This window comes from Triplophysa dalaica, chromosome 16 (genome assembly GCF_015846415.1).
Source record: "Triplophysa dalaica isolate WHDGS20190420 chromosome 16, ASM1584641v1, whole genome shotgun sequence".
Lineage (NCBI taxonomy): Eukaryota > Metazoa > Chordata > Actinopteri > Cypriniformes > Nemacheilidae > Triplophysa > Triplophysa dalaica.
In genome coordinates this window covers 16,375,576-16,499,251 of record NC_079557.1, presented here as the reverse complement: position 1 = coordinate 16,499,251, position 123,676 = coordinate 16,375,576, and the positions used below count along the sequence as shown (strand labels likewise).

Sequence of the window (123,676 nt, the reverse complement as noted above, 5' to 3'; positions counted from 1 at the left end):
GGTAAATGTACGCGGACCACGAGTAGCTGGTGCTCTAACCACTGATCGGGTTAGTTCTCTCGTTCTGCGAGATTGTTCCAAGGCAGCTTCTGCCGGGGGACCAAAGACCTCTCCGGGCACCAGTGGGGCTGCAATGACTGCCATGCAGTCTTGATCCAACAGATTAGCATTAGAAAGCCATACCTGACGACGTGCTTGGACCACATTGGCCATGGATTGCCCCAGGGCTTGGGCATGTGCACTTGTGCCTCGGAGCAGCAAATCAACCACTCGTAATGATTCAGGAATACTTTCCTCCTCTGTCGAGGAGGAGAACGAATCCTGTAACAGACTCTCCAAATACACCAACAGTAGAGAGTTTGTGCATGCCAGTCGAGCTGACAAGGCAGCGGCCTGATAGGCTTTCCGCAGTTGACTGTCAATCATCCTACACTGCTTCTGAGGGTGTGTAGCATCCCTTCCCGTCCTAGCTACAGCCCCTGTCAACTTAGCAAATGTTGGTCCGATCTGAGGAGCTGTGGTCAGCCCTTGGGTCGCTGCTCCTGCCAGGTTACCCAGCTGTGTCCTGGGCAGTGCCGTGGAGCTAGGGGCTTTCCAGGAAGACTGCAACTCAGCTATAAAATCCGGAAGGATTGGCAACCCCTCTGATTTATTACGCTGAGGGCCTCTATCAAACACTGAGGTTGATGTTGAGGTGGCCTGGGGAGGCAGCTTTGCTCGCACAGCTGCTCTGGCGATCAATGCCTTGATTGAAGGGTCCAGAGACATTGCGTCGGAATCCTGGGTAGAGTACTCACCCATGTCGGAGTCAGAAATGTCGTCCATCTCAGAATGCTCGGGGCATTCTTCCCTTCCAAACCTGCCAGACGCTACCAGCGAAACTTCATCCGGATCGTGGCGCTGCCTTTTTGGTTTTGCAAAACCCAAGCCATGAGGTTCTTTAGCCTCTTGCTGAGCCTCCACCAGAGATTTTAGTGTCTCCTGCATACTTCGCATCTGCATCTGCAGCTGATCAAGGTCACCTTGTATATGCTTACGCTTGTAAGCTTGTTTACGTCTGACCGTGTCCTCCTGAGGATCCTGTCCCGTCTGGAGTGGCTCCATGCCTGCAGGCATTGCAGAGGTTAACTCTGACTGCCCTTCTTGCATTCTAACAAGGAAAGTCGAACCCAGAAGATGGCTTTTGTTTCCAGAAACAAAGAGGCCTCTGTGAGTTGAATAGATGTAGCCCAACGGCTCTCTACGAATCAGTAGCTTTCACCCTCACGGGAGAAGAGGCTCCTCTTTAGTGGTTATAATCAGTCACTGTGAAAAGACAACTTTGAAATTTACCAGATGTAAACACAATGGCGTTAAGCATTGGATAGAGTCAAAGGGACGAACGGGGATCGTACCCGCGACCTTGCCGTTATCAGAACATCGCTGTAACCAACTGAGCTAACCGGCCATGGGACTCAAGTGATTGAAACAGCAATTATAACAAACCAAAAACGTAAACACAAAAACTAGCGGTAGCATACCTCCTCGTGGGTGCAGAGGCTCCGAAATTTTTACCACGTGTACGTTTACAAAACAAACAATCGAGCGAGCGAACGCGCGAACGCGCTCGTTCCAATCGTATAATCATAGACATTCCTGTTAAATACCATAAGGAAAATCTTACCGTAACAGCTTACCTCGATAGCTAGGAGGCAAAAAAGAGAATGGGTGGTGGCTCACGCCCGTATTTATAGCCGGGGTAGCAAGCGGGGCGTGGCTTATTTGATATACCATCTCCTGACAGCTCATCCTTAGCTAGGCTGACCCATACTGTGGCGTGTTGACTGAAATGAAATAGAACAGAACATTTCCGGCAGCTGGGGTGTCAGAAAGGTATCATAAAAACCTTTTTTTCTGAAATTTGAAGTTTTTTGACAATATTTCAAAAGTAGACTGTATAAAAATGAAAATTTTCGGCACCCAGAAAGGTATCATGAAAAAAAAAAGTTTTTCTTGCAAACAATATTTTTTTTGTAATTTAACAGTTTTGACAGTTTTTCCAAAATAAATTAAATCTGTAAAACAATTGCAGTGTTTTTTACATTATACAGTAGCCTATGTGAAAAATCTGCAAGAAAACGATGTAAAAATGTGAAAAGTATGGAGCTGTAACATAATCTGGATTTGGCTCAATGTGATGAGAAATATTTGAGTTCAAATTGAGATCTTCAATAATACTGACATTTGATTTCAGACTTGACAAAACTGAACTCAGTTTGGACATTGAGATCTCTTCTGAAACTCTGGAATTTTCAAGATTTCCAGCTCTTTTTGTCATGAGAAATATATGAGACACAGGAGACCCAAGCAGAAGTTCCCACTTGCTGTCCATTTAATCTCATTGACGTCTAGAGAAATGTATAATCATGTGTGATTCTTCCTCACGTATGATTGCAGACATGCTACTGAGGGAGGCATTTTAAGAGCTGGGGAATATCCGTTCCTGTGATTGTATTTTCAAATGACTTGCTGAGTTAAGTGCTCCCTCAACAGGCCCAGAGAACATTTTGAAAAGAGCATTTGAAGAGTTGAAATTCTCAAGATGCTTCATTTACACAACCCCAAATGTGAAGTGTGATAATGGGTTTTGTGCTCGGTGAGCTCTCTTAATCAAAGCCTGACGGTGAACCGACTGGCCGGTGGGAAATCCAACATAGCAATTAGCACTTAAACATGCGGACAGTGGTTCCGCGTGAAGCTCACTGTTTGCTTTACAGGTCTTTCATTTTTAATGCAACTCACCCACAAGCTTGCTTTGCTTATTCCACTTAATGTTCTTGGGGGACCTCTGCTAATACTGGCCTTTTTTGGCATCTCTGAAGCTTTACCGTCCCTCTTTGGGCGATAATAATGAATTTTAAACGCAGAGAGAAATTTAGGAATTAAGCCCAAGTCTTAAATAGGTCTGAAGAGTTGAAAAGTGTCACAAATCTGTTGTGAGAGAAAAACTGAACCCAAATGCAGAACAGGTGAACGGTCATCTTTAATAAACAAACAAACAGGATGAAAGTAACAAATGATAACAGTCCAAAGACGAAATGGTAGTCCAAAGACGAAATGGTAGTCCAAAGACGAAATGGTAGTCCAAAGACGAAATGGTAGTCCAAAGACGAAATGGTAGTCCAAAGACGAAATGGTAGTCCAAAGACGAAATGGTAGTCCACACGAATACTACAAGTGCGAGTAAAATGCACGTAAAAAACAACAATGAACCGACACAGGACAAGGAAAACACAGGGCTTAAGAAGGGAAACACTAACAAGGGATAATGACACAGGGAGAGCGACGGGCAGGTGACAGGACTGAACATTAAAGGGAGACAGGTGACCGAGATGAAACACAAATTGGAGACTAACGGAGAAACAAGGGGGTGGAGCTACACGGAAGACACGCGCCGAATGTGAAAACAAACGACACGTGTCCCCAAAAATAACAAACACACATGACATGGTTCTGTCCTTACCTTGTCCAGGGTGTTAGAGAACTGAAAAAACAAGAAGGATAAGGTCCTGACAAAAAGTTAATTGAAGTATACGGAGAAGCCCTGCGATGAGATCGATTTACAAGACAATGTCAGGTTAACACTGTTAGTCTTGTTTTAAACAAACTCAATGCCACGTGCCCTTTGTTCTGGACTCTAATTAGGGCTTAAATGACCTTTAAATATCTTCTCGTGTGAGTTTTGTTTGACGTGTTGTGTTCCGTTCAGTCAGTTGCAGATCTTTTCTCTCAGAAAAGTTACTTAAACAGCTTTCATGACACATAGGCAGTGGAAACTGAAGATTTAACTGAGATGTATAACTTTGACCTCTGCTTGAAATGCTGTGAGAGCGAATCTGTCACTCTGCTGTTTTTCCATATATCGTGCTTCTGTCTTTTATGGGATGTCTGCTTGATAAGTCAGATGTTGTTTTTAAGGCCACACCAGTGGTAGTTCAAAAAGCACAGCTTTTTAGAGTAGTGAGAAAGAAATCTAAATGTGCCTACTTTACATCTTATTCCTAAGATAAGTATATACAGTATATACAAAATATGTCCAAAAATGGGCTTCTCCTGGGAAGTGGGTTTTGATGATTTCCTCATGGTGATTTCTAATTTGATATACAGAATTTATTTTTGTATTTTTTTACTTGATCAGACACATTTTTTTTAGCTGAAATAGGCTTACCCATATGCTAGATTTAAATGTAAAATATACTTCAAAACACATCAATATAAGGTAATGTAATATCGCACCGACTGGACAGATCAAGGCAGATCAAGGAATCTAACCAAACATTCATGATTTGCAAGAACAACGATGCAAAGGGGTCATATGGCGCGAATACGTGCTTTTCTGTCGTTGGTGTATTGTTATAAGTTGCCTATGCATGTATAAGAATTTTCAGTTCCTAACATACTACCAAATATATTTGTGCTCAACCGAACAAAGACATTTATACAGGTTTGGAACTATTAGAGGGTGAGTAATCCATAACAGAATTTTAATTTTTGGGTTGGGTGTCCGTATAAAAACGCTCCCATGTGTGCTCGAGGCCACGCCCGGAAATGGACGAGAAACGTATTTTCTGTTTGTTAGACATAAAAAAACTTGATTAAGAAATAAGCATGGTTAAATTTATTGCATATGTATAATGTGTACAAGCAGGTCAATGTTTTAGTTGTTCTAGATTGCGTATAGCGCTGCTCAAACGTGATATTTGGCAGCCGGAAGAATCAAGTGTTGTACACTCACGAGTGTCTTTCATTGTGCAATATGACATGCAACTTATGAAACATTGGTAATTGTAGTGATGATAGCTGTGACACCAAAGCTCCGAAGCTTGTGTTAAAAAATAAAACGATTTTCAGTGAAGCTTAGTATCGATGCTTGATTCGTTCTATCAAATACATGTGACCAATGACTTCCGAAGCTTCATTCCACACATACTCAGACTGCTTTGTACTTTGATTCAAAATCGTGACTGAAGCCACGTCATGGATTGTTACAGCAAAAGATTTACTATATGTTCATATTTACTATATATGTCATATTTTTGTGTCAATACACCTAAATTTTTTTACTTCCTCTATTCATGAATTTGACGTATTTACAACCAGGAAAAATGTCCACATCCACAATACAAAATGTTATGTTTATTTTTATGAATTATTAGGAGTAGTGCCTATGTAAAACAGATTGTTGTCATGTACTGAATATGCAGATTTATTAATTTACTAATCCACCCAAAATTAATTAATTTATTAATTCATTATTGATTATGAAATTAATGCATTTGTCCATAGTTAATGAGTAGGTAGCATGAGATCATGAAAATGACATTTCATGCAGTCTGTTATGTTGCCATGTTTAAAAGTAAGCTGTCTGCCAAGCTGTAAGTCCGAATGTGAATAAATAACAAAGTTATTTGCTTGTAAAAATGGGAGTTGACTCTGAATCACAAAAACGAGACGCAAACTAGTTCACCCACATATCTACGTCACTATACATAGTCCCCGCCTACGTTTTGCTGAGACTGACGAGAAAACGTATTTCTCCTCCCCCAAACACTGTCGCTCGTTCGTGATGCGTGTGTATCATGTCTAGAGCCTGTGTTCTACGGTGTGAACCTAAATTCGACTTATTTCAATTCAAGTTTATTTATATAGCGCTTTTCACAATGTGTATTGTTTCAAAGCAGCTTTACAGGGGCAAACAGGAAAAACAGAAAAGTTAAAACACAGCACAGTGCATGGTATTTATACAACGAGTAAGATCATTCTAATAAATAATATCTAATTTCTAATTAAATAAATAAATTAATGAATGAATTAAGTCTCCCGGTGAGCAGGCCAACACTGCCCTGCTGTGGCGAGGAACCCAAACTCCAATGATTGATTAATGGAGAAAAAAACCTTGAGAGAAACCAGGCTCAACCGGGAGGGCCAGATCCCCTCTGACGTGTCATAGCTGCACTCAAACTGGTGACATGTGATTTTAGTTTAGCATTTAATACCAAATATTGTAACTTCAGCATTAATAAGACAAATAGTCCGTCTTTGCTCTTGGTTGGGGATGTAGTGGTCTGAGCTGGGATGGTCCGATGGTCATATTTCCCTTGGCTGGTGGTGGAATTGCCGTAGATGGAGCTGGGATGGTCAGTCAGTCTGCAGCTGTAGCTGGCGTAATCTCAAATTGGGGATGGGCATCTGTCGGTCGTCTGGACATGGTGGAACTTCTTCCTACCTCGGGATGGGTATCCCGAGGCAGAGGCGGAAAGAGAATAAAGAGAATAATTAGCGTAGCTGCTGTTCAATAACTATGCATTAAGTGAAAGCTTGGCTGAAAAGATGTGTCTTTAATCTAGATTTAAATTGGGAGAGTGTGTCTGACACTCGAATAGTATCAGGAAGGCTATTCCAGAGTTTAGGTGCTACGTATGAGAAAGCTCGTCCCCCTTTGGTGGATTTTGTTATTCTAGGTATTGTCAAAAGTCCTAAGTTTTGAGATCTTCGAGAGCGTGATGGGTTGTAACGTGATAAAAGCTTGGTTAAGTAAGTAGGTGCTAAACTGTTCAGGGCTTTGTAAGTAATTAAAAGAATTTTAAAATCAATACGATACTTAATGGGTAGCCAGTGAAGCGATGATAAAACTGGGGTTATGTGATCGTATTTTCTTGACCTAGTAAGAACTCTGGCAGCTTCATTCTGAACTAACTGTAGTTTGTTTATCGATGATACAGGACAACCACTAAGTAGAGCATTACAATAGTCAAGCCGTGAGGTCACAAATGCATGAATAAGCTTTTCTGCGTCTGCAACACATGCAAGGTGTAAGAAGGCTGTTTTTGTGGTATTTGAGATGTGATTTTTAAATGACAGGTCGCCGCCTAATATAACGCCTAGGACTTTAACTGTATTTGTTGGAGTTACAGTGCAGCTTTCAATTTGCAGGCTGTAATCGGAGATATTCTGTTTACTTGATTTTGGTGCTATAAGTAATATTTCTGTTTTGCTAGAGTTTAAAAGGAGGAAATTACTAGTCATCCAATGTTTTATGTCCTCGATGCACTCTGCCAGTTTGGATAGCTTAAAGGAATCATCTGGTCTTGATGAGATATATAGCTGAGTATCAGCTGCATAACAGTGGAAGCTAATTCCATGTTTTCTAATAATGTTGCCGAGGGGCAGCATGTATATGGAGAAAAGCAAGGGTCCTAAAACCGATCCCTGAGGTAATCCATAATTTACTTGCATAAGATTTGACGATTTCCCATTTAAATGGACATATTGATATCTGTCTGTTAAGTAAGATCTGAACCATTGCAGTGCCTGTCCCTGAATACAGATATAATTGTGTAAACGATCTAGTAGTATTTTATGGTCTACAGTCAAGCAGGACTAAGAGTGAGATGTTACCTTTATCTGATGCAATAAGAAGGTCATTTGTAATTCTAACGAGCGCAGTTTCAGTGCTGTGATGCGGTCTAAAGCCAGACTGAAACTTTTCGTTCATGTCATTATTTTGTAGGAAGGTACACAGTTGATATTAAAATCTCCAACAATCAGTACTTTATCGACGTTAACCAATAGATCCGATAAGAAGTCTGCGAACTCTATCAGAAAATTAGTGTAAGGCCCAGGGGGTCTATACACAGTAACCAATGTAAGAGAGACCAATGGTTTTTTACTTTTATTTGGAACAGTTATGTTCAACGCAAGCACTTCAAATGATTTAAATGTATGCATTGTTCTCCGAGTAACGGTAAGAAAGTCTCTAAAGATTGTTGCGACACCACCACCTCGACCAACCGGACGTGGCTCATGAATATAACCGTAGCTTGGTGGAGTAGACTCATTTAGACCGAAGTAATCATTTGGCTTAAGCCAGGTTTCAGTAAGGCAAAGTATATCAAAACTGTTGTCTGTGATCATTTCATTTACAATAACTGCCTTTGGATTTAGTTATCTAATATTAAGTAGCCCAAACTTTAGGCGTTGGTTTTGCTCATTAAATATATTGTCTTTTGGTTTAATCATGATAAGATTTTTTCTCTGACTTTTAAATAAATTATTATTTGGTTGTATTTTTCGGGGGACAGACACAGTCTCTATGCATTTGGAAGCAGTAAGATTCTTAACAGGTGGGTGAGAGCAACACAGACTATGGTTAAAATCTGTACTTACTAGTCAAATGGTACGTAGCATCTTTGAGATGTTGTCAGACAGAATTTCCGCTCCGATGCTGCTGGGGTGCAGCCCGACTTATTTCAACTACCAAAGGAGGAACGTCTGAGGTAAAAATGGTTACAATTCATTTTTCGAACGATACCAAAGGAGTATAACCCCAGTATAACCCCAGCTAGTCGAACTCTGATTCAAAAAGCTTAGACTTAAAGTAATGAACCGTTTTTCGATACAATTTTGTTGAAAGCTTCAGTGGTTCAGAAAGCTTCCTACTATCGCACAAGACTAGTATTACCGGGGGACCACAGTCATTTGTAACACTTGCAGAGGTTGTCTGTGAACTTAAGCCTGTGCGAATCGCCATCACTGTGATTTGGTGTGCTCATATATAATTATATATATTATAATTTATTTAGGGGCAATCGTAGCCCAATGGTTAGAGAGTCGGACCCGTGACCAGAAGGTTGCCGGTTCGATCCTCAGGGCCGGCGGGTAACGATTGCGGTGCCCTTGAGCAAGGCACCTAACCCCTACATGCTCCCCGGGTGCTGCAGCGATAGCTGCCCACTGCTCCGGGTGTACATGTGTTCACCACTTGCTGTGTGTGTGCTCACTAATCACTGGATGGGTTAAATGCAGAGGTCACATTTCGGGTATGGGTCACCATGCCTGACGAATTGGTCACTTTCACTTTAAATATATACCTATACGCAAACGCAAAACTTTGCCATCACATCCGGGAAATAAGTCAGTAAATTTGAGTAAAATCATGCCATTTGATTGCGTCACACGTGTTGTATATTAGCAAGAAAAGACCACACCAAATAGTGAACATGTCTCTTTACTTTTCACAATCTTAGCTACACAGCATAACACGTCCTTCTTCTCCCTCTCTCCTTAGTTCTTTTTCAATAGCTCCCCCTAGAGGCATTTTCAATAACACAGTTGAGAGGACACAACATCTCCCCCAGACTTAATTGCTAACATACTTCTTCAGTTTCTGTGAACATTACTAACAGTACATTTAGTTAATCTAAAGGCTACTTTAAATGAGTACCCTACTTAGGTTTTCAAAATACAGAACAATGCCTTATCAACAAAACAAGTAGCCTAAGTAGCTACACAAACATCCATACCAATCAAAACACAGACTTTAACCAGCAGAACTTGTTTTACTCATAAACAAAACTGTGTTTTCTTGTCTACTGTGATCGTTAAGGTCACAAAGTCTGTCCACCACACAGGTTGTCTTCTACAACGTCGATCATCTACCAGAATGTTAACTCCTTCTATCAGTGAATCAGCAGTGGACGGTTCAGAGTGGATCAGAGCTTGAGTGAACCCTGAGTGCAGTTGAGCCAAATGGGACACATCCCAATTACGTCCATCACTCTGCTCATAATTTGCTGTTCCTTTTCTTCTGACAATCTGCATAGGATTGCTGAATTTCGATTTTCCTTTTCTGACATGAACAGGTTTTCTCACCCATACAAAATCACCTGCCTCAAGGCTGGGAATCTTTGCTTTGTGCTTTGTATCCATGTATGTTTTCATTTGTTTCTGTTTTTTTCTTACTCTTTGTCTCACTTCCTCCAATGTACGGGTCACATCATACTTTGGAAGAATTGTCAACTTTGTTCTCATTTTCCATCCAAACAAAAGCTCGAAAGGAGACAGTCCTGTAGTAGCATGAGGTGTGGCTCTTTATGTTTGTAGGAAATCTGCAATGGATAATGTCCACGGAACCCCCTCTCTCTCTGCGGTGAGAATAGCCTCCTTCAGCACTTTATTCCAACATTCCAGCGCTCCATTTCCCTCTGGATGATAAATGGAGGTACGGATGTGCTTTAAGTCTCTCTCATGCAAGAACTGCCTAAACTCAGACGACAAGAACTGAGGGCTGTTGTCCGTAGCATCCTCTTGCGGATTTCCTTTTTGGCTGAACACAGACCTCAGAAAACAAGTAATGGTAGACACAGTGACATTAGGTGCAAAAGCAACCTCTGGCCATTTTGAGTGATATTCAATCAATGTGATGGCATATCTACAACCAGCAAGAACTATGTCGAAAGGACCCACCACGTCAATGCCAAGTTTTTGCCACGGACCTGCTAGATACTGGACTGGGGTAAGCGGTGCATGTGTGATTCTCGCTGTTGTTTCATTGAGTTGGCAGGTGATGCAGGAGGCAATTGTGGGACATACCTGTAGCTTTCCGGTAGCTCAGTGGTGAGAGCATTGCATTAACAACGCAAGGTTGTGGGTTCGATCCCAGGGGATTGCAAGTACCTATGTAAAATGTATAGTACCTCGGCTCAACAACTTCTGCATGATTTGGAATGAATTTAGCATACCAGGCGTTAAGACCTAGAAAGGATCGTAGTGTGGATGTGTCCGAAGGAACTGGAGCATCCCGTATTGCTTCCACATGGCTGTGGTCTGGCATCAATCTCTCTTTAGAAATAGTATGTCCCAGAAATGTAAGTTTCTCCTGATGAAATGCACATTTCTCATCATTCAGATGCAAACCTGCTTCTCGCAGTTTCTGCATCACCGTTTGGAGGTAAGCATCATGGCTGGCTACTGAATCACAAAAAACAATTATGTAATCCAGATAACACTGGGCACCTGAAACACCGTGAAGGATTGTAGACATCAATTTTTGAAATGCTCCAGGAGCTGAGGCAAATCCATAACAAACTCTCTTGAATCGAAACAAACCATCATGTTTTATAAAGGCAGTAAGGTCCCTTCTGTCTACATGCAGTGGCACCTGGTGGTAAGCATTTGCAAGATCAATTGTAGAAAACTTCACAGCCCCTCTCAACTGTGAAAACAGTTTGTCAATGTGTGGAATGGGGTGGCTGTCCACAACGATTGCTCTGTTGGGTTCCCTCAGGTCCACACGCAGCCTGATATCTCCAGATTTCTTCTGAGTAACTACGATGGGTCACACCCACGGCGAAGCATCAACTCTTTCGATAATATCCGCAGCTAGCAGGCGGTTCAACTCTGCAGACACAGCATCCCAGTACAGAAAAGGGAGGTCTGTTCATGCAATTTCACTCTATGTACAAAGTTCTTTTCACAATCAAAGCTCGGCGTAGCAAGATGAGACACTTGTTGTACAGGCTGTTTTGAGGTTAGAACCTTGTTTCCTTGTATACACAGGTTTAATGTGCATATTAGGTCCATGCCCATGAGCGAGTTTCCACTTTTCACAATGTAGAACGTGGCAGGTACTGACTTTTCTCCATGTTGTGCAGATGTCTTAATACAGCCCAGGACAGCTAGGTCATCTTTTGAATAGGTGACAAGACGCACATCTGATGGTTCTAAAGGCAACTCAAAGAAGTATTGTTTGTATATATGCTCTGGCAGAAGAGATACAGAGTATCCAGTCTCCACAATTAATTCTTGTATTGTAGTACCCGAAAATGTGTCCATTCCGACATTGCACAGAATTTTGTTTGCAGCCGCAGATGTGTTCGAAATGTACAAAATCGTCAATTCAGGGAATTCAATTTCTCTTACATCCTGTTTCCATTCAGAGCGACACACTTTTGCAAAAGAACCTATTTTGCCGCATGACTTACAGGTTGTAACGAGGTTCATTAAAAGGAAGGAAGGAGGCGGGAACCGGCAGACATTTGAATAAAGTTTTAATAAAATAAACAAACAAAAACACCAAAGTAAAATACCGGCAGCCACCTCACGGCCGAAATCCGACTCCCCGGACAAATCATACTCCCCTCGCGTGCACGCGCCTTATTCACATTTGATAGGCGGAGTTAAAAGTTATGTTTGCTGCGGTTCTATTTCACACTTCTAGCCCCAAGAATGAATGTGTAAATTAGTTGTTGTCAAAGTCCTAAAATCTACGATCACCAAAAGATGTTAAGCAATACTAAGGATTAAAGATGGGTCAAGTAAATAAACACACAACAGAATGGTAGATCGATTTAGCTCGCTCGTGGAAACAATATCTTCAAGACCACCCGGACAATTTTACATGGATTATCACAGTAAAGGGATAGTTATGTTTTTTATGCAGACTAATTTGGATGCCTGATGTCATTTATCTGTGCACAACTTTGTTCCAAAAAGTAATGTCACGATATCTTTGGATTCGTGGATGACGGTTTGCTGTTGCCATGTTACTAATTCACACCGTCTTTCAAATAACTTGTAGGCTGATCCTTTACTATTCCTTTGATACTTGCATATGAATGTCCAAATATTCAATCATTGAAGTATAGAGAAATACATTTATTCAAGGTTATAATGTGCTCTTATAGAAGACGGTGTTAAAAATGCTTGTCAACGTTATACTGCCAAAATTCTTTCATTTATCTCTATTTTAAGGATTTTTTCCCTCTGTTACATTTTGTTTGACCAATGAAATCACGATTAAAAGACAAAACAAACAGTTTTCAATTGTCTTCCATTTTGATAACATTGAAAATGCGTTATGAGTTATGAAAATACAAAATATGAGTTATTTTGTATCAGGCTATTTAACAGACCATTCCTCTATTTCTTTTCAGGTCTAAATATTCTATTCAGTGTATGTTTTTCAAACCTTTGTGTAGTGTTAAAAAGCTGGAACAAGAAGCACTTCATTTCTTTAATATATCTGTGGTTGGTGGCCTCATGACTATTAAGCTTTAGTTTTACTAGAACGAGTGTAATGGGGGAGTAAAATTTCCACAATTTTAAACTAACACCTGCCAAAAATGTACTCCCCTCTTAATCTAACTTTAATATAATCACAGGCACATCACATATAAGATACTGACACATCTTTATATAGAGATTGAGTCTTTAAAAGCATTTGACTGTAGCTTCAATACAGTGTGTTTATTATAGGGGGTATAATTTCCACAACAATAACCAATATACCCGTTAATAATGTACTCCCCTCTTAATCTAACTTTAATATAATCACAGGCACATCACATATAAGATACTGACACATCTTTATATAGAGGTTGTGTCTTTAAAAGCATGTGACTCTAGCTTCAATACATTGGGTTTGTTATAGGGGGTATAATTTCCACAACAATAACCAATATACCCGTTAATAATGTACTCCCCTCTTAATCTCTCTTTAATATTATCACAGGCACATCACATATAAGATACTGACACATCTTTATATAGAGGTTGTGTCTTTAAAAGCATTTGACTCTAGCTTCAATACATTGGGTTTATTATAGGGGGTATAATTTCCACAACAATAACCAATATACCCGTTAATAATGTACTCCCCTCTTAATCTCTCTTTAATATTATCACAGGCACATCACATATAAGATACTGACACATCTTTATATAGAGATTGTGTCTTTAAAAGCATTTGACTCTAGCTTCAATACATTGGGTTTATTATAGGGGGTATAATTTTCACAGCAATAACCAATATACCCGTTAATAATGTACTCCCCTCTTAATCTCACTTTAATATTATCACAGGCACATCACATATGAGATACTGACACATCTTTATATAGAGGTTGTGCTTCAGATTATATAATCACAGGCACATCCTAGACATCAGGTGGCCCTATGTAAACCTTTGTGATGGGCCCTTGTTATAATACTTTAAATTAGATAATAATAAATGACAGTTAGTTCTGGCTTGAAACTCTAAATTGTGCAGTCCTAAAGTCTTAACCATTCTGACATACTTCACTACACCGCGCTGCAGCAGCGTGGAAAAATCATTCCGCAGAGATCAAATACATTTAAATGTCATGCACACTACCATGCTAAACCCACAGAGAGTTGTCATGACATAACTGAAAATTAAATAAAATAAAATAATAAATCAATGCAAATGCTTAAATGAAATAAAATTTAAAGGCAAAAACATTACAGTAATTAAGTATAACATTTAATTTACATTTTGATTCACATGTAAATAATCCTTTACTTATAGTAGCATATGACTATGGAACTATCTAGTTTTTACTATCAAATGAGTGAGTAAAAAAAATAAAAAATATCATTATAGTATACGCAAGAAAGCTTAGCATACATATATAAAACACATAAATAATAATCTTTATGTGATGACACAAAAATTATTGGTTAAATGCTTTTAAAGACTCAACCTCTATATACAGATGTGTCAGTATCTTATATGTGATGTGCCTGTGATTATATTAATCTGAAGCACAACCTCTATATACAGATGTGTCAGTATTTTATATATGATGTGCCTGTGATAATATTAAAGTGAGATTAAGAGGGGAGTACATTATTAACGAGAATATTGGTTATTGTTGTGGAAATTATACCCCCTATAATAAACCCAATGTATTGAAGCTAGAGTCAAATGCTTTTAAAGACTCAACCTCTATATAAAGATGTGTCAGTATCTTATATGTGACCTGCCTGTGATAATATTAAAGTGAGATTAAGAGGGGAGTACATTATTAACGGGTATATTGGTCATTGTTGTGTTAATTATACCCCCTATAATAAACCCACTGTTTTGAAGCTAGAGTCAAATGCTTTTAAAGACACAATCTCTATATAAAGATCAGTCAGTATCTTATATGTGACGTGCCTGTGATTATATTAAAGTTAGATTAAGAGGGGAGTACATTTTTAACGGGTATATTGGTTATTGTTGTGGAAATTATACCCCCTAGAATATACCCACTGTGTTGAAGCTATAGTCAAATGCTTTTAAAGACACAACCTCTATATAAAGATGTGTCAGTATCTTATATGTGACGTGCCTGTGATAATATTAAGATGAGATAAAGAGGGAAGTACATTTTTGGGAGGTGTTAGTTTAAAATTGTGGAAATTTTACTCCCCCATTAAACTCGTTCTAGTAAAACTAAAGCTTAATAGTCATGAGGCCACCAACCACAGATATATTAAAGAAATGAAGTGCTTCTTGTTCCAGCTTTTTAACACTACACAAAGGTTAGAAAAACATACATTGAATAGAATATTTAGACCTGAAAAGAAATAGAGGAATGGTCTGTTAAATAGCCTGATACAAAATAACTCATATTTTGTATTTTCATAACTCATAACGTATTTTCAATGTTATCAAAACAGACAATTGAAAACTGTTTGTTTTGTCTTTTAATCGTGATTTCATTGGTCAAACAAAATGTAACAGAAGGGAAAAATCCTTAAAAAAGAGATAAATTAAAGAATTTTGGCATTTTTAACACCGTCTTCTATACTTCATGTAAAGGATCAGCCTACAAGTTATTTGAAAGACGGTGTGAATTAGTAACATGGCAACAGTAAAACGTCATCCACGAATCCAAAGATATCGTGACATTTCTTTTTGGAACAAAGTTGTGCACAGATAAATGACATCAGGCATCCAAATTAGTCTGCATAAAAAACATTACTATCCCTTAACTGTGATAATCCATGTAAAATTGTCCGGGTGGTCTTGAAGATATCGCTTCCACGCGCGAGCTAAATCTATCTACCATGCTGTTGTGTGTTTATTTACTTGACCCATAATCCTTAGTATTGCTTAACATCTTTTGGTGATCTTAGATTTTCGGACTTTGACAACGACTAATTTACACATTCATTCTTGGGGCTAGAAGTGTGAAATAGAATCGCAGCAAACAGAGCTCTTAACTCCGCCTATCAAATGTGAATAATGCGCGTGCACGCGAGGGGAGTATGATTTGTCCGGGGAGTCGGATTTCGGTACAACCTGTGTTAAGAACATAAATACAAACGTAAAACATGTCTGGGCCCGGTTCTCTCTCGTCAACAGTCCCGTCGCTAGTTCTACGCAAACTGCTATCCAATCTAAGCAGTGGGTGTTTACTTAAAAAGTCTTCAACTGCCCATTAAATGGCATGAAAACCTGTGTAGAAAATAGCCTATTTCTTATTGATTTAGATGTTTTTGAATGTAAAACTACGCGGACGTCATAAGAAGACCTCATAACAATATAAATCAATAAACAAGCACTGTTCATTAGACCTTTAAACCTGCTGTGAACTTGCTTGTGACTGGATAAAAGTCTAACACTGCCCTCTGCTGTTCACTAAAAACTTCACTTCTTTATTTAAAGGGATGGTTTGTCCATAAATGAAAATTTTGTCATGAGTTAACCACTCTCAAGTTGTACCAAACCTGTATAAATTGATTTGTTTGGTTGAACACAGAGAAAGATATTTGGACGACTGCTTGTAACAAACAGTTCTAAAGCCCATAGTAGAAAAAATAACAATGGTAGTCAAAAGTGCCCCAGAACTGTTTGCTGTCCTACATTAGTCAAAATATTATTTTGTGTGTTCAACAGAACAAAAAAATATATGTGAACTAATTTTTCCTACTATGTTAGTCAATGGGGTCCAAGAACTGCTTAGTGATAAGCATTCTTCCAAATATTTTTCTCTGAATTCATCAAAACAAATACATTTTTACAGATTTTGAACAACTATGCTCAGGATACATTGACTTAAATCTCATGAACGCATACATTGTACAGCCTAACAATATGCTTACTTGTCTTTACTGTGTAGATCAATAATGTTAAAGGTCAGAGATGCACAATATAAAACCACAATAAAAGAGAACAGAATTTTAATTTAAGAATAAAAGTTGTTCTAGTGGAACAGATGTTGCATGGAAATGTTTTTTTGGGAAGGTAATAGACATGTGGAAATATTGTTTGGTATTTTCCACAAAACTCCATGGGTCACTAGTTCTGGTGAGATAAGGTGTATTCAAATATCGATGTACTTAAACAGTTGCATTAGCTTGTGACACTATGGACTCATTGTGTCTTATATTGTCTGAAAGTTCCAACAGGTTTTTTGACACTTGTTTAAGATTTAATAAATGTAGGAAGCGAAAACTGGGTTTCAATGTCAAGGGGGAAAGAAGATTTAATAATCTCTAGACTTCAAATCCTACAAGGAAGTGCAATAAATGTAATGAACCAGAAACTGTTGTCCAAGAATATACTTATAGCCTAAACTGTAAAGCATATCATAATGAAATGCAGAATAAAGCATAAACTGATGAAAAATAGAGAAATCATTCAAGAAAACATTCAAGCAAAAAATAGTTCTTGGGAATTCCACAAGACTTTTTCGTTGAGTAGCCTAATGATTTCTCGTCGATGCTTCACACTCCTCCAGTTCCAGTTGGTGGCGGTAATGCGCCAAAAAGCTGGTTTTTCAACAGCAGCATGAGAAGAATTCACGTGATTCCTTTAACTGTTGCCGCTAGTTTTTTATTTCGCGAGTTTAAAGTGGAAGGATTTGCTCATGAACAGTCATTCTTACCGTAAGATTAAGTTATTTATGAAAACAGCGTGTGTTTATGATACTAAATATCTATACGTGATCTCTGTAGAAACAAAGTCTGCTAACGTTACTTCTAGGTGTCAGGACATTTTAGCATTTAGAATTTTGAGCAGGAACACAAGCTTCAGGCATACAAGCGAAGTAAAATAGATCGGCATTAAAATAAGCTTTCTTACTTTATGAGTATAATGAAGTAAAGCGGACAGATGTACTTTTTTTGCATGTGATGAATAGACTGCAGCGCATGCTCTCCAGGAAGCGCTCAGAAGGAGGGCGTTGTTTTTAAGAACACATGTTTTATATAGATGTGTACACACGTGTTCTTATAAACAAAATTGTATATTATCGTGTGTGTATCAGAATGAGGACAGACATATGTTTTTGTTGTGTTTCTAGTCCTATTTTTATCCCTACATATTAGTTTTTATTATTCAATATGCAGTTTATTATTTAGTATTATTATTTTAAATTTATGTTGTTTATTATTTGCCATTCATTCTTTTTATTCCTGTTGTTTAGTTGTATGTTAGGTCTCTGATTGTCATTAAGCAATATCTTCAGCATCTGCAGAACCAGGCTGTGTCTCTCGAAGAGTAACAGATCCATGTCTCATTCAAGTGATGTCAGTGATGGAGCAGTAACATCTGAACCTCTGTGAGTATGAACGTGTTGTTTATCTAACTGCAGAAGTGAAACTGGGATGAAAGTATGCCTTTATTTGCTCTCTCATGTCATTTCCAAGGTGTCTGCTGTTATATTTTATCATGCAACACACAATGATCATCTATGTCAAGCTTTACTTAAGTTTTTATTTGCTGTCATTTTTTCTAGATCAAAGCGTCAGAGAGGAGCTCATCCAGAACCCAGCATAGTGTCTTTCAGGAGTAACAGATTCATGCCTCATCCACATTTGAATGTTCTACAGAGAGTCAAAGACAAACACAAAACGAGTATGAAGCACAAGTATCAGAATTTATTTGAGAGAATTGATCAACAAGAGAATCAAACCCTGCTGTACAGAATTAACACACAGCTGTACATCATAGAGGGAGAGAGTGAAGAACATGAGATTTCACGTGTGGAGAAAAAGTCCAGAAGGACTCAACGCTTACAAGACATTCCAATCTACTGCAATGATATCTTTAAACCCCTACCTGAACCATATCAAAACGCGAAAATTAAGACTGTCCTTACTAAAGGCATCACTGGAATTGGTAAAACGGTCTCCGTGCAGAAGTTCATTCTGGATTGGGCTGAGGGAACAGCCAATCAGGATATAGATTTCATGTTTGTGCTTCCGTTTCGAGAGCTGAACTTGATTCGAGACAAACAGTATAGTCTTCACAAACTTCTGCTGGACTTTCATCCTGAACTTCAAGATCTAGACTCGCAGCTTTATGAGGGGTGTAAAGTTGTGTTCATCTTTGATGGTCTGGATGAATGCAGAATGATTTTTTCGGCGAGAAAGAAAGTTTTTGATGTGACCAAGACGTCATCTGTGCAAGTATTGATGTCAAACCTCATGAGAGGAGATCTGCTTCCTTCTGCTCTCATCTGGATCACCTCCAGACCAGCAGCAGACAATCAGTTCCCATTGAAATACATCACATGTGTGACGGAAATTCAGGGATTTAGTGACGCTCAGAAGGAGGAATATATATGGAAGAGAGTCAATGACCAGCATCAAGCCAGCAGAATCATCTCACGCATTAAAAGAGCGAGAAGCCTCCACCACATGTGTCACATACCGGTCTTCTGTTGGATCACATCCACCGTACTTCAAAACATCCTGAAACAAGATGATGATAAAGTAGAAATTCCTCAAACTCTGACTGAAATGTACATCCAGTTCCTGCTGATGCACATCAATGCAAAGAATCAGAAGTATGATCCAAAGAGAGATCCAGAGATCCAACTGATTCTGAAACTAGCTGAAGTGGCTTTCAAACAGCTGATGAAGGGTAATGTGATGTTCAGTGAGGATGAGCTGAGAGAATGTGGGATCACGGACTACTCATTGCATTCTGGCATTTGCTCTGAGATCTTTGAGGAATCTGTTATACATAAAAGGAAAATGTACTGCTTCACGCATCTGAGCTTTCAGGAGTTTTTGGCTGCCTTCTATGCGTTTCACTGCCATTTAACAAATAACACCGAACCACTGCGGTTGATTCTGAACAAGAATTATGACTATTGTGACTCCATGTCTGAGGAAATCTCTCTGTATCAGCTATTGGATTCAGCGGTAGATAAATCTCTTCAGAGTAAAACAGGACATCTTGATCTGTTCCTCAGGTTTCTGATGGGCATCTCACTGGAGTCCAATCAGAGACTCTTACAGGATTTCCTGACACGCACACGGAACAGCTCAAACGCCATTAACACAATCACACAGTATGTTTTAGATCAAATCAAAAGTGGAGATGATCTCTCAACTGACAGATCCATCGATCTGTTTCTTTGCGTGTTTGAAGTGAGCTGTAAGAATCTGAACAGAGAGATTGAGGAGTTTGTGAGATCAGGGAAGAAACTCTCTGCGGCTCACTGTTCAGCAATAGCCTACATGCTTCAGATGTCAGAGGAGGTGATGGATGAGTTTGATCTGAGGAAATACAACACAACACAGGAGGGTAGAAGACGACTCCTACCGGCTGTCATCAACTGCAGAAGAGCTCTGTGAGTCACTACTAATATATCACGCAGAATAAAGTAAAACTGCAAACTCCAGTATACTTAAGTTTCTAAGTTATCATTGATGTGTAAATGTTTGATTCCGGAGGAAGAAAGAGATGTAAACACAAACAGGTTTATTCCCACAAAGTGCTTTGTGCTATTATGATGAGATCAAACGCAAAGAATTGAAGAGTGCAACTGTATATTAAATATTAGAAATGTAAGCCGTATATATAGATCACAGGATTTCAGAACTAACTGTATGAAACTAGGTATTTGCTGTCAGAGAAAAATCACTTTTGATTGCATGTATTGTGTGTTGTTTATTGCAGCTGTAAGGGTTAAGATTTCACAAATGTATTGTTTGTGTTTTTCCTGCACACAGTCTACAGAGCTGTAGTCTGTCTGCTGAGTGTTGTGAAAGTTTATCTTCATGTCTACAATCATCAAAGTCTCTAAAAGAGCTGGACCTGAGTAACAATGAACTGAAGGATTCAGGAGCGAAGGTGATCTCTGATGCTCTCAAGAGTAACGACTTTCAGCTACACACACTGAGGTATTTATCTCCATATGATTTCTATACTGAAGTATCATTTTAGCATTCTTCTAAAAACTGACAAAGACAAAATAAGGAGTATGTTGACCTATTGAGGTGTGTTTGTAGGTTATCGGGTTGTATGGTTACAGATGAAGGTTGCTGTTATTTAGCTTCGGCTCTGGATTCAAACCCGTCTCACATTATAGAGCTGGATCTGAGCTACAATCATCCAGAACACACAGGACGTCAGCTCCTCTCTGATAAACTCAATGATCCAAGCTACACACTCAACAAACTCAAGTATGACACGTAACTTTAATACTGACACCTGTATTAAGACTTATCCATAGGAGATTTTTGTATTTATTGTGACATCATGTTTGTTTGTGTGTGTGTGCGCAGTGTGGATCATGGTGGAATGTTCAGAATTAGAGCTGGACCACGCAAGTGTAAGTCTAAACGCATTCAGAGGTTGATTTAGTGATAATTTTGTCCTGTTTGAAACGTCTCATCTTGTGTTCAGGGGCCTGTGATCTCACGCTGGATCCAAACACGGCAAACACTAGCCTTGTACTGTCTGAGAAGAACAGAAAGATCACACGTGTGTCTGAGTTTCAGCCATATCCTGATCTACCGGGCAGATTTGACGATCTTGTACATCAGGTTCTCTCGAGAGAGTGTCTACCCGGACGCTGTTACTGGGAGGCTGAATGGAGAGGATCATGGGTTTCTATATCAGTGTCATATAATAGCATCAGCAGGAAAGAGGCTGATGACAGTAGTATGTTTGGATTCAACGAAAAATCATGGAGTCTGTACTGCGCTGATAGCATATTAAGTGCATTTCACAATAATAGTGTAACCAACATACCAGTCCCACCACATCACTGTAAAAGAGTAGGAGTGTATGTGGACTGGTCTGCCGGCACATTGTCCTTCTACAACGTCTCTGACTCACACACACTCACACACATACACACATTCAACACAACATTTACTGAACCACTCCATGCTGGATTTGGGGTGTTTAACTCCTCACTGTCTCTGTGTGACACACACAGATATTGAGTGAGTGAAAGAAATTTAGCAATTTATTTGTTTAACTCACTGAGGTGTTTCACACGGGTGTCCAGAAGGTTCCAAGGAGTCCCCTGAAAAAGTAATTCCAAAGTCTATTGAACATTATGACTTTCATTTTTAAACATTCACGTTTATTTCTATGGGTTCAACCTCTTTGCTACATGCATACTTTATATAGTATCTGTGCAAACTGGTTTTGTATCTTTCTAGTGTTCACTACAGTATCCTTTCTCACTTTTGGGTTTGCAAAGCTGTCGTTATTCAAATTTTATTGTAAAAGTTGGTAGAGTACAAATATATCAGAAATGAAAATGTTTTTTTTGGGGGGTTCATGTTCAACATTAAGTGTAGCCAAATATTTGAGATTGGAAAAAAATATATGTCTGTAATACTACATAATCTAACATAGTTGAAATGTTTCTTATACCTAAAAATATGTAGATGAATATATGTTACAGGTAGACGGTTCATCCCAAAATAATCATTATATTTGTAGTATCATCAAGATTAAAAGCACCTTGTTTAAAACACACAATAAAGCCTTGTGTTTAGATAAGGGTACATAAGCACAGGGCAGCAATCTCAAATGAACAGCAGCCTAACACATGACCATTTAATTTAATTAAGTGCTTATGACATTGTTTGTGTAATGAAGCTGTCCATAAAGGTTAACGGTCTTACAAGTTGAAAATCTGAAAGAGTCTGATAAAAAAATTATTGTCTCCCAAAATTACTGAAATTGAACATCATCTCAGCATTTTATATCACTGCATATTTAATTTAAACTGATTTTGTTGGTAATGTTCATAAGGATTAAAAGACAAAAACTGGACTTTCAAATTTATATTTGTCTACTTGAGCCTAGTTTGCCAGATCTAGTCAGTTTTTAGACTTATGAACTGATTTTTCTATTGGTGGTTGTTATCCATTGTCATTATGTCATCATTACACGAAACGGCACAAATATAGTGAAAAAAAATTTCCTCACAAATTGGGCTGCATCTAATACAATGCTTTTTACATAGACTGCGTATATACTGTGGATCTATAGACAAAATCTCAAACATTACACCTTCATTACCTTTGTCCAAATACCCACACTTTTGCAGTCTTTGAAACTGGTGTTTCTAATTATGTGATAAAACGCAGTTGCAAACGTCTTACAAAATACATAACCTGTCTCCGGAGTTTGCACCAATAAAATATGTAACACTTACATTTTACTATCAAATTATATGTTATATTGAATTATGTAACTTTTAACGAAAAGTTTTCTGCTTCTTTTCTTGCAAGATCACAAAAAGTGTCATTGCAGGATGGTATAGGCTTAGCTTTGAATACCACCTGAAGCTGTACTTCGGCATTTTTTAGAAATGGGACAGTCTTGTTCAATTACTTCCTAACTGAGGGAGTAATTGATAGACAGACAAAACAGGAGTCATTAGTAAGATGCTTTGGACGGTTTCCCGGACAGGCTTTAAACTATAGTCCCAGACTAATTTATATGTTAGAGGTGTCTTGATCGCCAAAAATATTACACATCTTAAAATATATCCGTGCAATTGTTTTGTCTTAAGATGAACATCTGTGTTTTTTGTATGTTTTAAGTATGTTTTTAAAACCGAATATCCTAATTTAACTGAGGCCTAGTCCTGGTTTAAGGTAATCCCTGTCCAGTAAACTACCCCATAGAAAGACAGGCAGGTTTAGCTTTAACCAGGACTAGTCCTTTTCTAAAAATGCCTTGGAAAAAAAACATTAATGGTGTGCATCTTCAGACAAAACAATGGCACTGATATTTCAGGGGAAGTTATTTTTTATTTTCAAGACAGCTCAAACATTAATTTTAGTGAATTCAAGTCATAAGCCTCGTCTGTAAAACCGGGCAATAGTTATACAACCGGACCGATAGAAAGACAGACATATTAGCAAACAAATATATAAAAAGACTGATAAATAGAGTGACAAATCAATACATAGAGACCTACAGACAAACAGATATGTAGAAAGACAGACAGGCAGATGGGTAGACAAACGGATTCTCCCAGCCAGGGCTTGAACCAGGGACCTTCTTGCTGTGAGGTAACTGTGCTAAAATATGAATCAGTTTATAATGTAGTGGATGTTGTTAACAATAAATAAGCAGACACAACACATGCCACAGTCATGTTTGATGCAGTTGCAGGATGAGAAGGCATTTGACACAATGACAAACAAATAATTCCTAAAAAAAAATATGTTTATGATTCAGTCTATTTGTTTGAAAAACATTACAAATCGTGATTATTTGAATTGCCTAATTAGTAACTTAACCAAAAAACATGCAGAAATACATCTTGACACCGAATAGGCTAGTAAAATAGGTAATTATTGATTATTTTTCAGTAATCTGTGAGAATCTATCTATTAAAGATCGTTATCTTAAATGTGATGTAATATTATATTTGTGTTGAGACCTTTTGTTTCATTTTGCAACAACACCTTTATTCAACTAATGAAGCAGAATGAGTGTTCTTGTTTTTTATTTTTAAATGTTTTATACAGTTGGAATATGTACATAAACGTATTAATTATTTCAATTACTGTTGTTATCGTTGGTAGCATGATGCAAACTGAGGAATTAAAAATATTTTATTTTGAAGTAACTACCGGAAGTAAGAGAAGAAGTCCTGGTCGTGTCCGTCCTAGCGCTGGTGCGTTTGTTGCCGTGCCTGTATCTGCTCGTGATTTACAACGCGCAGTGCAGAAGACGAAAACGCACAAAGAACGAAAATGTAAGTAAAACCCAATACAATCAAAGATCAGAGGATATTACAGCACTTCTTTTTTTAATCTCAGATTACATTAAATCATATTCATGAGCCAACGTTTGCAGGGTTTGGTTCGGCCTTGTCACGCCTGTATTATGCCTGTCTTTCTTTCACTTTTCTCACTGCAACTCGTGGTTAGCATGGCTACATTCTTTTATCTAAATCTTTATGATATTAGTAAATATCTGTGTTATTTAGGACAAACTAGTAATCCGTGTACGTCATATGATTTATTCGTGCAAGGTCGGAACGTCGTGGCGCAACGTCCGAGTTAAATCCCCTTTAGCTCGTCTTGTTGTTTTAAATTGCTTGCATGTTTTAAAAAAATGCTGGTAGATCCAGTGTAACGTTAGTTAACAGGCTGTCGAATGTCTGCTTGGAAGGCCAATGACTGTATATTTTTTCGGTTTTACTTTCAATAAAACCGAAACGGAATGGTTTACGGATATTTTTGTGTGCTGTGCGGACTTTGACAGAATTTATATTTTGTGATAAAGCATCAGATTAAGGTAAACTATGAACAGGGTTATCAATCGAGATATCAGTGCATCGCGATGACATCAGTACAGTAATATTTGTAAAGCAAAGCATTTCAAGGTCGATAGTTGATGTTTAACGTGTCCATTGAATTTTTGCTCACGAACGTTCAATAATTAGATCGACTTCAGTGGAAAAAGGTAGTTTTATATGTGTATTTTGGACTGATTGTGTGTTTTTTTTTTTCGAGCACTCCTTTTCACTGGTCACTAATTCTTTTGAAATACTGCTGATGTGACATGAATTTTAAAAGTTCCTAAACTGCATCTGTCAATGGTCCTAATCTGGAATTCGTACAGTGTACAATTTTAATCATGAGAAAAATAACTTATTAAAAGAAAAGTATTCACTTTTTCTTTTATTATTTGTGTGTGCTGTGCCTACACAATAACTTTTTTGCTCATACTAAACAGACATCCAAGATGTATTTTTGAGGCAATGTCCTCATCCTTTTTTTTGTCCAACTTCTAAAGTCTCATTGAAAATAGCCCCCACGATAACTAATCATTTTAAATTTATTTGCATGTACATTTTCACTTCTTTGCGAGAAGATGCAAGTCTTGTTCACCAAATGTGTTCTGTTCAGATAATCTCTCTTTGCACCCTATTGTGTTTTACTTCTAGTCCAGCTATTGCAGCTTGCTGCTATGAAAACACTTTTGTGGGGTTGCATTTGATTTTTTGGAAGTTGTATGGTTGAGTCCATAACAGATTAGCTTTATCTGTTCTCCATCAGATTTGTTTCCATTCCTGGATGTGCCGTTATTTAGAATTAGTGCCATTTGTCCTTGGTTTCTTCTTGGCCAAGAATTTGCATTACATTCCCTGTCTTTCCTGGCCACGTTTAAGGATCTAAATTTGATTCAAATTCTTTTTCCTATTGTACCTTCCATAAAAATACTTGTTACTTGTATTGCTGGAACTTTTGAATCTTCATTTAATGGTGTAATTGGTCACCAAACTGTCCATTTGTACCTCTGTTGCATTTTAATGATATTTGACCTTTATTACCTACATTGTGTCAGTTATGGAGCTTACTGTCTTGCTTTCCTCTACCCCTGCTAACCATTTTCGTGAGCATTCTAGAAATCATTGCTCCATTGTGTTTCTGCAGACTCGTTTCATTCAGGAGGACCAATCTTATCCCTCAAGATAAGTCTCTTTGAGATCCAGACTTGTATTCCAGACGGATTGTCTTTATGCGGACATTTTTTGATTCACTTTGTTTCTCTTAATTCCCGCTCATCTGAGATTGTATCATTTCTAAGCCATGTCCCAAAAGCTGACCAGTGATGGTGCTCAGAAAGGCTTTGCTGTTGGCCGCGGGCTTCTGGCTGCTGCTGAGACTCTGAACTTTAGTATGGGTGAGACGCACTCCGATCACTACGGGTCCTCTTCCCAGTCACACAGCAGCATGGCTAGTTTGGTCGGTGGCGAGGGAAAAGACCACGACTCCCAGCTGTCTCGACGATCGGGCAGCCACATTAGCAATACCATGAAACTCTTTGCCAGCCTTGGTCTGTCACCGACTGATTTAGATGCACTGGCACAAGTTCCAGAGGAGAACATCAGCGTGGAGACCTTGCCCCATCTTATCATGCAACTTAAGAACCGCAAAATGGAAACCGGTCGCCGCATGCCTAGCGATCTGTCGATCCGCTCTTCTGAGACTTCATACAGAGGAGACCGAGAAGATTGGAGTGATATGCAGGGCGGAAGAATGGAGCGTTCTGGTGGGCAGTCTCAAAGCCGCTCACAGGGCGAATTCGGTTATAGTTCCATGCGAGACTCGTCCGGTCGAGGGTATGACATTTTAGATTACGGCAGCAGTGGCAGCAAAGACCGCCAATATTCTGAGCTTTCCAGTGATTCCTACCGTGGCCTTGGCATGTCCACGACATCAGCATCTGATGACATGTTCATACAGAGAAGAATGGGCACCCCGTCTCAGGGCAAAGTACAAGATTTCTTGGGGGTCATGCCCCTCATGTTTCCCCATGTGTGTGCCCTTTGTGATTTTGATGTGCACTCTACCATGGTGAGTACTTTAAGCCACTGTCCTCTTGCACACACACTTCCTTTCCCTGGGCAGTCGCATCACATGATGAGAAAGAAATCATTCAAAAGTATGTTGACTTTGAATCTGCTGAATCTTACTGTATTCAATTTGAGACATTCTCATTGAAGAACACATTGGCTGACTATATTATACACTCTTGTTAACTGTTACTGTTGAGTCTTGGTCTTAATGTTTGGCTTTATTTAAAAATATACACTCAAGTTTCTTTTCTGTACACTGTTTTTGGCTCTTTTTTGACAATCTTGACTTTTTAAGTTAGTTCTGGGCCCATAGCACTATTTACGTTGTTTGATTCTAACAAATTTGCAGTGGGATAGTTATTTTATCATTTTCTTGTGTTTGCAAAGGAATGGACTCAGCACACAACTGGCATTCGTCATTCTGAAAACCGCAGACTCCTCCTGCAAATGTAAGTGAAGGCTGTTGAACTCCAAAGAAGATAAGAAAAAGAACAAAGTTGACACAATTAACACACGTCATTCAAAGCCATGTGATTGTTTCATTGAAATGTAATTGATTACACTAACATTACGTCTACAAAGACGCGATGCGACCCGAAAAAAAAAAAAAAACGCATTAGAACCCATAATAATTTTCACATTTCTTACACACTGGATGCGGTCATTAAACTCTCACTACAAATTACTTTTATAGTACATGAAGAACTCCACAACTGAAACAATTTAAATTGGTGTTTGGTGTGTGTGTGTTTTTTTTTTTGTAGGTACCCGGACTGGGATCCCCACATGCCCTCTAGTCGCATGTATGTACTTCATCAAAACACTACTTTTGTGAGTCATGCCGAGACTTCCAAAATTTAGAAGAGATCATTAACAATGAATTTCTCTCAGGTCGACGTCCATTTCGCTCAACACAAAGAACCGTTCTGATGGGTTGCTGGGAGCAGCGCCAGTCGGTGTTGGACTACAGAGAACAGGGATGAGCTCCAACTGGGGTAATAAATCAGAAGCGCAGCAGCTGTTTTTTTATAGAGATATTGTAGATATGACACACTGGCTAATGTTAAGCACTGTGTTTAGGTTCTAATACCACTGTGGGAATGACAAGTAAAACAACGTCATATTCGACAGCACCCAAGGTAATAATTGGTCCGGGGTTTGAGTCTCCTTCATTTTTATCTGCAAAACTAATATATCAATCATCTTTCACCCTTTGAAGTGTGGTTGATTTATAAAGTTGCTGTCTGGTTACCATATGCATTGTTGTATGAACAATATAGTGCACTCATGTCATTTGATTGTATTACAGATAAGAAGTAGGGTGGTCGTGGCAAAATATGAAAGAAAACCACTGTCCTCAAACAGCCTGTTCGCTTTGGCCAAACCCTTTGGCACGATCCGAGAGCATCTAGTACTGAAGAACAAGGTAATCTGCCATTAGTGTAAAGGTAGAAACCATCAATTAGGATCTGAAGGTGGTTTATAGATTTGATTTCAAACATAATAATTTTATGTTTATGATATAGTAGGACTGCGCAAGCAATTGTAATATTTTTTTTTATTTCATTGTTGACTTCCAACAATTATGAATAACATTATCAAGGTAAAAAGTTTATTGTGCTGTATTCTGTTTCGCAAAGATTGTCTTATCTTCACCCTAGTGGTCTCAATATTGGCCAAAATAATCATGATTTATGCCACAATCGAACAGCCCTGTTATATATTCTAACTCATTTCATTGGTGCAATATTCAAAGGCTTTCCTGGAGATGCAGACCCATGAAGAAGCTTTGGCCATGGCTAATCATTACCAGCGTAAACCTGCCATTTTGCATGGGAAAGAGATACAGATTTATTTGTCAAAGGAACTGCTGGTCATTGAGGTAAGATGGCATGAAAAGATTTAGCATTTTTAAATTTGAAGGTGCATTCAGTAGGGTTTTTGTGCACTGGCTGAATATTGCGGTCATGTTGGTTTTTTTATGACGCCAAGTGTCTTGACTATAGAAACAAGTAAAAGTTTAAGGCCGCACAATTAATCGCTATTTAGATTGCGTAAATAGAACCGTCTAGTGTGTTACAGAGAATGCTACAGTTTCTATTATGTTTATGAGCAGCTTGTCCGGGAAGCATGGCTCTTTAATCGGTAGGATGTGCTCCCCGATCTGAAATCACTATGTGTTTCAGTCGCATTTAACGTGCATTTGAAAAAGCAACACGTGTAAATCATCGTCATTATACTTTATAATCATGAAAATACCTGAGAAACCATGAAAAACTTTCATGTAGCTTTCCTTTTCCTGAAGCTCAGTTGACAACGCATAGTCGTGGGTTCGATCCCAGGGGATTTCACATACTTATGCGCCGATGCACAATGGAGCACTGCCCACTAGGCTATCGGCTCCGACATCATATTTTTATATCTTGCTGTTTGAGTTCCAGAAATACCCTATTCACAGTATTCCTCAAGCAAAAGTATCCAGTAATGAATTTTACGCAAGGAACATTCGTCTGGTCAAATGATCTCAACAAGGACATGGTGCATGTTTAAGCAAGTCATTTGATTAACCATTGCAGAAATCTGGAAAACCTGCAAAGATACCAGAAAGTCCGGTGGTGTTTTTCTCCAATTTGCCACAAGGGAATGAAAAGAAAATGGAGCTTCTCACTATAGCTCGTCGATTTGGCATCGTTGAGAAACATCTGTTCCTGAATGATGAGGTAAGTTACAAATAAAGCATATTCCAGCACGTGTGTGTTTAAAAAAGCAATCTGTATAATAAATACTTTTTTAAGCAGGCATTTGTTCAAATGAGCAATCCAGAAGATGCTGAAATGCTGGTCAAGTACTATACTCTCCATCCATTGACTATCAACAGAAGATCCATCAGGCTGAACATCTCTACAAAGTACAAGACTCTAAGGTACACATCCTTCTTTCCTACCCATCTAATCTAGTCTCAAGACTAGTTTAAATATAAATAAAAAATACAATAACAGTAAGACCCGAAAACTAACAAAGGATATACTTGAATATGTATACAAATTAAATAAACTCAAAGTGATATCATGGATTAAAGTTCTCAGTTGCATCGACGGATTTCTGTCAACTGCAGGGTTCCCGCCTGTCCCTAATGTCTTAAATTACCTTTTCAAAATTTTAACCCTTTAATGCGTAAAATCACACTGGTGTGATCATCCTGGCTGGTCCCTGCAACGTACGATCACGACGGTGTGATAAGAACATTCAGCACTTTGGCTGGCTCTGAGCCAGAGACTTACTCAATCCTGTCACATATCACAACTGTGCACTGCTTATAATGTTTATTGTAGGCTTCAGACATAATCATTTGCATACAAGCACAACAATATCCTCAAATATATTTTGACGTATGTGTTTTATTGACATCAGACACATAGTATATACAATGTAAGCAATTGTTAAGATCACTCTATTCTACCACCAGTTCACCAGGCACTTTCTTTTGTGTATTATGAGAGAAGTGGATAAATCCAAGTGCTGTAAATCGGACAGATCACAGACCCCAGCACAAACAAACATGGCGGCGCCCGCTTATAGCTCAACTAACTTTATCATTATAAAGAGTTTTATAATGACAAACAAAACACATTCACAAGCACATATTTGACCATCGTTGTATTAGATATTTCATGACATAAGCAGTGCCGCGTCGCCATGGAAATGTTCAAGTGATAGGATACCTTCTTAATGGTCACTTTGGAAAAGCTAGTCAAATACTGAAACGGGTGTCAGGTGTAGCCAAGCTTCAGGGATATGGTATCAAAGCCAAAAGGCAGAACAAATGAAAAGCACTCAGACTCTGGAGACTTTTGCACAAGAGGGACTTTTTGGTCTTTAATGGTGGTGCGATGCTGTTACTTCTTTCCACTGTTAATTATTGAGAATTTAAAAAAAGATTGTTTGGTTTTTTAAGATAAATATGAACATACCTTACTTACCTCTACATAACTTTTCAGTGTAAGTATAATTTTTTTTACCATTATTGGTCTCGACTATTTAAATAAAAATGGTTAAAGGAATATGATTTGGCCTCACTTTTATCCATGTGATATGCATTAAATTTTAGGATCTCACAAGGCAGGGGTGGACAAGGAGCGGAGGAGCCCACCCGCAGGACCAGCTGTAGCGCCAGCAGATCTGGTGACAAACCTTCATCAAAAAGCCAGAGGTCATCTAGTTCCAAAGCCAGAGAAAATTCACCTGAGAAAGAAGCGGAATCAAAGCAGGAAGGTGAACCTGAGGTCCAAGGAGATGGGTCAGGAGACGAAGAAACCGATGTTATGGAAGCACGTGATGGAGACGAAGAGGCATTAGATGAAGAGCCTGAGGATGCCATCCTATCCGGTGACCCAGAAGAAACCAGTAAACAATCACCAGATCCTGATACCAACATAAAGCAAGAAAACTCTGAAGACAAGCAAGGCTCTGAAAACGCGGATATTCTGGAAGACCAGGAAAACACTGAGGTGAAACAGGAGGAGGCTCAGAAGGAGGAAACTGCGCTTTCTGAGGCAGAGCAGGAGGAGGAGAATGCAGATAAGCTTCCTACTGATTCCGAGGAACAGAATGACGAACAAGTAGAGGATGAGGTTCCTGAAGAAGACGATACCCATCAGGCAGGAACTTTTGCACATCTTCCTCTCTGCTTTAGGAATCTTTTAAATCCTAAAGCAATTCCTTATATCGTCGCTGTCGGGTGGAATCTTCGTATCTCCAAAACCATTATTTTTCAGGAAATAAAAAAACTGCATATTTTTTTAATTATTAAACATTGTATTGTTAAAGTTGGTATTATACATTATATTGCTATCATATACTTTTGTGTACCAGCATTAACAAAACATTTCCCAAAAAACATGTTTAATCGGAGGTTACAAGGTTTATGATTTGGGAGCAGGGAGATACGAGATCACGCTGTCATTGATAAGAATGGTACGGAAACAAATCTCGCTGCTGCCAGCAGTGTTCATCGAAGTCTGCGGTCTTGTTGAGCCTTTTGACAAGAGACGACATGGCTTTAAGAGCTAAGGAAAGTGGTTACATACATCTTCCTAAACTCTATTTTAATGTTAGATCTATGAGTGATGCAATATCAAAACAAAACGATAAACTGACTAGGCTGTCTAATATAGGCGGAAATTAATCTGCACGCAAATAAAGTCGGCGGTCGTATTGTGACTCTTGACAAGAGAAAAGGCTTCAATAGTTAACCAAAGCTAACAACTGTGGTAACATACATCTCCCTGAACTCTGTTTTAAAGGTTTAAGAACTATAAGTGATGCAATACAAAAAACAATGAGCTGACTAGGCTGTCTAATAGGAGGAAATTAGCCTAATCAGCTCTCAAATTTACCTTTGTGGCTCACGGCATTACTTCTGCACCGAAGCATTACAGATAACGATTTTTTAAAACAGGCCTACTCAATTGTATCTAACCTAACTACTTTTACTCGTTATTGTCTAAAAAAACAGACAGAGTTAACCGACTATCACTCAGGAAACGTTATGCTGAGAGGCTCCAGCGGAGTGCAAAAGAGGTTGAGTTATGAGACTTCTCAGACCGTTGAAGTTTCCAATGTAGTTAAGAGATTTGCTCTCACGCTATATTCAACACTTTAGATTGGTTAAAAATTTGTGAAAATAACAGACTGACCAATAGCATCGATTTGTGAAAAAATATGAAATTGACTAAATTTGGACATATGAGGTTTCCGCTCAAAAGCGACGACATTGAAATTAAAATAGAAAATTAGCAATGTTGTGCCAAGTCACACTGGACTACTTATCAGGTCCTCTTAAGTCATTTTAACTAGGGTTGGGTATCGACAACCGGTTCTCTATTCCCTTTATTTTTTTAAATAGTGATCACAATTAAATGCATCCGGGAAGCTAAAGGACAACATGTTTTATTTTATTTTAAATGATATTAGCTTGAATGATTAATTAAATCAGTATTTTATTCACAAATAATTGTTTAGATAATGGACGATCTAAAAAAACTGCATGTTATACATTTTTTTGTTTGGGTTTGTAATTACTTGTGATTGTTCCTACTGGAAGTGTTGTTTATTTCATTATTTGACGAATTGTCACAGTTAACAGTTACAGCCTACGGGTTAGCCTAAATGTGGCTAAGGATTTGCTTCTTTTTTTCTCTCTCCCCCCAAATATATTGTAATCGGAACAGAGAATCGACAATAAACAGATTCGATAAGCAGAATCGGAACCGGAATCGCTCAAGTTAAAACTATACCCAACCCTACTTTAAACGGCCCATGGTCTCAAAATGCTGTCATTGTTAGGTGACAACCAAAGGGGAGTCATGTTTGGAACGACTTATAGGCTTGTAAATAGATGTTTTCTTGGTCTTTTAATGCATGTTTATTTCTTTGGAATTGCATATGTATTGACTGAATTTATCTTCTATTTTAGGAGAGTCATGGTGAAATTGACTTTCCTGAGAACTTGGATGAGTTTGTTACTCTTGATGAGTTAGCAGAGGAGGAGGACTCTGAGAGACAAGACTCAAAGTCTAGAGCTAAAAACCCTTCAGGTAACTACTTAAACTTTTGGCAATGAGCCTTTAGAGCCTAGGAACGATAAACCAATGTATTATTACCATTTTGGCCATTAAAAAAATGATTGTATTAGTTAAATAAATAATAGTAGTTAAATAATAAAAACTGGCGTAAGAGAAAAGAAGTGTATGTTTGTTCATCAGGTGTTTACCCTTTTTTCGCTTGTATTTTTAAGGAAGCACCAAGGACGATGGAGTGAGTTTCTAGTTTTTCACATCTGGTTTCTTTAGATTGTTTTGAAAGGATAGTTCACCCAAAATTTTGGGTATTGTTGAACACAAGCATGGTAGTCAATGGTGCCATTCTTGTGTTCAACCGAACAAAGAAATGTATACAGGTTTGGAACAACAAGAGGGTGAGTAATTCATGACAGAATATAAATTTTTGGGTTAACTATTCCTTTAATTTGTTGCACAACTAATGTTAAAATTTCACATTTTAGTTATTGCATGTTTTTGCCATTAACCAATTGTAATGACGTTTTTAAATGCAGGGATTGAGAGTTGTCAATGTTGTTGGCTTTAAGCGTGGCTTTGGTTATCTTGATGAAATTCTTGCTCTAGCAAAGCCGTTTGGGACAGTGGTGCGGCATCTGGTCCTGGACGTGAGGCCGGAGGTAACAGCTCTTAATACACATCAGCTGTTATGTAGTTAAAAGAACAAACTCGATGCATACTCGCACATTGTGATGATTTACTCACATTTATTTTTATGTTCTTAAAGGCCTTTCTTCAACTTGCCAATGAACAGGAGGCAAGAGCAATGGCTGGTTTCTACAGTGGGAATGTCATGCCATCTGTGTGTGGAAAACCAGTAAAGGTTTACCATTCACAGAGTTATCCGACCATCCAGGTAAGACTGAGGGAGCCTATGAACTTGCCTTTAAATAAATTCCTTTAATCTTTAAGGAATAAGACATCTAACACGCTTATGTGATACTTTCAGAGTGGCCGAGTCATCTACATTGGTAACATTCCACAATTCAAAGCATCAGATGCGGCAATTCTAAAAATCGCTGAGCCATTTGGAAAAATCAGAAGATACTTTCTGAATCGATTACGCAATGAGGTAACAGATCTTCAATGATTAGAAGTTGATTCTGTATAAAATGTATATATCACTTTAGATAAAATTGCATAAGATTTAATAAATATGTTTGTTTACTCAGTGCTTCATTGAGATGGAAAGAGGGGAAGATGCTGAGAAAATGGCAGTAGCCTACAGGGAAAATCAACCTAAATTTGAAGGCAAACGTCTGCTTGTCTATGTCAGCAGGAAATATAAGCAACTGAAACATGGGTCAATTTTACGTTTATATCCTCTTGCTTAAGAAATTGATTTTCCCGATCATTTTGGTTAAAAAAAAATGTATATTTGAATATGAAGTATCTTTGCCTTTGCAGACACAGACCTCCAAGCCAAGAGTCTGAGGAGAAACGCCCATCCAAGAGGGAACGACCTGAAGAAGATGAGGCCCAGAGCAGCAGCTCTACCAAAAGTACCACCAAGCAAGATGAAGAACCTTCTCCTAAAAAGGTTAAAGTGGAAAAGCCTGCCACTGATAAACCTGAGGAGGTGAAGAAACAGGAAGTAAAGGAAAGTGTTTCTCTGGTAACTGCTCCAGAGATGAACAAAGAACCAGATGAGGAACAAAACAGTGAGACACCAGAGGTCCAGAAAATGCAAACTGAACCTGTGAGTGTTTTTTTAGTAGTTCAGAACAGTTAAAACAAAAAATAATTTACTTTAATTTGCAAGTTGCTAAGATCTTACTGTAGCTTTATCCAGTGCTTTCATTTGAACAGGAAACTAAAGATGAGGCTGTTGTTACGCCCCCTGTTGCCGTGTCAGACAAGAGTTTGGAAACTGAGGAAAAAGATAATACATTTGCAGCACCTGAAAAAAAGCTGGAAACTAGCCTTGCTACTCTTGGGCCACATGACCCTAACGTCCCAGTTGGTAAGATTGGCTAGTTTTTACTAGAAAATAAGTAGTTTTGTGTAACCGGCCTTAAAATTTATGGCATTATTTTAGTCCCTTGTGCCATATTTTAGTTCATTTTAGTGCATTTCTTGTTCTGCTTGTAGTTTCATGCTAGTAAGTGCCTTAAATTGAACTCAAAATATTTTTTCTGATTGAAGTACATTTTCTTTTAACAAAATGTTGCCAAGCACAACAAAGTCTTGAAAGATGACATCGCTAATAACCTGTGTTTTACACTGAATGTTTTAGGTGTGGAGTTTGTGAAGATGGGATACTACTGCAGAGTCTGCTTCTTGTTTTACTCTAATGAGGAAACAGCTAAGAAGGTTCACTGCTGCAGTCAAGCACACTACGATAAACTTAAGGTGATTTTCATTTTCAATTTCCTTTGTATTTAGTTTTTATTTGATTTACTTTGTATTTTAAATCATTGATATTTTATTTACTTTGTATTGTAAATCAATTATATATTAAATAAGTGTGTTTGTCTTGTTAGAAATATTTGGAAAAGGAGAAAGCCAAAGCACAGACTAATGGAGGAAAGAAGTGAACCGTTGCCGCTTGATATAACCGATATGATTTTATTCTAAGATGACGTGAAATGTTTAAACGGTGTATCCAATGTTTGATTTTTCCTTAAAAAATTGTTAGACTGAGAAATTGCTTTTTTTTGCTGATGAATGACAATTACGTAAAAAGCATTGTAAATGTGTAGTTTGACATTTTATGCCCTGAATGCTACTGCAGTCTCTTTGTTTTTCCTCTTATTAAACAAAACATTCCTCAGACTGTTTGTTGACTGTTTTACTCATATTTGTGTATTTCGTATTTCTTTAAGTTTCTTTATTAGTATGTGAAAAGCATATTAATGTAAAAACTTAACTTGGAGAACCTTTGTAGGTGCAGGAAGCAAATAAAAATAAAAGTATTTATTTCACAAGCACATAAGAATCTTAAAAGATCTTGATGTCTTGTTACATGAATTGGTTTCTCACTTTTTAAGTCATGTTATATGGTCCTTAAGTTCATCTGAATATAGTAGTGGGTGCAAACAAAATGAATTTGTTAAACGGTGAAAACATTTACATATTATTATTTCCGTAGCTTTATAGTTTACGAAAGGGTTCTACAGCAGCACTAATTGGCCTTAAAAAAGTGCAAATGCACTAATTGTACGTTTTTATTTGCAAACATTGATATGCGTCTATGGTATATTATTGTAACGATTTGATTTAAATCAAACCGTATTTTCATTTGTATATATATTTTGCATTAAGTAGTAAAGTGTGTAACACGAGTAGGCCGAAGTGGCTCTTATTTTGAAATATTGCTGTTCCGGTTGATAAAAGGAAGAAATTAACCGTCTAATGACTCTTCTGGCCTGAGCCGCAGGTTTGCAGAGCTTCAGAAATCCGGTCTTTTACTTCAGAGTCTGTTGGTGAGTCATACTAGTAAATATAAATAATTGACTTTTTAAATCACTGTATATAACATTTATAATTCGGCGATACCTTAAACTATCTTCATACCGCTAACTGCGTCAACAATGGCTTGGCCCTAAGCCTTAATGCCAAACGCACCGATTAAGCCTTTATTCTAAATATTACCTACAAAACATGATATTCTCTTCAACATCGAGAAAAATAACATTATAAGTCAACATATATAGGATTAGTTAACATAACCATGGTGAATTTTCTGAAGGGATGTGACTCGAAATGTCAAGCAGTTTTAGCATAATGGGGTGTGCTAAATGCTATGTTGTCTGGCGTATTATTCATCGTTCAATTCTACTGGAATTATTTACTTCTTTTAGATGTTGAGTTTGATCTAAAATGGTGACCAGTTGCAGAATTTAGGATTTGTATTTGTTTTTTACATAATTGTGCATACAAATGACGGTAAAGAAAACGGTATAGCAATTTATTAAGATGGCTTCAGCACAATAAACCTGCTAGTTGCCTTGTTACTGGCTTGCTTCAGCTGTTTTTCCGAAGTTACGTAAGACACGCCCACAGACCTCACAACACATCCGAAAAGTGTGAATGATTTGATTTCTCATCTCAAGGTAAGCGTGTTCAAGGTGACAGACTTGAGCAATTGACCAGCAGAACTCCAACCCGAAGCTGATCTCTTCGTTATTGTAAATATCAGTCAAGGAGAACCCACATTCTCGTTATATACCATCTTTTTTTAACAGGTGAAGAACCGCCAATACTGCACGAGCTGCTGTCCTTGGCAGTGCCTGACCGCTTGGGACATGTCTTACAATAATCCATACCGAAAACCGCAAGATGGTTTCATCACAAGCCATGACATGTACCTGGACTCTCAACGTACGTATCACAGAGAGTCTGGTGCTTACAGGTCAAGAGTCGGCACCACATCTCCAGAGCAGATTTACTCTGCACTGTCTCTTACCTCAGAAGAGTTGTCTTCTATTCCACCTGGTAAGGCTTTGTCCTTTCTGCAAAGCTGTGGATTAGATGCTGGGGACCTTAAAACTCTTGCTGAGCTCCCAGAGCATCTCATCTCTGCTGAGAAACTTCCAGAGCTTCTCGGCGAGATCAAAAAGAAGAAAGCTGCCAACATGTCTTCATCTAGGTCCTGCACACTCCAACAAGGTTCATCAAGTCGCTCCTGGGAGGATCGGAGATACACTAAACCGGTTGAATATTCCTTAGATTTACCTGGCCATCAGTCATATTCCCATCATCGAGAGCAAGGTCAGACCTTGGATGACCAGTGGGGAAATGTCCAACCAGCTAGCTCTTCAGCACACACATACACAACTCCTGAGTCGAATTTTGTGGTTGACTACAACCATCTAAAGGACAAAGACACTTATTTTGATAAAGCGCCTTATGCTACAGAATCTTCAAGGCAGAAAACAACCGCTTTGTCACAGTCTTACTCTAACTACAGCAGAGACGACAGTCAACCCGCATATTTGTCCAGCAGAGACGACAGTCAACCCGTATATTTATCCAGCATAGATGTCGGGCGACCGTCACAACTCTCCAGCAGAGATGTCGGGCGACCGTCACAGCTGTCCAGCAGAGATGTCGGGCGACCGTCACAGCTGTCCAGCAGAGATGTCGGGCGACCGTCACAGCTGTCCAGCAGAGATGTCGGGCGAACGTCACAGCTGTCCAGCAGAGATGTCGGGCAGTCCTCACACTTGTCCAGCAGAGATGTCGGCAAACCATCGTATGTGTCCAGCAAAGTCTTCGGGCAACCATCGTATCTGTCCAGCAGAGATGTCAGTCAATCCTCACACCTGTCAAGCAGAGATGTTGGGAAACCATCATATCTGTCCAGCAAGGATGTCGGGCAAACATCGTATCTGTCCAGCAAAGATGTTGGGCGACCATCATACCTGCCCAGCAGAGATGTCGGGCAACCGTCATATCTGGCAAGCAAAAATGTTGTGCAACCATCGTATCTGGCCAGCAAAAATGTTGGGCAACCATCGTATCTGGCCAGCAAAAATGTTGGACAACCATTACCGCTCATCCCAAACCTGTTCAGCAGAACTGTTGGACAACTCTCAAACCTGTCCAGCAGTGATGGCGGGCGATCTTCTTTTATTTCCAGTAGAGGTGTCAGCCGTTCCCCACACCAGTCCAGCAAAAAGAGTCAACCTTCACACCTCTCTGGCAGAAATGTTGGTCAGCCCTCTCATCACCAGAAGGCAGGGGTTCATAAGGTGCCAAACAGGAAGGAGGCTTCCGACTTCCATGGAAGAACTCCACCAGTATTTCCTTATGCTTGCGTACTCTGCGAGATCACTGTTCTCTCTAACAAGGCAAGTAGCATTTTCGCTCTTACAGATCCTGCATTACCAGCTTTTTACCCGTTTTTATCAGTGAAAATGCACATTAACATACAGTGGCATTACAGGTAAGTCAAAGTGGCTTGTATTTAACCCATTAAAGGTATTAGTAACACCAAAATTCCCCCATTCTTCACTTGGCCTCATGTTGTTCCAGACTGGCATGACTTTAAATAACATTTTATGCTTTGAAGACATAAAGCAGTGTTAGAGACCAGGGCTGTCAAGTTTTCAAAATGACAAAATTCTACAGACGTACCATTTAAAAAATATATTGAAAGACCTATTGAAAAGACCTATTGAAAGTGACCTATTTGTCAGGTATGGTGAACCTCTGCTTTTAACCCATCCAGTGAGTAGTGAACACACGCACAGCAAGTGGTGAACACCTGTACACCCAGAGCAATGGGCTGCTATCACTGCAGTGCTCGGGGAGCAAGTAGGGGTGAGGTGCGGAGTCTGACTCTCTAACCATTAGGCCACGATTGCATATTGTGATGCCTTTGTTTTACAAATAGTATGTTTAATTTAATTGCATCATATTTGCAGTATATGCAGTAATGACTTGCATATTTTGCCATTTTTTTTAAACAAAGCTGGAGAATTTCTTTTAAAAAGCTGTGTATAAGCACTCTTCATGCAGTCATCCTGGTAAAAAAGTACCAGACATCTCCCGTAAATACACAAATTTTCCCCCCAATTTTTTTTTTACAAATAAAATACCATTTACACATCAATACCAAAATACTGGTGAACTCTGTGATGTCATTTTGTACCTTTTATAAATGGTCTTGGGTATGGCTTAATATCAGGATATATGCAGGGTCAATGTTATTGTTTTTGTGGCAAAGGTTTATATGTGTGCAGTTCTTGATCCAACAAAATCGTATTTTAATCCTATCTTCAGATTGGTAATATGCTGGTTTTACTGGTAAAGTTGTCTTAATTTAATGATATTTTTTATACACATGTTGTATATCTAAATGGGCTAAAGACAGCCATAAAATGTATGATGTTCTGTTACTTTGGAGCTTGACAGCCGCTAGTTACCTAAAACTGGAGTTCCACCATAAAAGTTGCTTGGGTTTGGAACAAGATGAAGATTAATGATGATTTTTTTAAAGAACCTGAAATCCAAAGATCCTTAATGGTGTAATCAACATTTGAGAAGCATTTTTCTATATGTCTTTGTGTTTAAAATGCTATAGCAAAGATAAATGATTCTCACAATGTAGACATTATCTTTATAGATAATATATGTACTGTAAATGATAAATATTGAGAATTCATTTTTGTAAACTAGGTTCTATCCTTTGTTGTAGGACTGGTCTGTGCATATAAACGGACCTCAGCATGCTAATAGTCAACTCAGTCTTGTGGAAAGGTGAGTTATCTTCAGTTGTTTTCTTTCTTTTTGTGTGGTCGTTTAGTCTGATGGTTGGGTAGTGGGTTAACACGTTTTTACTTGGTTAACAGAGATTACAAACCTTTTATTTGAAACTACATGCACTGAGAAGTAATAAACCGAACAATAATACCAGGTTGAGTTTAGGCAGAATATGAATCTTAGTGATAATGATGTGCATGTGAACATCCAACAAGCAGATCTTCTTGGTGCACCAGGTTTCTAAAGTAGTAAACATTTTTTTACTGTCTTATGTATGGTTTCCTACCTCCAGATATCCAGAATGGGATCAGAAGATACATTCTGCTCGCAGGTAGTGCCAGTCCCCATTATGTCATATTCTTGAAAACACGTTTGCACTAGATTAAAAAAATTTGCACATTGTTTCAGGAACGAGCCTGTTCCTGAGAAGCAACTATCTAGAACCAGACAGGAGCGAGGTAAAGTCTTACTCCAGTCTATATCCACATCCATATCTGAGCATCCTATTTTATTTTCTGTAATGTTTACATTTTTGGCTCTTTTTCTCTAAGGTGAAACATCAAGCAGTAGAAATGATTCCTCGAGCAGCAGAAGCGGATTGTCAGGCAATAAAAGCAGCAATAACCTGAATAAAACAGAAGTGAATGAGAAGGTCAGTTTTTGTTGGTCATTTTCAGTTTTTTCTATGCTGTAGATGATTTAACATTTAAAGGTTTTTGCAATATGTTTAAACACAGTGCAAAATGGTGTGTGTAAAGTTCGAGGTGGATGAAGTGAACGAAGCTTACCTGAAACAACTGCTTGGCCAGTTTGGAGCGATTGTCAAATTGACAATGTTTTCTAGGATGGTATGGCTTTAAATGCTTTGTTTTCTTCTCCCCACAAATATATGAATGTATTTCATGACTAAATGGTGAAATATAGTAATAAAAACTTAATTCTTGTAGGCTTTTGTGGAGATGGGATCAACAGACCAGGCGGGGGATGTAGTGAAATATTTCCTTCAAAACCCCTTGAAGGTCAAGGCCAAGCTGCTAGAATTTTCCCTATCGTCGTTGTCATCATGCAGTATGATCCAGGTAAACAATGCTCTGAAATGGCTGAAAATGCGATCTTGTATTTGTACAGTTTTGCATTGTTGCAAACCGCTTTACAGAAAAGGAATTTTAGAACAAATGGTAGAAGCGTACGCAAAGAAGAAATTAGAAAATTATGAAATATGGAGTGTTTCATTGGATGCACATGCTGGGCCTGAAATTAACTTTTGGTCTATGTTTGATAATAATATAAAACAATTTATATATTCATTTATTGTATACTAAAGCGATATTTCAGAGGCAAAACAAAATGTACCCATGTTTTACTCAACCTCAAGGCATCTTGACTGAATATTACGTTCTTCTTGAAGAATAATGCAGAGTTATAATACCACATATAATTTTTCTTCCAAGCGGTAGAAAAATATCCATATTGACAGGTCTATTAACGTAATGTCTAGCTTCCGTTATCCCTCGGCTGCGCGTGAATCAGAGGCTTGTTTTTCCGTCAATAATCATATTCAATTAAATTAAAACGACTCAACAGTTATTGATTCTTTGTTGGGCTGCAACATTAAAAAATCGATTACTAAAAAAGTTGACAACGTTGAGTCGTTGAGTCGTTTGATTATTAAAAAAATAAATATTGAGCTCGGAGCGGAGTGAACACACTCGGTCTCTCTCGCGCACTGATGCTAGCAGAGTTCGGCGCCTCATAGACAGGGCGGAGCAAAAATAAAAAAACGAGCAGAGGTAGAGGAAAGATTAGGGATGGGTACCGAAACTCTGTACTTTATCGGTCCCGGTGCTGAATTATGAAAGACCGAAGTATCGATAAGTTCTAACGTTAACTTCGACAACCTAGCTTCATCATCCACGTCCTGAAGTACGTAGCCTAGCGCCGACATAAACATTGCATAAGGTTTCTTTAAATTAGTATGTAATAATTTAATAAACACACATCACATTAAAGAATAGCCTACATATAAATCTTAGTTTTTTTTTTTTTTCTGCAGTAGCCTAAATAAATCTTAAACATAAAAAATGCTTTCACGGTACTGCATTTAAAATGGATGAATAATGGTAAACTATGCTTAAAAAATTATAAAGCAGAGCTTGCCTAAAAATTTATTTGTAGTGATGAATACATAAACTTTTTGTGTGTGTGTATATTGCAGCAGGTTCCAAACCTGTATAACTTTTAAGCCCAAACATGTTACACTGCACAGCCAGGACAAGAGCATGATTTGAAATGACATCTGGGCATCTGATAGCAAGGATTTGAATGTATAAAGTGTCTAAGGCATGAACCTGACAGGGCCTGTTGCTGATGCATGTGCTACACTACACACATCATCACAAAAGAGAAGATCTCCAGCCTCAACACATAATTGGAATACCATTTCTGTATAATTAAACAACAACAACAAAATACACAAACAAACTAAGGCCCCCATGCATTTATATTTTAATTCTCTATGAATAATAGGCGGGTATCAGTCATCTTTTACATGCATTAAGATACGTAAGGTCAGTAAAGAATGTTTTAAATAGTGAAAACAACTCCAGCTTTAGTTTTATCTTTCATAGAAAACACACCAAAAAGTACCGATAAGAGTACCGTTAAAGTACCGGATCGATAAGTGGTACCGATAAAAGTAGTAATACCGTTAAAACCTTAACGATACCCATCCCTAGGAAAGATACATGGCGGAGGCAGAGAAATCCGCGCGGCCCAAGTCATCCGATGTGCGGGAGCATTTCACACTAAATAAACAGAAAAACTGTGTTAACTACAAAATATGCAAAAGCGACATGGCATGGCACGGCAATGATCCAGCACCTGAAACGCAAACATGTTGGAGTCTTTGATGAGGAGTTCAACAGCAGGTTAAGTCACTACAGAATCCTACGTTTGTTCCGTTTTGAAGTGAAGAACGTAATGTCCCTGGTGCTGGTGTTTACTCGTTATCCAGCTTGACAAGCATGACAAGTTAGCGTTAGCTGGTTAATAACAGTAGTAAAGCAGGGGTGGTATAGTTACTTTGCACTTTGCATTGCAAGACTAAAGACACGGTTTTATTCACTCGCCTTTTTTGGGCCATTCATTTATCAATCTGTTGTCATGTATAGCTACACTGCAAAACTTACTTAGTAATTTTGTCTAATTTCCAGTCCAAATTTAAAAAAAAATCTTAAATCAAGACTACTACACAAGAAAATTAAGTGATGCTTAAAACTTCTGTTTGAAATTATGTCTCATTAAGATTATTTTTCGTACCCCATTGGCAGATAATTTTGCTTGTTTTAAGCAAACAATCACTTAATTTGAGGTGTTTTTTCAGAAAGCAAGACATCAATTCTTATGCTATTTCATGTGTCTAGTAAATGTATCTTGATTTAAGATTTTTTTTATATTTGGACTGACAACAGGACAAAACTACTTAGTTATAAAAGCAATTATTGCAGTGTATATTCTGTGCTTTGTCCCATATAGGTTATTATTGAAAATATATTTGTGTGTGTTGTACTTTTTAAATTAATTTTAAAGTTCTTTTATAGCACTTGGTCATCTTAAGCTGTGTTTAAATGTGGTGTAGAAAAACACATTGCACTTACTACAATGATGGTAATAATTTAATGAATAAGCTTCAAGTGAACTTGAGAGTGTGTGTGTGTGTGTGTGTGTGTGTGTGTGTGTGTGTGTGTGTGTGTGTGTGTGTGTGTGTGTGTGTGTGTGTGTGTGTGTGTGTGTGTGTGTGTGTGTGTGTGTGTGTGTGTGTGTGTGTGTGTGTGTGTGTGTGTGTGTGTGTGTGTGTGTGTGTGTGTGTGTGTGTGTGTGTGTGTGTGTGTGTGTGTGTGTGTGTGTGTGTGTGTGTGTGTGTGTGTGTGTGTGTGTGTGTGTGTGTGTGTGTGTGTGTGTGTGTGTGTGTGTGTGTGTGTGTGTGTGTGTGTGTGTGTGTGTGTGTGTGTGTGTGTGTGTGTGTGTGTGTGTGTGTGTGTGTGTGTGTGTGTGTGTGTGTGTGTGTGTGTGTGTGTGTGTGTGTGTGTGTGTGTGTGTGTGTGTGTGTGTGTGTGTGTGTGTGTGTGTGTGTGTGTGTGTGTGTGTGTGTGTGTGTGTGTGTGTGTGTGTGTGTGTGTGTGTGTGTGTGTGTGTGTGTGTGTGTCAGTGTGTGTGTGTGTGTGTGTGTGTGTGTGTGTGTCAGTGTGAGAGTTTGAGAGTTTGAGAGTGTGTGCATCTGCAAAAGTGTGTGTGTGTCTGCCTGTGTGTGCATCTGCGAGTGTGTGGGTCTGCAGTGTAGTGTGTAGAATAAGTTCTTACATTCAATCATCAATTTTCTGATTTGTATTGTTCTTTATTTTTTATAAATTATTTATTGTTCTGGCAGCTCAGGTTGCACTTTTATTAAAAAAAGTCTATATATTTGGCAGATGTAAAGCAACATGTGTATGTTTTTTGTGTTAGTCCATTTTTATTTGATTTTATTATTATTATAACAGCTCAGGGATGTTCAAGGAGAAACATGTTTGTGCACTTTCTAAAGATGTTAGTTCTGTTTTTGAATAAAGGGTTGAAAATGAATGCTCTTCTTGGTTTTTGTTTTTATCCAATAAATTTTTTTGGGCCACATATCGTTAGTTTGTGTCTATTACAAGACAATAAATTGTTGTACATAATAAGAGATACTAAATGATTTCCTGTTTTTTTCCCTCTTTTACAGACTTCTTGTGTGGTGAGCTTCATGCCATTACCTGCTGGTGAAGGTGTGAGCTCCGAGTTGACCGCCATTGCGAAGCGCTTTGGATCAGTAAAACATTCCCTGTTTTTGCCAAGCCGGGTAGCCAAATAAATTTCAATTATCAAAAATAGGACTGTCACATTTTTACTGCACGATTTTCATGGCTCTTAAGACAAAATGTTAAACAGGTGTTAAACCACCACCTACTGTGTTGAAGTGTCAACATACATAGTGTTGAATTATTTATGATATTAACATGTGTAGTATTAACACATTATCAGTAAGCACAGCCATTAATATCACATTTATTGTCAGTACCACCAGTATATTTTTGACACCCCAATTGAAAATAGTTTTATTATTGTAGTGTCAAGACTCTGTGCTTATTTTACAGGGCTATGTGGAGATGGGCAGTGCTCAAGAAGCCAGCAAATTGGTGGAGCATTATTCCACCAATTCACTGAAATTAAAAGGAAAAACTATCCACGTTAGCTTCTCAGCAGAGTACCTGAAACTTGGGTAAACATGTTCCCCCTTATGTTTGCTTCTCGTATGTTTGTATGTGTTATGTAACATTTATTTTTAAGGTTAAAGTTTGATCATTTCCCTTCATGGTACAGTCCTGAGAAAGAAGAACCCGTAACCAGGAGCAGCAACAGGAGGAGGAGGAGTTTAAGCCCACAAAGAAGATCCCGCAGTTCTCGAAGAGACTCTCCCAGTCCCAAACGAAGGTCCTCTGTAGAGACGTCCAGGTCCCGCAGGAATTCTTACTCTAGGAAACGGCGACGCTCCAAAGAAAAGTCAGGACAGAATAATTTATCTAGATCCCTCTCCAGAAAATCACCTTCCAAAGACCAAAGCAAGCAAACTGCCGAGAGTGCAGAGGAGAAAACCGAAGACAAGATGGATCAATCTGACACCCTGTGTGATGACAGTGACCTCGAAGGCGTGGCTGTTATAGCAGATGATTGTGAAGAGCTTAACTCAGAAGATGAAGATTACATTGAAATCGATCAAGAAGATGATGAGGATCAAGGTTCCTCAGTGGCTCTGGATGAACAGGATGAATCTGAAGACATGCAGGATGTGAAAGAGTCTGATGATATAGGTACAGATGTGTACACGATAAAATCAGGGAGTGTTTTAAAAGATACAATTGCAGATGGATCAAGTGAGTGTAAGGATGTCAAAGAGCTTCTAGAAAACCAAGAAGCAACAAAAGAGGAAACTGAAGAAGGTACTGATGGGTCTATGGAGTGTAAAGAAGCACAAGAGCTTCGAGAACACGAAGAAATAATAAAAGAGGAAAGTGTACAACGTACAAATGGGACATTGGAGTGTAAAGAAGCACAAGAACTTCAAGAAACAAAAGGAATAAAAAAAGAGGAAAGTACAGATGGGTCACTGGAGTGTAAAGTTTCAGAAGAGCTTCAAGAAAACCAAGGTATACAAAACGACAAAACTGTGGACATTTCAGATGGATCTACTGAGATAGTCAATGAGTCCCAGCAAAACCAAGAAGCAACAAAAGACGATACTGTGGAAAGTACAGATGGATCATTGGATTGTAAGGAAAACCAAGAAGTACAAAAAGACGAAACTGTGGAAATCTTAGATGTGCCAAGTGAATGTAAGGAACCTCAAGAGCTTCAACAACACAAAGAAGTGCAAAAAGACAATACAGATGCAATGGAACAGGTAAACGCCAGAAGTCTTGATTAATCTTAACATTTGCAGTTAGGGGAACAGAACACATTTGCTCACGTAGAGGTGGAAGTGTCTGGCTTGACCCGTCACTGAATTTAAATGTAATATATAAGTAATTCATGCATTATTCTACAATAAAAAGTCAAACAGAATGTGAATTTGTTTCTGTGTTTAGGAGGCGTCAGACGTACCTATGAATCTGGATGGTTGCATCACCCTAGAAGAATTTAAAGAGGAAATGTCCGAGAAAGGTGTTTCTCTTATACAGATCGTATAAATTTATAAGAAAAATAAATACAAAACTTTTGTTTGCAGTTATCGAATATGTCAGAGTACTTTGACTATTTCTCTTGCTTTTTTAGGTGATGCAGAGGAGATATCTTCTCCAAGCACTGGGGTTTGTCTGTTTTTCATGACAGAAAATTGTCCTTCATAAATAATTTATAAAAATATGAGTTTTTACTCTTGTCTATTGTTTTTTATAGGAAGAGTATGGCAGGGTCCTTGAGGTGAAAGGTTTTCCTCCAGCTAAAAAATATAATGAAGATGATTTGCTGAACATTGGCAAAAAGTGTGGAGAAGTGGCAGGCTGTTGTGTAGTTCGCAACCATCGAAAGGTAAAATGATCTTAATACTTTGTCAGGGACATTTTGACGTGATGCTGTCCTTTGTTTTATACCTTTTTATAAATCATAGCAACAACGAATAGTCTGAAAGTTGCATGAGAAAGAAAGACTACACTAAATATTAGATGAAATATGTAAAAGTAATAGATGGCCAAACATTTTATGAAAAAGTGTTACGCTATTGTGAGTATTATTGAGTGATGTTAAAAACAGAATTTTCATTGATTCTTAAAATGAACTGTTTGAACTGATTCACAGAAATGAATTGATTAATTATATACTTTCACACTCTTGTGTCATGAAATATTGTAGGTTTGCCAAACAGGTCTGATGACAATGCTACTGATCAGATATAAAGTCATTGCAATATTTATAAAAAGTTTTCATCATGTCACCTTTGAATGTGTTTTTATGATCTTTCTATATGACAGATAGAAATGTTGCTTTCTCTTCAGGTGGAGAAGGCATTAATTGAAATGGTCAATGCTTCTGATGCTTCTAAACTGGAAGCCGAGTCTAAACGGCAGAGCTTTAAACTTGGTGGCAAAGTCTTGAGGATAACGGTGTCAACCAAATACACCCAAATAAAAAAAAGGTAAGTTCAGCTTAACACTTTTAACAGCTTTTCTTAGACGCTTGAATATTCTGATACATCAGATTTTTTTATTTCAGAGTAGGCATTGAATCTGACTCTGAGAAAGCAGAAGGTGAGACGCATGTTGAAGAGAAAAATGAGGAGGAAGTGCATGGGGAAGGGAAGAACGAAGAAGTCATGGATGTAGAAGAGAAGAACGAGGAAGCCTCAAACTCATCGACTCCTTTTGAGGAGATATCAGGAATGCCTGCTGAGTCTCAGACCTATGAAGAATGTGCTAAAGCTCAAAAGGAAACCAACCTGGTCACAATAATGCAGACATCCAGTGATGAGGAGGTAACATCGACAAATCTTGACAAACAGAACCAAACATCTGCCTGTAAAATATGGCAGTGTTATATCTTGCTAATAGACCACTCAGCTAACACGGTGTCTTAATTCCTTTACTTTAGGGAGATTATGGCAAAGTTCTCAGAATTGGAAACCTTCCATTCACTGATGAATACACGGATGCAGACTTTGTAGGCATTGGAGAACTGTATGGAAAAGTAAAGCATCATTGGCTGTTTCCCCCGGATCATATGGTTAGTATATTTACACTTAGATTTTGAACCAATTCAATCAACTTAATCTAGCGGCTCGGTTTTATTTTAGGGACTGATTGAAATGGAACATGCATCTGATGCTCAGAAGGTTGTAGCTGCAGCCAACAACAATGAGATTTCAATCGCTGGGAAACATCCCAAGATTAAAGTGTCATTGAAACACAGCCATTTAAATAAAAGGTATTTTGAAATAATTGTGTGAACTTTTAGGACTTCATCTCTATGGAAACTAAACATCTAATAATAATTCAGTTACATTGTTATAATGCATCGAGAAAGGTGCAGCACTTGTCTGGCACCTGTTTCCTGAATATCAACCACAGATGTTACCTAGATCTTGCTGCTTTGTATTGGTTCCTAGGTATTTTCAACATGGATCCAGTAACCGTTCTCAAAAGGATGAATCCAAAACACCAAACCTTAATGTAAATATCTGTTGCTCTATTGATTTGCTGTGGAATATTGGGGTTTGGCAACTAGGTTTTCTACACAGAGGTGCAACAATATATTTCTTGTATATTATCCTGGTTTTAGGATAATGAAGGTGTGAACTCGGAGGATGAGAAACTGGTTGGCAGAGCAGAAAAAATGATTGAAGATTCATTGATGGATGATGCTGTGGGTAAGGGTGTGTTCATATACACGACTTTCTGCTGTGAAACACAAAAGAAGATATTTTGAGATGTCTGTGATTTTGATTTCATTTAATTTAATGGAAGTCCATGAGTGCCAATGTTGATTGATTACCAACATTCTTCAAAATATCATCTTTTGTGTTCTGAACATAAGTGAGTCATGTTTTAATTGACATAGGAGTGAGTGAACAATGTAGAAGTTATTTTTTTATAGTGAACTGTCCCGTTTAAACGTCCAGTCATGCTAAAATACATAACAGTAACAACTATGAGATGAAATAGCCATTCACCTGTTGTCATCAAAGACAACTATTAACCTTCTTTTGCTTACAACCTACAACTGACCTGTGGCTTTATACAAACAGGCACAGAGTTTGTTCGGCCTGTGGTGGGCTACTTCTGTAGCTTGTGTAACGCCATTTATGCCAGTGAGGAAGAGGCCAAGAATCAACATTGTAGGACTGTTTTACACAATCAAAAGCACAAGGTAAACACTCTTTTTTTGCATTATACTTTTTGCATACCTGCTGAGGGTTTTTTCTTTTCAAACTGACATTTCTTAATCTCTTATAGGAACGCATGGAGCAAAACAGTTCAACATAAACCAGCCCAATTCAGAAATAATGGAGTCCAGAGGAAATAAGCTTATTATAGTTTAATTGCTTTGCAATGTACATAGCCATCTTAATTTCGGTATGAGTGTGGAAAAAAATGTTACATAAATGTCTTTTATTAAAAAAAAATTGTGTTTTGAAGTCATGAAGCATGTACGGTCTACAGTGTATTGTATTACATTTATAAACAGTAAAAAAAATTGCTCGAAATAAAACACGGCTCCTGTAAATAAGCGGCTTTTCTTGATTCGTGTTTTGATTGGACGGCGGTGAATTGCCGTTTCCATGACAATCCAACATGGCCGCCTACGGTAAGCAGAATGCTGAAATATTGTGAGGGATGTGATCCTAAACGTTACGAATTTTGTACTATCAAGGGGATTTTTAATTAAATTGACTGAAGTGCTTTGTAAAACACTTGTTGAAATAATGAAAAGTTTGATTTTAAACAAACTTATATTACGGAGAAATAGCTTAGCCAGTCATTTCGACGCCACTGTCGTCATTTAATATTATATTGCATTATATTACATTTTGTGCCTTTTAAAAAGCAAAGTCTATTTGAACACTGCTTCTGAACCGCAAGCTAATATAACGTTACACTGCAAAGTTGATAAACTTTTAAACCCACATTACTTCATTCGTAATTTAATTTCTCTTCCAGGAAGACAACCGGTTGTATCCTTTACAGATAGCTCGTGACTGAGCTCTTAAACCTGTGCGTGATAATTTTTTGTGATTTCCTCAACAATTGTACCAGTTGTCTTCCACATCACTTCAGATCCTCTTTTATCTAAACGGCTGGTATTTCGCTGCTTTCTTCATAGCCGAGTGTCTCATGTTTGTCTATAAAGGTGATGTATAGTATAACTAATGCTCTCGGTATCTGAGTGCATGTCATATTTGTTTCATACGTGGAATTGATCACGGTTTGCTGTAACTTTTGTAGGTGTGTTACTGCCCTACACTCAATCTAATCTCATACTAGATGTTGTTCTGCTGCTTCTCTTCTTGGGCCTCGAGATCCTCCGACTCTTCTATGGTACGTGTGCAAAGATGTTAACTAGTGTTTACATTTGAGAGACCATTATTTCAATTAGAGCACTAACACATTCAGTCTGGAAAATGTCTGCAAAGTATTTCTGAGGTTGCCTTTTGAAACATTGCATTTTAATATTTATTTTGTCTGGAAAATACCACACAACCCTGAACCTCCCATCATTTAAGTTCATAACCAACCTTTTGTTATCCTTCAAATGTATGAATGTATGAAAGTTTGTTTAATTTATGTATCCAAATGCATCTTGAATGTGTTATTCAGGCTGGAAGGGAAACCTGTGTCAGCGCGCTCTGGCACTCTTTGTCAGCGTTTGTGTTCTGGTGCCCTGTGCAGTAATGAGCATCTACTACCTTATATTACAGACGTTTATTTTACGTCTGGAGTTTGTGCTCAATGCTGTATTGCTCTGCTTTTATGGTGTTGAGCTGGTTCTGGGACTGATGACCATCTCAGTTTTTTCAAGGTAAACGTTTCGGTTTTTGCTTGTTTGTTTTACAAAGAAAGTATACTTAATTATTATTTTAAGTAAACTTAAGCAAAGTTCAGTTATATACATTTTAAGTGTGATTTATAGTTCTAATAGTAGTATACTTGTATATGTATTATTTTGATAATACTTTGCACCAAGGGCCCACTAATAAGTAACAGTATTCAATTATGTGTACACATCTACTGCAGAGAAGTTCAAAAGTAGACTAAAAGTATACTTTTTTATTCAATTAATATACTGATAGCAGACTTGAATAGACTTTTTCAGGGCAATGTTAAGTAAAATAATACAATATAAAGCTTAAAGGAGCAACGTGAAGATTTAAGCGACATCTAGCAGTATTGCACGATCCTGTTTAAGATTACACATTGGACCTTTCATATATAAAGTCTAGAAACAACAATGCTTTCTAAAACAAAACTTTTTTATTTAGTGAAACTCTTTTGTTTTATTATAAACTCTATTATATATATTCTGTATTATTATTTGGATAGTTGATAAATATATCTGACATAGCAAAAATGGAGATACATCTGCCTTATGATGTTTTATATTAAAAATAGGAAATAATATATATTATAAACAGTTTATTTTCTAAACAATTTGCTGTCACATCATAGGACACATGGTACAGTTTATTTGTCAGCTAGCCTTTTATTAGCGGTCTCTGAAGGGCCAACACTTATTCATGTGTGTGTAGGAATTGATTGCATGTATTATTTATAAACCCTTGTAATCTATTTTGAGGTGTTACGTAAAACATCTGGTTGTAAAATATTTTTCTTTTAATACTTTTTCAGGGCAAATATTTCTCTGTGAAGCTCTGAAAATCTCTAATGTCAAGACGAAAACACGTGGAATACAACAAGCTGCAGTCTGTCCGGTTGAGAGCTGTCAGGACTTGCCTCACAAAACATGCACACACAGCCATTTAAAGGGATAGTTCACCCACAACAATCAATTACTCAATCTCAAATTGTTCCAAACCTATATAAATTTCTTTGTGTAGTTAAACACAAAGAAAGATATTTGGGAGAATGTTAGCAACTTAGATTTCTGGGGCACCATGGAATACCATGGTATAATTATTTTTATTTTTTGGTTTTGTTCATTTGAACACAAAATTAAATATTTTGAAGCATTTAGGAAAACAAAGTGGGACACATTTGACAAACCTTTTAATCGTGGTAAATGTTCCCTTAGAAATCTCAGTTTCTAACATTTTTCCAAATATCTTTATTTGTGTTTAACCAAACGAAGACATTTTTATAGGTTTGGGACCACTTGAGGATAATTCATGACACCATTTTTATTTTTGGGTGAACTGTCCTTTTAATGTTTAAAAAATGTATTTTTCCTAAACAAATATGTTAAGCAACTCTCTAGTTTGTTATGAAGTGAAGTGAACCTTTGTCATTTTTTCATATAATGTAAATGTATATATATAAATCTAATGATTATTGTTATTAAAATGTCATATGAAACCAAGTTTTTTTGTTCAATAAATGTTCAGCTGGGAGCTTCTAGAACCTTGAACACAGTAGGTTCATCGAGCACAAACATTGTGTAAAGACCCAACTACATTTGTTGACAAATATTTTGATATACTGGATTAATATGTGACTGCTGTCATGTGTATGTCATAATCCCAATTACAATTGGACAGGATTATGTGGCCTCTTTAAAACAATCTCCAATAATCCCTCATCTTTCTCAGTTGGATACACACAACAGCAGAGCTTCTAGCGGTTTCATAGAAAACTCCAAAGCGTAACATTTCCCTGACATGGCTGCAGTGGACAAGGATCTGGCCGAGAAGTTTCTGGACAGTAACCCCACATTTGCCAAGCAGTACTATGACACCAGATTCCGGGCAAAGGTCATTTCTGACCTTCTGTCGACCACTAAAAAAACCGAAGTGGATATCAGCTCGTACCACGAGCTGAACTCTGTAGAGGAGTGTGAAATCATTTTTGATATGGTGAGGGACATGCAAGAAAATTTGCAGATGGAGCGGGCGGTCTTCAACCTGATGCGCCATCTCTCCTTCATGATGCGAGCCGACCGCATGAGTCTCTTCATGTACCGTCAGAGGAACGGTATTGCTGAACTGGCCACGCGGCTTTTCAACGTCCATAAAGACGCCACGATGGAAGAGTGTCTGGTGCAACCAGACAGTGAAATTGTGTACCCACTGGACACAGGCATTGTGGGACATGTGGCCACTGTTAAAAAGACCGTCAATGTAACTGATGTCACACAGGTAGGGTTATTATTATGAACCATGGTCAGGAAGCTTTGCATCAATTAAATGAATGTGTAAGTCACACAATGGCCTGAAGAGGGCAGTACAAGACATGTATTTTGAGAATTTAATTTCATGATTTGGCAAACAATGTAATTAATTATACATAATTATTCTGAATGCGTATTCTCTGCTCTGTATATACGTTTTGGTTGTGCAGTGATTTTTATGATGGCCAATAGTTAAACAAGCTCTTCATGTGCGTGGATTGGAAAGACGGGATTTCATAACAATTCTTGGTGGGCCATTGCGGTTTTGGGTGATAAACTTCACTTGATAAATGTGCAGTAGATATTGCACAGACATAAAGTATGATTCAATGTGCTTTGTAGAGACGACCATGAAATCCTCTCATTTTGATTAGATATTGCTAACCATTTTTCAAAAGAAACTGCTGTCTTTGGCACACGGTGTGCTTCGGTGCCTCTCAGACAGCAAAATACTTTTCTCCGTGCTCACAATCACTTAGAAGAAAAAAAATACTCAATTTTTGACTATGGTTTTATGTGACTGAACTGCCAAGCAGGTCTCTATCAAAACCCGGAGGTGGCGACAGCATCCTTTCTATGGCTGACTGCTGAGTAACCAGAAATATTCACAGCACTCTTATATAGTGGAATATGATATGCATTATATGTTTATTTGAAATGCGATGCCCTCAAAACATCTGAGGGGATAGAGTGGTTTCAGACCAGATTTGAGTTGAAATCATTGTATCCATATTTAGTTTTATAGTGTGTGGTCCATTTACTGCATTGATGTGAAAGGCGAGTGCAGGATTAGGAAAGGTAGCTTCACTTCTCTATTGATGTTACAGGGCCTGGAAGGATAAAACCCTTTAATCTCAGTTGAATTAGAGCGATCCTGGATTATATTTAAAGGTCACTGGTTTACGCAGTGTCCCCAAGTCAGCAGAATAGCGACGCTTGCCTTGACTCCATATCTCTCTCTCTGCTCTTATTCCCAATTCAGTGTCAATGAGATACAAAATATGGAGAAATAAATCTCTGTGTTGAAGATATGAGTGAAAATCGATATATAAAATGGAGTTGAAATTCAATTCCAGTAACGATTTAACCATGTATTTTAAAATTCTCATTTTCACCCATAGTGATGGGAAACCTTTGTTACATAAGAAAAGTACAAAAGGCTTCGCAAATTGTAAACTCTGCTCTAGAAGTTTTTTAGTCTTGCATAAATGATTTTATTTTATGCGTATGCGTTTAACATTTTGTTATACAGTGGTGTTAAAAAGTATTTGCCCCTCCCTTCCTGATTTATTGTTTTTTTTGCATGTTTGTCATGCTTTAATGATCCAGATCAGAAAAATATAATACACAAAGAAAAACAAAATTTAGTTTTTAAATGATGGTTTTCTTTATTAAGGGAAATAACAATCCAAACATTTCTGACCCTATGTGAAAAAGTAATTTCCCCCTAAACCTAATAACTAGTTGTGCCACCCTTGGCGGCAACAACTGCAATCAAACATTTGCGAAAGTCTTTCACATCTCTGTAGAGGAATTTTGGCCCACTCTTCCTTGCAGAATTGTTTTAATAAAGCCACATTGGAGGTTCTTCGAGCATGAATAGCCTTTTTAAGGTCATGCCACAGCATTTCAATTGGATTTAAGTCCGTTCTTTGTCTATGCCACTCCAAAACCTTGATTTAGATTTTTTTAGCCATGTAGAGGTGGAATTGCTGGTGTGAAAGTGACGGAAAAAAAAGTGAACGTGACCTATTTGTCAGGTATGCTGTCAGGTATACAGGTATGTTTACATTTAGGATTTGAAGTGGAAGTTATGGAAAAAAACTGTAGAAAGTTGACTGTAAGTGAATGCAGAACATGTGTGTTTCCATTTTAACTTATAACTGTTTACATGAGTAACATATGAAAAGTTTGGTTTCCAAAATGAGATAATCTTTTTAAAAATATCAAAATCATGTTTTTTTTATTGTGCATTCCAATTTTATATCAATCAAACTGCAGTTGGTTTGTTTTGATTTAGGCCATAAAATACGGCTAATTTACACAATAAAACACAAAAAAACATGATAACATCATAAATATAATTTTTATTGTGTAAGTTAGCGTTTTGTCTGTTATTATGGCTTAAATGAAACCAACTGCAGTTTGATTGATATTACATGTATGAATATATATAGCATGTTTAAAAAAAAACACCTCTGTGAGAGTTATCTCAATGTATAAATGTGCTTTATTGTTTAGGACTGTCACTTCAGTGAGTTTGTGGACACTCTCACAGAGTACCAAACCAAGAATGTGATCGCAACCCCCATCATGAACGGCAAAGACATGGTGGCTGTTATGATGGCGGTCAACAAGATCAATGGCCCCCATTTCACAGCTCAGGATGAAGAGGTACGAGCCTCACTTCTATTCTGTATACAGAGGTTTTCTCTACTTAACAAACAGCTCTGGTCTTGATATGGATGCTGAATTGTAAACAGTAATGATTTATATTTAAACACAGATATAAACGAGTTTCACCCTAATAAATTCCACCCTGGATGGATAGACAGACTGAACATTAAATGCAATGCATAATAAAACCATTTGAAATGAATGAACTTGAATGAAACATTAAAGGAACATGTATTCAATGTGTCTCATAGACACTGAAGAAATATCTCAACTTTGCCAATCTCGTGCTTCGAGTGTTTCACCTGAGCTACCTGCACAACTGTGAAACCAGACGAGGACAGGTGAGATCTGCGATTGTGATGAAACATTAACAGTTCCCTTTCTGTCGGTCTCTCGACGTTGTGTCGAGAACGACAGATGGGGTTCGCCCTTGAGAACCAATCAACGCTGACTACTATAGAAAAGGCCAATGAAATTTGTGGAATGAAATTTGCATGCCGGTCTCCGCCCCCGGATGTCCGGTTTAAAACGAAGTCGGCGTGCAGCATTCATTTACTTTTTATTCTTCAGAGCTTTCGCTCATGACTACGAACAAAACAAATTCAATGAATTCTTCTTCTTCTACATTGCCGGATCTACGACGTAGAGCAGCGGCTCGTCCCTACCTGCAGCGACCTTCCCCTGGGCGTCTCTGCGGTTCCGGAGGTGTTCGAGATTATTTCTAAAAAGGTCCTTTTCAGGACTGAGCATTCTCCAGCACGGCATGTCCCGCTGTTCTCTTTGGTGCAGCACCCTCATCGAGGAGGGGGGATGGACACGATTGCTGCATTAGGTGTCTGGGCATCCAGCACGCTGAAGCAGCGTTCTTTGACACATCTTGCCCGCACTGCGGGCAGATTGTTATTCAGAAGTTGCGGTAACGGTGGCTATCTTCCTAAGGGAACCAGCCACCATTTCGTCTGCTACCCGGGCCGTGACATCGGTGGCTACGACCCCGAAGTACGCCTGTATTAGCAGCATTAGTGATGTGGGGACCTCTGCGAATGTAAACCCGCCAGCCAAGTGCTCACGGGCCGATCGCACCCCGATTCGCTCTTTTGAACGTTCCCCAACTGGCGGTGGCATACCGTCCGGATCCTCAGGCACGCACTCGGAAACGATGTGTGACGTAGCAGAGATGTCGCTCGCAGCATCGGAGGGATACTGGCATCCGACTCTGACGAATCCTTCTCCACCCACAGCGGTCGAGCTCAGGAGGAAGCAGAAGTGATGTCAACCGTGCTAACCCGGGGATACGTGGTTCCTGAGGTCGGAGCGCGGTGCAAACTGTGCCCACCCCTGGTGCCATTTTTTTCCCCCGGAGGTGCATGAGGAGCTGTGTAAAACTTGGAGCGCGAAGGGACACTGACGGGAAGACCCCAGGGAGAACAAAAAATGGGTACTGACCTTCACAGCCATGGCTCTGATCGGTGGGTACGGGACGGCTCCTGCCTCGTCACCAAAGCCGGATCCTTCTCAGGGCCTGGCGCCCACTTACTCAGAGTTTTTCGGTTCTCCCCGGGTGTACTTGGAGCCGATCACACACTCCACTGGACTGTGCTCGGCAAAACCGACCTCACACATGACAGATGTCACCACTCTCAAACCGACAGTGCGTGCCGTTGTCCTGCCAGGCAGGCAATAAGGCAGAGCCAACCTTCCCTCCGGGGAAACCCCCGCGACATACGGTTAGCTCTGCCGGCCAGCGAACCACCCTAAGTGGGAATGGTGAAGCAGACCGTCCCCTTGGTCCCCCTTTCACAGTCCCTGGGAGCTTGGCAAAAGTTGCCCACACTGTCTCTGTGGCTGATGCGGACGGTCTGTCTTGGCTACTCGATCCAGTTCGCCAGGAACCCTCCCAAGTTTCGGGGCATCATCTCTTCCTCTCTCAGAGGCAGGGATGCCTCCGTACTTCGGGCAGAGGTCTCCACCCTTCTGGCGAAACAGGCAATCGAGTCCGTCCCTCAAGCCAAGATGTTCAGCGAGTTTTACAGCCCGTACTTCATCGTTCCCAAAAAAGACAGAGGGTTGCGCCCCATTCTAGATCTGCGTACCCTGAACAAGCACCTTCACAAGCTGCCGTTCAGGATGCTCACGCAGAGGCGCATCCTGACATCTATCAGGTGTCAGGATTGGTTCGTGGCAATCGACCTGAAGGACGCTTACTTTCATGTCTCGATCCTCCCTCGACACCGGCCGTTCCTACGGTTCCCTTTTGAGGGGCGGGCATATCAGTACAGAGTCCCTGTCTTCAAAGGTCTTCACGAAGATCGTGGAAGCCGCCCTTTCTCCCCTTGGGGAAAAAGGTGTGCAGGTACTAAACTATCTCGACGACTGCCTTATCTTGGCACACTCGTGAGATCTGTTGTGTACACAGAGGGACCTGGTGCTCCGGACACCTAGATCTATTGGGATTTCAGGTCAGCCGAGAAAAGAGCAAACTCTCCCCAGTGCAGAGCATCCTCTTTCTCGGTATGGAACTAAACTCTGTCACCATGACGGCGCAGCTGTCCGCTGCACGCGCCCAGTCAGTGTTGAACTGCCTGGAGCACTTCAGGCTGTCGGCGGTCCCCCTGAAACCATTTCAGAGGCTCCTGGGACACATGGCGTTCTCCGCGGGGGTAAAACCTCGCGGATTGATGCACATGAGACCGCTTCAACACTGGCTACAGAGTCGAGTTCCGAGGACAGTGTAGCACACCGGCAGCTGGCATATCAATTGCCTAGAGTTGTGGGCTTCGCTACTTGCGCTGAGAAGGCTCCGGCTCTAGTGCAGGGCCAGCACGTGCTGGTCCACCTGGACAGCACGACACCCGTAGCGTACATCAATCGCCAGGATGGCGTACGCTCACGGTAGCTAACACGACTTGGCCGATGCCTCCTCCTGTGGAGTCAGCCGGTGATCCGCTCCCTGTGAACAACACACATCCCAGGTGATCTGAACCAGACAGCCGACATGCTCTCGTCAGTATACGCCTTGCGGAGAGTGGCGACTCCACCCCCGTGCAGTCCAGCTCATTTGGGTGCTGTTCGGACAGGCACAGGTAAACCTGTTTGCCTCTCACGGCACCACCCATTGCCCACTTTGGTACTCCCTGTACATGGATGCCCTTGCGCACAGCTGACCGCGGGATGGGCGGAAACACACCTTCCCCCCCAGGAGGCTCCTTGCACAGAAACTGTGCAAGGTCAGGGAAGAGGAGCACCAAGTGTTATGGGTTATACCGCACTGGTCTAACCGGCTTCAGAGTTGATTCTCTGGACAGCGACTCCCCCTGAACCATTTCCCTGACAGAGGACCTGCTCTCTCAGGGGAAGGACACGTTCTGGCATCCCAGATCAGACCTCTGGAACACCCATGTCTGGTCTCTAGACGGGACGAGAAGATCCTGAGTTGGCTACTCCCCCTTTACGGCAGAGACCATCACCCAGGTTAGGGCCCCATCTACTAGGCGGTTACACGCCTCTAGACGGCGCCTCTGCTCATCCTGGTGTCTCTCTCAACGAGAAAGACCCACTGAGGTGCTCGATCAGGATTGTGTTGTCCTTCTTACGACTGAAGACTAACATCTCCACTCCACACTTAATGTGTATGTAGTCGCTATCACCACTCATCACGACTCAGTTGATGGAAAGTTTCTAGGGCAACCTGACCTGGTCACCAGGTTCCTAAGGGGCGCAATAGGGCGGAATCCGCCTCACCTCCGCTCCATACCCTCTTGGGACCCTAACGTGGGTCCAAGAGCCCCTCAGAGGTTCCGATCTTCCTCACCTGACGAGTAAGACGGCCCTCCTATTGCGCTCGCTTCCTTCAAGAGGGTAGGGGACCTCCAAGCATTCTCTGTGTCCCCGGATTGCCTTAAATTCGGCCCTGGCAAACCCTCACGTTATCTTGAGACCCAGGTCGGATACATGCCCAAAGTTCCCACTTCTCCCTTCTGGGAACAAGTGGTGGACTTGCAGGCGCTCCCCATCGGGGAGGAAGACCCAAACCCATCCGTGTTGTGTCCTGGACCGCACGCAGAGCTTCAGTAGCTCTGACCAGCTCCTTGTTGGTGTTGGAGGACAGCAGAAGGGGAAGGGTGTCTCCAAGCAGAGGCTGGCGCACTGGGTCGTGGATGCCGTTACGACGGCATTCCGATCTCAGAACCTCCCATGCCCACTGGCAGTGAGGGCTTACTCCACACAGGGTATAGCCACCTCCTGGGCACTGGCCAGAAGCGCCTCTCTAGTAGACATCTGTAGGGCTGCGGGTTGGGCTACGCCCAAACACCTTCGCAAGGGTTAACAACCTTCGCGTAAACCTGGTGTCAGCCCACGTCCTGCGTGGCGACATGTAGGACTGGCATCCGGGGGGGCGTATGCCTGCGAAAGCACCTTTCCCACCCTCCAAGAGGTTGGGTCAGTGTGCTATCTACCTTTTTTCTTACCCAAACACATGGCTAAGAAACTGGTACCTCACCAGCCTTCCTTCTTACCCAAACACTGGTTAAGAACAGGCATTCCATCCATCTCTAAGCAAGCATCCCCTGGAGGTTGGCTGGGCAGAGCAGCCTTCCCCCTTAGGCCGGGACACCATATGACCTATCACAGATAGCTCTAACCGGACCTAGTGCTACCGGACACTGTATCACCACCTCCGTGGGCTGTTCCGTCTGATGTATCCTCATGAGAATGGTTCCCACTCTTGGCAACCCATGAGCTTCCCCAGGTGGACCTCCACCTTGCGGTTATCTACTCAGTCCGCGCGTTCCATGCGTTCTCCTCCAAGGACGAGACCATACCTACATCCACCATATTCCTCCCCACGATTAGAAGGTGGCCTCTGCATGCGCATCCCTGATTAAGGAAGTTGCGCTTACCCGGTGTAAACCCGAGCCGGACGGCCTCTCGCCAGTAGAGAGCTAAGGCCCCGTCCGTGAAAGGTTACCAGTCAGGACTGTACCCATCTTTCTCCTAGAAAGCTCTGGAACCCCCGTCCACAACACTGGAAGGTTACAGTTTCGCAAAAGCTTCGAGCTGACACGCCCAGGCCTGTTACCGTCGCTTCGCCAGAGATCGTGACGCGATACAGCGTTGTGGCGTTTTCCATAGGTAACCCCATCTGTCGTTCTCGACAGAACGTCGAGAGACCGACAGAAAGGGAACGTCTTGGTTACGTATGTAACCTCAGTTCCCTGATAGAGGGAACGACACGTTGTGTCCCTTATGCCACAAACATGTCTCGTATTCTGCTGCAGTCTTGAGAGGCTTTCGGGCTCTTCAGAATAAGAGGTAAATGAATGCTGCACGCCGGCTTCCTTTTATACCGGACATCCAGGGGCGTAGACCGGCATGCAAATTTCATTGGGCTTTTCTATAGTAGTCGGAGTTGATTGGTTCTCAAGGGCGAACCCCATCTGTCTTTCTCGACACAACGTCTCGTTCCCTCCATCAGGGAACTGAGGTTACATACATAACCAAGACGTTCTCTTCATGTTCCCAACGTAAACTTCATGATCTTGTGTTGAAGGTGTTGCTTTGGTCTGCAAGCAAAGTGTTTGAGGAGCTGACTGACATTGAGAGACAGTTTCACAAGGCCCTCTATACTGTCCGAGCGTTCCTCAACTGTGACCGGTACTCTGTGGGACTACTCGACATGACCAAAACCAAAGTGATTATTTTTTATTTTTATGTTAAATTATTATGTGCCTTAGTAGATTTTATGAAAATAAATTATTAAAACATACTTAATATAATTATTTTCCTCTTTTTTTTTTACAAATAACTTGATATAAAATAATGTAAAAATCCTGGGAAATAAAACCTACTCATGTTGGTTGTTAAGATTTTGTTGATTTTGTTGGAGTAATTTTTATTGAACAAATTATTAAGTAAACCCAACTCAATTTATTATATTAAACACCCATTTAGATTGGTCAAATTAATTTTACCAATTTATTTTGTGTTGAGACTACATAAATATTTTTTGTGGCTATAACTTCCTTGACAGTTGATCTGTAGTTCTCAGCATGCTTTGCATCTGCCTGCAATAGGATATACATTTTCCAGATTAACTGTCATTTTATGTGTTTTTCAGTTAAAAGAAAGACTTGTTTGCATTTTGTGTTGATGTATCTTTGAGATTTAATAGAGTTTTGGTATTATACTTAAGTTTGGGTTTTTTAAGTTGGTACTGTTGTTCAGAAGAGCGGTGCTTGTGCCTAGTGTGAGGGAGGCAGTATATTAGTCATAAGGTGTTATTTCACTTCTTGAGCAGTAACTCTGCTAATACCAGTATAGAGACCACCCGTCTCTTCTCATTTGACCATCTATGTTGTAAAATTAGTACATTTTATAGTGGGGTCCAAAAGTCAACCAGTAGAAATGTTTCTGTGACTTTATAATTTATATCAATTTTTTTAATTTGCAAATTATACGGTCATTCTCATATTAGTTCAAGATTAGGTGAAACGCTAAAATAAAATTGTATATGAATTTCAAATTGGGTTATTTTGTAATCACTGTAAATTTTCGCAATAATCGACTTCCAAGTCCATGTTTAATCCTGATGATCCTTCAGGGAACGTTTTTGAAGTCTCTTATTCTTTTAACGTCATTTTTCTTAATCCTGCAACACTACAAAAACACTTTGGGACCTCACTGTACATGTATATTCATCTCCATATATTTGTGTATTATTGTCTGGCCAGATTTTCACACATTTATTCTTTTGCATGTAGGAGTTTTTTGATCTTTGGCCCGTACTGATGGGAGAGGTGCCACCGTACTCTGGACCAAAGACCCCCGATGGCAGAGTAAGTGACACTTCTTATGCTCATCTTCATGTGTATTAATAATCACGTCAAAGATGCAAAATATCCATTAAAGAACCATCACATGCTGTTGTATGACAATATACATTTTCCTTTAGGAAGTGAACTTCTACAAAGTGATTGATTATATCTGCACGGAAAGGAGGACATTAAAGTAATCCCGTAAGTCCAAACAATTTATAGCATGTAAAATGTGAATATTTACCACCACTTGGCGTTAAATTAAAGCCCAACAGCGTGTGCTAAAATGGATGTCAGTTTTCAGCATCTTGAAGCATGATTAGATTTAAGCTTAATGGTTTCCTGAGGCCACACATGCACATTTCATTTCCTCTTATAAACATGTTAAGCAAAACTGATTTTCTTATTGTGTAAGAGAACATAGTCTAACTCCACAGATATCCATGAATTAAACATTTAAAGCTACTGCATGGTTCCAGTCAGACACATTTGCATTTGTCATTCCAGTAATCCAACGGCTGACCACTGGGCGTTAGTTAGTGGACTTCCAACCTACGTTGCTGAGAACGGCCTGGTGAGAGACTAGACCTCCATTCTCCACAACTGCCACCACTTATCAGACAAACAGAAAGCCATTATGGTTTATAAAGTTCCTGTAAATGATGGATAATTGTAATTCTCAGAAACAGTATTTAATGGCCATGTGTTGTCTACTGATCGTTACTGCTGCTCTTTTCAGATCTGTAATATCATGAACGCCGCTGAAGATGAATTCTTTAACTTTCAAGTGAGTTCACGTACTTCTCCTGTCTCAAAGTAGTTACGCTTAAGGGCAGAAGTGTAGGAAGCTCTTAAACTGGAATTAGCTGTGTAATCAATGGAATTGGTGAAGTGATTTCAAAACTGAGAGTTTTGCATTAAACTCGTTTGCATTTTGCCCAAATGTATCTTGAATGAGGTTTATTTTCATTCTTCTAGAAAGAACCTCTAGATGAATCTGGATGGACAATAAAGAATGTTCTCTCCTTGCCTATCGTGAACAAGAAAGAGGAAATCGTTGGCGTGGCCACATTCTATAATAGGAAAGATGGAAAGCCATTTGATGAAATGGATGAAACGCTAATGGAGGTATATGAAGCCAGAATATGGAACGGTACTGATTCATAGCTATAGAAATAATAATGGATGGATCAACACGCTCTGCATTATTCATCTGTGAATAACTTTACATCTTTTCTTTGTTTAGTCCTGAAAGTATGACATGTTCTCATTGTATTATGCTGAGGTTTGGGTGGATTCTGATCCAAATAAATCTTTGAGTTTCACTTTAATGTAGAACTACAGTCTGTTCCTGAGGGAACTTGTTTTTTTCACCAATTAATTTGATCTGAGAAGCTGTTTTTGATATTCTTGTCCTCTGGTTATGTAATTCAGATTCAACTAGCTTCGTGTCAATCTTAATGTGAATGTATTTCAGTCACTCACTCAGTTTCTGGGCTGGTCAGTGCTGAACACAGACACGTATGACAAGATGAACAAGCTGGAGAATCGCAAGGACATATTTCAGGATATGGTCATGTACCATGTCAAGTGCAGGAAAGATGAGATTCAGAATATCTTGGTGGGTTTCTGCAAAATGACACAAAGCGAAATAGCAGGAGATCCTATTTGGCTTCATTGTGATTAATAGTTTAATAAAAGTAAGAAACTTTGAACATCAACAAAGTGAAACTCTGTGCAGAACACACGTGAGCTGTATGGTAAAGAACCCGATGAATGTGAAGAGGACGAGCTGCAGAAAATTCTGGTAAACACACACACACAAAATAATCAATGTAATGTTAATGCTCTTTTTAGAACTGTGTGTCCTGATGCTGTTGTTTTCTACAGGTTGGTGTGCTGCCAGATTCAAAGCAGTCTGAGATCTTGGAGTTTCACTTCTGTGATTTTGAGTTCTCTGAGTTGGACCTGGTGAAATGTGGCATCAAGATGTACTATGAGCTGGGTGTGGTGGACAAATTTCATATTCCACGTGAGGTGAGTGCGGTATTCTGCCATACTGAGTTGTGCCCTGTTTAAACTATTAAATGTAAAATTGATAGTACATACATATAGAAGTACAATGTTTTTTGCATTTAGTTATAGTTCAATAGTATATTAATATACACGGCTCTAGAGAAAGTTAAGAAACCCTTTTAGTTTTGCATGTAATTGTTACCTTTCCAGTCCACTGTTTCTGACCCGGTTTTCACCCGCATAAAAACACCTCGGGTGATATGGAGCCTTATCCATTTCTAAAATACACGTAAAAACAATATTATTGTTTTTTTTTTTTTTTAATTTGATTAGATTTTTTTTCTTGGCACAATTCATTTTCTTTGTTGTTATTTTAACCGGTCTATCCCACTTGACTTGGGAGAAAGTTCTAATTATTATAAGTAGTTCACAGTTATCAAAATGTATTGTTTTGCTTAAACGTATACCTACATATATCTAAATATAGTACACTCTGATTATTTTTTTCTGCTTCATTGAGTTTACATTTATGCATTTGGCAGACGCTTTTATGTATTATCCTATACATATCATATTCATTTATACATAGGTATGTGATATCCTCTGGGATCGAACTCACAACCTTGTGTTGTTAAGGCAATGCTCTTACCACTGAGCTACAGGAAAGGCTATGTTTAGACAAAGCTGCAAGCTGTAACGTTTAAACCAGAAAAATCAATGTTAAGTACTGCTTAATGTAATGATTTATAATTTAAGAGGTTGCCTTATTTGTTAGGTTTTTTGTTTAACAAACGTAAAGACACAGTAGCCACATAAAGCTTTCCTGTAGCTCAGTGGCAAGAGCATTGCGTTAACAACGTGGGTTCGATCCCAGGGGATTGCAAGTAGCTTTGTAAAATGTATAGGATAAAGCATTGTAAGTCGCTTTGGATAAAAGCGTCTGCCAATTGCCTAAATGTAAATGTAAATAAAGTCACCTGCAATTTTATGTTTCAAACACAGATGGCGACTGAGAGGCAAACGTTACGGATTGCACCTTTAATAATTTCTAACTTTCCATTTCTAACGATTCTGTTTTCAATTCTTGTTCTGTTTACTCCAGTCTCTGCTTAGAAGACTGATGCTTGACATTAACTTGCTAAAAACATTTGTTTGTCTCTAGACACTGGTGCGGTTTGTGTACTCCGTCAGTAAAGGTTACAGAAGGATCACCTACCATAACTGGAGGCACGGCTTCAACGTGGGCCAAACCATGTTCACACTCCTCATGGTAAGAAAACCTGCGCAGAACAACATTACAAATGCTCATCTTCATCAACATAAGCCAATACAATTTTAAAAAAATTACTTGGTCACCCTGCAAAGTGAGAAGAATAATAAACAAGCCAGTTTTGTTAGGCTAGTAGTTACACGTTTGATGAATTTTCCCCTCTGAGTGTGTGGTGCGGATTTGGAACATGCTCAAAGACAGCCCCACCTTCAATTCATATTCATATAAAATGGCAGACGGCCTCATGTAATTAAATCAGCCATGTGTAAAGCTGCTCCTGGTTAAGTCATGTGTAATAACTGTGATCTGGCTGTAAATCAGGCAGGATTGAGGGCAGCAAGAAACGCAGGCCAGCGAGTTAATGAGCCTCTCTCCGCACTACTCTCACGCCTCACGGAATCTAATGACTCCTCACCAGTCAGCATCAAAGGTGGTGTGTCTAATACAGGCTCCTCCTTGAAATCTATTAAACCTGTGTTGTCTTGATTTAGACAGGTGACCTGAAGCGTTATTATACAGACCTGGAGACGATGGCGATGGTGACAGCTGGACTCTGTCATGATATTGATCACCGCGGCACGAACAACCTTTACCAGATGAAGTATGTGCTGGTTTTAATGAAGTGTCAACCTCCTGCTGCTCTTAACAAGAATTAAAGGAAAAGTTCACCAAAAAACTGTTAAGAGACAAATTTTCATTCTGGAATTTCTAAGACATCAGATTTTTGTCACTTATTGTTGATGTATTACACTTATTAAAATTCATTCTGGTTTTCGTGAATGTACGTCTGTGTTTTGATGATTTTGTCAGGTCTGGCAATCCACTGGCAAAGCTGCACGGCTCCTCCATCCTCGAAAGGCACCATCTGGAGTTTGGAAAAACTCTGCTTAGAGATGAAGTAATGCTGAAAATTTAATGAATTTTTTTCGCTTTTTAAAAGCTACTGTTTTCATCACAAATTTGAACCCACCTCTTTTTATTTTGCCTAAATACTATCTTTCCAAGTCCTTGAATATCTACCAAAATCTTACCCGGAGACAACACGAAACTGTCATCCATTTAATGGACATAGCTATCATTGCAACAGACCTGGCCTTATATTTCAAGTAAGAATTTTATCGTTTATGTCTTGCTTTTTTTTATCAATTAAAAAACCATAAAAAAACAACAATGTTCCCAACAATAAATATTCTGTCATTTATTCACCCTTTTGTCACATCAAACCTGCATGTATTTCTTTCTTCTGCAGAGCACAAAAGACGATATTTTGTAGAATGTTGGCAACTAAACGACGGCGATTGACTAAATTGACTTGCAATGGCTTTGTCTGCATACAGTAGAAGTAAATGGGTACCGCCATTGTACGGTTACCGACATTCTTCAAAATATCTTCTTTTGTGTTTTGTGTTACTTGTATTTGAATGTGCCTCTGCAGAAAAAGAGCCATGTTTCAAAAAATCGTGGATCAGTCCAAGACCTACGAGAGCTGGGATGACTGGACGAAATACATGATGTACGAGACGACTCGGAAGGAGATCGTCATGTAAGCGTTGCGAAAAAATATGTTTCCGAAAACGAATATCTATGTGTCCAATTGACGGATTTATATACTTCTAAACTAAAATGATACGCAACAGCTTGTGTCATTTCTATTTCGTAAATGTGAATACAGTGTGGTGTTTTGGCTTTGGTTTCCGCAGGGCAATGATGATGACTGCGTGTGATTTGTCGGCCATCGCCAAGCCATGGGAGATACAGAGCAAGGTTAGATATTCCTAATGCATAATGCAATATCGCTACAACAGCGATGTATTCAGACACGTAGGGCAGCCAAGGGGGTGACTGCACGAGGAAATTAAATATCTGGGCTTTCAGCCAGCGTAATGAGACCAAAACTCCATTCATATGATAATGCATCAAAGCTTGTGTGTTTACATTCAGAACGAACATAGCCTTTTTTCTGGTAATGTTGTTATTATATTCATGAAAGTAGATCTGAGAACAATGATGATGATGGTGAATTTCATAGCTGCAGTGAGACGTGCTATGCTCTCGCCGAGTGAAAACTGTTGTAGAGCAGACACGTTTTTATCATTAAATCTCTAATACATAGTTTATATGTACGATTTGGAAAATAATGCACATCAAATTCATATTAGCATCTGCTAATGCATGTAATGGACTATAAAGACAGAATGGATTCTGGTTTGTTATTGACGTTGTCTGTATGTTGTCTGTCCTCCAGGTGGCGCTGTCGGTGGCTGCTGAATTCTGGGAGCAGGGTGACCTGGAGAGAACAGTGCTGGAGCAGCAGCCCATTGTGAGAATAAAGGGGTGTTGGGGGGAGAAAGAATGAGAAAGTTCCCATGGGTCATGTAGTGATGTACAGCCTATTATGCGGTGCAGTGAATCAGACAGATCGGTCGCAACACTCCAGTCAAACAGACCGCTCCCCGACCCCCAGTCTTACTCAACCGTGATTGTAAAATTGTAGGAATTTAATGTCAGCTTTTGAGTCCCATCAAACTTTCCATTTTAGCCGAACATTTTTTTAGCCCTGCCATTGCATTGGCTTTGTGTAGGTTGTGATACTCCGTTAAGTGCATGCTGTTTCCCTTCCAGCCCATGATGGACCGGAACAAGGCGGATGAACTTCCCAAACTGCAGTGTGGTTTTATTGATTTCGTCTGTGCTTTTGTATACAAGGTGAGGTTCTGCCATTTCGATTAGTACACAAAACTACATATGGGACTATACATCGATCCGTTCTTCTAAATGTTCACGGGATCCTCCCGAGAGACCATCAGGAGACCGATACGAAATCATCTGCATAATTTCTCAGCGCTGATCTTGATCATATGTCTCGAATCGTATTGAGCCTAAGTCTGCTGGAATTAGAGAACGTGAAAGTACTGAGAAACACAAAGCTATCAGGTCTCCAAATACCAAAACTCATTTGTCAGGTTGTCAGGCTAATGGCAGGTGCACCCTTCACACTTCATGTGCTTGCTGGATATGATCAATCTAGGCAAATGTCTCATTTGCAAGCATCATATAGAGCTGTGTTTCGAATTATCGAGGGTATCTTGAAACATATGGGTTCAGAATAAGATGATGAAAGAATTATCATTTTAAATGAACAAATCAAATCATATAAATGTTGTGAAAAAATATCTAGCACGTTAAAGATCAAAATCACCAGGCAAAAAATGAATAATGCTCATTTTCATGTCGTTCCAAACTTGTGTGACTTTCTTTTTCAGAACACAAAAGAAGATATTTTGAAGAATGTTGGTATCCAAACAACATTGGACCCATTGACTTTTATTGTATGAACACAAACAACTGAGACATTTCTCAAAATATCTTAATTTGTGTCCCACAGAAGAAAGAGTCGTATCCAGGTTTTAACAACATGAGGTTGATTAAATGATGATCTCTTTGACGCATTGATACAAGTATGCAACCCTGCCCTTCCTCTTGCAGGAGTTCTCACGCTTTCATGTCGAGATCACGCCCATGCTGGAGCGTCTTCTCAACAACAGGAAGGAGTGGAACGCTCTGAAGGAAATTCATGAGGCCAAGGTTGCAAAGCTGGATGAGGCCAAGAAAGCTAAAGAGGAAGCGGGAGCTGCCGCATTAGCTGCTAAACAAGGTACACGGTGACTCAAACTGTCTCAAAAGCTTGTAAAAACATCTAAAGCTTTTTGCCGCAAATACATTTTACAACTTCCTTAATCTGCTGAACAGAAGATATTTTAAAGAACTTTGGTAACAGAACGGCGGCGGTACCCATTCGCTTCCATTGTATGGACACAAAACCAATGCAAATCGATGGGTACGCCAGTGTTTGAATGCCAACATTCTTCAAAATAAAAAAAATTGTTCTGCAGATGAGAGAAAGACATACAGGTTTGAAATGACAAGAGGGAGAGTCAACCTTTTACGGCACTTATTTATTTACAATATTATAACATAGATCACGGTTATTAATGTCACAATTTTGATCAGCACTGGTATATTGCGAAATCCCTAGTTCAAATCCTCACACCTTAAAGAAAGTTTTATGTGTTATTATTTAGTGTAACCTACAGCTAATAACGTGTTTATTTACCTGATCTGTGTTCCTCGCAGGAAGTACAGCACAGACATCTCAGTCCAAGACCTGTGTTATCACCTAACTGTCTGACCATACAGGAAGACATCTGTGGTCCCGTAGGTTGGACAACTTTTATTATATTTGTCCTGTTAAAATCATCAGTTGTTAGTAAATAAAAACCTTTAGGTAACCATTAAGGTTCTGTTGCAAAGACCCCAACAATGACATCATGGATGAGGAAATATCATCGACAGAAGGGTGGGCTTTGTGTAGTTGTTATCTCATGCACTTTATTATTGACACGGTTTGGTAGTTGGGGAGTGTGTATAGAATAGAGCTTTCTCACACTCGATTGCTTAAAAATATGTATTAAAGAGTGTCGCTTCTGTAACTGTTGAAAAATTCACATTACACTTGTAGTTATGTTTATTTATATATATATAGTGATGTTTAAAGCTTTGAATAAAAGATCAATTGAGTTTTTTGTGCCAGGTTGCTTTTTTAAAGCCAAGTAACTGTTGCTGTGCAAAATCTGTAGTCTGCCTCAAGTAATGCAGTACTCTCTCTCTCTCTCTCTCTCTCTCTCTTTCTCTCTCTCTCTCTCTCTCTCTCTCACTCTCTCACTGGGACATACAGAACAGTCTTACAAAAGCATTGGATAACACCTAAGGGGTGTTGGCGTAATCAACTAGGAAGGCTGAGAGGTGATTGGCAGGGCAGCAAAAGGGGGCGGGTTCATCCCTAGAATTCACGTCATGTCACAGACGCACTCGGCTCACGTCAACAGACCATGATGTCATGTCTTGTATTAAATTTGCCTCATTCCCACAGCAAAGAGGCGGAGTCCATAAATCTGCAACCGCTGCAAAAGCTAAAAAAAGCCCTCTGACGTGAAAGCAAATACAACTCAAAGATAAATGTGCATCCCCACACGCACACACACATGGATATGCAGTATGGGAATGATCGTTCTGACATCTGAATCAAAAACCAGCTAAGCGGTAAATTGCCAGCAACCTTCCACATCGATGTATTAAGATAGGCTTCATTCAGCATGTTCTGCTACATACCCTCAGCAAATAAAAAACCTAATTAGCTTTGCTATATAAAAATTGCAGGCACGCTGCATGGATACCACACAGATTTGCTATGGGCTGCGATTCCAATGCAGCAACGAATCAGACAGCTTCCAGCTGAGCTATTCTGTGTGTACATTCCGTAATGTCGCTGGAACGTCGAAAAAAAGGGTTTTAAAGCTGATGCTGCAGAGTTTTTCAAAGCCTTTGTTTTGAGATGCACAGATTTGATATTAAGCATCGGTCCCAAGAATAGGCCTTAATTCTACGGACGCTATTATTGCAGTCTAGTATGCTGCTTGATGCATGCAGAGAAATTCAGTAAAAGAACAGAGAAGAAAGAACATTGTTCATTATGGGTTTTATTTTTTGGAGGCAAAACAATGAATATATGTACGTTTTTTACAGTATATGGGGATCAGTTTCTACAGTTTTATAATGTAAACAATCTCGGCAGAGAAACGTGTTCAGTTTAAAAGGAAGCCATTGCCTGCTTTTTTAAAACTATGTACATGAATTAAAATATAATTTATGACATCAAATAATTACCACTATATAGATAATTCGATCTAGGAAACTAGATTTTTAACAATTTAAAAATACTGAAATGCATTTGTCTCCACATTCTCAAAGACGTATGAAATCACACGATACCGAAAAAAACCAACACCATTTAAAAGACATCCAAACTAAGAGGCATACAGTATAAATAAAAAAAAACTCAAAATAAAACAAATATATGTAAAAATATAAAATCTTACTAGCAGTATTTACCAAAAACTACTTTAAAAAAGAAAAATCATAGTGAATCTGATGTAAATAATCACACAAGAAAATAAACAAAACAATGAGAGAAGCAACGGATGCCCTTTGACTTGGATGTCAATTTCACACAACGCAAGGTCTTGAAGCAGCAATAAAATGCGACGTGGATGTGATGACATCATTGTTAACTAATGCTCTGGCACCCAATTGACACAAACGTTTGATCTTAATAAACATTTTTATATGTAAAACAGACAATATCTGATTCTTAGGGCAAATTCTCTTCGACCCTGCAAGAGTGTACTTTGCGAAAGACAAATGTGTAGGATGATAGTTGTAGTGAATTAGAATTGGAACTAAAAAAGAGAGATCGCATACAAACACATACTCGCACATACATTTAAGGGCCAAGCCAACCGATTGTGACATTCGTGAAATGGATTTGATGTGGTACCACACTACTTCCGTGTCCAAACATCAAATGTACTTTTTGGTCAACTTGTCTAGCGAAAACTAAAATGACTGGAAAAAAAATGTATTGCATTTTAAGAAGGTTCCCTTTGGAAGGTATTTTTTTCAATATATATGTTTATTTGGATCACCTGTACATTCTAGATTGACAGTGTAAGTTGAAACGAAGTGTTCTGAAACACTGAATAAAATGTTCTATAACAAATTATATCTATATATTTATCTACACAAACACACAAATATATATGTATATATATATAATCATATATATGTATATACCTTTTATAATATGGCTGTACTGAAAAAGTTAAATTACTTCAATAAAGAAAACACATTGGATTGTAAAGGAGATCCAACAGAATCGATAGCTTTGTTTTCCCCTAAGTTTAAGGCTCTCCTTGTGAGATTGGGCCGTCTGGGTATTGATCTCATAAAAAAGTCCACCCGAAAAATCAGTTTGCTAATTATTCAAGCCGTTTCATCTCTACCCCGATGGACAACATACAGTACTCTACAGGATCCCTTCATAAATTCGCCTGACGCCCTTAAAGCAACCAATCTCATCGATAAATTCTTTCAGTTCATGAGAAAGGCTCTCTTAGATTAGCGCTATTGCATCTCAATTGCATAAAAAATAAAACATATTAAAGTCATATTAAAAAAAAAACATTTCAACATTTTCTAAAGGGATACTTTATACAACTGTGTTTGACTTATGAAGCCATATCAATGAAAATTCCCTTCTGGGTTTCCCTGTATTGCTTAGCGCTGCATTAACCTCTGCTCTTGACAAACATTGACCAATCAGGGCCCCCCTTAAACCACATGTTACCACATCGCTGTATAGGACGGAACCATACATCTCATGTTAACACAAGACAGTGCTATATACACATTATTTACCTCTTTTATATATTTGTTTATATATAATCATGTAAACCAGCACATTCTCTCACTTGTTTAGTAGTATACATACTAAGCGCAAACGCTTATTCAGATCTTATTCGGCGTTTTAGAATTCCCAGGATTGTAATATTCAGAAAGTAACTGCTCGGTACCGTAAGAGGGAAAGCCGAAAGGCACATCCTGATAGGGTACATTAACACTGAATAAGGCTTCAGTACTTAAGTGTGCGCTCTAGTCAAGTCAAAAGAGAATTCAATCATGTAAACATCCAGGTTTGGGGGCGTGTTTCAAATGAGGCAATTGGATAAAGGGGAGAGGCAGGGATTATGCGCAAGTAAAGAGGCAGACGTCCCTCCTTACACCAGCACGCACACACACACCCGCACACACACGACTGTACTACAACAACAGAGTTCAAGGATTCAAGAGGCGACCCGCAGAATAAAAGCGACAAGTGTGGGAGAGAACAGACTTCAACTCCCATCATATAGTAACCCGTTCCTAAAAGACACGGACGACACACGCAGTTATACACAGGTATACAGTTAGACTTCAAAAAACAGACATCGAGGACAAATTTAGAATTAGCCACAAAGTAAGAGCTAGAAAAACCCGCAGATCTTCCCCTGTCGGGACAGTGTTACAAAACTGAGTGTTTTGAGCTTCGAGAGAAAGAGTATGAGAGAGTGACATGTAAACAAAGCAGAGATACGACCATATCTCTAATGAGATTGAGCTCTGGAAAGATCTTTCTCCTAGTTTACCGCCACCCTTCTCTCAAGAACTGCAAACGGGAGAACGTGGTTGGAGGAACATCCAGAAGTGAAAGCCATTGGACTTCATCTGGATGTCCCGGGGCTATGCTGCTGGTAGAGTCTAGCCAATGAGACCAAACGGATGGACGGACGGTCTATAATCGCTTTTGTGACGGGTACATTCCATACTTCGAAATACTATGACTGTTTCTGTCAAACCTGTTGAATTTGTTTGTTTTTGAGGGTTTGACGGATTCTGGACGCGACTGAATTTGGTTTAGGGAAAAACATAGGTAACCCTGATAGCACGGGTACATGCGTTTACGTCTGCAAGACTTTTTTCATTGTTTGCTCATCTGCAATACGTCTCTGAGACGTCTGCTGTTGGATGTCATATGGACATCTAGAAGACGCTGTAGTTATTTTGATTGAATGTAAAACTTCTAAGACGTTTAGCAGATTTTTTTCACAGCAGATGTTTTCTTGACCTTCAGATCTTTTGTAGACATCCTACGTACTTAATTTCTCTTTTTATTTTTGCCTTGTTTCCAGTACAAATATAAAAAATTATGTTAATCTTAAATCAAGATAGGTTTACTTCAGAGGCTAAGTGATTTTTTCTAAAATAAAATTTTATAACAAGTTGAATAATTTAATTAATTTATATACAGTACTTAATAAAGAGGTAAAAGTCCTACCCCATTGGCAAATATTTGTATTTTTGGGTCAGAAAACAGACCTTAAATTGTATTTTTCTTCTGACGAAAATGGGATTTAACGATTTTTTTAGTCGCATGATTTGGACTCATTGGCGACCAGCAGCAAAAAGCCCCATCCAAACCAGAAACGGGCAGAGGGCGGATAAAAGAAACACTACCTCGTTTGAGTGCATAGATGAAATCAAGGAAGCACTAAAATTACAAAAAGACTATTTTTCTTTCCTTTTTGATTTGTAAACTCTACCTTGTCAGGACTTTTTTGTTTGCGTTTTATTAATCCACTTTTCATCGTAACACACGCACAAAGAGTTAAACATCCACAAAGGTTCGCTAATACAAAGCAGTTATTGTTTATATATTTATACGACGAATTGATAAAAGCACCTTGCAGGTCTATGAAGAGTGATGGAGGGGTAAAAACAAAATTAAAAAAGCACACACGCACGTCACGACAACAAACGGAAAAGAGTGCGGTTTGCTACGAAGCCCGTGCCACTCGCGACATCACGGATGGCGTTCAAGAGGCAGCACTTGTGTCCATGTTTTCAAAGCTGTTCGTTTGTGTCATCCTGCCCCGGTGTCCTCAAATCCTCAGTTACAAGTGACAAGGTCCATTTTCTTTTATTCAAATGTAAACATGAAGAGGTGCCTTGGTTGAGGTTCTGAGTCGAGTGTCGGACAGGGCGGGGACGCTGCAGGCGTGCTAAGGCGTTTCAACGATGGAGGCTTCTCTGGGCCTCCTTCAGTAGAGCGTCAAAGTCCAGTGCATCGTACTTGCTCTTTATTGGTCCTTGGCCTGCCTCATCTAAAAAATTAACATTCGTAGGTTAGTTTGTTTTAAAACATACACTAGCATAAGAAATATTTATGCTTCTGGCTATAGCAGAATATAGTCATAATGTAATACCCCTATAGACTTCTGTGTTTGAATACATTTAGAAAGCCATTAAATAGCTCTCTGGGGTACTTGATTCTCATTGGTCAATTGTTAATGGCCACAAACTTTCACCATTGTCTGTGACAGCCGCTGCTTATATCATTTCTTTTGTATCACTCCACACTCACTCAAATCCATATCTCATGTCCATTTATTTACTAATTTGGTTAGTGGCCATGTAATAAGGGGAAAAATGTAGAGTCGACAGTTCATTGCAAAACAAACACCATTAGATTCTGATCCTCCCGTCAGGGTTTATTTTGCAATAGTCTTCAGCTGACTGTATATATATTAAATCTGTATATAAAATACATTTTATTATATGATATATTTTACAATAGTCTACAGCTTACTGTATATATATATGAAATCTGTATATAGGATACATTTTATTATATGATATATTTTGCAATAGTCTTCAGCTGATAGTATATATATATTAAATCTGTATATAGAATACAATTATATTATATATTATATCATATATTTTGCAATAGTCTTCAGCTGACTGTATACATATATATATATATATATATATATATATATATATATTAGTGGTGGGCATAGATAATTTTTTTAATCTAGATTAATTCCAAGATTAATCTAGATTAAAATGGCTCATTTGAATTCTGCCAAAGGCATTCAGAATATGTGTGCTACCCAAATAATGACTAAAAGTAAGTCTTTGAGAACGGGTTTCTCAAACCAGGTGGCGCATTAGACCAGGGGCTCATCTCCTTTTTCCAAAATGCATCACAAACTGCTTGAGAAAGCTGTTCTACTATGATAATTGGTGATGAAAATAAGTTATGTTCAATAAGATGTACTTGTGTTTACTTTCGCATTAGCTAAGGGATGATTTGCGTTTAGGTGGTACTTGAGACTGGAAGAGCTCCTACAGTACATTTACATTTAGTCATTTAGCAGACGCTTTTATCCAAAGCGATTTACAAAGAGTGAGGGAGCAACAAGCGATATGTCATACAGGAGCCATAATACATTAGATCTCAATACAAAGTTACTGGTTTCAACTAAAGCTAGACCACTACCTGTTGAGAGAAAGTGTTTTTTTTAAACCAATTCCGCATTGCACAAGGTGCAAACAACCTTAGTCTTGTCGATGTTTCTATTGGGAAGCTTCTTAAAAATTAATATTCCCTGAAGCAAACCCGGCGGCTTCATAGCTGCATCCATGTTGGCACGTCACGTTTGATGCGGTAATTTCACAGTAACGTTATGTTGTGTTCAGACCAAACGCGAATGGCGTGTCAAGCGCAAGCGATTTATATGTTAATGCAAAGAGCCGATAGACCTAATTGCTGCGCGAATCGCGCGAACGAAGCCCTGGTTATGAGATGATGAGGCGGCGCTAAGGACGCGAATGAAGCCCTGGTTATGAGATGATGAGGCGGCTTCTGCTTCCGCGAATGATGCGAATCACGCGAGTTGAAAAATCTCGTTCTCGCCCCGTACAGTGCAGTTAAGCTGGTATACATCCGCGCTAAAATATCAAGGTGAAAGTCATCATAGCTTGCGTAGTATAGACCCAGCTCCCAACCCAACTTTGAGAATAGATTAACGGCGACATTTTTTTTATCGCGCGATAAGAGTCTCACTGCATTAACGGCGTTAACGCAGTTAACGGCCCACCACTAATATATATATATATATTAAATCTGTATATAGAATACATTATGTTAAATTATATATTATGCAATAGTCTTCAGCTAACTGTTAATATATTAGATCTGATTATAGATATATTTTATTACATTATATATTATATATTTTGCAATAGTCTTCAGCTGACTGTAGTACATATTAGATCTGTAGAAATTTGGTACGGTATATATATATACCGGATCAGCATGTTAGGGTTGAATAATGAGTCTGGTTTAAAACAACAAACCATCAAACAAACTAAGTGCAAGACTTCACAATCGCTTAGTTTTACTGCAATAGCAAAGCACACTGCGATGTACCGGCCCGCACTATAATTAAACCTGCACCCTGCGTTTTCAAATAGCTCAACCAATTTTTTTTTCAATTTAAATGCAATTGAAGTCGAATCAGACTGTTTATAAGCTTGGAATTAAGACTATACCTTTCTCTGACGTCCTGTAACTCAATACAGAGCACCAGACGTCTGACGCAGATACAACATCTCTATGTTCTCTTACCCAGATCTATGTAACGCTTCCTGCCGAACCGCCGGCTGCCATTCCCCCCGCACGGACCTAGGGACTCCCACCTGTGCCGTTGGGTCTGGCCGTTCTGTGATGACCTCAGAGTGATGACTCCACAACGCTCCCTGCACACAAACACACAGACACATCAATTCTCCGTCCTCCTGGTCAATGCTGAAAATCATAATGTCAGGCGAGTGGACGGAAATTGAACCCACTCGTTTTTGATGACCACTTTACAGTCCTCTGGGTGACCAAAGGCCTCGAAACGCTTGCGCAGCATGGACTGAGTGACGCTGCTCGGAAGGTTGTGAATGTAGATCACTTGGCACTGGTTCTGGAAACAAAGTGAATCAAAACATATACTATATGATGTATATCCATACTTTCCCAATAGCCCCTTTATTACAATGTTTCAATTGAATAATAATAAACATATAAGAGATCCTACCACATCATTCTCTTGTCCACACTGTAACTTGCTTCTTTTGTCTGATGCTTCATGGCACGTCTCCGAGCTCTCATTGCTGAAACAAATTTGTGTATAAACGTTCAGAATTACAAAAAGGAGAAAGGAAAAGGAGTGTTTTATGACCAAACAAGGTCATGTATTAAAACAATTCAGTACCTAAAGGAGAGTTTGCAGCCGGGGGACGGGGGCGAGAAGGACACGGGCGACTGTGCATCCAGCTCTGGGGTGGGTGAGCGGGCAGGAGAGGGTGAGCTGGTTTGCTCGGGACTGGGCGTGGGTAACTCTTCCATGCTCTCAGTCCTCTGGTGGCAGTCGGGGGTCTCTTCCCGTGCTGTCTCTTTTTTCACGTTCATCTCGTCATCCCGTCGGGATGTGTCGGAGCCAAACGCTGCCCCTGTTCTCTTGCAACTCTCCCCCGGTCCCAGCAGGCAGTAGTCGTGGTCCCCATAGGCGTGCTGCGTGCCCCCCTTACAGTCTGCATCGCCCGTCTGGCCCATCCGGCGCAGCTGTGCGTACAGTTCTGTCTGCTCTGGGAGCTTGCGTACGTGCGCCCGTGCCAGGCACAAGCTCTTGGTGGTGAGCTCAGTCTTGCCGTCTGGTTTGAAGAGCTCGTCCTCCACTGGTTTGTGAGGAGGTGTGGTGGGGGGAGTGAGGCCTGGAAAACACACACAAGTATATCGTTGCTGTCCTTTCGAAACCTCGAATGTCCAAATTTGGTTGTATAAAGTTTTTCTTTAATTTGCTAAATAAAGTTGACAAGCACTTTGTATTGGTTAGATATTTGTGAAACCCAGTGACAAACATAAAGGTTGACTGTCAACAATTGTAAAAACGTTATCTTTTTAATTATAGTTAACATCTTCGGTGTAAATTGTCTTTTAGATTTACAGTATATCTGGGTGTTAGGAGGGCTCTTGGTTCCTACCCATTAACCCACAGAACACCTGGGGCCTCATTTATTAAACGTGTTTAAGCACAGATTTGATCGTAGAGTGTGCGTACGCAAAAATCCATGGCAACGTTCATATTTATAAAAACGGTCTGGAAAAGTGCTAAGCGCCACATCGGGGTCTGTGTAACATCGGCACACGGATGAAGACGAATGGAGACGCAACAGGTATAGTCCAAGGGGTTTAATGATAACAGACACGGGAACAGGAGAACATGGGAGACACAACCGGGTTTACAATACAATACTCTACAAGGGATACAATGAAGGGGAGAACTTAAATACAAGAGAGAACGAGGAAACAACAGGTGCTGGGGATTAACTAATAATGAAGAACAGGTGAAGAGAGTCAATGACGAGGGAGTGTGTACAAACGGCAGTCCATAGGGAAAACGTTGAAAACAGGGAAGTGGCAAACAGGAGTGTTATAGTCAGAGCAGACGTACGTATTTATTCTTGTCACAGTGCTGCAGGTTTTTCGGATATTTAAGCCATATTCTTGCTGCTCGTAAAGCTTTTGGACCTTGACAGGTGAGCTTTTATATGTTAATGACTTTAACTAGAAATCGTTACGATAACATTTCAGAATTGATAGATTTCACATCTGAAAGTGAGCGTACAGACATTTTCTGTGCACACGTTCGTTCTCTAAATCACATGTACGCACATTTTAAAAATGATTGTAAGATCAAATTCTGTATGGTTTCTATGCTGCATTTTATAAATGAGGCCCATGGACACCCTAGCAAAAGCATAGCAACACCCTGGCAACACTCAACATCACAGCAGCGACTTCTGTACAAGCAGTAACCACGTACACCCAGAACAGTCTTCATTACTTGCAGTGAAACTATCACTTTAACATGCCACACGATTCATACAAAAGTCCTTGTTCACATAATTGAGCTTTAGCTCAATTCTTTAGCCAGTCAAGATGCTGGCAAACTGCTAGCATGTGCAAGAAAATTAGGCAACTAACGTGATAATAGCTCACGCAATGTCTGTCACAGCACTCTTATAAAATCCTACCAACTGTGTGCGTAATCTTACCTGCTGTGCCACACAGCTCCACGCAGAGAGTCTGCTCAAAGGACTTGTTTGGATACTGTGATTCTCTGCTCAGAAGACAAAAATGGCGTAAGTTTAATAAACATTTTACATGATAAAACATCACATTAAGAGGAAAACAATACAGCCCTAAATAAAATCTGCTTTAGAGTAGAGATCTATTGATCACGGTAACAATGTTTATTAAAGGGGTATTTATAGATTGGTGTTACTGTGAGAGAAAGTGTTTTGTGACATGTTTGAAACAGTGACTCTACAAGCCTCCCGAGGCAATTTAGTAGATGGACAGAGTCCAACGGTGGTTTTAAACTTTTGGCCTGGATGTGTTCCAGGGTTCTAGACAAGATTAGATGTGAATGGAAACACACACCCGTTGGATTTGGAAGCCAGTGGCAGACAGAGGCACGCAGGTTTCTCTGCAAAAAGAGGGAAACAAATATTTTGAGTTGATGTAGTGATGAAAAATTATACAACAAATATGTATTTACTTCACTGCCAATAACAGTAGGTTTATTATAAGCTCACAAACTTTGATTTTAAAGACACAAATGCACTAGTCCTTTAAATCTGAACGGATTCTGATTGTTAAACATCATCAGCTAGAAAAAAAAACGGCTAATAACTACTATAGCTTTGAGAATTTGATACGCACACTTGCTTAACACCTCAATGAATATAATGTTGTGAAAACAAACTTACACACAAGTATTTCACATCAATGAGTTTAGTCCAGTGGTTCTCAAACTGTGGCCCCAGGATGGATCCAGGGGGCCACAGATTTTGTGGCATTTATCGTCAATTTTATGCAATCAATTATCAGAAAAATAAGACCACCAACCAAAATTATTCATGTTCCAACATTGCAGAACAGAATTTGCTTTTAAATTGAGTTAAAGATTATACATTTTTCTTTCGGGGGCCGCATCAATGGAACTAAATAATTTGAGAACCACAGGCTTAGTCAATGTACATATTATCAAAAAGGGCAGTAATATCATGTATTCTATTTTTTTAATATATATAATAATCTTGTGTTTTTTACTTTTGTCACCTACTATTTGTTTTAATAGCCTTTTTTAGTTGATTCAACACTAAAAATATTTATATTCAACAACTATGACAAATCTTTAAAAGTGTAGAATAAATAATTCTGGGTTTGATCCGAACAATTTTGTTTCTCTGTATTGTTGTCATTATAGTTGTAGTTTGGAAAAAGAGTTTTAATGAGTCTTTAAGTGAATGTTTTTTAAAAGCCTTAAAATATTACCCCTGTAAATTAAACAGGTAAATGATGAATAAAAAACATGCAAATGTATATTTTATGTTGATTTCATTTTCAACAAACACTATTTAACCATTTGATAATCCCAAAGATTTGGATTAAATTATTCCGTTTATAACACTAATTAAAAAAAAACATTTAATTTATTCTACTCAGTCATGATTCATTGCAAATGATTCACTGCAAAAAAATGATTTGAAAAGTGCAAAATATTTTTTAATTCATTTTGATTTGATCAAAGATATTTGTACTATAAAACAAAATTGTAGTGGTTCTTATAATATTCTCATGTCTTACCGTCACTGTTGATACAGTTGATCTTCTGGCTGCTTTTGGAAAAATCTTCAATGGGGGGATGTTTGACCTTGTTCTCCTCTTCATTGGACTGTCTGTGCTCCGACCGGCTGCAGCTCACACGGAACTTCTTAGCGAACCTACTGGGGAAGGTAGCCAGGCGACGAGAGCGCCTGACCGAGAATGAGCCTACCTCAGGCTCTGGGCTCTTGGGACGTTTTGCACCCTTCTGCGTACTCTCACAGTCTTTAGGTTCAGCTTTGGGCTGGCGTGCAGGAGGAGAAAAAACCTCATGGTTGGGCTGCGCCAATGCAGCTCTGCAGTTGCTGTAAGGAGGGCTGTGCATTCTGTACGGCTTGCTTACATCAAACGACAGCTCGACGGCTTCCAGAAGCTCTTTGAGCAGAGAGTGGGCTTTGATTTCCCTGCGGCGAGTGAAGGGAACTCTCGGCCTGCTGTTGCAGGTTTGGGGGGCGGGCTTGTTACAGTTCTGAGGGAAATTGCGGGAAACGTGGGAGTTTTCGGATCTGGCCTTACGCGCCAACGCCTCGCGCTCTTTGCGATCCCAGCCGGCCTGCTTGCGCGTCGGCACGCAGTACGTGTGCATGTATTTGATGAGCTCCACTACGGACTGCAGTTCTTTTTCAGAGGAAAACTGGGGCTTTGGCGGCTCGACGCACACCATGCTCTCGCCCTCACTGCTTGATGACTCCTCTTCCTCTTCAGAGTCGCTGTCCTCTTCTTCATCCTCTTCATCGGCGGAAGGCGTGTCCTCTGCTTCCTGTGAGGTGGTGAGGTGGCGATGGAGTTCGGTACAAAGGCGCCCGGCGGGTCTCGCTGGCCGCAGCCTGCGCTCTTGTGTGCTTGTCTTGTCCTTCTGTGGAGGAGAAATTTAATTAAATGTAGTTTCATAATGTGAATCAAAATGTGAATCAAAATCCATATTACTGAGTGGCTTATTGTTTTTGTTGAAGAAAAAGTTCCCCCCAAAATTTGAAATTATTTCATCATTTACCATTCACCCTCATGTCATTTCAATCCTGTATGACTTTCTTTCCTCTGAAGAACACGAAAGAATATATTTTGAAGAACGTTGTAACCTTTGGTACCATTGACTTTGATGCATTGGTTTTGTATCAGTGGCAATACGTGAATGGGTTTTTAATAAAAGAGATTCTCGCGTTTGCTAGATACTCGCTTGGTCTCATGTCTAATCAGAGTTAATGAGTTAAGTGTTAACGCAGTGTGTCTTCTAAACGCAAGCGTCTCTTTTATCATAAACTCTTTCAACGTGTCTGCAGCAGGAACGTATTTTGACATGATGCGTGATGCAAATAGGTTCACGTAAAGCGCTGAACACGTATTTTGAACTCCTACTACCCCTGAAAAGGGAGGCTGCGATCGCCACTGTTTTGTATCCATAACAGAACTCAATGGGCACCTGCGTTTTTTTGGTCACCAACATTGTTTAATATATTTTTAAAATCTTACAGGTTTCAAATGACAATAAGGTGAGTAAACTATGAATTTTCCTTTTTGGGTGAACTGTCCCTTTGAGAAATGTCATCAACAATATGTCACAAGACACCACAGGTTTTTCAATTTTCTCCAATGTCAAAATAAACTTTGAATATTATTTCAAAGCTAGTTACCGTGTGGGTCAAACACTTTTAGCCCTGTGATACATGAGGTCATAAAACTACTTTGAATAGCACAGAGCATTTGCTCATGACAGTGATTTACGCGGAATGCGGCGATCCATCTTTTGTAACACACTCACGAAATGAGTGAACACGCGAGCCATGTAAAGCAGGCCGGCTCACTCCGCTCTATTTCAGCATGTACTGTGGTCTAAGGTTACTGAGACAAATGTGTCAAGCCTAGCTCTGAGATACTCTTTCGGTTTCCAAGGAACTATTGCTTGTTCTTTTATGTAATCTCGAGCTTTGTGTGAACATTGCCCTTCAGGCCGGGTAGAGACCGTGGCTGTGGAATGACAGATGGCTGAACTCGATTCTAATGCGACAGCAGCCGAAGCCGAGGTGCGATGTGCCAGAGTGAAGGGAGTGAACGATAAGTGTAAATCCTCGGTGCGGCTGGTGTAATCTAATTAGGCATTAGCATTGCGGTGGGAATACGCCGCCACTAAATGGTTACTGAATGGTGTATCTGCTCGCGCTAAGGTTGTTAAGCCCATTTGCTATCACGGGATGGCTTCTTCAGACTTGTGTCACATGTTTGGAGTTAAAGCGTGTAGAACGTCTCACCTTCAGCGTGGGCCTCACAGGCTTGGCGTGCAGGCTCCTGCTGCCATGGCGATGCGAGCTGCCGTCTTTGTGCGACTCGAGGCCCACATGCACATTAGGGGGCGACAGCAAGAGCTTTTTTAACTGTGGGGGGAACGAGAGGGATTGTAATTTGTTGTTCAAAACAGACTACACACAAAGAATAAATCAAATCTGATAAAATATTTGTTTTGACTTTTAGTTGCTCAAACCCAAAATCAACAGTGTGGTTTCCGTTTGTAGTTTTTTGAAACCATCGCTTACACAGCAATCTCACATTATATAACAAAATGAGTATACTTTAGAGTTTATTATTACTGTAAGTCATGGCCTAATGGTTAGAAAGTCGGAGTTGTGACCAGAAGGTTGCCAGTTCGATTCTCAGGGCTGGCGGGTAACGACCGAGGTGCCCTTGAGCAAGGCACCTTCCCCCCACTTTCTCCACAGGGACTGCAGTGATAGCTGCCCACTGCTCTTTGTGTACATGTGTTCACGACTTGCCGTGCGTGTGTTCAGTACTCTCTGGATGGGTTAAATGCAGAGGTCACATTTCGGGTCACCATATCTGTCAAGTAGGTCCCTTTCACTTCAAAAATGAAAATTCTGTCATGAATTACTGAATATTAAGAAGATCCAAACCTGTATACATTTCTTTGCACTGTTGAACAGAAAGATATTTGGATGAATGTTAGCATCTGAGATTTTTTGGGGTGGTCAAAAATGGTAGTCAAAAGTGCCCCAGAACTGTTTGTTTTCCTAGATTCTTCAAAATATTTTCGTATTTTCGGACGCGGGAGCCTGACCCCAGGTAACATCCGGTTTGTGTTTGGCTAGTGTCTAATAAATATAACTATTTATATTTTATTTAATTTATGTTCATATTAATTTGTATTATTATTTTACTGTATAATAATTGTATTAAATAAAAAATGCATTTTGTTGTATGTTCGTATTATTAAATAAACAATTTGTTGAATGGGTCCTGCAGTTTGGTTGCATTTAAATAACCTACAGGCACTCTATTGTTTGTAAATGTGTACCGGAAGTTAAGTCGGGGTCACAAAATTGCGCATGCGCAGTAACGTTTTGTTTATGTTGTTAGGATGAAACAGTCAAAAAAAAAAAATATACAATATTGGTGGTCAATGGTGCCCCGGGAAATCTTACTTGCTAACATTCTTCCAAATATCAGTGTTTACAACCAAAGAAATGTAGGTTTGGAACAACTTTAAGTTTAGTCATTTATGAGAAATTTTTCATTTTTGGAGGGAGTACCCCCTTGATGTATACTACAGTAAACAATGAAAAGAATATTAAATGAAAAACTAATAAATTGCTGTAGTATACCTGGTATACCTGGTAATTTTGATGTGGGTATGAGATATAACAGAGAGAGAATTTATAATTTTTCAACTGTAATTTAAAGCTGTAAATTACAATATGATCTCAATTTTTTTAAATCAAATCCTTCCCAGAACACATACACACAGTAAGGTCTGATAGCCACGTAAATCTTTACTATATATCAATAATTAATACATTTTACTGAAATAAGAAATTTTCTAAACAATTTATGAGAGATATCACTTCAATTAAGATACTTCAATTAAACATAATTGAGAACTCCACAAAATGCTGCACTCTGATCGCTTATTTGGATATAATACACATGTACTGCTGCAAGTCCTGAATGATCAGTGCCGAACGAGTTGGAGAAAGCCAAATAAGAAACAGCACAGTGTTCTAGATCCCTTAAGTGATTGTTTATGTGCTAACTTGGCAGCTCTGTCCATGTCTCTCAGTGTCCAATGAGGAAACTGAAGGGGCACTGAGGGTTTCAGCCTCTGTGTACCAAACCATTTTGGCATACATTGGCCATCTACGGCATGAAAACATGTGCTCTGCTCTCCCCGTTCCTGGTGCCTGAATGGACTATTTGTTTTGAACACAGAATGGCCTTATTTTGGGGATGAGGTGTAATTGCGGCCATTGCCAGCAGAGGGGGCTCTCAGATTTTGGGTAAAATGTTCACATTATACCCAGACTAAACTCTAGCAGTACTGGAACAATGCTGGAAGAATTTCATTGTTATGAATCATCTAACACAGGAATGCATCTGTTCAGACTTGTATAGATAGGTAAAGGAGTTGTGATGTTTCTGTAGTGCTGCTCATTCCAAACAGGCCGGAACACCAAAAAACACTGGGTCACCAAATGTCATGAATTGGGGCTGGACTATCTGTTTGTCCAACCAATGGAAGACAGGGGAGTGTTTAGGGCAGTTTTTTGAAAGAAAAGCATGTTTGCAGTTTACTGTAGACATTACACACTGCTTCAATCTCCTTTAAACCGTGTATTTAAAAAATATTTTCTCTTGACCATTTTAGTTGCCTAAACCTTTAGTATCAAAATGGTTCAAAGCTTGTGCTCTCAGAAATTTGATAATTCCCACCTCAACCAGGAAGTTACGTCTGGATTAAGTAATATTAAAAGTATTTAGTAACATTAAAACTTTACAAGTATCTGTTAACATTAAAAGAGCACTGTTCCATTACTTATATCCGGGTTGAAGTGGGAATTATAGTATTTCAGAGAGCAAATAGAGGCAGCATTAATCCCAATCAGATTTTCCTCAATTTCAGCATAATTTGTCTCTTTTACAGACATTGTAGCTACAATGTTGTCCTCCATCCTGTAATTCAGTTTTTTTTGTGTTAAACTATGCAAACTTAGACCTTGAGTGAATGTAAGGCAGACGTTACCGTAAATACTGCCAGTATCTGTGCTAAAAATCAAAGAAAGGACAACGACAAACAGGAAAATCACCCACATTACAACACATACTCCTGAACAACTGTTCGTAGCATTACAGGAAATAGAAAAACAAAGGAAAAGAGGAGAGAAAAAAGAGAGCTGTTCAACGAGTAATAAGTGTATTAACTGGCTTCACAGCATTCACAGATTAAACTGCTGGTGTTTGGGACCTGAGAGGCACAAATAAGAGAGTGGCATCTGGTTCCAGGAAATGTCATTATTTACTTACCCTCATGCATTTCTCTCTTCTCAAAGAAAACGGAAAAAAATGAAAGAATTTATAGGTTGCTCTTCACGTTACAGAACAAATCTTTCAATCCTGACATCTCTGCAGGGCACGTTCATTATAGTTCAATACCTGTGCAATTTGTGAACAAATCTTTTGAATAGGCTCTTTCCAATGAAACGGTTAATCCGGTTCACAAAGGCACTCCTAATGATTTGTTCACTGATTGGATTGATCCAGTTCTCGGTTTCGAACCGTTGCCTAAATGACCTAGTTAAAAGCTCACTGGCGGTGAAAATTATCAGTAAATAGCTACCGTATTATATCAGAAGACCCGGGGAACAGCGTAGAAGTCATATGAATGCACTTTTAACAGCGCACTTGACTTCATTGTAACTTAGAAAAAAACAACAACCAGTATAATTTCCCCAATTTTTTGACATGAGGGTGAATAAAATGAGAAACCGAGATTGAAAGATAGTTAGGGTCCTCTCTGTAGGTCCATTTTGTCACCTATTGAGTTCAAGACTTTAGAAACCTGGAAAGTACAGTATGCCCTTACAAAAACGTACCAATGTATTGCCATGTTTTGCAGTATTCCTTACCATTCCTCACTATAGGCCTTAATACAGTACCGTGATACTACATGCATTAAAGTTCCCTCTGAATACCACAGTACTTTTTTGTAAGGGTGAGAAAAAGTAAACAAGCCAAAGGGCTGTGTGGAAAAATAAGACTAGATAGAAGCCAAGAAGCCGCAGGTCCGTATTAACCATGGCCACATTCTGTAACCCTGCCTGTGAAGAGGATTCTTGTTAGAGCGGTTGCTTAAAGAGAATCGAAAAGCCCAAAATGAGAAAAATTCAGACCTGTGTTGCCTATCATACCCATGCTGTGGGGTAGTCAGAGGCCCATCCAAATCCACCTTAAACAGGAAGGAATGGTTCTTACTAGAGACGGGTCTTCTGTCTCTGGGCTCATTGAGCCAGTGAGGGGCTCACTGTCCGCAGGGAGTTCGTCTTCCTCCTCCTCGCCCTCATCAGGGTCTTCCCCCAGCAAAGGGAACACAGACAGCCCCCCGACCCCATCCTCAACAATGCCATCCAGGCTGTCTGTGAGTGCAGCGAGCAGCGCTGCATTCTCTTCCTGGAGAGACAGAAACAGTGGTGAGAACAGATTCAACCCAGATTCAAACCTGCATCACCCATATGAGTACCAAGGCTCAATACCATCATTTTACAGTTTAGAAAGTTAGCCGAAATAATGGTTCCCACCTCGAATAGCTCTGTGTCCCCAGTGCTGTACTGTATGGAGGCAGGGGAGTGATCTGAGTGCTCATTGCACCAGTGCAGCTCACTGAGGCAGTTCACCGAGTCAAAGTCGCTGGCGTCCAGCTGCGAGAGGTCAAAGTCAGGGAAGTCAGCATCCAGGCGGGCTGAGGAGACCTCCTCTTCCCCATACTGAAGAAGAAAAAATATTAAGGTCAAAGGTCTACATCAGAGAACACGGCCGCCGCAGACACTTAGCTTGAAGCACTGGGAAATCAATACAGAGTCTGCGATTGAGGAAGCCTAGAGCTCGTAACATTCATTTTAGTATTACCAAACCTCTGCACAACTTCATTACAACTAATGGACTGTTGTGAAAAGACAAAAAAAGCTAACCCTGGATTTTGCAGCACTGGGCCTTAGTTAAATTAGGACATTTAAGTAGTTTTTACCAAAATGCCTTACAAAAAACATGACTTCAGTGCATTTGGACACAACAGAATGTATTTACACTGATGTATTTTAAGATATATAACTGCAAGTTCTTTTCAGTTTGGACAACTTTTACATTTATTTAAGTCTTAATCCCTGGCCGGGAAACGACTCCTTCAAGCATAATTTTGCTGATCTTATCCTGCTTTGTATTGTTATGATATATGCTAATGAATAATGTTTACCCCCCTTACTCTGTATTTGCCATGCTACCCGGCCCAAAGAGGTACAAGTTTATTTCTCATGCAGCAAAAGTCAGATGATGAAAAGCACGTCATCTGGGACATCAAAGTCCACCGGATGACGCAAAATGTTTGCTGACAAATAAACTTGCACTTCTCATTCAGATTGAAAGAGTAAACATTGTTCATTGACATGTACAACTAACGTAAAACCATGTAAAAACAACATAAAAACAATGTAATAACAATGTAAACATGTTGTAAATCAGAAAATTTACATTTTAAATACTTAAATAAGGACAAAGATTAAACATTGTTCATTGACATGTACTTATGATTTAAAAAACACGTAATAACATCGTAAACTATCAGAAAAGTTACATCATTGGCATGTTCACAGTGTGCTATGCTTTAGATGTTAAAAAATAACTTTTTAAGATTACTCTTTTAACCACAATTGCGATCCGTTCCCTGCGTTCCTTTTTGGAAACAGATTATTATCCCCCTCAAAACAGATTATCCAAGCAGTTGTTTGGGGAAATTGACAGATCATTCAGTTTTGAAAATGTTTGGATTTGCACATGAATACAGTGTGTGAGAGAGCAAAGTGTGTGTGTGTGTGAAAGAGACAGAGAAACATTTTATTTGTGTCTGTGTGTGTGTTTCTGTATCAATAAGTACTCTGAGAAGGGAAGTGGTCTAAACCCCAAGGGTAGAGCCGAACGCCACACATGCCTTAATATCTCCATGCTTGCGATCGGGCTTTGTGCTTGGATCATTCCACTGTTTGTGGAAAGGATACCTGCAGGTCTACCACTACCTCGGTTTACAGGAGGCCTTAGCATAAATATCTAAGAGGGCCGCTGCGATGCATTTTTGGACGACTGCTTGCATGAAATCGGCCCTTTCTGTTTCACAAAGCTGATGATTTCGCTTATTCGCTTCCTTTTATTTCTTCATGCTAGGCCTGGTTGAGCGTGTACAAAAACTAAAAGTGCTATTTTAATGCATTGAATGGCCAATATCTTACAAAGGGAGAATCAGAAGCACCTATGAGCAGCTGCCGAGCTCAGATGAAATCAGGTCATATACTATGTATATCTCTGCTGCATTTGAACCCAATCTTATTATATTTGTGGCGTTTTAATCTGGCGGCTCACTAAGCTCTTGTTGCACAATTCTTTAAAGATTGAATCTGGCGTTGGATAAATGAGGCAACATTAGGGCCGGGTGATGTATTGCACATTCAAAATGCATTCACAGTGATTTTGCAAGACATGATTTTAATTCGAGATGATTTTAATTCGCTTTTTATTTGGCCATTTAGTTTCTTGTGACTGTGAGAATGCTAAGGAGTTTTATTAATGAAATGATTCATTTGTGCCACTTGCTCCATTACAGTCTCCATGAGGCATTTGTCATAAATTAAATATTGCTGTTCAGTGTTTAGGCCTCCACAAATACAAAAGAACAGGAAATCCTTCTGCACGCAGGATTTTAAAGGGACCACTCGGGATGCCCTTAAGGTGCCCTGCATGTACGTGTACGCGCATATCTATGCAAATGTGATGCGGGTGCTCGCCCAGCATCTGACGTGTATGCGCAGCATTAGGGGTGGGCGATCTAGAAAAAAAATTCAAATCACGATTTTTTCCAGATAGATCACGATTCACGATTTTATCGCGGTTCTTCTTCAAGTTGGTTTTAAGACTATTTTTCAAATTAAAGGGGCTTCAATACAGCCAAACTAAGTCCCCATATAAAAATATACTCTTTACCATTTATATTTTGAAGAATATTTTAATCAAGTTAATATTTAATGCAAGTGCAAGACCATAAATCAGCTGTTAGCAAAAAACTTTACATTTTGAATTTTGTTTTTCATCTTGTTGCGGAACTCGGAGTAAAGCTGTGGAATGGGCGTGGAGGATAAATATTTTTGGCTGGGTATTTCGTAACGTGGATCTACGACTTTGAGCAGTTTTTTAAAGCCCTCATTTTCCACAGTCTTTATGGGAATCATGTCTTTGGCCAGGTAAAATGCGACCGCGTCAGTGACATCTTTCCAGCGCTTGTTCATTCTGTCATACGGATACGGAGTTCCTTTCTCAAATGGTTCTTTCGCTAAAGTCGTTGTTTAAGCCCTTTAGTTTCCGTATGCTTGGTTGTACCTGATTTACTCGCGTGGGATCCCTTTATAATTTGACTGTCGGCATACTCTTTCAGTCCCTTTTATTTTGAGGTGGTTAAAAAGGTTCGTTGTGTTGCCTTACGACACTCGAATCTTATCATTGCCACATTTGCAAATAACTGTTGTTTGGGCCGTGTCAGTTGGGGAAAACCCAAACTTTATTACTGATGTAGAATTTTTTTTAGGGACCAAGTCCTCCGTGTTTCCCTCCATCTTCACTGACCGCGTCACTTAATCTTACTGACTTCACAAGCAACGTATACGAGCTTGTTAACATGGCGCAATCTATCGCAAGTATGTTGACGAATTCTATAGAACACTACTATATAGGACGATTTAACGATTTTCCCGAAAAAGTGGATCGTGCAGTCATTTTAATCGTTCGCGATCTAATATCGTCATATCGCACACCCCTACGCAGCATGCAAACACGCACACGCTTGGACCTCTCCACACATCCCCCTCATATGATACTGAGTCATCTCAATACCCAGAGACCCCTCCCCAAGAGCACGGAACCTCAGCTAATCAATCTTAATCCCAACCATTTTTTCTCTCCACTCGTCTCTCTATCTACCTCTTTTCCTGTGTTATGGCGAGTCTCAATATCAATCAATAAGTTCTGAAGGTTTAAGGTCACCAAAGTCGCTTGCGTGCAGCCGAAACTGTGGCACTCGGCTGCTGGGGTTCCTGAGCTGCATGTGTGACCTCTTATCAGCCTTACATGCTTCATGGAAGAGAGAAGCGGAAGATGTGGACCCCTGCTGGAATCCTTTAACAAACCCTGATAAATCCAGTGGTTAAATCGACTCACATGTTCTGCTGCGTCCGGACAGGACCCCTCCTTGCGTTTACGACGACAATATTCAGTGGATGATGATCAATGCACAGAAAAGATACCAGACTAATGATATAAAATGCGCAGAAGTTAATGAGCCCAGCTGACCTACTCAAGACTAAAGCATCAAAGACTAATCTGTGTAGTCAAAAATGACCTTTCACTTCATTCACATTTAAAAAGCTGTTCGGCATAACAAGAAAGGTCATTAAACATATAAATCAGGCAGATCAGGAACTGCGTATATACCTGACGCAAGAAGTCCAAGGGCATGCAAACATTACACTGGAAAACAACACCATCACAGCATTTTGGTGTATTGCATCTGATGCAATGTAAACTGCCCGTAGAGCTGGTGAGTTTTGTCTTTGGTGCTGGAGTTCTTTCACTGAGATCTAAACCATACAAGGTCGCAGCAACGCATAGAGCATTCTACTCACAGTCCCTGGGCATCTTTTCAAGGTATCTGGGGAATTTATAATGCATTTAAGGAGAATTAAAGGACAAGGGATGCGGAAAACAAAGAACAGTGCGACCAGTCTAAGTTTGCTTGTCGTTTCTTGCTGCAGGGTGATTCAATGTCCCAAGTGGATCATCTGAAAGCCTCTGGACTAGGGATTTGCAAAACTAGATGATAATGTCAAACCAGAAACAGACTGGTTTGCAACTAAAAATTATGTGTGGGTCTTGACGCGCTTTTTAAAGACACATAGCATGCCAAATGAAGCACCACCACAAGAGAAATTTCTTATATTGATATTTTATATAATATTAAGCAAATCCACTACAGCGCCTCCCCAGTGGTGCTCTTGCGGTTCTGCAGGGGGCGTGATTTAGGCTAAATCAAAGTGTTAATATATTAATTTAAAAATCGTTATAGTATCAGTTTTACTGCAAAAAGATTCATAAACTGATATTGATGCCTCTGTTACACACATATGATGTCATTTGTAAATAGTATGCAGTGTTATATTGATATAGTGATATTATTGATATAAAGTTATAGACAAACACAATATATTTATTATTATCTCTACTATACTATAGTATTAATCATAGCATACTATAATTAATGTAGTATACTACTGTATATACTGTATACTTACTGTAGTGCTGAAAAATGTATCATTTTTGATAATAAGTTTATTCAAATCAATTTTATTTATATGTGCTTTTTACAATTTTCGTTGTTGCAATGCAGCTTTAAATATATCATAATTAAATATCAAGAATAATACAAGTAAAACCATAGTAAGTACTACAGTGTACCAAACTATTTTTTTATGTGGAAGTGCACATTATTTACACGAAACCAATACAAACTGATAATAAATATATTATTGTGTAAATATAATTTTTACTACCAACAAAAATATGGAGGTTTTTGGTACGTCTTTGGTACTAGTCTCCTATTTGATTCCTCTTATCATGAGTCCACAATCAGAACACATCCCCACTCCAAAACAAACTTTTGAAGGTTTCAAGCCTAGTTTCACCTCCTTTATAGTAAAGCGTACAGGTTACTCATTCATTATCTGTAAGTTAATAGGCTCTTATCTGGGTGCCCTGTCCCTTGAGCCAACAGCTATCTAAGATATGTTATATATAGCTGTTATCCTTAGTCTCATGACTGGCTCTTACACAAGCTGCTTGTGACGGGACTGGCTTTAAAAGCTGCCCATGCCAACTGCAGATGGGACTAGTGCCTCTCATAAGCCTCCCTCCCCCTGAAAGAAGACAGACACACACGCGGCCCTTTGAGACGCGACCTGTCTATACTGCTAAATGGATTCCCTCACAACTCAATCCATAAAAAGTTTGGGCGTTGTAGCTTCCAAACAGGAGGAAATGTCAGTAGCAATGAATTCATGAGGTGGATTCTGTCAATTTTTCTTGACCCTCCGCTTACATGATGGCAAACTAAATAAACTAAATAAAAAATACAAATATGGTCATGTTAGACCATAGCAAACAAAAATACTACTGACCGCATTTCAACAGAGATTGGTGGCACAATCCACCACCAGGCTGGATTGAAACAAAATTAGCTCTTCGTTTGGAGACTATAGAGGAGCTCGCCGACAAGGTCTTTACAGAAAACTCAAATTAACGGCAGGACAGATAAAGTAGGGCAGTTAAAGGAATATCTGGGGCGCTCGTGTACAGTGGAACAGTGATCCCATCGTAACAGTTAAGACTAATAAATGGTTGATTCCTGACGTCTCATTGGCAAGGTTTCAGGCCTAGCAAGGATTTTTCTTTTTATTCTTCTTGGAATTGGCTCTCTGCAACTCCACGCAAAGCAGATGAACTGACTAACTATCCCAGCAAGTCACCTCTATCATTCTCGTTTAAGACCAGGGTGGCCCTTTAAATTCAGTGGTTATTGAACCCATTCATCCTTCAGAAATTTGCTAACAATTCCCAATGTAGTAAATTTCCAAATACACCCAGACTTCCTGGTCAAAATACAACTTTGACAATCGCGACTGCTGAAAATTGTTGACATAATCAAAAATGGGGAATGAGTCAATTAAAAGGCACAGTTCACTCAATACTAGTATTCTGTCACTTATTCATCCACATGTCGTTTGAAACCTGTATGTGACTTTTTACTGAGTAACACAAAAGAAGATATTTTGTGTCCATACAATGGAAGTCAATGGTGCCTCAATGTTTTTCAAAATTCCTCCTTTTGTGTTCCGTGCAGAAGAAAGAAAGTCATACAGGTTTTGAATGATTTGAGGTTTAAACGGGTCATGTGACAAGGGTAAAACGAATACTATTGTTTGTTTAAGATGTAATGCAATGTGTATACACGATTTAAGCTTTAAGAAACGCTGTATTTTTCACATACCATGCATGTTTGTATCTCCTCTTTGCCCCGCCTCTGAAAAGCGAGGTGTGCAATGATTGATCAATCAACCCGTGCTTAGTGATTGGTCGAATACTGCAAGCGTGTGACGGAAATGTAACGCCTCTTACCATATAGCAAATGTACTGACAGGTATGCCCACCTTACTTGCGTATACATTTTAGCGGTCTTAGTCAAATCATACCACCAACTGACGTAGATTTGTGGGGGTGTGGTTACGAGGGGTGTTTTAGGCAGGTCTGGGTGAGCATTGGCTTTTAGATAGAATGCAACTTTTGTTCTGACACTTTAAATTTTGCAATTTTCATTTCTAATATACTCATGGGCAATTTATAACACACCAAAGACACAGAAAAATACGTATTTGCGCCATATGACCCCATTTTATTTTTATTTTTGTGTCAACAATCTCTTAAATTTACATTCAGAATTGCAGTAGACTACATCAAGATTCAGACAATCCACTGCTATTTAGATTTTAGTTTTTTGTAATGCAACATTGAGCACAATTTTAATCTGTTTTAATTGTCTCAGATTAGCCGTCAAATTTGGTCTACTTCTTCTAGGCTGAGACAGATATCAAGTGCAAACCAAGGACAACGGCACAGGTCTGAGTGAGACGCTATTATGCAAAATGTCTGAGAGCTCGAGCCCTTGAATGCAACCCCGCTTCAGCCAGGTAGGACGGTAATGAGATCTGATTAGGAAGCGGATTCAGTGCTTAGAGAGAATACTTTGATAGACTGGCGGTTCAAACTGTGACTTTAGACTCGCATGGGAAATGGAAAATAGCATTCAATGTTTCCATTTCAGCAAGTTGCAACTATTAAAAAAGCAATTCAGATAATTAAAAAAAAATGTGTTTAATATTTATGCAGTAAAGTGATCATTTGACACCGCGCTATGATAATCATGTTCATGAACATGTTTCCTCTGCAGCCAATCTACAATTTTCATGTTCTGTCCGTAAAAAGTGTTATTCAAGCCATGAGTTCAGTGTAATTATACTCAACTGACATCACTTGATAATCCATAGTCACTACAGACTTGTTTGTAAATCCTTTACAAGATCAGGAGGTGTAATAAGGAATGGTAGGAAAGGCCAAACATCACAAGGGTTAATTAAGTATTGGGGGGATTTCTGGCAGCAAAAGAAGTCGTAAAAAATATATATTTTTTAAAGTCACTGTGACACATTTGACGAAGTTGGTCAAAGTTGGTGCTACCTTGACACTATTCAGACAGCCTTTCGTGCCTTGTTCACTATAATCGACTTGCGGGCCCCAGGTGTTATGTTCATCCGTTGAATGACAGATCTACATTACTCATAATTGATAAGGTATAATTCATAACATTCCTGATTAATATGATCCCCTGAGATGAGCTAAGAGAGGCATCAAAAACGACCCAAGACTCTCACACATTTAATATGGTAATGCTGAAGCAAACCATTTATGTGTGAAAAAGATTACCACATTTAAAGAAACCATGCTTGAATAATCCATAAATAAAATACGTTGGTAAATGCATAACAACTCCTTGCCATTTTTCTGCCTGAATATCAGCAATGGTGTCAAATCATTCAGGCCCACCGATCTAAAAATAGGTGTTTTGGTCAGATCTAATAAGACGAACTGCTGCCAGGATCCGTTCCCCCATAAAGTCATCAAAGACAGTTAGCGACAAAAGGGAACACTTAATAGAAAATTGCAGCAACTGTTATTAATTTGTAGCCACTCTCCTGCTCAGGAAATTTGCTATTTTTATCGTGTCTGATCAGCGCTATTTCAACGTCCATCAAACATCTGAGCAATGAATCTGTTTCCAGCCTGCCTCAAATCTATGCGAGCCAGAAAAAACAGAGGTCAAGGCAACACAGAAAAAAATGGGATTCTGACATTTCAGAAAAACAATTATTTCCAAAATATCATGCTTGTTTGTTGCTGTTGTGAGCTCCGTAAGAAAATACTGAGGGCAACGGTTTAATAACTGGCCTTCTGCCGTGCTGTAAAATGGGTCTTATATCATACATCAAGTTTAAAATGTGTCTACACGCCTGAATACATTTACCAGTCGCAATTCAGGTAACCTAATATCTTTAAACATACAATTATATCTTTAAGTGCATATAATAGTCTTGTCCTAACTGTTGTTACTACTTGGAACATAATCTCGATTTGAAATAAATGGCATTCATTCGCTATGAAACCCAAGGTCACCCGCAGTTCAATATGCATGCCACACATGAAAGCATAGCCAGTACAGATGCACATATTAAACATACCAAGCTATGCTTTAGTAGTCAATGCATGCCTGCCGTTGATAAAAAAAACTGAGGACTTAGATTTCATCAGAAGATCCGAAATGTAGTCAGTACTTCTAGGCTGGATCCATTTCACTGACACAATGAGAGCGCTCTTCTCCAATGTCAGAGCCCTGTATAAGGTGTCACGTTTTCCTGCACGACGGTGTAACGCAATGCAGAGACTTTGCCACAAGAGTGTAGGTGCGTAACCCCTTTATTATGACCAACGGGGGTCCGCTGCTCCTCAGACTGAGGTAATTTTACCTGCAGTCACGACTGTGGGTGAGGGAGGTTGCAGGACAATGCAGCACTGTTTCCAGGCAGAAACCAAGCAGTGGTATCTTCGGTAATTCAAACAGCCAGAGAGATGTATCTTATGCACACATTGTAAGCTGACTTGGATCGATATGTGAAAAAAATGGTACTCTATAGAAATGCGCATGTCCAGTTTCAACAAAAGTTAGTGGTCATGGGTGGCAACTAGTCGACTTAACTGTCCAAACTGGTATACCCATTTCGAGGTTACCTAAGCCCAGACTTGTTTCATATGGTGCATTAATACGACGCTTTCTGAAAACAAGCTAGTAGGGGTGTAATTCTATATTGATTTATTGCATTGTCTGTTTATTATTATTGGTTGAGCTCGCAACATGTAACCTGCGTCAACATATGAAGGGTTTGTTGTACAGAGTTATCTCATTTTGGAACCAAAATCTTCTATAATTTTTAACTATTTTTCATTTATTTTGTGCTTTTGACTACTTTAAGAAGTTTTTTCTAGTTAAGTTAAGCTAGAGTGAAGCTTTATACTTTTTTATTTTTTACAGTAAGAGATCTGTTTCATCCTTATCTCACAGGAATTTGTAACTTTAGTATTTAACGAGGTGGCTTATTCATACAAATTGTACAATGTGAATCGTACAAACTGAAATAAAAAAATGAACAGATAAAAATTAGCGCAAGGAGACCGTGATGCAGTGTTTTTTGACTAAGGTGGACGCAAACGGATCACGATGCCAATAGATGATGGCATCAGCCCAGCTTCTTTCTAATTCATCGGAGCAGTCAGTGTCTGAGCTCTTAGATGGGGATGGCTGTAATTAAATAAAAATGCTTTTTTTGCTCACTCTGCTCGAGCGTGAGGTCAATGCTAGGGATATAAGGGGCTGTCTGGATTGACCAATCCCCTGCATGCAACCTGAGGCTACGCTGTCATTGTGCTATGCTTCATGATGCATGTTTTAATTCCTGGAGATTCACTCCTGAATGCACCCAACCCCAAGTTTTTCAAGTAGTGACCGGTCTCAACAGATAATTTTACTTAACCAATCATCACAGATATCTAAAGGGTTCATATGGCGCAAATACGTTTTTCTGTGTCTTTGGTGTTTTATACGATGCACATGCATTTATTAGACACGTAAAATTGCAAAAATTAAAGGGTCGGAAGAAAAATGCATTTTATTTTAAAGCGAATGATCACCCAGATCTGCCTGAAACGCCTCGTGTAACCACACCCCCACAAATCTACATCAGTTGATGGTATGAGTTGACTAAGACTGCCCAAATGTATACGCAAGAAAGGTGGGCATACCTGTCAGTACAATTGCTTTGGAACCTGATGTTCCAAATATGGTAAGATGCATTACATTTCCATCACACGCTTGCAGTATTTGACCAATAACTGGTAAACAGGCCAATCATTGCACACCTCGCTTTCAGAGCGATGCGCTTTGTAAAAAATCCACACGTTTCAGAGAGGCGGGGCAAAGAGGAGATACAAACATGCACGCTATGTGGAAAATACAGTGCTTTTTAACCTTAAATTGTGTGAACACATTGCTTTACATCTAAAACAAACGATAACATCGGTTTTAGCCATGTCATATGACTAATACTAACTTTTGTTTAATTTTGTCTTTCTTACTGTAAAGCTGCTTTGCAACAATGTAACTTTGTGAAAAGCGCTTTATAAATAAAACTGAATTTAATTAACGATTCACAGGGCAGGGGAGGCGTTTTAATGCTATAAAATGGAAGCAATAGGATTACAAAGCCCCGCTATTACATCTGTTGCAAAGGTCATGAGACAGGTCAACCAGTAACACATCCCTTAAACCTGTTGGTGGATAAGAAGCTTATGTGTGTACTAAAAATCTAAACTTTTCTGATAATCATCATGAATTATTCATGTATTTTGGAAGTGTGCACTATAACAATACATATATTGAATTACTGAAAACCATCACATGACTGACTTCCCCAAAAGAAGCATGTAGACAACATCTACCTTGACATGATGAACGGCACCATGCAGCGGTTATAAATAGACAACCGGTGTCTATTTCAGAGCATGTACACGTAACCCTGCATGCAGTGTCAAGGAAAGAGCCATGGCTCACAGTGACCAGCACTCACTATTAGATATTTGCCGAAGGCTCTGCCTCAGATTAAGTACAACCAATTCTTCTTTAGACTGCGCCATCAATAAGCGTTCATCTCTAAGACTAAATATGGAAAAGCGATTCTACTGCAGTGGTCTCGTGGTTGCTTTCCAGCTGTCCCTCAGGAGAATGTTGCCATGCAGCGAGGTGAAAAAAGCAAAGAGAGATAAACATGAGTTCATAAAATCGGTCCTGCTAAGCATGATGGGTATTCAAGCTGAATAAAGGTATATCATGAATAAGTCATGGCTACCACCATTAATCTTGATCTGTAGTTTCTCTCTTTGGTGTTTAAACACTGGCCAAGAAATAGAGGTAAGAAATATTTCCATCTCTATTTTAAGGGGTCGCTCTGCAAGCACGGGTTTGTTTTGAAACCCAAGAATAGATTTAAATAACAAGGTGACCTTTGCATCTTGCATCCAACGGTCGAAAGGACAGAACTCAGACACAGCTGTTCAAGTCGTGCACGCAACTGATTGGAAGTGATATAAAAGAAAAAGATATGTGCTTAAACAAAAATTCAAATTTATGAATAAATTAGATATAAATGGGATTAAAATAAAACACTGCTTAAATGGCGTTCTAGAAACAAATAAAAGACACTTAAATATAGGTTTACTAAATTAAGAAAAAAGTGGTCTAAGCAAAAATGACATGACAAGAATTCTTGAAAGTAGCAAAAAATATTGCTATCGTATCTTAAAACTAGACCAAAATGATGAAATTATACTGTTTTAATTTTTGTATTTATAAAAAGAAAGTATTTTTAGTAAATACTGGCTTAAAGGAATATATTAGTTAAACCAGAAATGAAAATTCTGTTATTCTTTACTCAATCTCATGTTGTTCCCAACCTGCATACATTTCTTTGTTCTGTTAGATATTTGTTCTGTAAGATATCTTGAAGAATGTGCGAAAACCAAAAATATCTGGGGCGCCATTAACTATCAAAGTAGTAGTTTTAGTACTATGGTAGTCAATGGTGACATAGAAATTTTTTGCTACAAATATTCTTCTAGATATCTTCTGTTGTGTACGTCAGAACAAATTCTGTTATTCCATTCATCTACACTAACCTATACATCTAATGCAAAAAGATGGCACTTTGAAACACAAAGAAACAGAAACCATAAAACGCCACCACCAAGAGACCTTTGAGAAAAAACTCCCTGGCAACTGCATCCATTCTCTTTTTTTTCCTGCCCTGATGAGGCAAGCTAGCATTAGCTAGCTTAACCCTCTCTTCAAAGACCCTGTCATGACTTTCTGAGCACTGCTGCATGAGGTCTTTGGGTGAATCTTGAGTGGTCAACAGGACATCTTTGCACTGGCTTTCTATGTGATTTCTCAAGATGAGTCATCTTGAATTCCAACCCTGAATTCCTAATGCTCAAACAGAAGGCAAAGCCATCTGCCAGCCACCATCTTTAAGCCACTGCTTCAGAAGCAGAGCGACATTGTAAGAATGTGATGTTCTGACATGATGAAATGTAAGCTAATTGTGGCATCTCCTGGCCTTCACAAGCTCTTTTTCTTTGATTCATGTCGTTCATGGAAAATAGCTATTGATGCTTCATTTGTTACAGTAATGTTTAAGATGGAATATGAACTGTCTGTGCTTTGTTTTTATTTTTAGAAGAACTTGTGAAAGTTGTTAGGATGCTCTTTGCATTGCAGGCATTTGGATTTGGATCTTAATGTCTTAAGGTCAGTAAAGGTTTTTTATCGTGGGATGATTATTCCACTTCAGTGATAATGTGAAGGTGCTGTTATGTCAAGGACATTATACAAGCTTAAAGGAATACAGTTCTTCAGTCAAAAATAAACATTTGTCATTTACTCAAACTCATTGATGTAATGTAATGAAATGAAATTAACTTAAATAATACATCTTATAACAGTAAAAGTAATTCAATGACAACCAGTGAAGCCCATTACTTTCAAACCAGCATACATGAGCTAGTACATACATCAGCATAAATTAACAAAATTTGGGGAAATTTGTTGCATTTACAACTTTGCTGAAAGGGGAAATTGAAGGTCATGACAGCTGCGGCAAGGATCTATGTGATCTGCTTTTTTTAGCTACGTTCTTATGAGGTGAAATGGCAAAAGGGTAATTGGTTTTCCGGAGGCTTTAAAAACTATTTAATGCCGTATACGGGATACAGAAGATATTCTGTATCTCTTTACCAAATATTGTAAAGAGCCATGACCTTACAGACATTCTACATTAAATATCATTTGTCATCCATTTTACTTCTGTAACTTGATGCAGTTTGCAATGATACATGATATTCAACAAGGAAACGATGTAGGGTAGAACTTTATTTCATACACTAGGAATAGATTGGATTGATTGATGACATCAGCAAATACAGGCAAACTATATGATGAAAAATTATGGAGGCAAACATTTTTTTGAAATTATTATTCGGGACAATTACCAATGAATCATACAGAGGCCAAAGTTTGCTTTTACAGTTACTTGAAGGAATAGCTGACCCAAAAATAACAAATCTGTCATCATCTACCCTCATGTGGTTCGAAAGATGAAATGTCTCTAGTGTTTTGTGGCCATACAATAGGAGTCAACGGGGCCCAAAATACTTTCTTTCGTGTTCTGCAAAACAAAATCATACAGGTTTGGAATTACATGAGGGTGATTGAATGAAATCCTTTTTTATTTTTTGGTTGAACTGTCCCTTTAAGCCCCTTTAAATGACAATTCTGTTAACAAATATGCACAAAATAATTCATAATCCAATCATTTAAGGAAGCCAAAAATATTCTAAAATTCAACTCCATTTTTTATGTCATGTCCAAAAATCATCTTTAGAGACCTAGAAGAAACTGCTTTGTGTGTGGCACAGATAATTGTATTGATACCATGAATCATTGGTCAATGCCACAACATGAGTAGTGCCCGAACTGAGGGCCCGCACTTCATTTACACTACGGTATGTGTGCTCAGCCATGACACCAAGTGAATACTTTTCTCCCTTTGACAAATTATTATTAATTCTTCTTTTGGCAGCCCATCAAGACAATAATTTTGCCTTTCCACATTTCTTGGGTCATTCATGTAGTATTGTGCAGATTGTGTTATCCTCACTATTTTTATTCTGATTCTCTAGTCACTGTTAAATTTGTGTTTCAAATCACAAGCTGCAAATCTTTAGGGTAAACACGATATGTTAATGAGTACACATTTAAAATTCTCGAGTCCGTGAGCCATGCGTGAAATGCTTTATAGGTTTGGTAGTTTATCAGGAGCTTTAAGTCTTCATTATAAAGCCACACTGCTGGATTGCAACTCTATCCATACGGTAGTGTGTGTGGGGATCGGGAGCACATCGGATTTGTACTTTATATCCCTTGCCAGCTTGTTTTTGTCTCAGCATCCTTTCTTTTTCGATAAGGTCAGGCCTTTAGGTGCAAATATCAGGATGTCCGGCATGGGACAACAAGGATAACAGATCTTCCCAAAATCTATTGGCACGGCAAAGAGTGCAAGCCTTTGGTAAAATGTGAGTGCAAAACTCACATTTTAATTCCCACCTATGGCAGTATCACTATAAGTGATCTCCTCCTCCAGCAGTAGCCATTAATAATATAGACTGGTGGTGCAGCGAATGACCGCATGTGTCTTTTCAATAAGCACTACCTTCTATGTATTGTGTACCACTTGGGCATAAGAAAAAGCACCGTAAATAGTTGCTCAGCTGATCTCTTAAAAGGGAAACAAAGAACTTTCATTCAGATTTGTGATCCGTTGGTCTTTCTATTGCGATAAGAAAATACACAAGGAATTATTTTTGTCTTTGAATATCTAACATCGGTGAAGTCAATGTGAATGAACTCAAGGGCCAAAAATATAAAATAAAAACTGGCTTTGATTTTGGGCTTTGAGTTTGAACTTCCTTAGCAGCTTTTCAGGTTGAATGGCTTTGTCACAGTCGTGTGATGAGGAACTGACTACAATATATGAGATATGTCCAACATGTCAAGACGCTTTGACCCATTATTGTCTCATAGTAACTCAAGCAGGTTTTGTTGGTTCAATTTTCATCTTAGCTTCTGATGCTTAAACGTGTTGCTGGGAAACTGAAGTGTGGTGATGCCAAGCCTGGTAACAGATTTAAAAACAACTTTGTGACCTGTGAACAATGGTGACTCCAATCAATGTTGACTTCCGTTCTTAAAACTTTTTCATTTTACCCGATTTGAATCATTTGCCATTCAAGCTTAAACATAAAGCACTCACAAGGTGTAATTCGAAAAACAAAGGTTATGTCACACACAAATGTTATAAAACACGCTAAAAATACTACAATGTCAGGGGATCACACTTCATGTCATTTGAGTACTGCTGAGTACACGCTGACAAAGTGAAACATTATTCAGCGAGGTTTGTACCATTTCCCAGCAGTTTTACAGTCACAGATGGAGGAAATGACTGCAGGCGTATGAACATTTCAGCTGTCTCTCACCAACCGACAGACTGAGTTGATAAATTATCTATTCATTAGTGCCCTGTAAAAGTGGAGTTTTTGGGTGGAATATTACTTTAAAATAAAGAATTGGCTATATCCAATGACCAGGTCCCTGCTTAATCCCACCTCTTATGGTCACTGCCTTTGCGCCCTGCCAAGGGCCTTAAATTCCAACGCTTCAGCGAGTTAAAAGGCTAAAGTGCGTGTCCTTATACGACCTACGTACACGTGTTTGAAGCGGTAGCTGCGGCAGTGCGAGGCAGAGGTATGAGAGAGAGATGGGCTGGGGGAATTGGCGAAAGAGCAAATGCTAAAAGGAAAAAGAGCTGAGGGATAAAGCAGCCCAATCAGCAAATAAGGAAGCAACTAGGTCACAGCAAAATCTGGATGCTTTCTACTATGGGTGGGCGATCTAGAAAAAAAATTCAAATCACGATTTTTTCAAGATAGATCACGATTCACGATTTTATCGCGGTTCTTCTTCAAGTTGGTTTTAAGACTATTTTGCAAATTAAAGGGGCTTCAATACAGCCAAACTAAGTCCCCATATAAAAATATACTCTTTACCATTTATATTTTGAAGAATATTTTAATCAAGTTAATATTTAATGCAAGTGCAAGACCATAAATCAGCTGTTAGAAAAAACTTTACATTTTGAATTTTGTTTTTCATCTTGTTGCGGCACTCGGAGTAAAGCTGTGGAATGGGCGTGGAGGATAAATATTTTTGGCTGGGTATTTCGTAACGTGGATCTACGACTTTGAGCAGTTTTTTAAAGCCCTCATTTTCCACAGTCTTTATGGGAATCATGTCTTTGGCCAGGTAAAATGCGACCGCGTCAGTGACATCTTTCCAGCGCTTGTTCATTCTGTCATACGGATACGGAGTTCCTTTCTCAAATGGTTCTTTCGCTAAAGTCGTTGTTTAAGCCCTTTAGTTTCCGTATGCTTGGTTGTACCTGATTTACTTGCGTGGGATCCCTTTATAATTTGACTGTCGGCATACTCTTTCAGTCCCTTTTATTTTGAGGTGGTTAAAAAGGTTCGTCGTGTTGCCTAACGACGCTCGAATCTTATCATTGCCACATTTGCAAATAACTGTTGTTTGGGCCGTGTCAGTTGGGGAAAACCCAAACCATTTCATTATTACTGATGGAGAACTTTTTTTAGGGACCAAGTCCTCCGTGTTTCCCTCCATCTTCACTGACCGCGTCACTTAATCTTACTGAATTCACAAGCAACGTATACGAGCTTGTTAACATGGCGCAATCTATCGCAAGTATGTGGACGAATTGTATAGAACACTACTATATATGACGATTTAACGATTTTCCCGAAAAAGTGGATCGTGCAGTCATTTTAATCGTTCGCGATCTAATATCGTCATATCGCACACCCCTTCTTTCTACTGACATTTTTCCCTCTCTGGTCTCTCGCTACCATGTCGGCACCATTACAAGGTGCATCACGTTTGTTCTTTCACAGGTCACTGCTTCATTCTCTCGCCTTCTTACAATGTATCTTAAATCCTCTTCTCTTACTTTGGCTTCAGAGTGTTAGGCTGTAAGCTGCTACCTGTGGTGCTTCTGTTTAATAGACAGCTGTCGCCTGAGGTGAGTGTAGATGTCCAATCTATTAGGGCTCTCAGCGAAACGCAGGACATCACCACCTAAAATTATGCTGATGCACTAAAAACTGTAAGGGCAAGCTTTGGCACAAGGATGGTCTGATAGATCCGCATAACCTGTCCTTCCGGTGTCCGGTAAGTGTCTTGAGAAATTATTCACGTTCCCCATAGACGTATTATACACTTGCACTGCCCAGGTTCATACCATTAAGGAACTCAAAAAGCACATCATCGCTCTACGCAACTCTCTTAGCATCGTCGATGCCATTCATTCATTTCCTTCTCCATGTTTGTCAATTACTCCATCGAAAGTCACTAAATGAATATTAACACATTGTTAAACTAGAAAAACTATGTTAATTGGATAGCGCAATGGATGGGGTAGAGCTCAGAGCAGCCATAATAAAAGAAAACCCAGCACGGCTCATGGCCAGAATATGCATTAGAGACGGCTGTACTGATAATGTACATAATGACTCTGTGATTACATGCTCATAATTGACTCATATGTATAAATATGAAATGCATAAGAGTCAAATTTGTGTTAGTTTGGAGACCCATCACAGTTGTAATGCTAAACGGTTATCATTTCATTAAAGATGCATTTAATTACACAAAGTGCTCTTGCGGACAGCTGGGGCCTGGTGCTATCCCCTTGCCTCTTCAGTTCGTTTTACAGCCATACGACCCCATCCCTCAAAAAGAATCGTGATCTCCATTACTTCATCAGTTTCCAAACTGTAATTCACTTAGTTAAGTTGAGGGTCCTGTCAACGTTTTCCTGAAAATGCCTGCATTCAGTGCTTGATGTGCTTTCACTTTCTAACCCCTGCTTTCAACTTATCTTGCGGGACCTTTGCTCAATATTATATCTAAATCTTCAAAGTCGGAAGCAATAATGCTGAAATAGATAGTCAGTGGATTTTCAACAAAACAAGGTCCACTTTGAAGCTCATATGATAGACAAATGCAGATGCAGCTGTTTCATAACAATAATATTTAGTATTTATACATATTTATCACATAAATAATTATACAATTATTACATGAAATAATATTTTTATTTTATTATTTTGTCATTATTATATCAATCTTTTTATTTATATTTATTATTATCATTAAACATCTTTTCTTCACTACTGACTTGAAAAATGGTTACTTGTAACACCTAAAACATGGTTTAATTAATACTATTAAATTATTCAATAAAAAATATTATTATAAAAATAATTTTATTGAATAGCCAAAATGCAATGGAGCTCAGCATATCCCACCACGGGACGTATCGACTGCAAAATCATCAGTACAAAAGCATTTTACATCAACCACCCAGATAACACTGATAGTAAAACACAAGACACACACATAAGCACATAAACAGCAAAAAACAAAGTACTCATACAATAAATCCATCCGATGCCATGTTTGGAGAATACCAAAAGGTCATAACAGATGTTCATCCCTCCTCCTAAAAGCTTCAATTTAGGCCTGTGAAGATCCAGGGCCTAGAGGTCGACCGATATGCGTTTTTCAGGCCGATACCGGTACCGATTATTTCCATGTGAATTAGACCGATAGCCAATATTTTGAACCGATATATATATGGTGTAAAAGCGTAAATTTATAGAAATTAAGAACACAGGCTCTGAAACATTTTAAAGATTTTTAATTCTGACTGAGAAATCTTAATCATAACACTTTATATTAATAATAACAAAAGAAAGAAGGGAGCAAGCACCCAGCAGAATTCTGTGAACATTTTGTAAACCACAAGCAACACAGTAAAAAACAACAAGGAACAAATGAAAAAATGAATTGAATGGAATAAATTATATTTATTTATGGAAAAAAATATGTTCTGATGACTTAAAAATTCCATACAATCCTAGAACTATTCAATTAATCATTTTGCTCATCATTGGATTAACTAGCACAATTTGAATTGATATAATAAGTGTAAATAATTGAATTGCCTTTATAGCTTTATTATGTATGTTGTTGAAAAGACCGCAAATGTTTTCATGAGGCTATAACATTAAAAGCATATTTTAGACACACTTAGTTAGTACATTAGCCTATTCCTTGAGTGTATTGTCGGCAAGACGGGCATTTAATCATACCCATGTGTGTCTTTGAACAATTATGTGTTTAAATAAGTTGCGAAAAATAACTCGTTCTAACATTTGTCGCGAGCAGCTTGAGATTGCCGAGTCTGTGTGTGTGTGTGTGTGCGCGTTTGCATGAGAGCGCGCTGACTGAAGACCGACGATTCAAGTTCTTTATGCTTTAAAATGGCTTGTATTTTTGAAATGGCGTAAATTAAAATGACGTGCAAAACGACAGCTCGATCAATTACAAGAAACGTGTGCAGTGTGCTGCTCGCTTGCAGAGCAAAATCATTGTTATACTATGGATTTGAATTATATGTACATGATAATAATGCTTAAATCCTGCGGAACCTGTAGGAAACCCGCAAAGCTGCTCCGAAATTCAGGCACTAATTAAATTAAAGTGTTTTGCATCTTCAGTATAGTGGATTGATTCAACATCTGATGCTGCCTTACCTCAGAGAGCATGAACCCGAAGCAGCGCTTTCAGTGTGAGAGTGAAAAAAACTTTCTGTTCCGCAGCCTCCCCTGTTGATTGGCCGGACTCGTGACTTAGTCCCAACAAATCAGAGGGGCAGTGGGCGGGCATTACTCTAGGCAACAAACTAGAGTGACGTGTTCCGACTGCTCTCACTAAATCCTTGGCTGCGTCAGAGCCAAATAGCATATTTCAAAATTAAATGACTTTATCGGCAAATCGGCTTTGAAAATGATCGATATCAATTATCGGCTAAATATTTGATATCGACGCCGATAATCGGCCAGTTCGATAATCGTTCGACCACTAGTCCAGGCTGTTGACACGCAAAACAGAAGCCACACCCAGACCCACACCCCTACTCCATGTCCACAATGAATCCTGTCACTCATGCCATGGATGACTCTTAGCTAATCCTCTTGACACCGCCGTTTTGGAGGTCCTAGCATCTGTCGCCAAACCGACATAAAGCTGTAATTTCTAAATCCTTTTGTCCGATATGATTTTAGGGCTGATATCTATTAAAAACGTAATATTTTGAAGCATCCTGATTATTAAGTAAGAAAGAGTTTTTGTGGAACAATCGTTTGATCATGTGAACCTTCGCTTTTTACCTTTTATAACTGGAAAATATGCAACATGAACAGTATACATAAACATAGACAAACACAGTATCTGTAGTATAGTCCATAAATGAAAACATAAAGATATTTTACAGAAATAAATTGTTACTTTATTTAAACGCTAGCTGGGTTCACCAAATGTTGTGTCATTTGAAATCCAGGCCGCACACAGTGGGATGAATTTCAATTGAAAGTGTGCTCGAATGACAAGCCCTCAAACACAAGCCCCCAAGCCACTTGCCAACGTCTAGCTGGGCTTCTGCCAGCGCAATCAGCAAAGATGTCCTTGAGAGCCAAACACAACTTGAGGAATGCCTTCGTGACACATCATCACTGAGCCGTCAGGTCATTACTCACCTCTTCTAGTACTGCACTCATCATCTCAACCTGGTAAATCAACACCTGCCAACGACACGACCCATGCCTACAGCCTTCTCTCTGCTTGCCGTGAGACCCTGTGCAGTCAGCAGTCGACGTGCAACAAATTCACACATAATTTACACACCTGTGACTTGTGGTACAGCCCCAAGATTCCCATCCTAGCCACAATGAATCCTGGCTAAAGCTCACTGTTTCTGTATCTAAGCGATAACGGTTGAAATGAAGCACGGGTGCCGTCAATCTTCCCGTTTTGGGGAGTCTTTTGTGCCTTCGTGGATTTGTTTATTTTCGACGTTTGGTTCTTTTTATTGCCAAAAACTCATGGCACCACAGATGCTTGGGGGCGGTGGGGATGGTGTTGTCTAACCCATCCTCACCTCGACTACCACCTGCTGAGAATCATTTTCAACATTCCAGAGGCTAGCACAGAATGCAATGCATGTTTTTCTATGCAATTACAAACAAACTTATATTAATCAAACCTGTATGAGATTCTTTCTTCTGTAGAATACAGAAGAATATATTTTAAAGAACGCTGGTAACCAAACAACACTGACACCCTTTGACTTCTATAATATGGGCACAAAACCACTAAGAAATTTCTCAAAATATATTATTTTCTGTTCCACAGAAGAAAGAGTCATATACAGGTTTTGAAGCACATGTGTGTGAATAAATGATGACACGATTTTAATTTTTCATTTGATCAGCCCTTCAAGTGCATAATGTCTCCAAAATGCTTGTTTAATTTCCTTTCAAAGCCATCATGACAAGTGGTTGGAGATTTACTACAAATATTCATTCAGTAAAAAAATATATTCCTGTACGCTAAGGGAAGCCATCAAAAAAAGTTTGTGTGAAACATAAAACTATGAGGAAAAATGCTATTTAAATTCCTCACACCATGATGCCAAGAGAAAATCTTGTTTATGCAGTCAAAGCCAGCAGTATAACTTTGAGAGCAATGTCAATGATCTGTGTGGTAGCTGTGCACGTGACCATCTTACAGCAGCATTAAATGTCTTCGTAGAAAAAGATATAAGACATTTTCTGTCAATTAGCTTGAAAACAGGGTCTGTTTTGATAAGCTTTATGTTCTGTCAATGCATCTGCTATCTCATCGTGTGCAAAAGCACATGTGCTTGTCTGCACTTTGAACTTCACAGCTGTCTGATCAAAGGGGATGGTCTTTTGAGTTTCCACAAACAACCAATTCCCTGCTCTGTTGTCCCAATCCTCGCCTTCAAATTCAATTACGCCAGATTACATCGTGCTATAGGGAACCATAATACATGTAAATATAATCTGCCGGACAAAAGTATTCACACCTGCTCTGTTTGATGCGTCTGCCCCCTCGTTCGTAGACGATGTTCCTTTCGTGCCGAATCTGAAAAAAGGCGATAATTTGGCCCAGAGAAAACCTGACCCTGGGGAGAGAGGATGGGAAATGTCCACCTCTCCATCTCCCTCTTTTCATAACCATTAAATTGTGGCACTTTCAAGAGCTCTGCTCTAAATCTCTGAGAGACGGGGTCAAACTGGATCTGGTTTTCTGATGGCAGCTGCAGAAGCTCGCAGTAAATAATATGACAAGACTGTGAGGGCCATCGCGTCCATCTTATAAGAATCTATTCTCACCTGATCAAACATTCGGTGTGTTTTTCCTAACATGCTGGGTAATTACAGTGCCAGCGACTGTCAAGGTCTGAATGATTCAAAACATTTTTTTTTTCCAGATTTTCATTTTTCTTTGTAATACAAGGTCCCACTTGCAATTTATTTCACAGCGTTTGAATATGTAGTAACAACATGGACTCTTTCCCATGTCCATATAAGAGATAAGAATGGATGCAAGGCATCGCCAATTTGTGAAAGCCCTGTGGGACTTTGTGCCATGCAAGTAGAATGGCCACCAAGCAATTCATCTCCTTTACTGGCACCCCACTCATGAGCAGATTACCACATCCAGCTTCTACTGTATAACACCCCCTGCCTAGATCCCACAGTCTGGTCAACATGGCTGAGGTAGACCTCTGGGGCGCGTCTTGTCTGGTACTAACAACCAAGCCTTTCTACTAATATCTTCCTCAGGCACCTTGCGCTGATGGAAGTGTACTTTGTTGCTCCCTATATGCGTTTAATGCAAAAAGGGAATGTCTATTATTAAATACCCATATAGAGCGTTACAGGTGTGTCCTACACATTGTAATGAAAGCAAAACAGCACCTCCAGTGCAGTGCTTTGTGATACCTGAGGATGCTCCATGCAATGTCCCGCTTAAATCAAATAAGCTCTCAGTGTCACCTTAAAAACAACTGGTGATGTATTTCTGGAAGCGTGTGGGCGTTTATATCTTTAGATTTTCTGTCAGTGTGAATTAGTGGGTGTCAGGAAGTGTGGGATGCACTTGTGCAAGAGTTTTAGACAAGGAGAACAGGGCTGCTTTTTTAGCATTCATTATTTGCAACAACTATTTCTGCCTGTGGCTCATTATAATTGTAAATGAGGGGACATCTCATATATTTTTATATACTATTATCAACATAAAGCATCAATGCTTATTTTCTTAATAAACCATTATCTTTCCACAAAGACACCACCACATGTGGAAAAAGTCTTTTATTTTCATTCAAAAAGATTTCAAATTAAAAAACATAAAATTCTGTTTTTCAGCTGTCCAATTTTAAATGATTATTAATAACAAAAATATATGCATGAAGTAAAACAATATCCAAACGAACCAACGCAGACCAACGCAGATTTTATGTACTTTCTTAAAAGAACAGTTCACCTAAAAATGAAAAATTCTGTCATCATTTCCCCACACTCAGGTTGTTCCAAATCTGTATAAATTTCTTTGTGCTAATAAACACAGAAAGATATATGGAAGAATGCTTGAAAGCAAATTGTTCTGCCATTGCATTTATGGCTATGACCTTGTACTAACTTTACAAAAATCAAGGCATTGCAATTGCATAAATTAATATTAAAGTTTCAAAGAATAAATCAATTACAAATTATGCAAATATTTATTTAGCACATTGCTACAATGCACAGTAGAAAAAAAAGTCTTTTTTTCTGCGCTCTGATCTCCTTCTCCTGCGCTTTGCGCTTCTCCGTCTGCACGCGGGTTCTCCACATACATCGCGGCCCGGATCGCGATGATCTTCTTGCGATGCGTTTGACGCGAATCGCGCGAATTGAAAAATCTTTACTTTGGCGAAAATTCGCGCCGCATTAACCAATCAGGAGCTTGCTCTAGTAGGGCCGTAAGCGTGCGGCAGAAGCCCCTCCCATGACGCAAATTTGCGTCTGTAATGAAGTGAATCTGACGCGCGACTGATGCGAGTAAACTAAAAATGTTCAAGTTTCCAACTACACGCGAATAGCGCGATTTACAGCGTTTGGTGTGAACACTCTATAAGAGTATTTACGAGATTTACTGAAATGCATTTCACAACATTTCGGCCGTATTGTTTCGGCGATAAAAGTCTTTCGGGCAAAACCGAAAATGCCATTTTCGGCCGAAAATTTCCGGTGGCCGAATATTCGGTGCATCCCTAGTTTTGAGCCACCATTAATCACCATTGTAGGAAAAAATCTTGTTCTGTTGAACACAAAAGAAGATATTTTAAAGAATGTAGGCAAACAAACAGTTCTTGGGCACTTTTGACTACCATTGTCATTTTTCCTACTATGGTTTTCAAGGTGGCCAAGAACTGTTTGGTCACAAGCATTCTTCCAAATATTGTTCTCTGTGTTTATAGAAAACAAAGACATTTATACAGAACAATTAGTGAATTATGTCAGAATATTTATTTTGGGGTTAACTGTCCCTTTAATAACTGATTTTTTAACAACAAAATCTCAGACTGCAGCCTTGAACTGCAAATGAATTTTTTAGACAATAACCAAAACTAGAGCCAAGATGCATTGCGTAGGTACCCATTTGATGTGGGATGAAGAAACGTGACAATATCAAACTAAAACCACTTTTCAGATCCACATCAATCCCAGCTTTATTCAGTCAATGTACAACCGTGTGCTCTCATGAAGCTCTCTAGTGTGCTTCATCCATCCAAATGACCCTTCCGTAAGAGACGCCCCCAAAAACATTCCCATCACTTTATGTCCAGCCACAAGACCCACAGGCAATTCTGTTGTGACGCTAGCAAAACAAAGGCGTACACTTCACATGAAAGACCGTCACTACAACCCTACCATGATCCGACTTCTAAGTAGGCAGGATTATATGGGCTACCATCAGCTGGAAACTTTCCAATATCACGTGATTGGCCTCTTGTGTCTCGATACCTTCATACAAGCCAGATTCAGTAGCGTTTAATAACTCTGATTTACTTTTTAAAGGGGAAGTTAAAAATGTATGTAATTTGATAACAAGGAAGCAAAAAAGAAAGCGTGAGTCTGCAAGGAATGTAACGTTTGCGGGACAGCTCTGCCTGAAAGGGACACCTAAAAAAGAAAGCACATTTCTAGAGACCTGTCACAAAACCAGCGTCTGATGGTGAACTGTTTTCCTTGGGTGAAATAACCTGAGAGAAACACGTATAAAGAAGTCAATAATCCATCACAGCCAGGTTAACTTCACATAAACCTCCAGCAATGTTTGTCCTCCTCACGACGGTCTGTGCCTAATGGAAAACCGAGGCTTGCACTACATGAATGACAAATAAATGTGTGAGCAGGTAAACTTTACAAGGTGTAATTCAGAAACATGTTTCATACCTGCAGGCTGTAGAGTTTGATGTGTGTCATAGACACAAACTCTCTAAACATGAGTTCTCAAACCATCTTCTCATAAATCTGGCGCTGTGGTATCAGACAGGAAAGGCAATGTAGTAGAGTAGGCGGGGCGAGACCGTGGTTCGAGTCCGGTGAGTAATTGTGAATTAGCGCCAGCTGTGCGCACACCGGCCTCGAATCACGTAGGAGATGGGAGCATATAAAACGAACGAGCGACCGGACCGTCGAGGAGAGAGGACCGGGCCCGAACTTATGTTATGTTTGTATTTATATTTATGTTCATGTTTTGTTCGCCGGCGGTCGTCCGTGAGGGGCCGCTGGCTGTTATATTAATTTATTAAATGTATGAAATGTCTTCCGCTTCCCGCCTCCTTCCTTCCATTTTATTGAGATGTGTTACAGGCAAATATTCAAATGAATGCAATGAAAATGCTAATGCAACTCATTGAGATAACTTCTGCTTTTGTCCAGGCAGAGAGTCTAGAAATAGGGTCAAACACAGCTGCGGCGCATCAGGGGAGATCCTGAAAAGCACAGAGAGTACTGCGCGAGTACATGAAATGTCTAATGGGTGAAAGAAAACCATCCTGTATAGTGGGCAGAATTCAAGTATTTGACATAGAATGAAACTGACACCAGAATTTTTTCTAGCGATTGCTGAAATTGCACCCTGTGGCAGCGAACAACAACTGTATCCAGAGCTTGTCTTGAACAGTTTAGCTCACCGTTTGAGAAAGACTGTCAAACCTACAGATACACAGTGAGCCGTTGCTCAGAAAATAACTGTGATCTTGTGTATTGAAATGGAGAATTTTAAATGTGTGTACCATTGACATGGCAGCAGTAAGTGTATGTACAACACACCTACAACATTTATTCAATTTACATATTTATCTTCAAAACACATCTGTTGCTATGAGATTATTTTCGTGACAATAAGAACAAAGTTTCATTAACAAAAATGAACAATGAGAAAGAAGAAAATCACAGATGCAAAAATCCTGGTCATTAAACTATCAATCCAAATCTCACTTGCCAATGAGAGTTGGTAAATCCCGCCCACACAAGAGGTTTGTGCATGAGCCATTGGGAGAAAGAGTCATGACAACTGGAGTTCAAAATTGTCACGTGATTCATGGAGCCTTCAGATGGTGCAGGAAGTAATTTTTACTTTCTACATTTTAAATGCTTTATTTCTTTCTTTTTTTATTCATTAAATGACTTGCGTCTTTAAGCGGGTATAAATTTGACCTCAGTTGGTCTGCTTAGCCGCAGTTTCATGCGTTACTAGTTACTGTCGGGAACTACTGAGAGGCTACATGAACCGCAAATGCGGTGAACAAAACTGTTGTGAGTTGACTGTACAGCCTCAACACTCCCTTTCTGCAGGTGGCACTAAACCTACCAGACGCTGGTATGCCATCCGCCACCAAATACTACAAGAAGATTGCGATTGTGTGCAGAGGCTGCACATTATGGCTAATATCATAAAAATGACGTTCAGTTTTATGAAAATATCCAGATATTCACTTCACGTAACGTCAACATGTCACAAGGAGCCGCTTTTTGGAATTATGTGCTTAAGAATTCTTAGACAGGTGGACCCCATAGACCATTATATGAAGCAGATAGGGCTGCAGATTTACCAAACAATCTTCTTTATGGTTCTACTCAAGAAAAAATGTCACCTACATCTCGGATGGCCTGAGGGTGTGGAAATAAACGGCAAAGGAGTTTTTGGCTGAACTATCCCTCCAATGGGCCCTCCTTCATTTTCACACCAGTTGTGATTTATTTTGTATAAGAAAAACATTCTGCACCAAACTGATTTCCCCCATGAAGTTTCACAATATTTTGTGATACATACTGTTTAATATGTGTAATAAATGCTGTAAGGTCATGCTTTCGTAAGTATTTCACAGATTACATCACATCATTTCTAACACCTATTTGGGTGTGTCATTAAACCTATCATTTGCAAGTCTTCACTAGTAAAAGGAATGCTAGTGTTTCAAAACTTCCTAGTCTTTGTACTCACGACTGACATGTTCAAAACAAACCGGAATGCTGTGGGTTCAGGTTTTAAGATTTCAATACAGTGGAAGAGCCAAGAAAAGTGCAAAGAATTACTGTGGCAGAATTTAAGCCGGTTCAAGTTCAATTCAACATGGCATACACTCCCCAGCTGAAACTGCTCAGGTCTGACAATATCCAGAGAACCAGTCACAAGCTGGTTAAGCATGCCAAAGTGTGGGTTTGCTGTTAAATTGGTTGCAGTCAATCTAAGTGTGTGTTGCTGTGTGTGTGTGTGTGTGTGTGTGTGTGTGTGTGTGTGTGTTTGTGTATGTGTGTGTGTGTGTGTGTGTGTGTGTGTGTGTGTTGAGGTTAGGAGAGATACAGGTGAGAGCATGTAACACTCAGGTCACCTGAGGCGTGTTTATTTAGTAAAGGCTAGTTTTTTCCAAACACCATCTACAGGGATGCTGACGGTAAAGTTTTGTCAGGTGATGGAGTCAGGTGCTTGTCGAATTACTGGAGGAACAAGCAGAAAACCTCTTCTGGTTTAGTTATTGTCTTGAGTCAGAACATTCTATGGAGGAACACTATGTTATCTCAACGCTTGGAGGAAACAATCTCAGACTTTGGTACCCTTTGTCACCTCTTACTCTCTTAGGCCAGAATAACATATTTTTCATAAAACAGCTATCCTGAAGAAGGCTGTGTAAGCCGAAACGCGTAGATCTACAATTTTACTATGAATTGTAGGCGTTTTAACTATTGACTTTTTAACACAAGTGCCTTGGCGATTTCTTTTTTTTTCTTCTTTTAACACATGCTAGCTATAATTTAAATTGTTTTTCATTTTCTTTTATGTCAATGCTTATTCATATAGCCCCGGGCAAGTTCTGAATCTTTTATACAGTCCTGTCGGACAGGATTCTGTTGACAACAAGCATGTAGATATAGTTGGAGAGCATGACACTGCAAAAACCTATGAACTCAAATGACCAAAAACTGTCAATTAGACTATGGAGAACTTACAAATATCTTCTTCGAGTCTTAAAGTTTAAGCCAAATGTAAAAGTTTAAGAATTCACCACTAAAACCGTGTCCTTTAATGCCGATGTGTATTTAGGCCCTGTACGACTCTACAGTTCAAGTGTAAATCGCAACGCAAAGTCGCATACCGAAAATGCACCTATTGATGGCTTAAAACAGTCATTGAAAAGAAAGAATATTCCAAAAATAAACTGTTAGTCTCTTGGGTTCCCATAATCCTGCTGATTCCTTTGTTTGCCGATGTCGTGAGATGCAGATTTGTGTCAGCCCCTAATTATTATCATACTTTTATTAGGAAAGTCAAATGAACAAATAGCAAACGAAATCAACAAGCATATACGTATAATATTCCAATTGTACATGCTGTTAGCTAAACCTATATATTTCACATCTGTATTTATTAAGACAAGAACCTGTTTACTCCCATGGCTTGTGTTTTTTTTCCCAATGCTTTAGCCAACATGTTCCTTTTTGCCCACTGTGAGTATCTGCCAGTCTGAGCTTGCCCTCCCCTGATGTCCCGTTCCTATGGCAGGTCTGATACGCCCACTTCCAAATTCAAAGCGTGGCATTTCTTAAACCTCATCCTCCGATTTCATAGTTATGTTGGTTGCAATAGCTTATGCAAAGGATTCACTTTCGGGTTTAACAAGAACAACAAGCCTGTATACTATTTATGAGACTTTCAATCGTTGCTAATCTTTAATTTCACATGTAATTATTGATTCAAATTCATAATAAAGTTAGCAATGATAATAAAGTTTAACAAAACATCTAATGTTTCACAGTAGATTACGTTTGATGTAAAATACACTGCATGCTTTGTAAATGCACTTAATGGGCAGAGTAGAGGATGGATCCATCTTAAAAAGCCTTCTGTGCTTTTATTTTTACACAGTTTGCAGGTGGAGGATGATTTGATATTGGAATAACACACCTGGAAATTTGTTTAGCTTGCAAATACAAGGCCACCAGTCTGGTTTTGCAAATGATGACCGATGCAAATGCTGGTTACTATTGCCCTACTACACTAGTCAATAGGCATATATAACAATGACTTGCATCACTTCAATACAGACAACACAAACCTGCCGACCTGTGTAATTTAAGCAAGTGAGATTTGAAGATTAAGATACAGCCTTACAGCCCAAACTACATAGGTGTTTATTAGCCAGGGTCAAAAATAAGACCTAAGACTTGCAGTAATATTGTAAGATAAAACAACAGCAAAATGATGATGCCATAAAGAACTTCTCCAGCATACCAGCCGAAGATTTAGTGCTTTTTTAAAGAGGGAGACTTCGACCAAAACATTGCCATGGTGTTATTCCATCACTTATAAAATTATGAGGAACAGACAGCACGATTGGTTATTTAGAAATCATATGCAACACTGAAACAATTATAGATCTATAGATGAAGAGTTTATGTTACAGCGGATGTCCGACTCTTGTTACAGAAATTCTCTTACTGAATTTTCCATACATCTCAGTGTTCGCTTATAACCTGTGATTCCAGTTGTAATGATAGATTAACTAGCATGGGTAAATTACGGATATCAAGCCCCATATTTCCACAGTCTATCCCTTTTGGTTGAAATGAACATTGATCTGTTACAAAACATTCCCAGACTTCCCCCAAAGAGCCGGCTGATGCACCTCTGTGGCTTCAGAAGAGGCTACAGCCCTTGTAATAAATACAATTGTGCCCCGAGCAAGAAAAGAAACAGCACTATCATACTGTTAAGTAATTGGAGAGAAAGACAGCTAAATATAAACTGACTGTATAGAAGCTACAGCCAATTTACTTAGCCAAATTTATTATTTCCAAAGCTTTTCTCTGAAAACGAATCAAATCATATTCCGGTGATGTTTTACGGCTTCTCATATTACTCTCGCCCTCAATGGATTTCAAACGAATGGACAATTTTTTTTGCAATTTCTTCAAATCTGATAGCGTGTTTGAACCAGCAAATTCCTATCGGAACATCTAAGACATCACTTCGCTGACACTGATTTGATTTTACGTTTCAACTTCACAGCGATAAAGCAAATGAGAGAGAAAATGCTTCAGTAAACAAGCAGACACAGAGTCAATTGTCTGAACTCTCTGCAAAGACCATGTCAAAACCGTGAATTTATGATTCCAAATAAGCATAAAATTATGAGTGGAAAAGAGGGGAGGCATGGTTGAATGAAACTGAGCCGAGGGAGGAAGAGTCATTTCACGGTGTAAATACATTAGTCCGACTCTGTCAACTTGGGTGACTCAGCCCGTATCATGGAAGCTGAACACATAGCACTGCAGCACATCATGACAACCGCAGAGAACTGGTGCAATATCATGTCGTGTAAAACACTGAACATGAACAGATTTAATTCAAGGAATAGGCAGATGCCAACAGGAAAATAATAATTATGTTTGGGGGATTTAGGGGAACCATGATGTTGTGGACCATTAAAAAAGTGTTGCACAATTAAATGACAATTTCTGTTTTTAAATATTTTTTATTGAGTTTCATTATTTTTTAATCAATAACTAAATAATGTTATAAAATATCAGCATAGCCAATATCTGGCAACCATCTACAGTCAACGCAACCAAACACAGTATTCAACGAAGTAGAAAACAACAAATACACATCTTATTCGTACAATAACTAGTAAGAGACCATCCTGCATGTATCACACTTTTACAAAAATGCAAAGACACCACTTTTAGCATTCATAAATCATAAAATTAAGAAGTCTCTCTAGAGTGGGGTAAATTATTAGTCGTGATCAGAACTGCTCCACTTTGCGCAGCGTCAGTCAGTCAGTCACATGCACGCCTGGAGGAGGGAGTGTGCGCTGTCGTGGACGCGCATCGGACGTCACCGGTTCCGCCTCCCTCTCATTGTACTACGTCTAACGGCGGCGAGCACATGACTGCAGTAACTGTGTTCTGTAACTCCAGTCACGAGGATGGAGTACTATTACACTGGCTATACAACGAGCTCAACCCCATAACCCGAGCACATTTACGACGCTTACAATGTTCCCGCGGACACAAAGATATCGGTCAATCACCACGGAGCGTTATGAACAGCATTTCCATGTGTGTATGAATGACCCGTCATCTTTTGGCAGTGACACATTTGACACGCCGTACAGCATGCTATGTGTGCAACATATGTACTGTAACATGGACGAATCACAATTTATTTCACCTTGTCCCACGATTGGACAACACAAGACACTTTCTGAATGCAGCATAAATCAGTTTCCGTATTCTTCATACCATCCGCGTCTAAACATCCTAAAAGTATCCCTATGTTTTTAAAATAAGTTTCACGTGTATTTTAAATATTGAAGTTTAACATTCAAAGCGACATTATTATCAAAGGCACTTGATATTGGCGGGTTCGCTTGACTTGTGTAAGGCATCAACTATTTTCGTTTTGTAACATGCAGTTACGCAAACGCTTATGAAAACGAAATCCGCCAATTAACGTTAGGCAAACAGATCTAGAACTCTACATACACCACACACCTTCATAAGTAATAGTTGCTTAACTTCACACCATGTTCTTAGCGCATATAACACTGCCATTACGGCGTTTATACTGTTAAACGCAAGCAACGTGAGAAGGGCGGCAATGAATACCAAAAATATATAAAAAAAATAATTATGTTTTTCAAATCAATTCTCACATTTAATACTTCAAGCTAAACTAACTTATAAGTGCAAATAGCGAGTGATACCTTCACGTAATTCATATTATTTCACATGATAAAAGGTTAAATGACCGGGAAAAAGACTCCGAAGCTGATTTGCGATGTTATTATTAGTTTCTAGCTTCCGCATTATAATGCATATGAAATCAGTATGCATAAGTTATCTTAAAAGTAGTAGTCAAGTTCACCAGAACACCCACGTGTGCACACACACACACACACCAAGAAATTCGCGAAATTTTGGTAATGAACTAATGAACGCATTAGAGTCATTATTTTACACTTGCGTTTGGCATTAACCCACATCTAATCTCTAGGCTTTAAAAGCAGATTAAATAGAAAGATCTGTACAACATCCGTCTGTAAAAGTCTTTCTACACTAATATGCATTGTTTCCTGTAAACTCCACGTGAAGCGCAGACGTCAGGGACTCCAGACGCCGGCTGAGATCCTCTGACAGCATCGATGAAATGATAGAATTATACCGCACCACAGACACTATCATGCAAAAATCAAGCCAGGGTGAGAACGCCACAGTTCTGCACTGACGGAATCTGAGCGTGACTTACCTGGCTCCCGGAGTTTTCAGTCAAGTAATTGAAGACGAATGAAGAGAGCTCCTCATCTAACAGTGAAGCGCAGTCCGCCATCTTCTAGAGAATGAGATGAGGAGATCCAGAGAGCGCTGCTATACTGCTCGCACCCGCATGCAGTTCGATCTCTAACCGACCGAGGGCAGAGTGAAAGAGATCGCTCAATGCTTCTCAATTATTGTTACATTAAATAATATTGCTGGAAGTTTACTTATTTGAAGGTGCAGAGAGGACAGGTTTAATGACTGCTATTAGAGCTACAGGTGCAGAATGCTGATGTATATTAAACTCAACTGAAACTGTTTGTTACATACTTGACAGTGTCTGTGACTCATTAACAGGGTTGTGATGCTTGTTTCTTATACAGTCCATGTCTCCTATATGGTCAAAATGTAGGCGTTTCAGTAGGTTAGCATACTGAGCTTCCAGCATACAGATCATTTTCGGCCTTCAACATGGTTACGGTTATATATATATTTAAATATTTTAAGCGATAAATCTACCAATGTTAGGATATTGTATATTGTATGTATTTGAGGGTTAGCCCTTAATTCTGCATTTTAATGACAGCCATTCAATGCATAATAAACTATCAATGTTTTTTTATATTTTAATGTGGATTTAAATATTGCAATTAAGGATAAATATTTTGTGCAATTTAATGGTGGCAGAGAGTGTAACTTTTTAAAGAAAATGTTGTTCGTTTTTAATCCATGCCTTAAAATAAATAAAGCAAGACAAATGAGTAACGCATTAAAATCTACGCAAACAATTAGGGTAATTACACCATAATCAGTAGACTTATCGATCCTCTGTTCTTGTTAAGTGCAGTTTTTCTACAGACAGTCACTCAACTCAACTCAACTCAACTTTATTTATATAGCGCTTTTTACAATTTTCATTGTTACAAAGCAGCTGTACATGAGACACATTTAATACAAGTATGAATTCTAAAGCAGCCCCCCCGGCCAGGCAGATAGTGCAAAACAATATGCAAACGGTG

General features: G+C 39.2%; 6 protein-coding genes across 8 annotated transcripts; 5 read left to right on the top strand and 1 right to left on the bottom strand.

Annotated features, from left to right (window-relative positions):
* The first annotated feature begins 17,396 nt into the window (after nucleotides 1-17,396).
* Nucleotides 17,397-22,642, top strand: LOC130437970 (NLR family CARD domain-containing protein 3-like). Its single transcript, XM_056769668.1, has 7 exons — nucleotides 17,397-17,499; nucleotides 18,039-18,173; nucleotides 18,351-20,195; nucleotides 20,578-20,748; nucleotides 20,857-21,030; nucleotides 21,133-21,179; nucleotides 21,254-22,642. The coding sequence occupies exons 2-7, from the start codon at nucleotides 18,124-18,126 to the stop codon at nucleotides 21,796-21,798; spliced, it is 2,832 nt and encodes a 943-aa protein (XP_056625646.1). The 5' UTR covers nucleotides 17,397-17,499; nucleotides 18,039-18,123; the 3' UTR covers nucleotides 21,799-22,642.
* Nucleotides 22,643-24,453: 1,811 nt separating this feature from the next.
* matr3l1.2 (matrin 3-like 1.2) lies at nucleotides 24,454-36,589 on the top strand. Of its 2 annotated transcripts, XM_056769507.1 has the most exons (21): nucleotides 24,454-24,584; nucleotides 26,272-27,195; nucleotides 27,585-27,646; nucleotides 27,962-28,000; nucleotides 28,089-28,192; nucleotides 28,278-28,336; nucleotides 28,507-28,623; nucleotides 28,954-29,079; nucleotides 29,774-29,917; nucleotides 29,993-30,120; nucleotides 31,306-31,855; nucleotides 33,673-33,793; nucleotides 33,994-34,013; nucleotides 34,312-34,434; nucleotides 34,542-34,670; nucleotides 34,764-34,886; nucleotides 34,987-35,117; nucleotides 35,222-35,513; nucleotides 35,624-35,777; nucleotides 36,051-36,166; nucleotides 36,298-36,589. In XM_056769507.1, exons 2-21 carry the CDS (start codon nucleotides 26,428-26,430, stop codon nucleotides 36,349-36,351), a joined length of 3,360 nt encoding a protein of 1,119 aa, XP_056625485.1. In that variant the 5' UTR covers nucleotides 24,454-24,584; nucleotides 26,272-26,427; the 3' UTR covers nucleotides 36,352-36,589. The 2 variants fall into 2 exon arrangements, with proteins under 2 accessions (XP_056625485.1, XP_056625486.1); XM_056769508.1 differs by lacking the exon at nucleotides 24,454-24,584 and having other exon boundaries at nucleotides 24,602-27,195; nucleotides 29,996-30,120.
* Nucleotides 36,590-37,121: 532 nt separating this feature from the next.
* On the top strand, nucleotides 37,122-50,815 carry matr3l1.1 (matrin 3-like 1.1). Of its 2 annotated transcripts, XM_056769464.1 has the most exons (22): nucleotides 37,122-37,239; nucleotides 38,002-39,609; nucleotides 40,959-41,020; nucleotides 41,316-41,354; nucleotides 41,432-41,481; nucleotides 41,575-41,675; nucleotides 41,761-41,871; nucleotides 41,971-42,102; nucleotides 45,783-45,899; nucleotides 46,195-46,319; nucleotides 46,421-47,498; nucleotides 47,683-47,758; nucleotides 47,870-47,904; nucleotides 47,993-48,124; nucleotides 48,589-48,728; nucleotides 48,806-49,064; nucleotides 49,181-49,312; nucleotides 49,383-49,513; nucleotides 49,695-49,758; nucleotides 49,868-49,955; nucleotides 50,334-50,455; nucleotides 50,542-50,815. In XM_056769464.1, the coding sequence occupies exons 2-22, from the start codon at nucleotides 38,062-38,064 to the stop codon at nucleotides 50,569-50,571; spliced, it is 4,572 nt and encodes a 1,523-aa protein (XP_056625442.1). In that variant the 5' UTR covers nucleotides 37,122-37,239; nucleotides 38,002-38,061; the 3' UTR covers nucleotides 50,572-50,815. The 2 variants fall into 2 exon arrangements, with proteins under 2 accessions (XP_056625442.1, XP_056625443.1); XM_056769465.1 differs by lacking the exons at nucleotides 49,181-49,312; nucleotides 49,383-49,513; nucleotides 49,695-49,758; ... (1 more) ...; nucleotides 50,334-50,455; nucleotides 50,542-50,815 and having other exon boundaries at nucleotides 37,157-39,609; nucleotides 48,811-48,953.
* Nucleotides 50,816-50,874: 59 nt separating this feature from the next.
* tmem216 (transmembrane protein 216) lies at nucleotides 50,875-53,620 on the top strand. Its single transcript, XM_056769468.1, has 6 exons — nucleotides 50,875-50,893; nucleotides 51,247-51,260; nucleotides 51,343-51,436; nucleotides 51,532-51,624; nucleotides 51,904-52,105; nucleotides 52,933-53,620. The coding sequence occupies exons 1-6, from the start codon at nucleotides 50,881-50,883 to the stop codon at nucleotides 52,949-52,951; spliced, it is 435 nt and encodes a 144-aa protein (XP_056625446.1). The 5' UTR covers nucleotides 50,875-50,880; the 3' UTR covers nucleotides 52,952-53,620.
* A 15-nt stretch (nucleotides 53,621-53,635) lies between these two features.
* On the top strand, nucleotides 53,636-71,503 carry pde6a (phosphodiesterase 6A, cGMP-specific, rod, alpha). Its single transcript, XM_056769466.1, is given in 23 exon segments — nucleotides 53,636-54,395; nucleotides 56,669-56,821; nucleotides 57,076-57,165; nucleotides 62,376-62,516; nucleotides 63,586-63,660; nucleotides 63,777-63,804; nucleotides 63,807-63,840; nucleotides 64,147-64,213; nucleotides 64,379-64,426; nucleotides 64,618-64,767; nucleotides 65,117-65,260; nucleotides 65,381-65,446; nucleotides 65,530-65,676; nucleotides 66,818-66,925; nucleotides 67,417-67,526; nucleotides 67,736-67,823; nucleotides 67,931-68,031; nucleotides 68,361-68,468; nucleotides 68,626-68,689; nucleotides 69,171-69,245; nucleotides 69,548-69,631; nucleotides 70,412-70,580; nucleotides 71,060-71,503. Coding segments are annotated over 23 exon segments (2,574 nt in total). The 5' UTR covers nucleotides 53,636-53,918; the 3' UTR covers nucleotides 71,107-71,503.
* Nucleotides 71,504-71,691: 188 nt separating this feature from the next.
* Nucleotides 71,692-122,949, bottom strand: ppargc1b (peroxisome proliferator-activated receptor gamma, coactivator 1 beta). The gene is made up of 12 exons (XM_056769467.1): nucleotides 122,650-122,949; nucleotides 89,504-89,689; nucleotides 89,181-89,375; nucleotides 85,172-85,294; nucleotides 82,908-83,781; nucleotides 81,699-81,744; nucleotides 81,311-81,375; nucleotides 79,468-79,966; nucleotides 79,291-79,366; nucleotides 79,058-79,176; nucleotides 78,834-78,964; nucleotides 71,692-76,521 (listed from the first exon to the last, which is right to left on the bottom strand). The coding sequence occupies exons 1-12, from the start codon at nucleotides 122,728-122,730 to the stop codon at nucleotides 76,430-76,432; spliced, it is 2,487 nt and encodes an 828-aa protein (XP_056625445.1). The 5' UTR covers nucleotides 122,731-122,949; the 3' UTR covers nucleotides 71,692-76,429.
* Between the last annotated feature and the right edge of the window lie 727 nt (nucleotides 122,950-123,676).

Coding starts and splice junctions, on each gene's coding strand:
- ppargc1b (XM_056769467.1), bottom strand. CDS start 122,730: ATGGCGGACTGCGCTTCACTGTTAGATGAGGAGCTCTCTTCATTCGTC. Junction 79,177..79,290: donor GTGGACAAGAGAATGATGTG/GTAGGATCTCTT, acceptor CTTTGTTTCCAG/AACCAGTGCCAAGTGATCTA. Junction 78,965..79,057: donor AAAGTGGTCATCAAAAACGA/GTGGGTTCAATT, acceptor GTTTGTGTGCAG/GGAGCGTTGTGGAGTCATCA.
- tmem216 (XM_056769468.1), top strand. Junction 51,437..51,531: donor TCTCATGTTTGTCTATAAAG/GTGATGTATAGT, acceptor TAACTTTTGTAG/GTGTGTTACTGCCCTACACT. Junction 51,625..51,903: donor GATCCTCCGACTCTTCTATG/GTACGTGTGCAA, acceptor TGTGTTATTCAG/GCTGGAAGGGAAACCTGTGT.
- matr3l1.1 (XM_056769464.1), top strand. CDS start 38,062: ATGTCTTACAATAATCCATACCGAAAACCGCAAGATGGTTTCATCACA. Junction 41,355..41,431: donor AAGATACATTCTGCTCGCAG/GTAGTGCCAGTC, acceptor ACATTGTTTCAG/GAACGAGCCTGTTCCTGAGA. Junction 47,759..47,869: donor AGAGGAAATGTCCGAGAAAG/GTGTTTCTCTTA, acceptor TTGCTTTTTTAG/GTGATGCAGAGGAGATATCT.
- LOC130437970 (XM_056769668.1), top strand. CDS start 18,124: ATGTCTCATTCAAGTGATGTCAGTGATGGAGCAGTAACATCTGAACCT. Junction 21,031..21,132: donor TACACACTCAACAAACTCAA/GTATGACACGTA, acceptor GTGTGTGCGCAG/TGTGGATCATGGTGGAATGT. Junction 21,180..21,253: donor TAGAGCTGGACCACGCAAGT/GTAAGTCTAAAC, acceptor TCTTGTGTTCAG/GGGCCTGTGATCTCACGCTG.
- matr3l1.2 (XM_056769507.1), top strand. CDS start 26,428: ATGTCCCAAAAGCTGACCAGTGATGGTGCTCAGAAAGGCTTTGCTGTT. Junction 27,647..27,961: donor CGCAGACTCCTCCTGCAAAT/GTAAGTGAAGGC, acceptor TTTTTTTTGTAG/GTACCCGGACTGGGATCCCC. Junction 29,080..29,773: donor AGGAACTGCTGGTCATTGAG/GTAAGATGGCAT, acceptor TAACCATTGCAG/AAATCTGGAAAACCTGCAAA.